The sequence below is a fragment of the Electrona antarctica genome (assembly GCF_951216825.1).
Source record: "Electrona antarctica genome assembly, chromosome: 22".
NCBI classification, from domain to species: domain Eukaryota; kingdom Metazoa; phylum Chordata; class Actinopteri; order Myctophiformes; family Myctophidae; genus Electrona; species Electrona antarctica.
Window position 1 is genome coordinate 19,622,607 of NC_136805.1, and position 143,569 is coordinate 19,766,175.

At 42.2% G+C, this 143,569-nt stretch overlaps 1 protein-coding gene across 1 annotated transcript; it reads right to left on the reverse strand.

Moving 5' to 3' along the window:
- Positions 1-3,461: 3,461 nt before the first annotated feature.
- Positions 3,462-111,324, reverse strand: crhr1 (corticotropin releasing hormone receptor 1). Its single transcript, XM_079491951.1, has 13 exons — positions 111,239-111,324; positions 109,593-109,652; positions 108,616-108,741; positions 63,089-63,174; positions 44,621-44,727; positions 33,027-33,147; positions 31,661-31,814; positions 30,271-30,331; positions 29,051-29,123; positions 14,263-14,348; positions 13,197-13,332; positions 7,471-7,512; positions 3,462-5,277 (listed from the first exon to the last, which is right to left on the reverse strand). Exons 1-13 carry the CDS (start codon positions 111,258-111,260, stop codon positions 5,137-5,139), a joined length of 1,215 nt encoding a protein of 404 aa, XP_079348077.1. The 5' UTR covers positions 111,261-111,324; the 3' UTR covers positions 3,462-5,136.
- Between the last annotated feature and the right edge of the window lie 32,245 nt (positions 111,325-143,569).

Here is a 143,569-nt window from a genome sequence, read left to right on the forward strand (position 1 = left end):
CGGTCAATAGGAGACCATCGTCCTCGCCGAGGACTCCTCTGTGATTTAACTAATCATTTATAGTGAGTTCAATTGGAGACCATCGTCCTCGGTGATCATTAATAGTGAGTTCTAGTATTTAGAAAAGCAGTCGTATTCAGAAGATCATTCAAATTCAGAAAGAGGACAGCCGTGCGGCATCGATGAAGATAGGAAGGGGATTTAGGAGAACAGAGACTCAGTCTTAAAATCTGGACAGAAACGAATACAGGATTTACAGACAAGTTAAACCAGTAGTTGTGCAGGCATTCGACGAGGACAGGAAAGGGATTCAAGGGGACAGAGAAGAAAGAGAAACCAAAATGAAAAAGACTTTACGGTAAGTTGACGGTTTCAAGGTTGGAATAAGGTCAATAACGGGTCTAAACGATTTAGAACAGCAGTAATAGACATTCGTTAGTAGCAGTACTTGCATGCTCTGCTTGCGCACAAGTAGGCCTACTTGTGTGCAAGACAGAACAGTTGCATTATCAACTGTGGTTGTGGGAATGGGTTTGTAGAGGGGGGGAAAGAAGGAAAAAACAACCCTGAATAGCCTACATACATAATGTTCAAAAAGAGAAAACAAAATGTTGACATGGGGGTGTCCTGATGGTACAACAGTGCAGGCTTGTCTGCATCATCATGTGTCTGGTCCTCGCTCATGGCCTGCAAGGCTGCATGGCATTTTGTCTCCTCGCTCTCTGACCCCTCTCTCATGTACAATTCAATGTGAAAGAAATGCCTGAGAGACCTGATGGCCAACCTTTACAAAACAATGAAATTCATGGAATTTATTGGAAATGTCATCAGTAATGAACCTGATAACCCGTTATCCCAACCAGATCATTGTGGACATAATTTCTTGTCCTGATTTCTCTCCAGTTCTTTGTCTTTAGATCTCTGCAGTGATCTGAATTTACAAATAGAAAGTCCCTTTTGTCTCTGACTGTGGAAGAAAATGTCCAATGTTTGTCGAGGTATAAACACTTAAGTTCAGTGTTACTGCCCCTTGAGCCACATACATGGAATTTAAAAGGATCACACAATACTCAAAATGTATTTTGTGTGTTCTCAGTCTCAAGGGCTTGAAAGCCAACATAGTCATAGAAATGTCATTCAGAGTGCAGCCTTCCACTCTGCACCTAGTAGGCTAACACTCACTTCAAATGTGCCCCAAGCCGGCTGAAGCCAACAATACATTATTGTCTCAACCCTATAGCAATAGCATCCGTATTCTGGGACGAACATTCGGCAATCTTCAAGCTCTGCAATGTAGATCGGCCATGTATTTTCTTTGCAAATAAAAAACTGTATGGTGGAGTATGTTAATAAAATATAACTTATACAATTGGGTGATCCTGTTTATGGTGTGATACAAATTTAGACCTGAGTATCAAAGTTTTATTTCTACAATGAGCAAGCAGGCATGTGCTGTTAGTTGAGTGTTAAAATATTCAGCCCTTGTGCAGGAGAGGAAACCATGGTTCAATTCTAGGGTAGAACAGGGAACATAGTCCACATTCTTCCTTTGTGTTGATGCAGTAGCTGTCTGTCATCCCAAAGTCCACCACTGGACTACCTAACCTATCACACAATCATGTCAAAGTTTGTGTCCCTAATTGTCATCAACACCCTGTTCACTATCTCTATATATGTGTACAGTATCTGGTAAATGGTGCATTTATATTGTGCCTTTATCCAAAGTGCATTACAATGCACACATACATTACAAATTATACTCCATTCTTACCGATGGAGGAGGTAACCATACTAGACACCAACCTGCTCATCGGGAGCAGTTTGGGATTCAGTGTCTTGCTCAAGGACACTTCAACACTAACTCAGGGGGAGCTGCGGATCAAACCGGGAACCTTACTTATGTTTCCCAGGCAGCCACTCTCCCTCCTGAGCCAAGTGTGTGTTGAATAACAATGTGAGATTTATTTATATCACAAGCATCTATGCTTACTGTACTGTACAGTACACTATGTATGTTAGTGAAGACCCCTTTTAACCCTACTCTACTAATCTAAAAACATACTACAAAAGTGTGACCATTTATTTTATTGTATACTCTCTAAGTTAAATGAACATTGAGCCATATGGAAATGAAGTGATTGATACTCAGTAGCAGGGCAGGAATTCCACAGAGGCCAGGCCATGTTCGCCTTTTCCCCTCAGTTTGGCCTTCTGCCCATCAAAAAAGTATATTCCGTCAGTCTTTTCCATTTACCATTTTGAGGTAAATTCATATATCACAGGTCTAACAGTTGAACCTTGCCCTATGCTTGGTCTTTTCTGTGTACCGTCAGAGAATAGTGGCTTGCGTGGGATACACTTGGACAGCAAAGGCTACTCTGCCATGTCTTAAATTGGAAAAATAGTTGTCCTTTGGTAGAGGAAGTGGATCTGTGAGGTCATGTACTGTATATATACCCTGTGCACACTGCTCCAGATGATTGTGCCATTTTCTCCTCTACCCCTTTCTTGTATAATCATCTTTTTAGATGGCAGTGTCTTTTTGAGATTCTGAATTCTTAACTATTGTATTGTATGTATTATGTATTACTGAGGAATTGAGTACAATGAAAACAAATGGCTTTTCATGTTATCTTTTTAGCATCACTCAAAACCCACCTCTTCAGGATAGCTTTCCCCAGCTGAGGTCTGGATAGGATGTCCCCCCTTCCCTCGTTTATCCTTTTATCTTTTTAACCCTGTACTGTTGTTGTATCTGTTATGTTTTGCTTAGTTTTTTTCTTAATAAAGTCTGTTCCTAGTGTTCCTATGTAAAGCACTTTGGGTATTTAGAAAAGCGCTATATAAATTTGAGCTATTATTATTATTATTATAACCTTTGACTGTACTACCTCCACTTTTAACAATCTTGTTAAAAGTGATAAAAGCCGTCTTTACGGTGGGCTGTGGCATCCAGTACATCCAGTTAGATCAAACTCATCTTAACGGCTTTGGCACTTAAGCTGTTAATAAAGTATTGAATCCCCATCCTCAGTAGTAGACAGCAGTTTCTACATTTTGTGAAATAAACAGCTTTATTATTTACATAGATAGTAATAATATGTATTGAAGAATTATCAATTAATTTATTTTCTGTGAACTGTTAAATAATCATTGTTTTATTTGATGGCCTTCGTGCCCTGGCATACATTTGGCCTTTGTGCCCTCAAAAATGTACATGTATGACTGTATGTGGCCTTACCCCTAAAATGAGTAGTCACAAAGGATCTTTATGACTACTTATCATCAAGTATAATTTATAAAACACAAGGCATTGGGAAAATACACCAACATCACAGTACATTTTATTATATATATATATATTACAGTGCCATTTGAAATTCTACTAATAAATACATTTCTTTTATTTCATATTTAACAACCACAGCGCACGTATAGTAGGCCTATACAGTAACTCGAAAGGCATGATAATGATAACAATTGACATCATAATTTGTTTGTGTAAGATGAGGTACATATACTGCACAATGTTTAACAAAATCAAAAATCAAAAACGCAAGCGTGTCATGTTGGCAATGCAGGAATGTATGGTTGTAGTGCTGATCACAAGAATAATACGCTAATATGATTTACAGTGTGTGGTTTTCGTAATTTGGTTCAATTCATAGTGTAACGACCCTGCAAAAGACCCAGCCGTAACTTGCTCCTCCAAGCGAGCTATCTCTCTTGGCGTGGCTTGTTGCTTGCCTTGTCTACTGAGTTGGAGATCGGCGTTCGACTCCAGTTCAGGGTGCTAAACGTTACATTGGTGTCAGAAGTGGGATGAGGACCGCTGGAGCGTGCCCTTGCGCGATGGACGTGAGGGACTCGAGGAGTGAAGCGAGAAGTGCCGGGGTGCACTTCAGAAAGGAGGGGGTAGTGTAACGACCCTGCAAAAGACCCGGCCATAACTTGCTCCTCCAAGCGAGCTAGCTCTCTTGGCGTGGCTTGTTGCTTGCCTTGTCTACTGAGTTGGAGATCGGGGTTCGACTCCAGCTCAGGCTGCTAAACCTTACAATATTAAAACTTTGTATAATATAATACACAGAATACTTAGACTTAGACTCTACTGGCTTTCTATAGCCTCTGCAGTCTTGTTGTGTGTACCACAAAATCAGTATTTGGAAATCATGCAGCAAACAAACACAACTATGTAGCCCACTAAAATCAGATGCTTCTAAACTTAATTCCACTGATATAGACTGTAAATGGAAGGAAAGTAGATGATGGCTTGTAGGCTACCCTTCTCAGTGAATTATGGTCATGGATGAAGAGCAAACCACCGCCACCGCCCCAGCCCTTCTCTCTGTTTTTACTCACCACCGCTCAATGTTATTTCAGCTCCGGTGGTCACCTCACCACTCCAGACTATGAATGAGCCTTAAGGGGGACAGCAAAAGCGAGGTCTACAATAGTGCATGGAATGTGTTCGACCTTTCTGGCAAGAAAATTAACACATAACTGCATGGGGCCGAGGCCGATGGAGAAAGACAGCACATCACCAAATAAATGAACACTGTGTGAACTCACAATTGTTTGTGATAAAAATAACATTTAGAAAAGTTCATTATAATAATTATCTTAGTCACTGCCCCTGTAACAAGAGAGCATTCAAGTTCAGTGTCAATTGGGGATTTAAGTCAGTTGAGTTCAGTGCAGTCCAGCGGCACTAGTTACAAACTCACATTGATGCAAAATAGCAACAAAACAATAACACACAGTACAAGCAGGAATATAGCACAATATGTCTATGGCAGGCAAAACTTACAAGGTATCAGAAGCTTTTCTATTGCAAGCTCTCAAAATACTGTCTCTCACAAGCCCAAAGTCATCTTGGTCATTTGTGTCTTTTGATCTACCAAGCTCTAGTTTCACAGAGTCTGCATTGTCCTCCACCCTTGTCCCCTATCCATCTTTACCTCTGTAAGTCCTCATAACGTCCTTCCTGAGTTCCTGGAAAGTGGTGCAGTGTGTCTCTCTCCCTCTCTCCTTTCTCCCTCTCTCTAGCCATGCCCCAGTCGGGATGAAACCAGGACAGCAGTCCGGTTTCTGCCCCAAAGTAAACATTTAGGTCCAGGACAAGGCTTATTCCCTGTCTCATAACGATGTTGACTGCTTGATGCTGTGAAAGCTGACTCGTGAAGGTGAGGTGGGGATGGACATGGCTTGGGTCATCCGGTTTCGAATTGAGTGCTGCTCTTGCCACCGGTGAAAGCGCTTCCTCGTAGCTGACCGCACCTGACATGGAAAGCACAGCTAATCAGGAATCAGGGTAACCGGCCAATCTGTTGACTAAGTTACCATCAGCGCCGTCACTACGTATGCGCGCAATACGCACTGCGTGAAGGGCAACGCAACACGCCGAGGGGTCAACAAAATGTGCCAAAAAGTGACAAGAATACCCTCATAATAACAAATTTCTCTGCGGCTCCGCCGCGTAATAACACACGCCCATGTGTGTGCGTCCTCAGAAACGGCGAAAGTAGCCGATCTGCATGAGATAAAGCAGCGCTCTCGTCGGGAGGGGGGGCAGCACAAATATATGCGAGTAGGGCAACCAAATCATCAGCGACGTCCCTGGTTGCCATCCTCACCTCAGCATTCTGAACCACATACAGTAAACATTAAACAATGACTAGATGCAATAGGACACATACAGTATGTGCATGACAGCCTGGATAATGCCAGTATAATTCATGATCAGGTCCAGGATAATATAACATCCACATTATATAATGTTCTGGAGGATAGATACATCCTGGAATATTCTCAGTACTATATTTGTGTGTATGTAAACATACTAATATAATTTATATAACACATGCAAATTTCATTGCATGAACTTATTTTTGTGAGGAATCAATACACTCTAATCTTATCTAGGCTCTGCAGCCCCCATGTGCATTCATGCCGTTAATTAATCACATTACATTAATATTTAATTGAAGTGTTATCCATATTTAGATTATTTAATGAACCTATTATTCAAGCAGGTAGCAAACATTAACGTAACATTACACACAGACTTACAACATTCTTATTTCCCAAGAGACTAGCTGTAGGCCTAGGCTCTTTTCGTGTGAACATTAGCAATTCACTGGCACAGGTTAGTAACACAACTGACTAGTGCAGCCAAATCACGTAATCACACACCTTAAAGGCGAATGCACCTACTCATGTGACAGTACAGTGTGTGAACTAGAAAAAGTGCCCTTCTGGGCACAGGTCTCCACCAGGAGGATAGGACTGTGTGAGATGTTTGGCAAAATGTTTAGGAGTAATATAAACATGTTTGCCTTTGATGGCAATTGGATGATTTGAGGCATTTTGTTCCAAAAATGTGTTTAGCAAAAATCAACCTGTTGGTGGCGCTATAACAGGCCAATGTGAAAAGGGTGGGATATATTCCTCAGCCAAGTAAGAAAATTTGTGAAAGAGTTCACGTAAATTGCATGCTGCGTTCATGATTTGAGGCTTTTGTTCAAAACGGGGCAATCTTGCAAACTGTGAAAGCCAATTATAGCCAATTAGGATGGAATATGAAATATCGGACAGATCCGACTTGAGCACATGACCATAGAGATACTGTGTAACGATTTGTGAGATTTTTGGACAGAATCTGGAGGAGTAATATAAAAAAATTTGTTTTACAAAAGTCGGCCTCCTGGTGGCGCTATAAAAGGCAGATGCGGAAAATGCAGGTCAAAGGTTTGTCCTTGGCCTCTAGGGAGTGTGCATGCAACGTTTCACGCAGATCGGTGCAGTTTTAGGTAGAAAAGGTGAAAAGCTGCCTCATGGTGGCGCTATAACAGTCCGTTCTGGAAAATGTGGGGCAGAGGTTCATTGTTGGCATCCAGGGAGTGTGTGTGCAAAGTTTGGCATCGACCGGGTTAACGGTGCCGGAGATTAGCTGGTAACGGACGGACGGAAGGACGGACGGACGGACGGACACACACACACACACACACACACACACACACACACACACACACACACACACACACACACGGACGGAGTGCAAAACATACTCTCTCCCCATGCCTTCGGCCTGGTGGAGACAATTATGTCTGACTACTACCCATGACCCACTACAACATAACACTTCCCAATGCTTTGTGTTGTTGAGAGCTCACTCTCTTAGCACAGAAAAACCTCCACGAGTCCTTTAATATTTAAGTGCCAGTGGGGCTGACAATGATGTTGTACTGATGTCTTGTGCAATGGTACAGTACACAGCAATATTTGGCTGAGGCCTTAAATTGGTTCCCTTCCCAAGCATCATCTTCCACCTCTCAGCACTAAGACATGGCAGCAGCAACTTAACAGGGACACTGAAATCCGCCTAAAGTCGGGGGATATAAATAACACATCTGCGACTGCGCCTAGGGGGGAATAAAACGTTCGATCAATACAGGATGCGGATTTGCTTACCTCACTATTTAGGAAGCAGTAAAACACTGACACGAAGAACCCCTGTGAGCAAGACAGAGAGTGAATGGGGGAAGGAAAAATACAACACGAAGGGCATTCAATACAGCGACTTTGAGCCTGCTTTGAGGGCACACTGTTTAACACACTGTAAATACTGCTCATTACACACTCAACATACATTCAGTGATTTCCTGAGAGCAGTTCAGCATTTCTACTACACATTAACTCGTGTTAAGTTAAAGGAACACTTCGCCCCCTTTTCAACCTTATCTTCATATACCGTAATTTGTTATTCATTATTTGGCACAAATTCCATCTATAGTACAGCGGCTTATACCCCAATACAAGAGGTATTGTGCACTTTTTCAAAAAAGCATGAAACTTCTACCATAGTTAGATGATATCATGAGGTGTATTTTCAGATGTGGAGTCAAGTCAGATTTGACCCCTGAGGCCCGGTAGAGCATAATATGTGACCAATACCCATAACATCCTATATAAGGCAAAAAAGTCAAAATTTCATCATTCTTTAAGTAGCATGTGACATATGAAACTAGGGTGTTTGCATGATTCTGAATCCATTCCAAGCATTAGTTTTGCAAAAAAACACTCATTGGGCTTAAAACGGCCATGCCCACTTGCCCAAATGTGCTGGCATCATCAATTTGTGATGACGGCATTGGCCGTTTTTAGCCCAATGAGTGTTTTTTTGCAAAACTAATGCTTGGAATGGATTCAGCATCATGAAATCACCCTAGTTTCATATGTCACATGCTACTTAAAGAATGATGAAATTTGGACTTTTTTGCCTTATATAGGATGTTATGGGTATTGGTCACATATTATGCTCTACCGGGCCTCAGGGGTCAAATCTGACTTGACTCCACATCTGAAAATACACCTCATGGTATCATCTAACTATGGTAAAAGTTTCATGCTTTTTTGAAAAAGTGCACAATTTTTTGGTAATCCGCTGTACTACTAATCACTCTATGAGTCTCATTGGTGGACTGTGAACAGTTCTGAAACCTGCCAACCTACCAATAACATAATTGATGAGGATTTACAAAGTATAGCCTTTCTCTTCCTGGAAAGTTAGCATGCTGAAATAAAAGTATTGGATTAATACAACTTTTAAATAAAAATGTTGAAATATTTTTAGAAGTGACCAATTCTGCCTACTGATGATGTGGTAGGCAGGTAGGCAGGTTTCTGAACTGTCCAAAGCCCCCTCTGAGATGCAAAGTGATTACACAGAAATGGTGCCATCTGCATTAGTGAAGACCCTACAGTATAAAGATAGATTAAAAATGGGTGAAATGGTAATGCAAAATAAACACTCAAGATTTTATTGTGTACTACCACTGTGCAATTTCATGAAATAATAATAATAATAATAGAAAGGTCGCAATTTTGAAAAATTGCAAAGTGTGGTTGCCACAGTCGCTTACATAGGCCCCTCCCACTAATATTGTCAGCCAATTACAATGTCACATTTTGTTATGGACAAAAGGGCCATTAAAATTACAAATTGGACAGGTGTATTTAATACCTATTCATACAAGGTTATTGATCCTAAGCCACTGATTGCATTGTATGGTGTAGTCCTACAGGAGTCACCAATAACATTGTATGGTGTAGTCCTACAGGACTCACCAATAACATTGTATGGTGTAGTCCTACAGGAGTCCTACAGGAGTCACCAATAACATTGTATGGTGTAGTCCTACAGGACTCACCAATAACATTGTATGGTGTAGTCCTACAGGACTCACCAATAACATTGTATGGTGTAGTCCTACAGGAGTCACCAATAACATTGTATGGTGTAGTCCTACAGGACTCACCAATAACATTGTATGGTGTAGTCCTACAGGACTCACCAATAACATTGTATGGTGTAGTCCTACAGGACTCACCAATAACATTGTATGGTGTAGTCCTACAGGAGTCACCAATAACATTGTATGGTGTAGTCCTACAGGAGTCACCAATAACATTGTATGGTGTAGTCCTACAGGACTCACCAATAACATTGTATGGTGTAGTCCTACAGGACTCACCAATAACATTGTATGGTGTAGTCCTACAGGACTCACCAATAACATTGTATGGTGTAGTCCTACAGGACTCACCAATAACATTGTATGGTGTAGTCCTACAGGACTCACCAATAACATTGTATGGTGTAGTCCTACAGGACTCACCAATAACATTGTATGGTGTAGTCCTACAGGAGTCACCAATAACATTGTATGGTGTAGTCCTACAGGACTCACCAATAACATTGTATGGTGTAGTCCTACAGGACTCACCAATAACATTGTATGGTGTAGTCCTACAGGACTCTAGCCTGGCTAATAAGCCAGACTAATATCACACAACACTGTCGCGGTATATTAGTCTGGGCTGGCTCCACTTGGATTTCATTTCCCGGGGGGCGGGTTCAAACATTTTCTCTTTGGTCAGAGCTACTGTCAGTCAAAGGTCTCAAGCATTGAACGTCACTGTACCAAAGCCCGCCCATATTGCATACCGTGTCCCGATTGGTCCGACCTGTTCTCGGTTGTAGGAAAGAGGCGTGCTACTGAGCCTCGCCAGACCGTAATCCGCTGGTAGGCAATTTGTTTTTGCCAACGGCTGATTCGGTCTGGTTTATTAACCAGGCTAACAGGACTCACCAATAACATTGTATGGTGTAGTCCTACAGGAGTCACCAATAACATTGTATGGTGTAGTTCTACAGGAGTCACCAATAACATTGTATGGTGTAGTCCTACAGGAGTCACCAATAACATTGTATGGTGTAGTCCTACAGGAGTCACCAATAACATTGTATGGTGTAGTCCTACAGGAGTCACCAATAACAACTCCAAGCCGACGCATTTACTACGTAATGTAGACCTTTATTAATCCCACAGGGTAAATTCTGTGCCATTCACGAGATATCTCGTGTTTAGAGCTTTACCACAGTGTGCCAAACACGAGAAACACGAGATTATATTAATTTGTTTTTATTTTTATGTCTTTATAAACAATTGTAAAACATAGATTGGTTACGTAACCAACAACAGCCAATTAGCTACTACAAACATTATGCAAAGCTCGGCCAATCACAGCGGAAGTTAGATTACTCCGGAATAGCCAATTAGCTACTACAAACATTATGCAAAGCTCGGCCAATCACAGCGGAAGTTAGATTACTCCGGAATAGTCTGTTTGCCCAAAGGGCAACCAGACTATAGTTATAAACGATTGTAAAACATAGATTGGTTACGTAACCAACAACAGCCAATTGGCTGCTACAAACGTTATGCAAAGCTCGGCCAATCACAGCGGAAGTTCAATTATTCGATTACTCCGGAGGGAAAAGTGTCACAATAACAATAGTGTGGTTACACTAATAATAATATGTTGTGGCTTAAATGTATAGATTGGGCCTTATTCATGAAGCGAAATAAGAATAGATTTTCTCTTATATTTGTTCTTAACCAGCATATTTTGTTATTGTGTTCTTAACTGGGATTCAGAATCAGCAACAGTTTCTCATTTTTGCTTTTCTCTTATGTAAGAACACATTTTAAGAGTGGTCGAGAGCACTCTTACTGAGATGAGAGAAAACACAGTCAACACATTTTGTTTGTCCAATGCTATAAAACATACATTTAACACTCCCAACGCGGATCGCGTATCAATACGTTATCAATTAATCAAACGTCGGGTGCGGATCACGTATCAATACGTTTCAATCACTTTTTTATAGCATACTTTCATTCATCTTTTTACCCACCCGGACAATGAAGAACCATCGCCCTATCATTGCTGCTTATTCCCGCTCACGTGATCAGAAAAAAAAAGTGAGTGGTGCAACTCTGACAGAGTTGCACCACTCACTTCACATGGGTGTGATTTTTATTATTACTACAGTAGAAGTTTTTTTCTTATGAAAGCAGAGAGTCTTCTGTTTCATACGGTATATAGTATTTATATGTCGCTATAGGCCTTATTTTGTGAATATTGAGGAGTTCACGTCCATGTCTTCTCTGAAGTTATCTGGTGGGCACAAGCTGCATTCAATAACCAATTACTGTCTAACTGTACATGGGATCAATGTTTACTCTTTTCCTCGTAAAAGTACACATTCAGGGCTTTCATTCGGTGTATAGGATGTATAGGATATTTATTGGGTTCAATTTTATATCTGCCTGTCAATGTCTCTGACTTTAAACCATCCATAACTCTGCTCGCTGTTCAAGATAACCACTTCCAGGCAAATGCAGGTGTTGCAAAAAGGTCAATATCTCCAGAATGGAACATGGTAAAATCAAAATGTATTTTTTTAATTGAAGTGGACAAGTTCAGCTTTCTTTTGATGTAGGCGTGTGATTCTCGCTATAAGAGAACATTTTACTGTGGGCCCCCGAACAAGGCCTTTGTGCAATGTTAAATGGCAGCAACATCCAAATAGGCCTGTTGAGATCTTCCAGCAATCAAAGTGTTAAAATGTAATGTAATTTAATAAAATGTATATGATATGTTTTAGAGCAATTTGATTTAATTATTAAATTCATAGGCTAAAAAATACTATTGGTCCATTGAAGGAGGAGGCAGAAATGACATCTTTTGCCTCTTGACATTTTTTCAAATCAGCCTTATGCATGGTGGCGCAATAACAGGCCGAGTCGTGCCTTTACCTATAACTGCACCAATCTGCATAAAATGTTGTATGCACACTCTCTAGAGGCCAAGGAAAAACCCCTGGTCTGCATTTTTCCAAATCATGGCATTTTATTGACAATAAAATGCCTCAAATCATGAACGCAGCGTCCAATTGCTGTGAAACGTTTAACATTGCCCTATCCTAAACTATTGGCTAATAACTGCTACTTCTATGATCACTCAATACCAAACAATGCACGGCCACAACAAACCTTCCTGACCTGGTGGAGACCTGTGCTCCGAGGAGCACTTTTTCTAGTATGATTCTAGTTCTGATATATTTGTTTGTTTTTTTGGTGAAAGTGGAAGTCGTTAAGTCTGTTAAGCTTGTGACTAGCTACATTGGATCCATTGGTAAGTTTTATAGAGAGCTTGTGACTAAATAATAACTATGATGGATCCATTAGAACACAGGTTCTTTTGTCCATCTCCTGGAATTTAACGGTTTTGGACGTACAATCTTTCCACACAACAAGCAATGACATATATCCTGTTAGATTAGATCAGATTGTTTGTATTTCTCAATTGATTTCTGTCATTTGTCAAAAGCCTTGCTTTTTATTTCTGCATTTATAAAAAACAAAAACAATTATAAACAGAACATAAAAAAAAAAAAAAAGATTAGATCAGATTTGTAAATGGTGCATTTATATAGCGCCTTTATCCAAGGCGCTTTACAGAGATTGTGCATTACATTCACCCATACATTCACACACTAATGCCGGAGGAAACCATGCAAGGCACCAACCTGCACATCGGGAGCAATTAGGGGTTCAGAGTCTTGCTCAAGGACACTTCGACACTAACTCTGGGGGAGCCCGGGTTCGAACTGGGATCCGGACACTCTACCACTGAGCCACTTGCCACCCCAACAGATTACTCTATTATTGAGATCTCTGAAGATTTGTTTTGATCACAAGCCGCCATACCCCATAGATACACACTGATACAAAATAAATACAATAAACAACACAGATGGGTGGAGTATAACTGTCTACCGGACATACCTGGAAGGACTCTAAGAAGGAGTTGAAATATATGAAGACGAGTTGAGATATCTCGTCTTCTCCGGGGTTCACGAAGAACAGCATGTAGGTGATACCCAGGAGTGGAAGGAGCACCAGGGTGGCCTTCACAGCTTTCCTGTGGACGAGGGTACAAGATGGTGAACAGACGCCGGTGACACCTTTTGGATGGAAAACTGCTCTGGTCGGGGTCGACAGCGCTGTGTCCTATTCTACTGAGATGTTGTCCTTGATATTCCATTTCAATCGTGCCATGTTGGACAGAAAAGGCGCTCTCATGCCCCCCCACACACACCTCCGAAAGAGGTGAAAGACGGTCGAGCAGTGAGGCAGCAGACAGACTGATATGCTGAGTAAAACAGACAGAACAGACACACACTGTCTCACACAATGGTCCAAGTGTACTTGTTGTATACAAATACAATTTCTATCTGTATTTTCCTCATTTGAAGGAAGTACATATACAATGGCGTAAATTAACCTTATTCTGCATGCCTTTTCAGACCAGGTGGGGCCCCATAGCATGCACGGACCAATCGGCCCATTGTGCGACGTGCGGGCGAGCAAAAATCGTAAGAATCAACCATGATAGCGATTATAATTAGAATAGCCTCTTGTCTAAAAAATAATAATCCTCACCAGTCAGGGGGGCCTTCCTTGTGCTGAAATCCTGCGTATGGGTTTACATCACCCTAGTTAAATTACGCCACTGAGTGCATTTGCAGTAGGGGTGCAACAATTAATCAAACTAATCCATTTAATCAATTCATTTTAATAGGATTTTGGGGGGGACTTTTTTTCAAAACGATTCACATCACACCATAAACATTGTGAGCTTGTAGATTGGTTATTTTCTGCATAACGTTTATAGTATAAATTAGGGTTTCAGTGGTTAAACAAACTAATTGAATCAATTTGTTGATATATTAAAAAATAAAAAACATTGAACTTCAAAATTTGTAGATTAATAGAAAAAGTTATTGATCGAATAATCACTAAGAAAATAATCGATAAATGCAGCCCTAATGATCAGTTATATTTACTTTACCTGTACTGAATAGTCTCAGACGTGGTGGAGGCTCGCAGTTTGGTCATGAGGATTCTCACTATATTGAAGAGGAAAATGAAGTTTATCTGTGGGGAAAACAGAAACAGACACATCATAGGGATGGTTAAGACTCTCATGGAATCATGAATGAGGGTCAAAGGCTTTGACCCCTTGAATGACCCTGTTAGCTTTGACTCAAAGGTGCCCTTCCATTCGGAAGAATATCCCCCGCTATGCGCTGCCATTTCATTTCCTTCACATAATGTACATCAAATAACAGAGCAGCCACTTAAAAGGAACCCATGGTTATACTTATACTGTAAGCCTTGTATGCCTTAATACACTAGAATAATTACCATTCCCATCTCAGATAAAACATACAAACCATACAGTATGAAACATTTTCATTATTTTGAAATGAGTTAATCTTTTGCCTTACGGCGGGAAACAGTGATGAAGGGGGCAAAGCACGTATAGCAAGTTGGTGATGCATTTTGTCCTTATATGTGGTCTGGCCATAAGATTGTCTAGATCTATGGGATGTAGCATAATGTGAGTGCTATAAATATTTTAAATAGTCTCGAATCGATGCTTATTTTAACTGGAAGAATTATCAAGTTGTTCTTTGTGACCTTTAGGTTAAGTGCTTTTAAACATATCACATTACTATGTGGGAACAATTTGACTCCCTCCACATGCCACACTGGAATAAACCATCAATAATCCAATAAACCAGTGTGTATTTGCAGCATTGAAAAAACTCAAAATCTCCTTAAACATAAATACTTATTATCAGTGAAGAATCAATGCTATTCCTCTCTATCAATATTGACTACGGCTAGTCTCTTGAGAAAGAAGAATGTTGTAAGTCTGCACATGTATACGGTAATATCACATAAATGTTTGCGACCTGCTTGAATAATAGGTTAATCAAAAAAACTAAATATGGACGGCAATGAAATATTTATGTAATGTGATTTAGACTTAGAGCCTAGATGAGAGTAGAGTGCATTCACCAATAATGTGTCTTCACTCTTCTCTCTTCTGTATGTAAGATTATGTCTGACATTTACTTATTGCCCACTCAGTCAGCAGTGCAGGTTATATTAAATCCATAGCCTAGCCTGTGTCTAAGCTTAATGTAAAAAAACACCCGTGTGAAGTGAGGGGCGCTAATATAATAAAGTCTAACTCACGTTGATTAGGTGATGTAAAACAAACATTAAACGCCATTAACAATAAAGAGACAATATGACGTAATGAGGCACATTATGAAGTAAATTTTCCCTTCATTGTCAATGGCATTTACAAAACAAACATTGAACTAAAGACAAACACTAAACCTGTGTATAGGAGGGGCTAGTGCCCCTCAAAATATATTATGAAACTATGGACTGTATTGGTGCAGCCAGCTAAACTGCAATTAATGTCTCCCGTCCGTCCGTCCGTCCGTCCGTCCGTCCGTCCGTCCGTCCGTCCGTCCGTCCGTGTGTGTCCGTCCGTCAGTCATGCCAATAACTAATCCCAATTTCCAGTGTATTCCCAGTGTATGCCGATTCCCAGTGTATTCTAGTCCTAGAGGAGAGCATCCTAGGGAGAGCACACTATGAGTAAGTCACAAATGTGTAAGGATAAAGGCTCATTCATAGTCTGGATTTTTCGGTGGTGAGGTGACCACCAGAGTTGAAATAACGTTGAGCGGTGGTGAGTAAAAACAGAGAAAAGGGCTGGGGCGGCTCCACACTCCACACTCTTATCCTTCCTCTTATTTCAGCTCTACACTGCAGGTGCCCTGACCAACCCACAGGCTTCCCTCTCGCAAGGACAGGCATATGTGTTCCTTGGAATGCTCGGCCAATTGGTTGCACTTCGGAGGATTCAAACTAGTCTCCACGGTGGTGGGAAGGCAACCCAAGCACCCGAATAAACTCATTCATGAGTGGCAGGAGGCTGTTACGTTTCAGTTAAGCACACACCATATGTCCTTAAAAACAGGATTTCAATGTAACTTTCAACCTTTTGAGGATCATAAAACATGTATAAGTAAGCCTTGCCGAGCCATGAGGCCTCTGTAGCGTGAGGCCCTGTGAGGAAGTTTGATGCACAAGTACACCCCCTGGACATGACACTATAGTCGCAGGGACTTACCCCAATCCAACCCCTGATGCTGAGTCAAGCAGAGAGGCATTAGGTCCCATTTTTCATGGGTCTTTGGTAGAAATTGAACCCCAACCTCCCAGTCTCAGGGCAGACACTCTAATCAGAAGGCCACTGAGCTGATAAAAAAATCAGCTGTCTGGCCATCCAGATGAGGACGATTTCGGTGTTTCTGGGGCAAGTAATTAGCCGATCTGCCCTTTTTGTCACACGGAGACGGCGTTTTGGGGGACTTAAACGGCTAATTTTGAAACTACCTTCCAGAGTGGGAAAGTTTGGAGATGCGACTTTCACGTCTCCGTGTGTACAGCGAATGCCGCCTAATTTGCTGAAACGGTGATGTCATAGTCCCCTCGCCCCCTCCAAACTAACTAGTGTTAATGGTTTATTTCACCATAACCACTTACATATAAGTATCACAGCTATTTTATATTTGCACATAATGTCTATAAATCTCTTCTCCAAAAATAGCCGATCTGCAGCCCGCATGCACGAGCTTGTAGAGGAGCTATTTTTGGAGAACAGATATAAATTATGGTGATTACCAATCCGGAAAAACGGATCTTCTATATATTATTGTTACTATTAAATGGTGTAGTGTAGAATAGATTAGTATATAGGCTATACAAGATAGGCAGCACAGCCACCGCACGTTCCTCTCAGGCAGGTCTGACTGCGCAGTGCACAGTGCAAAGCATGCATGGACATCATCAAAGTGCTTCTCTTCTTGGGTGGAAATTAAACATTCTTTGTGTAACTTCAAAACGGCTTTGCATTGAGAGACCACAGGTAGGATAAACACATTGTTTTCACTGTTTCCAATTGCTCTTTTTCTTATACTTTTGTATAGCCTATGTGCAATGATTAGCGCTGTGCTGCCAGCAGGTGGAATCAATCTAAACGAGCAATTATCTGACATTCAGAGGTGTTGCGCACCAGCGAATATATATTCAATCTCCAAAGTCAAACTCATAAATTCACAATGTACCATGCCGCTCCTCGTTGTGAGCTGTATGATGATCTGAGAGAGAGAGAGAGAGAGAGAGAAAGCGCGCACCCCTTCTCTCGCTCAGATCATCTGAGCGAGAGAAGGGGTGCACGCTCTCTCTCTCTCTCTCTCTGAATGTGTGAATCACTTACTTTGTGCGTACTGCTCGTTTTCAGAATAATTAATCCAAGGTTTGTCATATTATGATTTAAAGTAGGCATCAACTTTAGCTGGTAAATCAGTGTGTGCAGAGTGAGAAGCATCACTGCTCTGCAACATCTGCTGATTAAATTGATATGACCTAGATAGCCTATGTCATATGCGCATCTGATTGGCAAGATAATTAGTTATTTGGCAACACCTGTGTGAAATACCAATAGTATAATTTATAAAATGCTTTCATATAGCCTTAGAATAAGCTTTTTCTTTTTTTTGGGTGGCCATCTACAGGCCGGCCATATGTACTACAGCTGTATCTTGAAAATGGAGCAGTTTACCGGTCTTGTGTAGACATCGTACATAATTAACATAACCGCAATGTAGACGCAGTAAAGTTTTATATCGTTCACAAACGTAGGCGGGGAACAGCCCGCGACGTCCTCGTGTACCCAGCCCTGGGCCTACTTGTTTCTAGGTCCTTGCTACCTCCTTCTTGCTGGAGTAGTGAGGTAATAAGTATTCCAAGGTTGATGACTCCCAACACACCTTTCAATTTAAAGAGAGTATTGCTCCTCATGCTCAAGGCAGGATCTCTGTCCTCACCCTAAAATAGGCACAGAAACAGCTGAAGAAGCAATGCCAGTCTCTTCTAGTACAAAGCATCAGACTGCCATGACAACAAATACTACTGTACCTTGCTCTCAACAGTTTTCAACACGGATTGTCAACAATGCTTTATTGAACAACTGAAGCACTATATGCTGTGGCAATTTCCCATGTGACGAGTACTTGATGAAGAATAGTGTCTAAATGAAAAATGTCAAGCGTTGCTTTTAACAACGGAGTAAAGTGAAGTGCATGATGAAACATGGGAAGGTAAAATTGCTGAATGGGTATTTTCCAGTTCCACTAGAACTGACCTTGGCCTTAACAGATGCCTAACAATGGTTCAGTGATGTATCATACTTGACACTGGAGATTCATGCTTATATTACAGTTTAATAGCTTCATTTATGGTTGTCTAGTGAGAAAGATGACTATTTTTGAATATATGATAAATGAGATGGAAAAAGACAATGCTACCACTTTTGCTAATAAGACTATTATTATTATAACTAGTCCTTCCCCATAAATATTGTTAATTGCCGTTCATTTTAACTTGTATTATATGTTTGTGTGTTTGTTTTGTTGCTGTGTGCAGTAATTGTAAGCCATAGCGTTACGCACGCACGCACGTGCGCACACACACACACACGCACGCACGCACGCACGCACGCACGCACGCACGCACGCACGCACGCACACACACATGCTTTGCGAGAGTAGCTGGAATTGTTTACCTGGGCTGTAGATGGCGCAAAATTGTATAGGCCACTGTTTGTTGTATGATGATGATATGATATGATATGATATGATTATTATATTTGTGACCTTTTAGATTAATCAGATGTGAACAGACATATTAGAAATAAGAGCTAAAGAAAACAAACCCACAAACAAGAAAACAAGACAAAGAGGATGATAATTAAGGGGGGATGATAGCCTGGCCCCAGCCCTGAATCGCTAGCCACGCCCATTAAGGATATGTGTTCTGGTGATTCAGGTCTGGTGACTCTTGGACTCTCCCATAGAGTATTAAAAGGATAGAGACTGATCTGGCGCGAAGCTCCGCCCCCCCCCGCTATTCATGTCAGTGGAAGTTGCTCAGTGGCGTTTTGAAGCACCCGGATAGGAAGGACCGTCTCAGAACGTCTACTTCCGCATTTGACCACCACATTTTGGTGGTCAAATGCGGAAGTGCAACCGAGCGCTCAATGTTAAAGCCCAGCTGCACGGGGTTTCCCAGTCATGAATCCACGGGTCCGCTTGTAGTTCCTCTTACCACTAGGGCCCAGTGCTTCAACGTTGGAGCGCCTCACTGGCCCACCGCGTCAGTCTCGCCGTCTCGGTCGAAAATCTGTTCACAGCAGCTGATTGGCCATCAGCCCCCTCACTCGACAGCGTCAGACAACAAACATGGCTGCCCCCACTGCGGTGACTCACGACCGCATCAATCTGGCTATTAAATCGACGTATAATAATAATAATATAATAAACTTTATTTATAAAGCGCTTTTCAAAACAGAGTTACAAAGTGCTTTCCAGTGGCATATAAAAAGGCAATACATCAGTTAAGAGGTACATTACTGAAATACAACAACAACAACATTACAGCAATTACACAAAATAAATAAATACACAATACCAATAGAACAATTCCACATAATGAGACAATACAATAAATCTAGGGGAAAGCCTGTGTGAATAGGTGGGTTTTTAGCAGTGATTTAAAAAGAGCCACTAGGTTGCGTCCCTCAGGTTCTGGGGTAGGGCATTCCACAAGTAAGGAGCCCTGGCTGCGAACGCGCGGTCACCCATGGAGACTAGTTTGGTTTTCATGGGAGTCAGGAGACCCCTACCCACCGATCTGAGGGTACGCGGGGGTTGTATGGCTTTAGCATGGCAGAGATGTAGGAAGGGGCCAGGCCTCGCACAGCTTTAAAAGTTGTCAATAAAAATTTAAAATCAATTCTAAAATGTACTGGCAACCAATGAAGGGAGGCCAGTACAGGGGTGATGTGTTCATGCCTTTTTGTGTTTGTTAGCAGTCTTGCTGCAGAATTCTGTACCATTTGTAGGCGAGCTATTGCTTTTTTGGTGAGCCCAGAGTATATGGCATTGCAGTAGTCTAGGCGTGAGGATATAAATGCGTGAATAACTTTTTCGAGGTCTGTGCGGATGAGGAATGGTTTGATTCTGTGAATGTTTCTCAATTGGAAAAAGCAGGACTGTATGACTTTGGTTATTTGCCCGTCAAAAGACAGGTCGGAGTCAAACCATACTCCCAGGTTGCGGGCTGAGGTCTTTACATTTGTAGCTAGGCTGCCTAGCTGTGCCTGGATGGAGATGGTGGCGTTAGGGGGACCAAATAGGAGGATCTCGGATTTTGACTCGTTCAGTTGGAAGTCATTTTGGGACATCCAGCATTTTATGTCTGAGAGACATGCAAGGATCCGGGGAATGTTTTCTGTGTCATTTTGTTTCACTGGAATGTAACAGTGGAAGTTGATTTTGTGGTTTCGGATAATCTGACCAAGTGGGAGCATGTATATTGAGAAGAGGAGTGGAGCCAGGATTGATCCCTGGGGGACACCGCAGGAGAGGGGGACCTTGGAGGAAGACGCCTGTCCAATTAGTATGATAAATAGGTTTTATAAACATCATCGTCCGCTTTTGTTTACATGCTAGTAGCGCTCGTTGGCTGTGTTTGTTTGGTTAGCAAACGGGTTAGCCATAGCCTCATGATTGACAACAATGTCATCTGCATTCCTACTATTCTGATTGGTTGGTATGAACCAATCGCCGATGACTGCCGCTTTGAGAACCCCCATCCCAGAAACTCCTGCCGTGGGGAGGGCTTTCAGTCTGAATAATGAAGTGAAACGAAATGGAAATTTGAAGTGTCAGGCTAGGGGGATGAAGGAAGAGTCACACAGATCAGCACCTATAGCATTAGCAGAATGTCTGTGGTGTGGAGTGGAGTGTCTTCTCAATATGACTGTCAGAGCCGATCTAGTTCAGGAAACTTGATGGGAGGATGCTACAGTATTACAGAAGAGAGAAGATCAGGGCTCTTCAACATTTTTCAGGTCAAGGACCCCTTAGCTGAGAGAGACTACATATTGTAGGATGTTGTTTTCCGATTCAACATTTTCATAATGTCATAGTTCGCTTCATGGACGTGTTATCCATGGACTATATCAGTCTTGTGTGCATTTTAACCTGGGCATTTCCCAAAGTATACTTTGTCAGTGTTCCTTGTATATTTAATTTAATTTATTTTATTTGTTTTACTTTGCTCGTCTGGTTACATTTGGTAATGTGACATATGGCTGAAAAAAGGCTGGGTTACCCTTTTTGTTCACAGCACACACCTGACAAAGGACCATTGATATATATTTTTTAATCTCATGATAATTTTATGAGATTAAAAATCATTAATGATAATGATATGTACCATGTGACATTATGTCAGGAGATGTAGTTGGCCCTTGGGTGTTTTAATATTTTCTAATATGAATGTCATATGAATCATTTTTATAGCGCTTTTCCAGTGCTCAAAGCGCTTTACAATGGTTCATTCATTCATACATTGGGAGGTGAAGCGGCGAACTCGACGCCAGCGTCCTCACTTCCCACATTCACAATGGTGTCAAGCTAGCACCGACTGACTCATTGGAGGCAATGTAGGGTTCAGTGTCTTGCCCAAGGACACTTCGACATGTGGACAGGAGGAGCCGGGATTCGAACCGCCGACCCAGGGATCATTGGACGACCTGCTCTAATATGGCCCTAATACGGCCCCTTTTGAATAATATAGGCTATATACACCCCTGACATAAACCCTCAATACATTCAGTAGTAAACATTGACCTCTGGCTCTGTATTTGGTTCTGAATAGGGACGCTAGTGTTCAAGTGGTTAATGCACAAAAGAAAAAAGATAAGAACAAGTTTCTGTCACACAAAGATTTTGCAACCACCCTGTAGTAACGCTGCTGGAGACCCATGGACTAGAGATGAGACTGTAGTAACGCTGCTGGAGACCCATGGACTAGAGATGAGACTGTAGTAACGCTGCTGGAGACCCATGGACTAGAGATGAGACTGTAGTAACGCTGCTGGAGACCCATGGACTAGAGATGAGACTGTAGTAACGCTGCTGGAGACCCATGGACTAGAGATGAGACTGTAGTAACGCTGCTGGAGACCCATGGACTAGAGACTGCAACCACCCTGTAGTAACGCTGCTGGAGACCCATGGACTAGAGATGAGACTGGAGGGGAAGCAATTGGTGAAAAGCTGTGTAAAATCAGACTGTGGTAGAAGTGGCAGTTGGACGTACACTTTGCCTCTTGGGTTTCAGAAGACTGTGGTGGAAGGATTGTGCAGAGGGCTAGGGGCTTGACATGGTGCTCATATCCAAGTTTGCTCTGCTTAGCTTAGCTGTAGTTAAAAACCAAGCTGTTGATTGATGGGATCCATACAACTGAAGACAAAAAAGTGTACTATACCAGTTGGTCTGGTATGTCTAGCCTTTGGCTGCGGCTCAAGTATACGCGACATGCGTATATCTATTCTACGTCCGAGCATAGACATGGTAACACTCCACCTGCCTCTGATTGGCCTACCAACACTGAGCATAGACATGGTATCACTCCACCTGCCTCTGATTGGCCTACCGACACTGAGCATAGACATGGTAACACTCCACCTGCCTCTGATTGCCCTACCGACACTGAGCATAGACATGGTAACACTCCACCTGCCTCTGATTGGCCTACCGACACTGCCGGCCTTACCAGACTTTCCTCCGAGGTGGTGGAAAAGAAATAAATAAATAATACGTACGATACAAGATAGTACGATACAACAGAATGACAGCTTAGGCACGCAAGACAGTAACTTTTATGTTTTGTAGAAGAGGCAAACTTGTTTATGCCGTTTATTTTACATGTGTACTGTAGCCTACCCTGTATCCTTTTTAGTATAATAGTATTAGTTTACTATAATTAGATTAATGCACGATAATCAACACTAACACTTTAGACTTTAATTTAGAACACACCCAAATCAAATCATACAAATACGTGTTCAATCAATCATTCAATCAAAGCAAACGGCATAAACAATATTAGTTTGCCTCTTCTACAAAAATAAAAGTTACAAGTTACTGTCGCGAGTACCACGCACGGAGTAACCTCATGTCTCGGAGGACAGTCAGTAGGCCAATCAAAGGCAGGCGGGGCGTTACCATGTCTATGCTCGGACGTAGAATAGATATACGCACTTGGCATTACTTTAACTCTCAAGGAATACATTGAATGCCATTCGTTTCAGTATGGTATGAAGGCCAATAGACCATATGCACTATTGAGACTCGAAACTTGCTTGGGTAGGGTGATGCAACACCTTGATTTCGCTTAAATTCTTTGGAAAAAAAAGCCAAAAATGGTCCCCAGAGAAAAGCTTAATTTACTAATATGTTAGTCTAAGTGACTCAATTGTTCTGTTAAGTTTGGTAACGTGCTAACTGCTAATGAATGCATGAATAGTTAAACAAATGTGGTATAAGATGAAACAATTAACAGGACATGGTCTGTGTTTATTTATGGCATATGAAAGCTGTGAATAAACAATAACCTGGACAGTATTGAGAGTGCTAAGGTCCTTTAAGGATTGGAATTGGAGTGGTGAAAGTCTCACACGCCACAAAACAAATTAAGGATGAATAGTCCAAACAGATGTCTTTATTTTTTAACACTCAACCACATGCTAAAGTGATGAGGACAAATGTTCAATCATAAGACCATCATCAGTGCCATCTGACCACACTTATGATGGTCTTATGACCAGGAAACATTTGTCCTCATAACAATTGTGCACTTTGGGCACTTTAGCATGTGGTTGAGCACGTACAAAATAATGAAACAAGGTTATTTTTGTATTCTCTGCCTGAGAGGACATCCTTAATTTTTTTTTTGGTGGTGTGAAAGTCTTTCACCACACTAGTGCCTCTTAGCTTTTTGTGACAACCGCATCTGAAATCAACCTTGAACTAAGGAAAAGTAAAGGGGCAACAGTCTACCCATGTCTTTATTCCTTTAAGGAATGGTATATAGTGAGTGGCTCTGTACACTGACCACGTAACTGCAAAGTCCTGGGTTTTATTACAACCTCAGGACCTAGGCTTTATGTCCCTCCTTACTTTCCTGTCTCTCCTTCCTGTCTTGCCGCAGAGGAGAAAAGTATACATAGAGTGATAGATGATAGCCGGGAAGAATAAAGCCTTGAATAGCTCTCAGTCACATAAGGATACAGTTTCTTGATATGTCAAAAAGAAACGTATCTGATAGGACTCCTTGACTCCTTGTCACTCCTTGTCACTCCTTGTCAGTTTGATTTTGTAGTTGCCATAATACCAACAATTTACTTAAAGGGGCATTCCACTCATTTTCAACATTTTACTATGTCATTAATATACCTTAGAGCTGTTGTGTGGAAATAATAAAAAAGTCCCCCCATGCTGTGTTTCCTAGTATGAAAAGTATGAAATAAATCATTAACATGGTGAAACACATCTTGATGATGTCATCAAGATGTGTTTCACCATGTTAATGATTTTTTTCAGACCTCCAGTTCTAGGAAACACAGCATGGGGGGGACTTTTTTATTATTTCCACACAACAGCTCTAAGGTATATTAATGACATAGTAAAATGTTGAAAATGGGTTGTTTTCCCCTTTAAATGGAGAGGCTACATTTTGAAACTTTGCAAACTAAAACAACCCCAATTTTATCATCATATTTATCCCATTGAATGTTTTGAGATGTCCAAAACCGATTGTAATGTGATATTTACAAGCAAATAAAATATATGTCTGAATGAAAATAAATATAATGTATAGTAGTTCAGTGGTAAATGTTAAATGGACTGCATTTATATAGCACTGTTCTCCAAAGCGCTTTACAATGCGCTTTGGAGATGGTGTGAATCAGTGTGTGAATGGGTGAATACCCATTCACACACTGATGGCGAAGTAAACCATGCAAGGCTCATCTGGAGCAATTAGGCGTTTTGTTTTGCGAAGGACACTTCTACACATAGCCAGGAGGAGCCGGGGATTGAACTTTGGATCCTTCGGATTCCAAGACGGCAGCTCTACCCCAGGAATTTACTAAACCATGCAAAACCATCCTAACTGGGAGAATATCTCTCACTTAATGCTGTACTGTATCACTGAATGCCAATTGGCCCATTATTATAAATACCTTTGACAAATGCATTAAAGATGGAGTGCCGTGATTTGTTTCGCCCCTAAAACATGATCATCAGGTACTAAGGTACTATGATTATACTAGGAGGAAGATTTCTTCCAAAAAAGTGTACAGAAAGTGTTAAAATTAGCTTTCAGGAAGAAACCAAAAATACACAGGGTAGACATATTTGAATATTATAACCACGCCTGGGGGTCTATTAGACTTATTAGAGTAATGTTAACTCCATAGACACATGCAAAACAGAATCCACCAGGGCAGGTCAGGTTGTGGCCTCCTGGTGGCGCTATAATATGCCAATGTGAAAAGGCCTGGTGGAGACAATGAGAAACTTGTCATGTAACTTTTAAGACACGATGGACCTTAAGTTGAGACGGACAAACTCAATGAATTAGCACCTGGCTGGAAAGGGGGAAAAAGGTATTATTGTTTTGATGTTTTCTTGTTACTGTTCACTGAATGTTTAGACTGGAGTTTCCATTGTTTCCTGATCTGTTTAATGTGTATTATTATGGTGGACTGATGGTTTAGGATGTATTGATTGTATTTATTATTGGAAATGTAGGCTATCTAATGGGAAATGTGCAATGCATTTGATGCATTTTCACGTTGAGATTCTACTAAATAAAATGGTAAACATCATCAGTCGAGCTTCAACTCCTTATTGCCAGCTGGGTCCAACAGCGCTAGCCCCTCCTATAGAGCGTCGCAGTCCCGCCTCCTACCATGGCCCAGTAAATGATTCTCCATTAATTTTCCTCATAGACATTTCAGAAAGTATTTATTTAAAGACGTTTACGCCGCGGACAAAGCCAACTCGAGTCGTGACAAATCATGACAACAAACACAATTTTTTGGGCCGAACAAATAATTAGAAAGAAGAAAAAAACGGCAGGTTACAACACTTTTTTTGTTGTTTTTCTTCTTTGTAATTATTTGTTTGGTCCAAAATATTGTTTGTGTTGTCATGAGTTGTCACGACTCGAGTTGGCTTTGTCCGCGGCGTAACCGTCTTTAAATAAATACTTTTTGAAATGTCTATGGGAAAAATGCATTGGGATTCATTTCCTGGGCCATGGTAGGGGGCGGGACTGCGACGCTCTATATTCTGCTATAGTGTAGATTTTTGTCCTAACACAAACATTAAATGCCATTAACAATGAATGAAGAATTTACATCATATGTGTCTGAGCTAATGATGATGATGTACGATGATAAGAGCGCCCCTCACTTCACACAGGTGTGATTTCTTTGAGGGGCGCTAGCCCCTCCTACAGTATATACAGCGTTTGTCCCCACACGTATCAATATTTGCCATTGACAATGAAAGGATAAATTGGGTCAAAATGAAAAATGTAGAATTGCAAATGAAGGATCATCCCTTCAAAGGTTACAATGGAAAGACTGCAAGACTGCAATGGTACTGTGTCAGCTTCACTGAAACATACATCACGGATGTTTCCTGTCATTCATTGTCTAGAAATATATTCCATTTTTGGTAAGCCCTGCCAACAGAGATTATAAGTGGAGCTAGGGGCTTGCTTCCAGCTGTGTTGGAATGTAGTAAAATAAAGGATAAGACATCCCATAAACCAAGGTGGATTAAGATTTAGTTGTGTAACACCCAGCTGAGATCTTTTTTATATCTTTGACATTTGAGAAATAAAGCAAACTACACCAGGAGGCAGGAACCAGAGGATTTCATAATATCTGTGAGACATGAATAGGATGGTATTATGTAAACCAATTAAGAAGCATGTTTATTATTGCAACAGAAGCAACAAATATAAAGGACAACCAGATGGAACGGTTGGAATTCGTCTCGAAGCTTGCACAAAACATGGAGGCCTGGTGAAGGCTTCAGTTCCCACTAACAGTGTTCTCACTTTTTTCATCAGTTGTTTCATAAAGTTCTGCAGAGCATTTAAGTGCAAGAGTTAAATCCAGAGCCCATGACATAGAAAGAGTCACCTCCGTGAGGGGTCAGACACACAACAGGTTGCGTGGTTCATATATTGTGCATACTTAATCAACACCCATTATGAGGATTCAGTGTTTGGAACTATACAGAAAATGATTGAATACTGAATATTTAATGAATACATCATTCGTTTAGAGCCCTTGCTGTAAAATAATTATCCCGATGGAGTGAATGGACATGACACAAATCTCAATGGCTCTGGGGAAATCTATATACAGTAGGTGCATTATAATCTGATGATAACACAGTGTAATAATAGTTATAAGCATTATAAAGCACTGGAACGATGCAAGTCTGTCTGTCTGTCTGTCTGTCTGTCTGTCTGTCTGTCTGTCTGTCTGTCTGTCTGTCTGTCTGTCTGTCTGTCTGTCTCTCTGTCTGTCTGCAACACATTTATGCTCATATACTGTATGGAGATTTCTGTATCTGTCTGTCTGTGCCCCTTTTATGCCCATAAATGGTGTTCTGTGTCAGGATGCTCAAATATGGAGTCTCAGCCATGTCTATGAAATCAGATTGATGACATTAGCATACTCCATTATGGGAATTTGCGTTTTTTCTAAAAATAAATAAATTGGGGGATCTGCTGACCCGACGGACCTGACACCAAGGCCCCATCCACACGTAGCCGACTATTTTTGAGGGGCACTAGCCACTCCTATATCCAGCTTTGTGTGTCTGTGTGTACCCCATAGCGACATTTTGATTGGCTGAGCAATGTGTGTACCCCATAGCGTTGATTTGATTTGCTGAGCAATGTGTGTACCGCATAGCGATAATTTGATTGTGATGTATGATGATAGGATCGCCCCTCACTTTTCAAACGAGTGTGATTGTTTATAAACGTAGGTTTTTATATGCGTTTTTTGGGGGCCACTCCGGCCACAGTGTAGATTTAAGATTTTTAAAATGAGACGTAGCTTGCGGAGTTAGTTAATTCAGACACACTCGAGGGAGTTCATGCCATGCTCAAAGGCGCATACTACACTCAAGGGGTTAACATGCTGCATTACTATGTGGGTGTACAAGTGTGTGCAAGTCCCTCACGTCATTTGCCGATGCGGCAGTCAGCTGACCAATTGGGCGGGCTACTTAAGCTCACCAGTCTGCATGCTCTTCCTGCCTTCCTCTGCATATGGTCCCTGGTTGTATGTGATGTTTTTTCCCACCACCACCCCAGCACCACCGGTGGGCTCTGCTATTTATGTTCCCTATGGGGGGTTATTGTATATCTATCTCCCTGCTCTTAATGTTTTATGTTGTTGCTTAATCTTGCCGAGCAGGGAGAAATCCAGCAGAGCCGAACGCCAAGTCAAATATCATATGCACACTCATTACTCATTCTGTAATAAATATTGGTAAATCTATTTGTGAGTTGTCTGACTGAACTCTGTTTATGCGTCCCCATGTGGACAAGATACAAGAGTCACAAGTTCCCACAGGAAGAGTAGGGCGACCACCTCCAACCTTTGCAGATATATGCTAGTTATATTGTGTTAACATACTAAAACAGAAAAAAATAAAATTACCTAAATAAACTAAATACAACAACAAATGACAACATTTTCATTATGCAGTTATCGGAATGCATGTGCAAAATACAACGAAGAAAATATTCCACTCACCACTAACACAAATATCATGGGCCCTTGATATATGTAATCTGTGTAGACTCCAGATCGCTTGCCAAACCAGCATCTGAAAAGGGGTAGAGCAGTCAAAATTTTAAACAGTAAATTCAGAGTGCTTTGTGTTGTCTTTTAATAGTCAGAGGTGGGAAACTTTGAAACTTTCATTCCTGGGCGCCACATTGGATATTGGAATCCTGAATTATTTTTTAATTGGAATGGTGAAAAAGCATTTAGTTATACTTAAGTTAACTTTATGAACTTAAACATTGGACAAAAACATTGGACATAAAAATTGACAACACACTTTTAATACTAGTCATTAAACTACCAATATAGACCGAGGTAATTAAAGCGGATCATGTTTGCATGTTTGGAATTGGAACAGCTGAAATTAATACTATATTAGTATTCCGATATTAACCTGCTATGATATTAACCTAAATGAAGGTGGTGGCCACCGGGCCACATTTGAAATGTGATTTCAAGGGGGTGTGGTTAAACCAGGCTACAAACCGAACAAGCACATAAATCACATTGATCTGCCAATTGGTCATTTGCTCAAAACCTGACTTATGAACATCATCAGGCCTCATTCACACGTATCAAACACCAATCAAACAAATGTTTGGTAATTTTTTAGGCCACCACAATGCTTTTCCAATGGGAGTCACATGGTTTGACCAAACATTTTTGTTTGATCGGGGGGGGAGGGGCAGAACACCACCAGCAATCAGCAATCAAACAAAAATGTTTGGTCAAACCATGTGACTCCCATTGGAAAAGCATTGTGGTGGCCTAAAAACAAACAAAAAAACAACCAAACATTTGTTTGATTGGTGTTTGATACGTGTGAATGAAGCCTCACATCTCAAATTTAGTCAAGAAGTGATTCACTCCATCAGAATGACATTTGAATAAGCCAAATGTACACTGTACAGTAATCCACTTATAGTAGTGATATTGGCTGGGTTATCACCCATATAATTGTCTCTTAATATCAATCATTGTGAACACTGACAATTAAACTACCTGGTGTGTAATTAAGAATCATCTGTAGGCTAATGTAAATGTGATTACAGTGGGATGTTAAAGGTCACTCGTCTCTTTAATCCAATACAGTTTGACTTTGCCGCCGTCCTTCATTATGATTTATGAAGGCTTGCATCAGTCTTAGAATCGGTTTGCATGTCAAAGAAACACATCAAAGGACTTACTTCTCATTGTCGTAGTACAGTTTTCCAATTGCCCATGCCACAATTATGGGAAACGGAATACCTGTAAAGGGGGGTGGACAAAGAGAGAGAGAAAGAGAAAGTGACAAATTGCATAATGGCACTCTGGGGATTTTACACAGTATAAAAAAGAATCCTTGTTTTTTTTTGTCCTGTCAAACACAATTGTGTGTTGAGAGTTGTGATCCGCAGAGACGAGGCAGGACCTGTCAATTAACTGTTGAACATTTTTGTGCCAATGAATGAAAGGCAGACTCTGGTTGAAGATAATGTGGACTGATTTTCTGTTTTGCTTAATTGTTTATGGGTACAATGAAGCCTGAGTCATATACTTCATTCCACGGTGGTATCTAATGCTGAAAATAGCCGACCTACAAGTACACAACGCGTAACATGTGTGACATGTTGTGAGCTTGTAGCTTGGCTATTTTTGGCGTGCAACACCGTTGTGCGATAGAGCATAAATTTGGCATTAGGCAGCTAAACTGCCAGGAAGACCTTGCCATCCCCTCCTTGTCAGCCAACTGTGTTTTTGGATGCTAGGAGCGATGTGTTGCATTGCCCGTGTTAGATACTGTACTGTCAAACCTCTGGGAAATGTAATCGCACTGCCGCAGACTGCTTCAATTGGTTGGGGATGATGTGTTTGAAGAAAATAAATAAATAAAACAAAATCGTATATCTCCATAGTGTTCAAATCTCTGTTTCTTTCATGTTGCCTATTTCTGCCATATGGTCCACATACATACAGTACCAGTCGGTGGCTGAAGCTAAGCGAGGAAAATGGAAATTGATCATGTTCTCTCTCTCCTTTCACACCAATGCCAAAGAAATCTGCCATCTCCCGCTCACATCTGTCATTTTGCTAGCAGAGTTCACACTGCCTTGAGGGGGGGACTGTAACCCAGCTGGCACAATACACTAATCTCAGCACAGCATAGTTTAATCTGACAGAGTGAAAAGGGGTATTAGCAAACGCCGCACTAATACGTTTCAGTGCTGTCAAAGGAAATCCTCGTAGCTCCGGAAAAGTCTGCTTTTCGGCAGAGTTGAGAGGGTCCTCACGGGGTCCTGTGGTCATGACATGTCATCAATGCACCAAGATCATGAAAAAGATAGGTCGGGTTCAGTTCACTTTTTTTCTCTCAAAAGTTCAAATATAGAAAAACTTTCTAGATGGTATGAGAGGTGTCATATCTCATATACAATATGATAATACTATGTCATAATAAATGTGTGTCATTGTCATGCAAATCACAGCTTGCTCTCACATTTTGAACAGAGTGTCATAGTAAGTGAATAAGACTCCAACCACAAAAGGAAGTTATGCCGAGCTCACACAGCAGCGAGTGGAGAGGGAGAGAGTACGTACACCAGCCAATGCAGATGAACATCCACTTGCGCAGCTTGTCGGTGGAGTAGGTGAGCACAATGGCAGTGTGAAGGTAGCAACCCTCGCCAAACATCCAGAAGAAATTGGTGGAGTGGAAATAGTTGAAGGCGGCTGTGACGAGACGGCACCAAACCTAGGGAGTGAATCGATTTGTGAATTATGCGTGCATTCATTCTAACACCTCATAATTAGGTTAACGCTTAATTTGTTCAACGGCATGCCTATTGCGTCAAACAATGCCCTGTGGCAAATGGAAGATGAAAGCCTTATGCTCCTTATTCTTAATCAGCTGTTAATATAGCCCAGGAAACTGGGTCAGATTACTGGTGAAGCGTCTGATGGGATGATCGATGGGAAATAATCCACTCTAGATAATTGAAACTCGGATACAAAATACAGCTTTTGTTCGTTGCTTTGTAGCTGTAAAATGCAGCGAGGATGATTCCATTTGCGTGAAAGGATATGCTTTTAGCTCCATTCACAAATAATTCAACCTTTGTATCTCTCTAATCTGACACAGACTGCAGATAAACTGTTAATAGTAATAGTAATACTACTCTCTCTATGGTCTGGCCTCTGTCTCTGTGGTTGTGGGTTAACACAACAATGTGACAATATGTCAGTGGTCAAATAAGGATAGAGGGCTGTGCTTGTGGCTGCTGGTTGACGGCCCCCAGGCCGGCAGGAAACATCCGGGCAGGGATGAGCAACATTCAAGCCCTCCCTCAATAAGTGCCTTCCTTACTCAAGTGCCCTTGAGCAAGGCCACTTATCCCCAACTGCTTCAGTGGGAGAAGCACCTGGGCGGGGAAATGGATCAGCAAAACTCAACCCCTCCCTCATTAACTCATTTACTGGAAGCATTGATTCGGACTGTATAGTCACTTCCCTGCCACCGGATTCAGCCGGGACTTTTAATTTGAAGACCCCAAAATTCACCCCAAAATTAACTGGAAGCAAGCAAAATTGGCTAAAGCTAATTTGGCATTAATATTGTAAACGCGAGGTAGCGGCAATTTAGTAATGAGCCGCTAACATCCCGGTTTTGATCAAACACCTCAATCTGAGAAAGGATTCAGAGAAAAAGGGGTTTTACCTAGCGACGGGACGCTACTAGACAATCAACGATTCTGAATTAATAAAACACATAAAAGATGTCATTGGCAGGGAAAGCCATTGGGATAAGTGCCTTGCTCAAGGGCATTAACTACTGCCAATGAAGTCTTTTATGTGTTTTTTTCCCCCCAACTGCTTCAGTGGAACAGCTCAGTGGCCAACAGTGGTTGTACAGGCAGCTTCCAGGTATGAATGTGTGTGTAACTGTGTAAGTGTGGCTGCCACTTACCACATTGCTTTCATGTACGTCAGGGCTCATGGTCATTTGGACAACAAACCAAGTGGCGTTTCTCAAGATGAAGGCTGTGATAAGGTTCCAGTGGATGATGTTCCTCAAACAGCGAATGCTCCTGTGTAACATACGAGGAACACAGCACTCATTCATTTTCATTCATTTCCTCCACACTAGTTGTTGTCACCCCCCCAAGATGTAGACAAACACAAGTTTGTCTCCTCCAAGACCTGAGGCCGATTCTACAAAGACAAATGCCTTGTAAATCACTAGTTTGTCTAACCTCGCATCACCAGACTTTACACTTCAGAGGAAAGCCTGTTTTTTTTTCTAAATGGGCCTGTGTGATCCAGTATAGGCCACACGTACTGAAAAAACTAAAACAAAGGGGAAAAAAACACAGTGGTTACGGTTGCTGTTTCCAGTTTTCGGCGGCGCTTTGTTTTGGTTCCCTCAATCCGATTTAGTTTAGTCTCGCCAGTCGGTACGAGTTGAAATAAAACATGGATATATACCAAACTAATTATTCCTATAAGCTAAACTACGCCACATCAAAGGTTTTAATGGGTACACTCGAAGTCATGATGCCCTTGATCGCTGGAATTATTTTGGGTGATGCCGGCACCCTTGGTTTCCGGCCGTTGGTTCCGGTCGCATGGACTATAACCAGTGACTACAACATGACGTAAAGTAATTTCCGCTCCGGACCGGATCAGAAACCCTAAAATGGTATTGGGCCAGTTTAGTAGTTCTCACACTTAAAAAATAGCAGATGTACCAGTAAGACGCCCTAAAGGGCGAGGTTGCGTGCACGCACCCGCCTGGGTGACAGCAGACTGCTGGGCGAGCGCTGGCACTTTGGCATGGGGGGTCAGATCAACATATGGAATGAATTCTGTACTGGCCATATATGGAGCATGTCTTGATACAGGGTTTGATGAGGTCAGATCAACATATGGAATGTCAGAACAGGTCAGCTCCATATATGGAGATCTAAGGGTGGCAGCGGGGGCAGTGTCTTGAGTGTACAGGGTTTTATGAGGACCCAGGTAGGACCGGGCCTTCATTTTTGAGTCTGTTGAGCACTCTAGTTTTCTCTGGCTGCAATAATAACTTTGGGGCAGGTCCGTCTAGAGTTTAAATGGACAGGTATCAGTCAAAAGGGAGACATCGACGAGGAAGGATGGATGGGGAAGGATCAACATATGGAATATCAGAACAGGTCAGCTCCATATATGGAGATCTAAGGGTTTGAGGTCAGATTATTGGCCAATATTGATGACATCAGGGATCTCCATATGGGCTTAATATTGATGACATCATGGATCTCCATCCCTGATGATGTCACGTGATGTCACGAGGCATGACCATATATGGTCATATGCCTGGGGGTGACGGACTAACTAACTAACAGGAAATCATGTTTTCATAGTAAATGTGACCTGTGGTCGCAACAAGCTCGCAGTGAGATTGTATATATCTGCTATTTTTGAAAAGTCAACGCTAAAATCTTATATGAGGTGACAGTGGCTCAGGGGTAGAGTGGCAGGTAGAGAAGCCGGATGGGAACCGTGAGGTTCACAGTTCGAACCCGGGCTCCCCAGAGTTAGTGTCGAAGTGTCCTTGAGCAAGACTCTGAACTCCTAATTGCTTCCGATGTGCAAGTTAGTGCCTTGCATATGAATGCACCATTTAGCATTTTAAACATCTGTACACTGGTTTAAAGCTCCCAAACAATTGTAATGATAGTGCAAGGTTTTGACTCTTTTGACCTAATAGCTCTTCTTCAGGCAAACATTGCGCCATTAATACAATTGTTTTTAGCTTTAAACCAGTGTGTGGATGTTGAACTGACACACTTAAAAATGTGCACACAATCTCCTCTTTGAACATTACATCTAATGTTACCACAGCAAATAAGTGGCAAGTGGGTGACCTACATTGCTGTATTTGTTGTATTTATTTATTTATTTGATAGAGTGTAGAGAAGGAGATTAGTTCTGAGGATATTACTAAGAGGAGACCGTTAAGGGAAATACAGGAGGCAGAAAGCACCAGTGTTGTATTGGGAGGTCCCAACCACTGGGACACCAATGGAGACAGGTGTTGTTGGCTCATATCCAGCAGGGATTCTGCCAGTTCAGTCTTTCACTCTGGCTCGGAACATTTGGGCTGAACATTCCATGCAAAACGTTTTTGGCCGTCCTGTCTTTATCAGTGTCATCGCACACTGATGAAGGCCAGACGGCCTAAAATGTGTTGTATGGAATGGCATAGGGCCTATATGATGAACAATTACATTAAGTAAACAGACCTTGTCTGAAGGTGACCCTTTCCTTTTATAAATATTAACTCAATAGGCGGTCAGAGAGCAGAGAAATACTTAAACAAATTGAATATTTGGGCTTAAGAAATTATATGGACAGTCGGTGACTCCCATCATTAGAAAAACATTGAAATCCTATATGATATAAATTTACACCTGTCAACTTTTGATGTTCCCTCTACACCCAAATCTCTTTATGGAAATAGCCAATTTACAAGCTTGTCACATGGCGATGTGTTGTGAGCTTGTAAATCAGGTATTTTGCTAAAACTTTGTCTATTATGCCCAGAATCGGGGCGCAAACGTCCAAATGGTTAAATATCATTTTTGACACAGTACAGTACACTCTCACAAAACCATCAAATCACACCAAAGAAATCCCCAGAAGAGATGAAGAGAAAATATAAAAGACATACAGCCTATAAATAAATGTGTTAGTGTTGTTTCCAGAGGCTATGATGTTTTCTAACACGTGCATAAATTGACCTTAGGGTATAATTAAAATCCAGCCCATCTGCCTCAAAGCCAGTGGTCAAAAATAGAAACACGTATTCTAACCTAACGGATAGAACAAACCCACTGTGGTGGAGGCCGCCTCATTCTTATTTTATTGTCACCAGCTGAAGGCATTATCAGCAAGCACAGGACTGGCTCTTCCAGTGCCAGGCAGAGACACGTGATTTATTTTTGAACTATATTTTCTTCTTCTTCTTTTACCCAAAACGTAGGGTCGAGACCCATTCTTCAGTGGTCTATGACCTGTTTTTACGGGTCACACACATATATATATATATATATATATATATATATATATATTTATTTTTTTCATTTTTTTTTTCATTTCCGTAATAGGTCTGTTTGGGTCCTGGCGTGGCAAGACACCAGATTTCTATTTTGGGTCATATGCTAAAAAGGTGTGGGAACCCTGTGTATAGAGAGATAGGAAACCAAGTGCGGTGACAGAGGCAAAACAGGTGCTGGCTCATCATCATCATCCTCCACATCGGGTAACCCATGCCCGCACAGCTATGTTGTGCAACATCGCTGTCACCACAATCACCTGGCAGGATTTCAGGGGGGATATACGCAGGCCGCCCACGGAGCGGTGGATGCAGTGGAACTGGGCTTTCCACCTGCCAAATACCCGCTCGATGTGGTTTTGTGGCTGTCGTTAAACGCCTGCTCCGCTGGTGAGGCCGTATTTTAACCGCCGCCCCTTGTTCTTTTGGACACCAAACGGGGACGATAGGCTACTTGGAGTCTTGGACATATAGCTGCTTCACTTCAGAGGAAACTAAGGGGAGCTACTCACCACCACTGGAAATGGAATCCATTAGAATGATATGGAAATGAAACATTAACAGTCTAACGTGAGCTACATAAATCCTTTATTTCGGCGATAAGTCCATTGAACTCCGTTCTCACTCTCACACAGACACACACTGAACCACGGCGCGCGCCGCTGCGCTGGCCATTAAAGTGGCGTTTTCTTTTTTTTCAGGCTTTATTGGGCTTCGGGCCTAACATTATGGTAATTTTTAGGGTCGGTCCGAACTTCGGGCCGACCCAAATTAGCTAACCCGGCTCCGAGAGAGAGAGTGGTGATGACTGTTTAAATTAAACACATTTTGGTTCATGCTTGGTGGCGCGCCTTTCCAAAAAAATAATTAGCCTACTCCATTAATCGTTTGCCCGCCAGGAACATAGGAATATTAACACGTAGAATCTTGTAGCCTGCCACAAACGGAAAAGCCGTTTTAACAGCGATGTATTCATTAATGCATGTTTTAATACGATCGTATCGAAATCTACCGTCCGTTAGCTTTGTTATGCTTCTGACCCAATGGGCGCGGCCATTTTGAAAATGCGCGCGCATCCACTTACATTGCCGGCTCTGTTTTCAGACGGCTTTATCTCACAGAAGCGACATTGCAGGGGTCGCTTTGTCCCAGACAAGCTTTGTCCTGTAGCAGGCGCTGTGATACTCGCGGTCCACTTTTTCCACCACCGACCGAGAGAACAAGCACCAGCTTCGTCAACACACACGGAATGGTTTCATAGTAAAATGCGATTACGGATATTTGGCTCTTCAAAGTAAGTGTCACGCGCGATAAAACCCTGGCAGGACGCAACGGAGGGATTAAATAATGGTAGCGGTAAATGGGTTTTAATACACTGCGCCATGGCAGCAAAATGAATATATATATATATATATATATATATATATATATATATATATATATATATATATATATATAAAAAACATATGGCAAGATGGCTGAAATTCTCTAGATGATGCTGAGATAAAAATATTAATTTAATCACAACATTTTTATATTTAAAAAGGCTTTAGGAAAAACGGGGTTGCTTCTAAATTCATTCATGCAGGAGGCCTTATGACACTAAGGCTGTGCTCTATCTAGGTATTCTATGTCGTGTTTGACGGTGTTTCCCAAAAAAGGACATGGTGTCTGATTCGCTGCCATGCAGCCAATTAGGCAGCAGACAGGCTTCTGTGTGCGGCCTAGAGGGCATCTGCGTATGTGCTACACTACAACTCTTACGCATGTGTTCTTTGAGAAACCCAGCAAGGTATGTGTATTAACAGGCTGAGCCACCAGGCACCGCAGCATGCATCAATTCTTAATAAGTATCAATTGCACAGGCTTTGTGCTAACCATGCAGACGCACAGGCAACTGGGGGTTCTCCTAATAATAACGGCCTAATTAACACAACTTAATGGAGATTTAATTTCTCACACGAGACCACAGTGCCATTGTGACACATTATAATTGCACAAAGGGAAAACACAAAAGCGGTGCTTGTGGTTATCACAAGGTTGTACACAAACTCAGAGCGCCTCACAAACCACTGGTGTCCTGTAAACTAATTTAGCCACTCTTGCTTAGTTAGTTAGTTAATTAGTTTTCTATCACGTATGGCTGCTCGCTACCATGCCAGCAATGCGGCGAGGGATGTTTCAGAAATCACCGTATTGATTACGCAGTGTGACCTCACTTCCCTTGGAAGTTGGCACAGTGCCAGTGGCGCCAGCACGACACAGCACATTAATTAAGAAAAAGTGGAGTACTTCTCCAAACAGGCCTTTGTGATGAGATGGGCTCCACGCCATGGAAGATGGATCCAACACTCTCTCTCCTCTCTGTCTCTTGCTTTAAAACAAATTGACCCCATGAGAAACTGTCGCTGTAAGGCCTCCTTTGTCTTACCATCTTTCAGAGTTCCTTACAGCTGAGAGACATACGAGCTTTTCTTTTTTTTGTGTGGGGTGGGATGTGTGAACGCAAATGTCCGACTAATTAGTAACTGACTTGATGATGCCAGACTAGTGCTGTAAGTGTTTTTTGTTTGAGATGTTTGAAGGTATTATGTTAAAGAGGAGTTAGGAGGAGAGTTTATCTCTTTATCATAGTTAGTTAGTTAGCAGTTGCAAGTTACACACATGAACACTCTTCATGCCTAAATGTACTCTAAATGTACTCTTTTCAAATACACCCCCTAGCTCTCCTTTTTATTATAAACATTTGAGAAATCTTTACGAATTCAATAAATGTTTGATTGATATTCAAAGTCCTAACGTTTTGTTGTGCATGGGTATGCCCTAGTAGACTGTACTATATGTCAAGCAATTCAATTAATTTGTAATGTTCTGTGGAAGCAAAACAATTGCATTTGATCCTTGCATTTCCCTCACACTGTTAAGTTAGGGTGACCATATTCTGGCGTAGGCGATGCAGGGGATGCGGCCGCATCAGGGCCCGGGGTGGAGGGGGATTGGGGAACTCCTACCAGCGGTGGTAAACAGGCGCTCTATCTCCCTCTCTCCCTCTCTCCCTCTCTCCCTCTCTCTCTCTCTCTCTCTCCCCCTCTCTCTCCCCCTCTCTCCCTCTCTCTCTCGTGGGCTCTCTCTCCACGTTCAGACTCTTGTATCCAGACCTCCGGTGTTGCTGTGAAGTTATTGGCACTAGCCAGTCGCCAGTAAAGTTGAGTTTTGAACAGTCAAAACAAGACCTATAATTACGAGTTAAAAGAGCCACAGACACTTTCAAATAAGAGGGAGTAATACAAAAGCAAGATGGAGTAAAGGTGGCAAGTTGTCCTACCATAACTGAACACAAATGCACACGCATTTGATGATGAAACAGGCTAGACTCTATTGCCGTCCCAAATAACCTGCATCAGGGCCTGCTGTTACGTTATGCCACTGTTAAACAATCAAACCCTTGAACACTTAAAAACTCACAAGGCATTGCATCGTGTGAGATTATTATTATTATTATTTTTATTTTTGAGTGGTGCAAACCACTCCAACAACCAGCTTTGTCTGTACCCGTGTACCCATGTATGTACCCGTGTACCTGTACGTGGTACCACGCACAGGTGAGCATGGTTGCTATGGTTAGTGTGTGACGTCACTGCACCACTCAGTTCACACAGGTGTGATTTTTATTATTTGCCTGCCAAAGGCAAAATAACATGATGTTCATATGTTGAAAACCGGGACATTTTTGTGCCTATAGATATTTTACGGAACTCAGGACAGACAGACTTAAACCGAGAAAATCCCATAAAATCCCAGCCAAACCGCGATGTCGGGTCAACCTATGTTTGATCTTAAAAAGGTCATGTCATGTGAAAGCAGGGAATCATAGCTTCAAATTGACATATTGGTTCAGTTTGACCAACCAGTTTTGGAGATATGGCTTGTAGAGTAATGTCTTTCAGAAAACAGCGAGTTGAGAAAACATGCTTGAAAGGTTCACTTCTGTGGTCATTATACCTAGCTACATGTTTAAGCATTTATTTCATATTTACATATTTACATGTCGATTTCAGCTCTGACATTTATTTCAGACATGCTGTAGTATGTGAAGAGTCTGCCTGTGCTATTAACTCATTTTTGAAAAAATAAAATAAAATAATCTCTGGTGAAAAGTTGGAATTTGTGCGATGGCAGGCTCTCAGTCAAATCTGGTCACAAATAATTCATTTATCCTATTTATACATTTTTGAGGGGCGCTAATCCACCCCCCCCCCCCCCTCCCACTCCGCTATTCATGTCAGTGGAAGTTGCTCAGTGGCGTTTTGAAGCACCCGGAAGAACCGTCTCAGAACGTCTACTTCCGCATTTGACCACCAAATTTGTGCTTCAACGTTGAAGAGCCTCATTGGGGCCTTGGGCGCTAGCCCCTCCTATATAGATTTAATGTTTGTCTTGTCTATAAAAACATTAAAAACACCATTGACAATGGACAGAGTTTAATGTTTGTTTTGTCTGTCACTGACCAAATCGGCATATGATATTATGTTATGATATCGCGATGATGTAAGATGATAAGGGTTGGTAAAGCGCCCCTCACTTCATACGGGTGTGATTTTTTAAAACTAATGGGTTCCCAGATTGCCATATTTAAAGTTGGATGAGCTAACACGTGCACCTACCCAGACGTCACCTCTCACCTATACGGACTATTTACAGTTATGTGAGAACGCGTCTGAACCAGACATTCTCCTGTTGTGCTACATGTGTGAAAGGGCAACACCGAACTAGACCTGACATGACAGTGATAGGCCAGATCACTGACAACGATGAGACAGAAAGTCACCAACCTCCCCCAGCGGTTCCAGGTGAATAACCTGTCTTGTCTCTAGACACAAGACCAAGGACATTGGCGTAGTGGAGTGACGGCGTGCCCTGATGCAGGTAATTGGGACGGGCCCCCGATCGCCAAGTGCACGCTACTATACAATACAGTACAGGTACTACTATTTTACACTGGTTGTCATTGACAGGATTCTTACAGGATTGACAGGATTGACAGGATTCTTATTCTTATTCGTCACGGTAACAGCCTACGAGAGAGAGAGAGAGAGAGAGAGAGAGAGAGGTGTGGTTTACCACCACGGCTATGAGCAGGGCCCCCCCACCCCCGCGCCCTGATGCGACTACAGAGCCTGCATCTCCTATTCCTACGCCCGCCGACCAAGGCCAAGCTTTTTGTAGAGGACGAGAGGAGGGAGGCCCAATTACCATCAAAGGACAGACAATGGACACCACCGGCCTGTTGCCTGCCTGCCACCCACGCACCCACACACACTCAGAAGCAGCTGTGCATACACTCACATCACATGGACAGGGAGACAACCACATGGCAGGACTGTGAGCAGAGTTTTCCCTGACACAACTTACTACATTCTGTATACTGGGCCACTCTCCCTCCAGTCATCACAGCTCTCACTGCCTACTGGACTAGACAAGCCTGCCTCCAGTCATCAAACTCTACACTGCTGACAGAGGCAACATATTACAACTATCTTGTATTTCTTAATGCACACTTTGGTAGAGGTTTGGGTTGTGTAGTTGTCACGTCATGAGCTAGTCCAGTTGGCAATATATCTTGCTCCAAAAAAAGTCTCCCTATTGACTTACATTGTAATATTATTTATTAAACAGCTCTCAATGCCACTCTTTTAGCACACACGAATGCAAACACGAATGCAAACACAGCTGATTCTGACAATATGACAACCCCATTCTGCATTTCTTTAAAAAAAATAAAAAGAAGAAGAAGTCAAATTCCTGTTGATTTAGCTATTTTTATTTGGCCTGGACTGGATCTGCGGATCTGGGTATGGAACTTCAAATAGTAAAATGACACAGTAATTCCACAACCCAACTGTCTGATAGTTTTCTATTTCTAAGAAATGTTCTATACAATATATAGTACAAGGGAGAGTACAGAGCTGCAGTTTGACGAATGTGAGGTGAAGCATTTGAGGAAGAGTTCGAACCCGTTATCTCTTCTTCCAGAGATAGAAAGGAGAGAATAGAATGTTGAAAGGCTTCTCTACCAGGCATTGCAAGGTCATTTTGACAATGACTTAATGACTTGGATTTACTGTTGAGGGTGGAGGTTAACGATCCTAAAGACGATTTGTACAGAATTATACTCTGACATTACATCATACTTTGAGACAGATTAGTTTGTCCCAAATGCACTTGTATCGTATCTTCCTTTTCTGTTCAATAAAACTCATATAGTCCGGAATGTGAGCAAGGTTTTCTCTGACACAACCTACTACATCAACGCTGCCTCCAGTCATCACTGTACTGTATCAAACCACCCTGTCTGCAAAGGATCACACTGAATCCAAAATAATTATCACGCAAAATCTATAATCTGTGGATTGTTGAGGCCCCCGGTCATGCAAGAGCTCTTGAACCCCAACTATGTACCCCCTCCTTTTCTCTATCCATCCCTTCATCTCTCTATCCATCCTATCCTCCCACTCCAAACCACTGTGGCCCACAAACACAAGTTATTCGTAAATGTTGTCCTTCGCAGCTCCCATTCCTGACGTTGCTCTGTGGCCTTTCACGCTTTTAGCACCCCCAGGGGTGTCTCGAGGATCGATAATGGCAACGGCTGCCATCGAGGGTGCTAAGACCTCTCTCTCCTTAACGCTCAGCTTATTTCAGGTTTGTCAGAGAAACCCATTGCACCCGTCCCAATGGGGCAGCTTTTGGTTTTTGCTGCTTTGCAGGACTGGGCTGTTACTGAACAGGCTGCATGTGTGTGTGTGTGTGTTAGGGTTTAAATTTTCCCGGATTTGGCTCATTTTAATTCCCGGGAATTTGCGGACCTTTTCCCGGGCTCCCGCGGGAATTCCCGTCAGAAAAAAAAGAAAAAAAGTGCCCACCAAAATGCATTTATATGTATAGATACTTCATATGTTCAATAGAATAGTGATATTTTTTGGTTTAAAACGTTTTATTTGAACGAAATATGAACATATAGCCTACAATAAAAGTATTAAATTAAAATATTAATAATGTTATAGGCCTACTACGCTATTCAGAAAAAGGGACACAGGAGTTTGCACTAATGTGACTGTCGACGCACGGGGAAAAAACGACCTCACGTCTTTCACATAGATACCTTAGCCATGGTCTTTCATAGCCTGGCTTGGCCAGCCTCATAGTGGGGATTCACTGAAGATATGCGGGGAGGAAACATCAGTGAACCCTCGCTATGAGTCTGGCCGCGCCAGGCTAGGTCTTTCACCCTTTGAGCATGCAGTGGGTCCCCTTCTCCGCTGCAGAGAATGTGATCATCCCGCTTTGTACTTTATGAAAAGTCCGATTGGGTGTTAAATTAGCCAGCACGTCCAGTGCACAGCACACTGATTATTAGAGAGCGAGAGAGAGAGAGAGGGAGAGGGAGAGGGAGAGAGACGCTGCGTGCTGGTGGTTATTATAAAACAAATTGTAGCCTACTCATCTTTGTTTGTGTTCCGTTTCACGTTATTGCTGCACACATGCAGGCAAAAGCAAAAAGGGGTTTAGAAGTGACAATGTCCATCACAGGGAAAGGAAACTCCTCGCTCCGTCCGTAACACACAATTCTCACAGAGTGACTGATTAGGCTAATGATTGACAGGTGCAGCAGCTTTGGGAGCGTGCCTGAAGATGTCTGTCAGACATTCATATTTTGCTAAAGTGTATATAAACTCTGTAGGCCTATCTGATTAATTGCGGGAGGATGCAGGATTCGTGGGGTCCCACTGATTTCATCTTGACCGGCCGGCGGCCGTGCCTGCCCGCCCGCAGGTAGGCTATTTAAATACCGCCCGCGCCGCCAACATTTACGTTGGGTCCCGCTGGCTCCAGTTCCCGTTGCAGGCTTGCAGCCCTCGAGTGTAATCCATAATTCCATATAAATATCATCAAACATGTTTGAAAATGATGGGAGGGTTCAGATTGGACATTTGATCACTCCTAGATAAGGGGAAAGAACGCGCACTGTGTGAAAACTCCTTTTTAGTGTAATTTCCCTACAAGAAAAAAAAAACTCCGGGACAACGGGTCCCGAAGAAATTTCCGGGCGGGAAATTGCGTGCCCTATTCCCGGGAGGCCCGAAATCCCGGGATCCCGGCATTAAACCCTAGTGTGTGTGTGTGTGTGTGTGTGTGTGTGTGTGCGTGCGTGCGTGCGTGCGTGCGTGCGTGTGTGTGTGCATGCACGCACGTGTGCGTGTGCGTGCATGCGCGCCCCAGATTTTAGGGGTTTCTGAACCCTTTTCAATCTGTGGAATAGAGATAGGGAAGGTTTATCCCATGACCAAATGGTTGTTGAATAAAAATGTAAAAATCACTTTGAAACGAGGGATCTCTCTTCACGCTACTGACATCTCCATCACTACAAGGTCTACAGGATCACCAGTGGAAGGATCATGACTTACCTCAAACACAAGAAGAGGAAGAATGCAACGAGGAGAGCCACCAGGGAGATGCAATGCCCCAGGAAGTTTATAATGACAGCTATTTGGTAGTGCATCTTGCCTTTTTTCTGGAAACAATCACAGAGAGAGAGAGAGAGAGAGAGAGAGAGAGAGAGAGAGAGAGAGAGAGAGAAAGGGAAACAGGGTTGCATGAGTTTTTAGGACATTTCTTCACTGTCATACATACTTTTATTTTAAGATATACCGGTAAGACGCCTGAGGGCGTGCATGCATCCGCCTGGGTGACAGCAGACTGCACTAATAACTTTGGGGCAGGAGTCTAGAGTTTAAATGGACAGGTATCAGTCAAAAGGGAGACATCGAAGAGGAAGGATGGATGGGGAAGGATCAACATATGGAATGTCACAACAGGTCAGCTCCATATATGGAAATCTAAGGGTTTTAGGTTTGAGGTGAGATGTAGATCAGCTGGCCAATATTGATGACATCAGGGATCTCCATATATGGGCTTGAGGCATGACCAAATACGGGAAATGCACAATTTCATAGTTAACAGCGACCTGCAGTCGCAACAAATACTTTTTATATATATATGTTTGGATTGTTGTACTCAGTGCCAATTGCCTAGTGGCAGCGGGGGCGCTATTCTCCCTCTGCTAACTTGGGGAGATCCCCGAACTGAGCTCATACTTCCATCAATGCATGAGGAGTGAACATACGTGGAAGGAACATGTGATTCCAACCAGTTCCTTTCCCCTCCATCATCAGGCGCCCAACTCCACCTACAGTATGGGCGCTGATGGCGCGGAGGGGAGGACACGCCCCGAGCATCCACAGCGTCTCCGGCGGGAATCAAAACCAGGACCTTCTAACTGTGAGGCATCAGCGCTAGTGACTACGCCACTGTGCCCAAAATATCGTGAGAAGATTCCAAAATCCCTTTCACTCTATGCTGGAAATATAGCTATTTGCGGGTACAATTTGTAACAAACATGCCATACGCACGCACGGCACGGCACGGCACGGCACGGCACGCACGCACGGCACGCGCGCGCGCACACACACACACACACACACACACACACACACACACACACACACACACACACACACACACACACACACACACACACACACACACACACACACACACACACACACACACACACACACACACACACACACACACATTGTGTAGCTAAATGTATTAGTAGAACAAGGTCACATCTATGTCCAAATCAACGCGCGCACACACACACACACACACACACACACACACACACACACACACACACACACACACACACACACACACACACACACACACACACACACGTCACACACACACACACACAGACACACACACTGTGTAGCTAAAGGTATTAGTAGAACAAGGTCACATCTATGTCCAAATCAATGCCGAAGATCATTGTCTGTGACTCTGATATCCACTGTAATTGGATTTCCCCCTCCACCATCAACACTAATCTGTGCTGTGTGTATCTATGTAACCCTCCCATGGCTATGCCCAGATTAAACATGTGCACCTTTAATTCCACTGTTCCAGTGAAAGCCCCTCATGTGTCCCATTCATTAAATGCTGCGGCTGTACTGTAGCTCTCGGCTCTGTTCTCGGGATTCTGGGAGCATGACAGACCAAAAGCGCATTGCATCTCAATGCCAACAATTTTACTGTTCGGGTGTCGGGACCACCGTACTGTGGTTATCTGCCTGCCAGCCTGGTATGTCAAACAAATAAATGGCAGTTGTGCAATATTGTGCAAGACTGTCTGAAAATAAGTCTCTTGAGCCACATGGGCTCTCAAATCCTACCAGAGACATCTCTCCTGCTGGATATCTCCCTGCTGCTAATCCGTCTAAAAACATCCAATAAAAATCCAAGATTCAAGGTTGATTTAATATTTATGGGGATAAATAGGATGGGGATATTTAACACCCTGAGTGGCAAGGACGCAGTTCTCCGTTCACTCAATCAGTAACGCCCAGCACTCAGAACGGAGATTGATCAAAAGGACGGAGATTATTGATATCAAAACCGATCGCATCGCTCCACAAATACGCCGCAGCCCACCAGTGGTCCCCAGCCCAACAGTTGAAAATCGCTGTGTGATAAAACTAGGTCACTTACTTGGAAGTGGAGGTCACTAAACCTTGTGCTAAACAGTGTGCAACCAACCATACCCACACAGGAGTGGATAAGGAGGGGACATCAGATCAGAGGTCTCTCCCAGGCAGTAAAATCCTCAGTGTTTATTCATCTATTTGTAATTCAAACCAGAATCGACCCGTAAGAGACGAGTGCATTTGTACACTCGCAGATTTAAACACTGAGGATTTTAAAGTGCATCGGCCTCAGGCAACATTCGATGTGTGGGTCACAATCAAACAGATCTAATCTGACTCTTTTTCACTCTCCTCACTCTATCCCCTTCTCTCTGTAAAGAAAAGTAAAAAATAAAATACAATCTTCCATTGTATCTCTCTGAAAACAACACTAAGCCACAGCTCAATAAAATAGTTTTCTTTTTTTCTTTTCTGTAAACAAACTTTCCAGGAGATGTTTGATTTGCTCGGGTGCTTGTCCCAGGTGTCATGGTAGAAAATCCAGTTCAATACAAGCTCAACTTAAAAGAGAAACTCAGTGAGTGTGAAATCCCTCCCACTCAGGATCTCCACTACGTGTTGTAGTGGAGATGCCCACCCACTCATTTATTTCACCACAAAACAAGGAAAGAATCAAACACACATCTAAAAAACAACAACAAAGGTACACTATTCGTCATCCAGAGAGATGCTTTCAGTTGAATGAACTTTAAATCCAGTTTTTTAAAAATAAATATGCTCCTCGTTGACTTACATTACACAGTGAAACAGCTCTCAAAGTATTTATTTTGCCCGTAAATGAAAGCAAACAAGGCTGATTTCTGCCAATATATAACAATATATAACATAAGCTTTGTCATTGGTTGATTTGCCTGTCTACTTCCTGATTGGTTAGTCATTGCAACCAGGTTTTTGGCCCCTAGATGTGTCACAGAGACAAACATTTTTAGGGGAGTGATCTACCCATCGCTGGCTGTCTGAATACCAAAGAAAAAAGGGTAATTAAAATGTTGGCAAATTGTACAAAGTGTACAAATACCTTCATAAAGTATGTGTTTACGGTTCAAATCTGCTGCCGAGCCAATCAAACCTTTGGCAAACCCTGATCTACAGTTATGAACAGAAGAATTATGCTGGCGCGTTAAAGTCAGCCACTAGCCCAGCCTCATTGGGTCTTGCTGCTTGCCATGCGTCGATACCAGATATGTATGTAATTACGTGCTATCAGCCAGTTTAATCTCTGCTGGCGTCTTCATGTTTTGTTTGCGGGTAGCCACAAGCCCAGGTCTAGCCGAATAGGAGAGAAGATAGCACAATCAATTAAGCGGTAACACCTGCCGATGAACTAACCCTGGCGCTTGCACCCGTGAGTCACTCCCAACTATCTCCACACAGTGCAACAAAGCCCAAAACCACAGTTCTCAACGGGCCTGAAAATTAAAGCCCGAGCCTACTGGGCCCGAACTGGTCCAGCCAGAGGCTCAACGCTACCCGAAACAATACACGGAAAATCACAGATTCTTTTCACGAATTGGGAAAGGGGCAGCAATTAAGAACTCTGAACCACACACCACTACCCTACCACACCTACACACCGGTAGCTAAAGATGGGACATGGAAGCCTCACCATTATAACACTGTATGACTTGTGTTGTATTTGAGCCTTGGTGTCACGTTTGACAGTAACCTCAAATTTGACAAGCACATTAGCTCTGTGGTCAAGGCTAGTTTCTTTCATTAAGGCTTCTGGCTAGGTTAAAGGCCTATCTGCCCCGTACTGACCTCGAGAGAGTCATTCACGCTTTTATTTCAACAAGACTAGACTACTGTACTGCTGTTTATGCAGGCATCGATCAGTCAGCTATTAGACGTCTACAGCTTGTGCAGAACGCTGCCGCTCGCCTCCTCACCGGCACAAATAGGCGTGGCCATATCACCCCAGTCCTCGCCTCCCTCCACTGGCTCCCAGTCCACTTTACAATTGATTTTAAGATTTTATTGTTTGTTTTTAAAGCCCAAAATGACCTGTCCCCCTGGCGGAATTGATCAATCCTTATGTCCCAACAAGAGCCCTAAGATCGGCTAATCAGTCTCTCCTGATTGTGCCCGACACACATTTCAGGACCAGAGATTGCGCTTTCGCTTTGGCCGGACCTAGCCTCTGGAACGCCCTGCCGCTCCATGTACACTCTGCGTCGTTGGCGGCTTTCAAATCCTTATTAAAGACTCATTTTACTCAATCGCTTTCAATGTATTACATTTACCCTGGCCCCAGCCTACCCATGTACTATGTACCCATGTACTGCTTATTATATTTTTATATGTTGCTCTCTGACACTTCGAGTTAATGCTTTTCCTTCCTCTTTGCTTTATCTATATTTTATCCTCTTCTTCTCTTTTTGCCTCTGTGTATGTTACTATGCTCTGTAATGTGAAGCACTTTGGCACGTCGTTAGAAATGTGCTATACAAATAAAGTTTGATTTGATTTGTATTTATATACAGTACCGTCTCTATTTTATTTTGTATTCTTCTTATTTTTGGAGTGGGTATGCAGGGTTTATTCATAGAGGACTCGACTGGTGAATCACCCTACCTGGGAACAATGCGTGTCGGTTATGCAAATCGACCAATGACAAAGCTTCTAGGAAAATCTTTGAATGCCGATTGCGGCCCCTAGATGTGTCACAGAGACTAAATTATTTTTGAGAGTGTTCTACCCATTGCTGGCTGTCTGAATAAAATTTAAAAAAAGTTATAGCAACTTTAAGCAATATTATACAAGAGGGTGTGCGTTAATGTGATTATTGGCATGACAGTGATGCAGTCAGGAGCGAGGCAGAGCCGAATTCTGCATGCTTCACTGAATTGCCTAATCACGATGCCACCCTCAAGTGTAATATTGCAGTTACCATAAAAATAAAACATAAAAATGTATAACAATGCTCTGATGAAGACTCTTAGCCGAAACGCGCAAGCGTTCATTTATTGGTGTGTGGCGTGCCAATAAAAAAGAAAGTCCTTTTTGAGTACTTTGATATCCATTGATAATTGAGAATAAGAATAAAGTGACCACCATCTGCACTTGCACAATAGGAATACTTTTAGGAACACTTTGATTCAAGCAGCTTGAATATAAGTGCTCCTATTGCCTACGCACCCACCCCTGAGGCGATCAAGTGTGCATAAGACTTTGTTTCCAGTCCTTCATTGATTTGAGGATTTGGGATTTGCTACCTTTTTGATAAACAAATGTGTTCATGGAGCGCCGATGGCCAAGTGGTAAAGGTGCATGCATACCACATACTGTATACTGCAGGCTCTGCAGCCTGAGCGAGTTGTGGGTTCGATTCCCAAGCCATACTATATCTTACTGCGTGTCATTCCTCGTCTCTCTTTCTCCTGTTTCCTGTCACTCTTCCACTGTACATCCAAAAAAGGCAGAAAAGCCCCAAAAATATCTTTAAGAAATATATTGATATTGTGGGGCATTTTGCTTTCAAAATAACCTTTCTGCGAGTGTTATCTCTGTTATCTTATACTGGAAATACATGGGGTCTGAGTCCCTGTTTACTCAGCCAGTCCAGACCCAACATTGAGATCGCTGTGCGCTAGACAACTTTTCCCAAACTGAACACACAGAGAAACAAAAAGTAACTATTAACTCACTCACTGTAATGGATTTCCAATTGTTTTAATGACAGATCTACTACATCTGCAGACCTCCCATACAAAACATACAAGCCTATTTCAACCAATCGGATTGCTTGGTCGGAGACTCGGAACTACCTGTTGTATAATCACCCAATCACTGCCTCATTGCTGGGCTGAGAAAAACAGCAAGCTGTGTCTTTCAATGAAAACTATTCCCATTTTCTATTCAATAGCAAATGTATTTCTTGTCGCCAATCCTGTAGATTGATTCTGGGTCACAATGTTCTGTTTGTTCGTGACCATTTTGTCGGTGTAGTGTTCGTCCTAATCAAAATGATGACGGAGCACAGCAAGGGACCGCACATCAGAGCACATCAGGTGGACGCTGAGTGCATGCAGGAGAGAGTGACATGCTTTACAGTGTCAAAGCATAAAAGGTCTATCTGGAGTTCCTCAGGGACACACGACAACAACATGCTGTTCTTTTCAGCCTCAAACCAAATGTGTCTTCCTCATCTCCGCAGCTCTTCTTCCTGTGCGTGCATGCACTGCCTCAGTGCCAGGGGACAATGCTGTTGAGAAGGGGCTTGGTAGTCAATCCTATTAGGAATCTGCTAATTTAAACACTTTGTTGTGTGAAGCCGTAGGTGGGTAAACACACTAAGGAATAACAGTTCGCTCAGTTGGGGGCGTGGGGGTGCAGGGGCAGGGTTGGGGGTCTGAGGTTTGAGAGCTCAGCAGCCCTCCCCCCACCACACCACAGCCAGTTGGTATTGGATTAACGTCACATAGCAGATGGCACTGTTTGCCTGCAAGTCCACCCCACCCAACTACACACACATGTACACGCACACATAAGCGCACGCACACATAAGCACACGCACGTGTTTACACACATACACACACACACACACACACCCTATTGTGAAACCAAACGAACCCCAACACCTTGTGCGCAATGACAAAAACGACCATAGCAGGTCCTGTATGAATTCAGCCCATTCTTCCACAAAAAGCATTTCTGTTTGATTGAACATAGCAGGGAAACCCTAACCTGACTCCGCCAGATGGGGCAGCAGAGAGTACACTGGGCCATGACACTTTCATGGACACTTTCATGGGAGCCAAACTACCCGGAAGTTTGGCAGAATGCACTGGAGTCAGTGAGAGCTCAGTGACCAGCTCATGAACAAACATTATTTATGAACAATTGAGACCTTTTGTAAAGTAATCACTTCTGGAAAATAACAGAAGACATGTAACACATTATTGTCTGCTGTGTTGTTATTCGATGTGTATACTGTGTCATTTTTATAGAGGTATGGTATCTAAAGAGCACAAAGTACCTTTCTGAACGCAAAGTATCGCAAGACTTCCCACCGTTTCCTGTCCTCAGATAAACTTATATACTGTGCACTATGTGCACATCGAAAAGTAAGTGATTAGAAAACAACCTGTGATATGTCTTCTGTTATTTCCCAGAAGTCTAAATTGTTAATAAATAATGTTTGTTATGAGCTGGTCCAGCCGGCTCCATTCACTGCCATGTATTCATTGCACTTCCGGTGTGAGTTTGGCTCATAGAGTATATAAAAGGATAGAGACTGATCTGGTGCTATTCATGTCAGTGGAAGTTGCTCAGTGGCGTTTTAAAGCACCCGGAAGGACCGTCTACTTCCGCCTTTTTTCGATTTGGGCACCAAAATTTGGTGCCGAAAATGCGGAAGTGCAAACGCGCTCAACGTTAAAGCCCAGCTGCACGGGGTTTCCTCGTCATACTTCCACGGGTCCGCCTGCAGTCCCTCCTCTTACCGCTAGGGCCGAGCGCCTCAACGTTGGAAAGCCTCACTGGCCCCTTGGTTTGGCTCCCATGAAATTGTCCATGAAAGTGTCATGGCGCAGCCCAGTCACGTGACCACTTCCCTTCCTTCTCAGAGCTTCCTTGCTCCCATCTGGGAACTCTCAGGCAGACTTGATGCTCCGGCCACCAAACGGCCTGGCCAATCAGCGGCAGATGATTGGCCAGTGTACTCTCTGCTGCCCCATCTGGCGGAGTCAGGTTAGGGACCCCCCCCCCCCCCCCCCCCCCAAAAAAAAAAACCCAGAGACAACAGAGTACTAAGAAGCAAATTCATATTTTGTTTTCATGGCTTCACTAACAACTGCAATTACACTAAGCGTTCACACGATGGTAGTTATCAACATGGAAAGTCAACAGGTTTCTAGACATGCAAATATGGACAATTAAACTGGCAGCAGAGTTGCATATTTCACAACTGAAGAGCAAAATTAGACAAATAAATATGAACAATTCTAACACATAATCCCGGCTAAAGGCAACACAGTTGCAGCTGCCAAATGCAGAATGGACAGCTTGCAAAAACTCGCAGACTGTGTGAATGCATAAGTTAATGGGCTTATTACAGTATATCACTGCTCCATCATTAGGGCACAAGTCGATCTGACTCTCCCTCCTCATCCTCCTCCTCGATGATGGAGTAGGAGGAGTCCTCCTCCTCCATCATCCTTCTTCTTCTTGTGTATTGTAAAATGTGTTAAGTTTCTGTTATTCTCTAGTCTAGTAGTTTGAATGAAATTGATGCGGCTTGATGCAACGCTGTTGGTTGCGTACGTTTTAATGTGAAGCCACCTCTGTTTTTGAAATGTGTGTAGTGTAGTGCTTTGTGTCATTAATCAGCATTGGATATAACATAATTGCCAAAGGGACCCTGGCCTGTTTCATGTGTACAGTAGGGTGGTGTGCTTTATGATAAGTAATGAGTGGGAGTCTAAAGAGGAGTGAGTGTGTGAGAGTTAACAGATGTATATTGTACATAAAGGAGTGTGCACTGTATATTGAGAGAGGAATCTACTAGACTAGATCAGTGTTCTACCAGAACACCAGAGATATCTGGGTGGACTGGCAAGTCTATTCTGTGTTTGGCATTTCAATAACTGGATCTTATCAGTACAGTCATTGCTAGTGCAGGAAGCTATCCGATATCTAGAAGGAAAGGGAAAATGCAACAAACACAAATAACTCACGATTTATACCCCATTATAGAAGACACACATTTTTGTATTATTACCACAGCAAACAATGGAAATATTTCATTTTTGGTAGATTCTGGAGCTACAGTCCCCACCCAAGTGTAGTGGGAGGACCATCAACACCATACAGTAGGTTCTAGGGGTGCCTGTCACTGAACGTTTCACGTGTGCATAGCATATGTCACGAGAGTCAGGAGCTCAAACACTCATTTATATTGTCTACAATATGACCATCCATCCATCCATCCAACTTCAACCGCTTATCCGTAGTCGGGTCGCGGGGGCAACAGCTCCACCAGTGAGCTCCAGACTTCCCTCTCCAGGGCAACATTAGTGACTTCCTCCTGGGGGATCCTGAGACGTTCCAAGGCCAGTGAGTCGATGGGTTTCCTCCAACTATTTGCCTCGAGGACCTCCCTAGGGAGACGCCCAAGAGGCATCCTAACCAGATGCCCGAACCACCTAAGCTGGCTCCTTTCCCAAAATAAGTTTTACTCTTACAGTATGTACCTGTACACAAGATGTAACAATAAAGTCCAACCTTGAACCTTGATCTAGGTTCAAGCATCTGGTGCCCGACCGTTCATCCAGTGCCATTTAAGTCCTGTGCGATCTGTACACCATCCAGGTAACTGAAGCCCCTTGTCTCAGCTCTCCCACGCTGACACATCTTGTCAATTCAGGTGCGGCTATCTAACTACAATACTACAACTAACTAAACTTCTAGTGGAGATATATACAGAGGCTTATTAGATAGCATTTAGGACACTAAAGTATACTACAAACTGCAGTGAGTACACCACTACCACAGTTAGTAAACCACAACTACAGCTAGTACATTACAAGCCGACACTGAACCCCATGCTAAGTCTCACAGCAGTGATGTCACCAGTGTTTATTGATTTTACAATATGATCACATTATTTCAATGAATGATCAATGAATGTTGCCCTTCAACAATATCTATGATCAGACAGCTTCCGAAGACACAAATGTTTCGTCAGGTAATAGCTGCATCTTGCAAATTGGCGGCCATAATGGAATTAAATCCCAACACCATTGAGTTCTTCCAGTCAGAATACATTAATTTTGATTTTTGGATCATTAACACATTTAAATTCTACTTCGAAAACCTTTTTGTTGTTTTGTTTTTTGCATTTGACGAGGCCGCCATCTTGAAAACTGGCAGCCATCTTGGATTTTCAGCTGGATAACATACTTTTCATAGAAAGTACATCCTGGACATCAATTGTGCCAAATTTGGTGCTTGTACCACCAAGTGAAAGATTCCTATGGAATATTGACTTAATCTGCCCCACCTTTGTTTAATTCCCATTGTTTCAATAATTTTGATTTGCTAAATGCAGAATTGAATTTCTCAAAATAGGATTGTATAGCTCAATATAGCTCAAACACTGTTTAAAACCACCTCGAATGGCGGCCATCTTGAATAATTGTGTCCATTTTGTTTTTTCAAGTGGACAACGTACTTTTCTGAGAGAGTAGGTTCCGAAGCACTTGTGTGGCAATTTTGGTGCTTGTACCATCAAGTGAACGATTCTCATGAAATATTAACTTAATATGCTGCACTATCCAGGAGAAGAAGCAGCGACTCTACTCCGAGTCTCTCTCGCGTGACTGAACTTCTCACCCTATCTCTAAGGGAGATGCCAGCCACCCGTCGAAGAAAACTCATTTCGGCCGCTTGTATTCGCAACCTTATTCTTTCGGTCATGACCCCCACTTCAAATCATGACCATAGGTGAGAGTAGGAACGAAAATTGCTCGGTAGAGCTTTGTCTTCTGGCTCACCTCTCTTATTGGAAGGGACTTAATGTGCTGGCTGGGAACTGGGCTTGTACCCCTGAAGGAGCGGAGGTGACAACGAGACCCCAGCCTGACTTATTTAATGCCCTAAATCAGTGGTTCTCAACCTTTGGTGGATCAGGACCCACTGGAAAATCTACAAATTGTTCGAGACCCAGCTCAGAAAGCTCTCAGGATGCTCCCCTACTGACTTTCCTATTCCATCTATACGTATACATACGTATGTTTTTACAATTCTGAAATATTTTTCTGCAAACGAAATATGAGCAATAACAAAATTGAAATGAATTTATGGTTTCACCGACAGGTCTCTCTATCCCCTAAGTCGACATGACTTCACACTTCGGAGTTCTTTTGTAATCGTATGAGCACATTTTGCAGCCATATGCCTATAGCTGCTGACCGAGGAACCCTTGTTCATGTTGTGTGTGTGTGACAGCAAAAGGCTTTCAAACTTCTGTGGACTTTGTAAAAACTCACAAAAAGGTAGGAGCGCACACCAAGAGTAGGGAGGTGCTGACCACGGTATATGGACTTAACACAGTCCATATTATATGAATAATTAAACGGTTCACTTTACATACATGAACCATTTGACGTTAGTTTTGAGTGTTGTTCACAATAGTATAATTATGGAACAGATGGTGACATATGGCAGCGCTTCTGTAGAGCTGCATATCCTACTAGAGGTCTGTTTGTGGCGGTGAGCTATCCTATCAATGGCATATGGTAGATCCTGCTCAGAGCCAACACAGCTCCAATGCTAACAAAATGGAAAAGAAAACATGCAGTTTCAGATCATTAAAGAGGATTATATCATCATTTCAATTAATAACTGAATTATTGAATTATCTCCCCCGGCGTCAATAAAGGAATCTTAACCCTAGAACACTAAACATATTTTTGTCACACTAAATGCATCACTAAACACGGGTATATTTTACCCAATGTAAAATATTCCATGAAACATATTGCTATATTGAAGTACAGCAATACATGGCAACTTGAGGTACTCTTCTTTAATATTTCATATTTAAGAAGGGCGCATCATAGGGGGCCAAAATCGGTGAAAAACATGCATATTATATATATTCCTAAAAAAAGAAATGGAGCTGGGAACTTCTCCTTTGGTCCAGCCATCCCTGGGACAGAATGTTTTGCCAATTGTCTGGGGGCCCACTTATATCGTCATATCATTACATTGTCCAGTGTAGTGTACACACACCAGATGAACGATATGAGAAAGTGTGGGACAGAGATAGGCCAGTCTCTGTATCGCGCCAGCCATGTTACCGCTTGTTGTGAAACCTAACACATGTCGGCTGCTGCTCGAAAAAGTTTTTGCCCCTCCTCTCGTTGTATTGGGCTGTATTGATGGTAATAGAATGGCGCCTATAGGGGATATAGCTGGCGCTGAAAGTGCCCCTCAGTCCAAACCATCTCAACCTATATCTTGTTTCATCCCCACACCTTCTAACCAGGGCTTAGGTGCTCTAATGTAGTCATTTCTTGTCCCTCTTGGACATTCGTAATGAGAATCATCCTCAATTCTGCCACATCCAGCTCAACTCATTTCATCAGTGCCTGTGCCACCGTTTCAGAGACATACAGTCTGGCCTTAATTCAATTCCATTTCAATTAAAAAGTGCCACAACAGACCCGACATTGTCCCACCTTGAGCAAGCAATTTTGCGACCGTGGCAACGAAAAACTCCCCCTTAACTGGACAAAACGTCAGGCAGACCAAGGCTCTAGGGTGGACACGCAACTGCCTCGACTGTGTCAGGGGGAAAGAGAGAGAGAGCGAGATAGTGACTCACTACAGTCTTAAATTGTACACCTTCCCTCTCACAGCTCTTGCTGATAGCGTTCTGTCATCACTCCTCTTACTCCTTCACTTTCACCACTGCTACATCTTCACCGTTCCACTGTCCTCCCTCTTGTCAGTTGTCATGCACACTTGTCAGTCTTACTCCTGCCGACTTTCATTCCTCCTCTTTCCAGTTCATACTGTTACTGGAATAAAACAACTTTTATAGGTTCATAACACAAGTTTATTCTCTGGCACTCTGCCGCTCCCAACTGCACCTTAACCACACAGTATCAACATCCTGTTCCCCCTTCCGGTCTCCCCTTCACAATCAAGTATCCCCATTGCCTCACAGTGCAACACATTTACACTGGCCATAGAGAACAGGAAACAGTATTACAGTTTTTCACGATTGTTAACACACAAAAAGCGAAACTTTGGCACAATTTGCACAACCTTCACTTCATGTACCTAATCACTCGGGTCAATTTGATACTACTTCACACTCCCTAATCGCTAATCGGCATTAGACTCTGACGTTCCTTCTTTACACTCTGATGTACACTACACAGCACCTTGTTGTCCAAACATTACACACAATCTTCAGTTGTTGCACACACTTCTCATGTAAAAATTTAAAGCATCAACCTACAACAAATATTCAAATTTATAAACATTCAGGTCTGGTGAGCAATTTGCTGTCTGGGACAATAATGAGCTTCCACTAGGCTGCTCAAGTGCGTGAGTGGTTCCAGGACCACATTCTCCTTTCCTGAATCCCATTGAGGGGTTCTTTTCAGCTTGGCGGTGGAAGGTATATGAACGGAACGCACAGAGCCGGGTCCACTGCTCCAGTGTTGAGGCCTGTCAGGCCTTCATGATCCACTCGAGCTGTTTCCTCCAACACTGCCTGGAGAGGGAGCCTGTTATGTGGATGAGCCCCTCTGACCAGACAGAAACTGGAGGCCGGCGTGATGCATAAATCTTTTGTGAATATTTGTGTGCCTTTTTATGTTATGACTATGAAAAAAGTAGGCCTACACTGAGTCATTTTACAAAAGGAGAAATGGCTCATTCTCCAGAGTCATTGTCATTAATATGGTGTGTTCCATTTCTATGATTGTATTTTCAATTTTGCACTTCATTGTGCTTGTGAAAATGCTTGGAAGTGTACAGCAAATGCTTATTTGTGTGTACTCAATGACGTATGTGTGTCATTTGAAAATATGCCTGTGTGTACCAAATGAAAAAACGAGTTCCATTTTGTGAGCAGTTAGAGATTTGATGGCAAAGAGTCATCTTGCAAAATGAGTGTCAGGGGTTATCATTTTGTGTGACGTTTTCAGTTTTGTGTGTGCGAGTATTGAGAAACGTGTGTTGTTAATAACAATCGTGAAAAACTGTAACTTAACAAACTCACTGTCTTTCAAAGAGAAAATAACCCATTGCAACAAATTCCTAAAATAGCTCGTGACTGTAGAACATAAATAATAAAGGAATATGTCATGTGACTTACAACTTGTGAGCAAAAGACTTTCTTTATATGTATTTTGTGTTAAAGGAGCATTCAGTGATTTGGGTGATTTGGAAAAAAACCCGGTCCACCCGGTAACAAGATGTGCACATGCACACGCTCTACAGTGGGGGAAGTACAACAGACCAACAGCACGTGCACCAATGCCCGCCCCACTCGATCATGATTGGAGGAAGACCCCTCTCATCCTGATTGGATGAAGCCCAAACCAAAACTAGGGTTTTTTGACCCCAGGGGCTCACTGGGGACAGGGAGGAACTCCTTATATGGTCAGCACACTTTATAGTAGGGAGGATTATCCAAAAAATAAGAAAGAATAAGTGATATTTGAATTAAGTGAAATCACTGAATATACCTTTAAAGTCAATCGCTTTTGGTTTGAGTCTCTTTTCAATGACTGATGACATGTGGACTTCATGTTCCTCATGTCCGATCTGAGCTGTGGTATCACTACATGTGGTGGAGAAATGTTGTGTGCCTCCCCATCACGTCATCCACATGGCAGGCTAGAACCCATCACAGCACATGCAGTCCTTATCTAGCCAGCAGATAAGGACACCATTTCCATAAATGGTCTGGAAGAGAAGCATCTTCCAGACCATTTTTCTCAACATGTTTTGCTAAGTCAAATGATATATCTTTTGTTTCAAAGACATCTTTACAAAAATATAGTACATCATTAGTTACAAATGCATCATCACATAAGTCTGTGGTATTGTCAGCAACATAAACATTTGTTTCTACCATTTGTTCTCAACTCTTGACATATCAGCTGACTCTGTAGTGTCTGCAACATTAGTGGGTTCAATAAGCAAATTATACCTAGGAATGTCCTGTCCTTGCTCAATGTTTGTCATTTTCTGAATCAGCGTTTGTGACACATTGATCCATATTTTCTGTGTTCACTTTCCTCAGTGGCGTGCACAGATAGACACTAGGGGGTGCTACAGCACCTTTTTTTGTACAGTGTAGCCTACAGTATGTGGACCATGGTGACATTGATCAATTCTTGATTAAAAGAAGCTTCTAATATATTATTAATGCCCCAAAATCTATAAATCTCACACTATTAAGGCAACCGTCCGGTTCCACACACTACAAGGTGCCCTTTTTTCACTTGAGCACCTGCCCCTCTAAATGTCTGTGCACACCACTGACTTTCCTCAATCTGAGCCGATGCACTCTAATGCATGTTCCTCCGTGTCTGAAAAAAACACTGCACCGTCCTGACCAATGACAACTCCTAGTCCTTTCCACTGTGGACAATCCACTCTCTTTTATACTCGATCTCCACTTTCAAACTTTTCATCAGGGTGGCGTATTTGTGGGGATTTGCAGGGATCTCCACATCATTCTGAACACTCTGTAAAAGCCCTTCTTGCTGCATACAAAGGAGTCTCTTGCCACCGATTCACTTGTTCCATCTATTATTTTAACACAATAATGACCAGAGCTTGTAAAGTCTTGTGACAGGTTTATTGAACTTCACCGCCGTGTCATGGAGGCTTTGCTTAAAAGCTGTGGAACCTCAGCTGAAACTACCTCAGTTTCAACGTGACACCTCAACGTCTGTCCAATCTTTTGCAGGAAGTTTCAAATGTTTAGTGGAATACACCAGTTTTCCATCACCAAAGTTGAATGAATACGGCTGCATTTTTCTGTTTTTCTCAAATCACTAAACTCTTTCTGGCTCAGTTCAGTTATGTAGCCATCTAGCCACCCCTGTCCACTCCACACACTGTGTGCATACATGCAGTGTATACTGTATTATTGCTGAACCAAAACTCTAATACCGATTTCCGCTGCTATGGGTGACATTTGTACTCCATTACAGGTCTCTTTAGTGTACAGAGCAATGTTGCACTCTACTGCATCTGTATAACTTTCAGTTTCCTCATAGCTTGCCTTGCTCACTTTTATGCAGACAGTCTTTGGCCCAATGAAATGTTGATCAACAGAACGCACACTTTGATCTGCATTCGTACCTATCCAAATGGTTTGTGCCAGCCTGGCGTCTTCTGTTGATCATTTTGAAGCCAAGACATGCTCTTTGATCCTGAATATCCTCTTTGATGCTGACTTAATGGATGCAAAAGTCAGGTCTCTACACGCTGTGAGAGCTAACTGGTGATCTTTAAAATGGTAAATGGTAAATGGTTGATCTTTCTCTTCTTTGAGAAAAAAAAATGTCAAGCTTTGCGAGCAAAGTGGTATTCAAGTCTGTAGTCTGTATTCAAGTCATCTACCGGAATTTCCATGGCCGTTTCTCTTGCACTCCCCGATAGCGCCAAAACCACGACAAGGGCTTGTTTCTATTTTTGCAAGTTCTGTGACTCTGCTCCAGATTGTGATCTCATTCTTCCAACTTTCATATGGCTTCCCTTCATCGAAGCCTGATGGGACTCATCAACCATCCTTTGCTAATGTTACTGGAATAAAACAACTTTTGTAGGTTCCCCCTCCAGGTCTCCCCTTCACAATCAAGTATCCCCATTGCCTCACAGTGCAACACATTTACACTGGTCATAGAGAACAGGAAACAGCATTAACTTAACACATACCTCCACCTTTCCAGACTCTCTTCAACCTGTTCAATGTTCCAAGTACAGAACATTCAAACTATCCTTTGTCCCGGCTGCTATTCAACTGCTGAACAGCAGATAGCACTTAATTTATTCCTCTTTGCACATACTGCCCACTAATGCACTTTTGCTGACTTTGCTACTATTGAATGTCATGAATTCTCTGTCTCTAGTGCCCTGTTCTTAGATCTTAGTCTTGTATTGAATGTTGTTGTTGTGTGTATTTTTTTACTATGATCTGGCTGCAAACCAATTTCCTGCAAAGGACAATAAAGCTAACCTTGAACCTTGAACCTTGCAACCTAAGATCTACGTTAGTGGATAGAGCTAAATGGCACTGAATTCTCAATGTAACAGCTAATAGTGTTTACCTGAACTTAGGTGACACAGCAGTTCAACAAGTCAACAAGTTAACTTTGCTGTGCAGTTAACTGCACAGCAAAAAATAAATATGTTTTCAGAAAAAGACACAGGGGCCTTTAAAGTTGAGCACAGAGGGTCAGGGAGAGAGAGTGTGTGTGTGTGTGTGTGTGTGTGTGTGTGTGTGTGTGTGTGTGTGTGTGTGTGTGTGTGTGTGTGTGTGTGTGTGTGTGTGTACGCACGTGTGCCTGATGCTCATGCTCGGTGAAGAGCAGTTAGGTGTTAAGTGTCTTGCTCAGGGACACTTCGACACAGACCGAGGCCAGGAGGCGCAGCTAAAGACTAAGCTACAGCTGCCCTAAATGTGTGTGCCCTGTGTGTGCCCTGTGTGTGCGCGTGTGTGTGTGTGTGTGTGTGTGTGTGTGTGTGTGTGTAAATGCCATGCCTCGCAGCTTAAAAGCACCTAGCCACGGCCTACACATACACTAGTGTGTTGTTCAAAATAAGCAATTTAGGCCTGGGCCATGGCTCAGTGGTCCAGGCACCTTGGCTGGCAATCCAGTCTGGCAGTGTGCTGCGGGTTCGACTCCCGATCCCGACGGCCTTTACTGCATGTCTTCCCCCCATCTCTCTCCCCATTTCCTGTCAGCCTACTGTCTGTCCCTCCATAAATAAATAAAATAAAGGCAAAAAACATTTAAAAAAAGCAATTTTGATGACCAGTGACTATTTCCTTCCTGCTGGATTTTTCTTTAGGGTTCCGAGGCCACATGCAATAACGTTCAAATGCCCAAATATGTATTCCCATGGGCACAGACATACGCTCATATACTGTACACACACACACACACACACACACACACACACACACACACACACACACACACAGTTGACATTGCAGGCGGCTTTGGGTTGAGTTGCTAAAATCAGTCTGAACGCACAGATCGGATCTGGTCACTTGCAAACGGGGTGCCGTGTCATTAGTCAGAAGGTTCATTGTTCCGAAATTACTATCCCTATCTCTAACCCTAACCTAAACATAACCGCAAGCACGGGAGCAGTGCATGTTCACCAACCTTAATGCATGTTCGGACTAACGGGACGGGCCAAAAGATCAGATTTGAGTTTGAATCGGATTTGACATCATGTGACTGCAGTCTAAATCGGGCCTTAGGAGAGAGCCTCTCTGGCGTGTACCATCTTTTTTCCACTCTCTTCTCTACAATGAATGTATTTCAAATTCAAACCATCAACTTGTGGCCAGAGGAACTATAAGCCCCAGGTGGCTAGTAGCAATTGTCTTGTCGTCATACATCCCTCTACCCATTAAATCTCTTTGCAAAAAATAGCCGATCTGCAAGCTCCAAATGCAACAGGATGCATTGTGGGGCTTATAGATTTTCCAGGCAAATGTTCCCCACAGAATAGGAATGCTCATGCAGGGGTTCAAGTTGTTAAACAGCAACAGATGAGAAGAAGGCAAGGATAGAGGAAGAGGGAGAGATATTGAGAGAACAGTTCCTTTACCTCTTCATGTAATATGGCTCGACACATGGAGTAGTTCCCCTTCAGAGCCCAGGTTCCATTGGTTAGGCACCTTCTGTAAACATTATCTGCAGAGTAGAGATATGGGAGGAGAGGGGGGAGGGGGGACAAGCATGGTGATGGTGTGATTATTTTCTAAATTTCAGAGGTTAACCTCTAACTCCAAATTACTGGGTGAAAACGAGACATTTGATGTCAATTAATTGTGGAAATGTGACGCTCACAAGGAACGTCATTAGATCTCACACATTTGTGCCAGTTTACCCCACTCTACAAGTACCCTGATTATTTTTGTTCAACGACGACGCATCCCAGTTAGGATGCCCGATATCAAACTTGACAGTAGCCAAAGCTCTTTCACAAGGGTCAGGATTAGCCTCTTGCTCCTTTTATTTGTATAGGCCTACAGGTGAAAATGGAGTGAAAACTGGAATGATATAAACATACAATCACTGATATGCTCATACATTGGAACATTGCCTATTTAACATACAACATAATGCACAAGCATGAATCTTACTTACAGACATTGCATCGAAAGAACTCAAAGAAATAAGAATGAAAAATCTCATCACGAGACAATAAAAACGTGTGTACACTCTAAAAGCAACATGTAGCTTCTGCCCAGTCTCTGCTAAAGTAACAGCACCTGTGTTGATTAGTGTTTTAGCTGCACCTGCTTAGGTTATGTACTGTAAGTAGTGCTACACATAACCTGTCAATACCTTTTCCTCCGAGGTGGAAAGCCTGGTGACGCGAGGTTAGTCAATACCTGTCACTGTTTTACTAATAAATCTGCCCTGAGGGCAGAACACTCCCCGCCATGGCGTGACAGGCGTCCTTGACGCCACTTAAATCAAATGAAACATACTTGTAAAGTTTCTTTCACTTTAAGCTTCTTGTGGCAACAGAAGAAAGACCTCTGAAATAGGCCTAAGAAAACTCTTTACAGTACCCTGCGATATCACTTTCAGCTCCACCTTGCGCACCTTCCCATCGGCTCTGGGATGGGTGTTCACAACAAGAGATAACTTTTCTTGTGACCACCACGCTCTGACTTATGGTGCGTTACTGTAGTGGCAAAAATGCATATAAACACTATGGTATTGATTAATTGAATGTAGCCTACTAGTAGATGATACTTAACACTCTAATTACCACCTGTTCTTCACTGACCAACTCATTAGAGACTGCTGACTCATGTAAACCTATTTCAAACTGTGTGAGTTAACTATAGAATAGAGTCCATTTAAGGCAGGACCATCTCTTGTTACTCCTGAAACTCTGTACACTGCTGAAAGTATAAAATATGTGTGGGACATGTGTGTGGGAGAGTGCTTGGGGAAGCTCTGGAGGGAGACACTAGTCTCTCTCTGGTGTGATGACATATACAATAAAAGAATGGAGTTCGAATCCTGATGGTTGAGTCCGGCTTCTTCCTGATGATGTTTACTTACTAATAGTAATATCAAAAGCTGCCATTACAATTTTGGCGCTGCGAGCAGGGTCATTATTTCATCTTCACCATAGATGGATACTTGATCAAAAAGAATCTTAAGATGGGAGCGAAACAAAGCAGAAAGAAGTTGAAGCGAGAACTCAATGACCAACAGGAGAAAGAAGTGACGTTACTGCGAGAACTCAAGGACCAACAGAAAGAAGTGACGTTACTGCGAGAACTCAAGGAGCAACAGAAAGAAATGACGCTATTGCGAGAACAACTTGTGGAGCGACAAATCAATGACCTGCAAGAACAACTTGACAGAAATATGCAACAACAACTCAACAACCAACAGAAAGAAGTGATGCTATTGCGAGAGCAACTTGACAGATTTGTGGTGAAATTAGCAGATCTACAAGCCAACACTACGCCTGATGACTACAACAATATGAGGCAGAAGGAGCCAAACCACAGCGGAGACACACAACTGACTGTTACTACACCCAAGGAACAGTCCGCAGACAACAGCAACAACCATGAACAACCTGAACCCCTCAAAAACAATCAAGGACAGGGGGGAGCAGTTGTCACGGCGACACTTTGTCCAAGGAAGCTATTTCCATTCATTCCATATCCAGAACCTCATCCTCATCGGGGGACTGGGGCACAGCACTCAGAAATAGACACATATTCTGCAACAGTACATGTGCAGCAACGCTGGACACCTGATGAACTGAAAGACATCATGAAGGACTTTCCAGACCACAAAGTCAACGTGGAGCGCTGGTGTGCAGCTGTGTTAGACTTGATTGAGATGTATGAGCCATCGGCAAGAATGCTCGAATCTGTATTTCTCAAAGTCTTTGGATTAAAGTGGCTACATCTCAGGGAACATTTTGATGTGAATGGAGCACAAAATCACATTGTCACTGGACAGCTGCTGAATCACGGTGGTCTTTTTGACAGCATCAAAGCAGCATTTCCAGTACCCACTGATTGGCCAAAAATTCACAGCACTAAGCAATGGCCTGATGAAACCTGTGACACCTACAGGAATAGACTGGAGAACTGTTTTCAGAAGCACTGTGGTGTGCCACTAGACAACCCCGCTTTCAATGACTTGTTAAAAGCGTCCTTGATCAATGGCTTGCTCCCTGCTATCTACAAGTGTGTTATGACTTCTTGTATTGGCTGGGAAACCCGACCTTTGACTGAGGTGTGGGGTCACGCATTGCATGCTGAGAGGAACGCACTCTCACAGGACTTCATGAAAAAGAAGAAATTGGAGACAGCACAGCTGATGTTCTATGAGAACCTGCACCAGCCACAGGGAGAACAGCGACAACAACAAAATCATCAGTCACATAGGAGTATCAGGAGCCGTAAATGGAAACAAAGACAAAGAGGAAACAGTGACCCATATGACAGAGCAGACCAGTATGGGACAGGGCCTGTTCCATGCAACTATGAGCCAGGTGGCAATGCAGCGGCCTACGATCCACAACGGGGTAGACCACATCCACTGCATGGCCCCACATCAGGCTCCATGGACCCCATAGCAATATGGACCAGGTGACAGTGTTCATACAACATGCACCAATCCATGACATGCAGAGTGGGATCCATGAAGGTTCATGTCCTTATGTCCTAAACGGTTTGATTTGCTTTATACAGTAAGTTCTATTCATTGTCATTTCTAAAAAAAAAAATAGGTTAATAGTGATCATATGACTATTTTAGATAACTTCCTTAAATATCACAGTGAAATCCAATCCCAAAATTATATTCTAATTAATAATACAAATGTTGTTTAATTGTTAGTTAAAATAGGCCTAAATTAGGAGAATAACGTCAGAAAATGTGAGTAAGTTGTTATTGGAACCTGTATATCCACACACATACACTAAATAGATAAACAAATTGACTCATCTGTCTGGGGTGGCAGGGTTCACAGAGGTCGCCTGTGTGTGCTTGTGTGTGTGGGTGAGACAGACCAAAATACTGAACATTACCAAATACCAAAACATTTATGATGGCTTTTCCACAAGGTTGGATGTCCAATATTACTTTGTCTCCTGTCCATTATTCTGCTATTACTAGGTATAGATGTTAAGTAAGTCTCGGTTCTAAACGCACCACGTGAGGAAAAAATGCCATGTGGCAAGTACTTATTTTTATTTCCATGTAACGAAATGCGAAAGCAAATTCCACGTGATGATATATAAAAAATAAAGTTAAAGTAACCCGTAGGCTTTAGGTTATCGAGTAATATATTGCAGAAAATGTTGAACTGATGGAGATAGTATTAATAGGGATTAAACCTCACCTTGAGTATACTGTACATGTTTTAGCTCTTAGTTTGTGTGCGGCTTTCTAAATGGGTTTGATGATGGTTTCTGCAGGACTATTCATCTAACCATTATTCTGTGAAAGTTACTCACAAACTAAGGGGGGGAGAAGGGGATATTTATTGGGAATATTAGATTCTTATTTTATTAATTCAATATTGGAATCCACTTCCATACAAATATGAATGTCCACACAGGTACAGGGATCAGCCTCTCTCCCTTGCTCAGCTGGCAGGGGGGAAGGGGGGTCAGAGGTGCAAGGGTATTTGTGTGTGTCTGTGAGAGAGAGAATGTTGGGGAACAAATTAAAAATAGTATAGGAATTAGCCTAGGAACAGTTCACTGGTATTATACAAGCTGTCCATTGGTATTCTACTTTAATTTATTTTATCTGGGTGTGAAAACAAACAGCCAGAGTGATATTGGAACATGTATATATATTTTATTTAATTTTTATCATTCTAATTCTATTTAATTCTATTTAATTTTTATCATTCTAATTCTATTTAATTCTATTTCATTTTAATCATTCTAATTCTATTTAATTCTATTTCATTTTTGAGTGTAATTCATTTTTATCATTTTTATCATTCTAATTCAATTTAATTCTATTTCATTTGAATCATTCTAATTCTATTTCATTCTATTTCATTTTAATCATTCTAATTCTATTTCATTCTATTTCATTTTTATCATTCTAATTCAATTTAATTCTATTTCATTTTTTAGTGTTTTTGAGTGTTTAAAGTTTATTGGAACATTGAAATATTTGAAGTCATGTTAATTATTTAATTATGTTTAATTCTATTTACAGTTTTTAATGTTTTATGTTTTATTTGCTGTGAGGAATTCTCAAATCAGGACTTTTATGTCAAGACCAGTATGAGTCTAAAACAGTCACAGGGCCAAGATAGTTCCATTGAAAAAAACAAAACGTAGTCTTATATTAAGACCAATAGGTTCATTGTTTAACAGATGTCAAAAAGCATAGCATTATCAAAAATATGCCAAAATGTCCAGTGAGTTTTAGATATGTTGGAGGTGCAATTATACTGTAAATGTTGTCTATTTAACCAAATAATTATTGTTGACTACACCGTGTGGGACTGGGTGACTGATAGCATATGCGCAATGCTGTTTGTCACTGTCATCACACATGTACCTAACAATATAGTTGAATTTGTTCATGATTGTATCCCAGTGAATTATGATTCTAATGTTATTATATGTATTTTCTGGTGTTCATGTAACTGAGGTTTTCAGTTACAACGAGAAATAGGATGGAATGTAGTGGCAAAAATGCATATAAACACTATGGTATTGATTAATTGAATGTAGCCTACTAGTAGATGATACTTAACACTCTAATTACCACCTGTTCTTCACTGACCAACTCATTAGAGACTGCTGACTCATGTAAACCTATTTCAAACTGTGTGAGTTAACTATAGAATAGAGTCCATTTAAGGCAGGACCATCTCTTGTTACTCCTGAAACTCTGTACACTGCTGAAAGTATAAAATATGTGTGGGACATGTGTGTGGGAGAGTGCTTGGGGAAGCTCTGGAGGGAGACACTAGTCTCTCTCTGGTGTGATGACATATACAATAAAAGAATGGAGTTCGAATCCTGATGGTTGAGTCCGGCTTCTTCCTGATGATGTTTACTTACTAATAGTAATATCAAAAGCTGCCATTACATTACCCGTTCAAATCACATTATAGAAATAAAGGTAATGAGTCGATCGCACACACCAAAACTGTGTTTTAGTTTTTATTCTTGCATGATGAATCAATGACAGACGTACAGACCCAGCCCAGGTCGAGTCTCTGAGCGAAGGGAGCCGTCAATCTGCTGTCTGACCTTGTGTGCTTGTATGACATCTCTCTCCAGCAACAGGAGGATATCTGCTCTTGGGTCAATCTCAGGAATGTGTTTCGCTATGGCTGCAAGATGAGGATTGTGGAGAGCCACATCAGGTGTGGGTATCTCACACCTGTTGTTGGGTATCTGATCGCATTCGATCAGCACTGGTAGTGCAATACATATCCTCCATTCACTGGTTCGATGTAAAGCCCCTCTGCTTTCCGTCCAGACATGCCAGAGAGCCCGGAGCAGGTTCTCAGTGATTATGGGCAGTGGGCACGGTTGACTCTGGATGTTGAATGAGTCGAACAGCTGTGACCTGGCAAGTGAGTGGTTGCTCTGGTCGTCAATCACAGCATACACCTTGATCGCCTTGTCTCTTTGGTCCTGAGGAAACACTCTGACGAGACATATTTTGGCACATGACTTTGTTGCCTGGTTTTCATCACAAACCACTGTGCAGTGACTGCTCACATCAGGCGGGGTGGGGTGGACTTCATCTCCCTCCTAGGCCGAAACGCGTCCGTTGTCCATCAGAGGTAAATAAACCATGTGAAAAGCCAAAAGGACATTTCTTGTGTGTTGGCTATTCCTTCATTCTCCTACTTTCACACAAAATAGCTTTGTTAAACATTCACCAGTCACGTCGTGTAGAGATCTTACAGATATCTCCATATTTCAACTTTTTACCTCTACCTCTTTTCATATTAGTTTAATTGGCTCAGCACCCACCGTCGATGTGCATGTAAATAAGTATGCTTCGAAATGGCGAGACTGTGCCAAGAGAATGGTTGCTTTTATTTTTGAGTGGTGCTAGCCACTCCTACAGACAAGCTATGTGTGTCCCTATGTATGCATGTCCCTGTACGTGTCTGTCCGAGTACGGAAATAGTGTTTGTTGACCACCAAATGTCATTGTTTGTGCAGCCACACACACACACACACACACACACACACACACACACACACACACACACACACACACACACACACACACACACACACACACACACACACACACACACACACACACACACACACCTAGTAAAATGTACGGGGTTCATTTATTGAAACCAAGTACTGTATGAAGGTTACAGATGGTCACTCACTGGTCATTTCCAGCAGAAACGAGAACGCGCCGCTCTGGGACCCATCCAGACGACCTCCCTTCCTGGATACCAGACGGTACCAGTCCCACCTACAGGGCCAGGGGGGGATTAGCAGCGGGGGAGATGGCCCCAGACCTGCCAGCCCGCCAACATTTTCCACTTTTCCTCTCCGACACCAATGATGACCGTAGAGCCCTCCGCAGCCTCGGGGCAACACACCGTTCCGGAGCAATGGCCGTTTTTAGCCGAAAAGCACAGATCTACAAGCCCGGGAAAACACACTTATCTGCACCACGGTTGCCTCCGGGCGACCCGTCCGGTTCTAGCGGCCCCACACATGCCGTTACCATTTGTTCCATATACGGAAGTATAAAGACAGGGGCGAGTAACGGGGTATCTTAGTAAACACCGCCCTCGGGGCTTGTATGAAGATCGGCTTATAACTACTTGTGTCAACGTCGCCCCCGGTCATTATAGAGGGCCCACTTTTAATTGAATAGAGGTCCGTCCCTATTAGAGGATTTATGTATGCGCTGAGCATTGCACAGGGCTTTTAGGTTGTGGTGTATGACATTAGTAGGCAACCTGATTGTGGGAATGTTAGTGTTCTGGATGTTAGAGTTTGATCCATTCAGGCACAGGCAGCGATTTAAATTCATTCTTTAGTACATAAAGAAAAATATGGCAATGCCAGCAAGCGAACAGCATCATCTCTCATCAACAACACCATGTATAGAATGTATTGAATTCATGGGAGCAGGGCCTCCACAGAAATAAACAGTCGGATAAAAATGTAGCTCACGTTCATTCTGAGATGTGTCACCTGATGGGTGTTTTGTCAAGTTTAGGCCATTCTAAGTGATTCAAGAGTCACTTTGTCAGTCTGTTATTTTACAATACATGGGCATTGATAATAACTACAGAAGCCAAGCATTTCACCCAATTTGTTTACACCTGCAACCGTGTGCTGTGACAATAAGAGGCCAGTGTAGGTAACATGTCAGTGTTGTTTATATGTGGCCTGCAAGCACACATTAAACAGATTAGCCTTGTGATAGAGACTTTGAAAAGGTCTTTCATAAAATAGATGGTCAGCACACTCGCAATAAAAGCACTGGGTTAGAATGAAGTCCCAATTCAAGAGTCGCAAAAGTTGTCTCAAACCAAACTCTTAAAGGACCACTTCTGAAACTGGTCCTAACTAATGTTCATGATAAAATACCACCATTTTTTCCTACTCAGTTAGGAAGGCTGTGGGCAGTTCAGAAACCCGTCCACCAGAGACATCATCGATGGTGAATCCAAGCTAATAGAAACGGCAGGCTTTCTTTTCCTGAAAATTTGCAATGCAAATGTTGAAGCCATCGTTCTCACGATAATAAAAATCTAAATATATTTTAAAACAAATCTTTAAAAAAAATCTGCCTAATGATGATGTCACTGGTGGACGGGTGTCCGAACTGCCCAAAGCCCTCCTATGAGACACAGAGAGTAGGACAAAAATGGTGGTGTTTTATCATGAACATTAGTGTGGACCAATTATATGAAGAGATGTTGAAAAGTGGTGAAGTGGTCCTTTAAGGAGCTTGCAGACTGATGTGTTTTTCGGCAATTGCCTGTGTTTTTTTTGTTTTTTTTAAAGATGGATAAACTAAAGAATGTCTTTTTGTGTAACATGTGCAACAACATGTAGGTAATCTGGGAGAAAGGTTTGAGGACGCAGATTTACAAATCAGAGAAAGAAAACAAGGACACCTCAGCAAGTTCACTGCTGCTGCAACTTGCAAGTGTAAGAAAACAACAGCCTGTGACAGTGTTTCCAAATGTTGATCTAGCACTCTATAGTACTATTTATGACTTTGCATGTAATCAATGCCAGCAGGGAGTATTCTTTTTCAAAACTGGGAACACTTAAAAATAGATGGGCCAAAAGTAACTGAATCACCTTTCTCTGGTGTCTACTGTCTATTGAAAGTGATATTGTGCACAACTTGAATTTTACCAGTCTCATTAAGTTGAAAACTTAAACAACAAAGAAAAACTTCTAAGGGTAGGAATATTTATTTATGATTGTGTTGCTGTTGCATTATTGATGATATATTGCTGCAGCTGTTTATTGCAATTTTTATGGCTTTGTTATTCGAGCATTGCACAGCGATTCAATTTGTGCCTCTGACTCTGTAAGGATGTTGTGTTCTCTATGGCTGCAGATGTTAACTACCTGTTAGTTTAGAAAGCTAAACGCTGTTTCCAGCTTGCAGATGCACTGTGAACAGGGCCGGTGAGCAGGGCAAAACATGCGTCCTGCCCACCCAATGTGGGTTTGACACCCCACCCGTGCCGGCGGAGTCGCCCCCCCTTACAATTCTGTCTGCCCACCTGAGTGGGGCTGGCTAAATCCGGCCCTGACTGTGAATGCCATTTCTCTGTAGCTTTCAAGTTTAAAATGAAATCTGTTTTTGTGTCCTGGTAGCTCAGTCGGTATAGAGCTCCTGCCTTTGCACAACAAGTTCATGGGTTTGATCCCGGGCACTGCCAACTCAGCGAATGAGTTAACTTTAACTCAGGTTAACTCAGGTTAATATCCGAATACTGATGGTGAATCCATACTTGGATTCACTGATGATACATGACCCACTTGAATTACTTCAGTCTAAATTAGTAGCTTAATGAGTAGTATTAAAATGTTATTGTCTTTTTTATGTCCAATGTATTTGTATTTAGTTCATAAAGTTAACATAACTAATTAAAGGCATTTGAAAGGCATTTGAAATGAATAAAGAATTTCACATTCACATTTTAACACAAATTCTACCATTGTACCGTAGAAAAATATTTGATATTGAATAATACAAATTGAAATAATGATAGTGATAATTCATTCAATGGTGATGAAAATTTGGTGCATGATATTAGACTCCATCCTTGAACCCATCTCCCTTTATGGAGCTATGTACATAACGACGCAATGTGACATAGCTCTTACAATGCTGTACCCCCTCCAACTGTATTTACTGTCTTATATTTTGACACTTTGTCAATGTAAACATATGTTTTCTCATGCCAATAAAGCTCCTTTGAATTGCAACTGGCATATGGTGTGTGAGAGTCCTTCCAACATTGCCCTCCTAAATTGTTAAATACCGTCATGTGACTGTTCGCAAGTTTATACATTACTTAATGATCTCGCAAGAGGTGTCTAAGCATGCAAGACTAGGCATCTGGGGATGATAAAATATGTATTTGGGACGAAGAGAAACAATATCCATTTGCAGGCTGGGAGACTAATTTACAAAAGTATGTCAAGTCAAGTCAAGTATATTTATATACAGTAGCCCATTTCACACGACAAGCGCAGACTCAATGTGCTTCAATGAAATACAATAGAAATAAGGATAAGAAAATACAACCCCCTCTGGGCACAGGTCTCCACCAGGATAGGAACGTTTAAAAAAGTCTAGTGGGAATATGCGTGCAGTGTCAACGCAATCGGACGCTGCGTTCATGTTTTGCAGCATTTTGTACAAAACGGGCCACTCCTGTAAACTTTGGAAGCCAATCTTAGCCAATCAGGATGGAATATGAGAAATCAAACAGACCCGTCTGGATCACATGACTATAGAAATCATGTGTACCGATTAGCGTGAAATTTGGATAAAATCTGAAGGAGTAATAGCAAAAAATGTGTTTTACATAAGTCGGCCTCCTGGTGGCTCTATAAAGAGCAGATGTGAAAAATACAGGCAGACATTCATCTTCAACCTATACTAGGTTTTCTACATAAAAAAACATATATATATTTTTTAGATAAAACAAATTGTATATTTTTTTAAAACAAACAAATCTAAGAAATTCCATTAATAAAAACTATATATAATTAAGAAGTAGTGAAAATAGCCGATCTACAAGCTCAAAGCGGGAATGAGAGGGAATTTGTAAAAGCTGCCATTCTTCTCTAAAAGTCTAAAATTGAGATCCTGCAAGCAATCTTGCAGTCTGGCCCATTTGCATTATGCAAGAATGATTTGCAATCTTTAAAATCCCAATGGAGTCTCTGCAGGGAGCCGTATCAAAATATGAAAATAGTGTTTTTGCTCTACTGGACAGAACAGTGAAGAAAATATCTGAAACAAACAGAGAGATACCTATACAATGACAAATAGGTTACTGCCAAGCAGGTGTGTTTTAGTTCTCCTATAGGACCATCCTGTGGTCCTACAGGAGTCCTCAAGGACAGTCCTACAATCCTCCATGAGGTTCCATTCTTGACCTCTCAGTGGAACAGCAAATGGAGGCACAAAATAATCATGATGGTTTGATGATAAACAGCAAACCTGTAAATGAAAACTTCTGAAGCCTAAGTGATAATGTAATTTATTCAATGTGATGGGAGTTTTTTTTAGCTATATTCTCTGTAGTATTTGACTCACACATGTCTATTGTTAGGCACTGTAGGCTATATTTAACTTTTAAATGTATTGTGTATATTGCTAAATGTTTCATCCTAAAATAGCAGAAAATATTTGTTTGCATGTCTCACTGAAATGTACTGGCATGAGAAGCAGCAATTTCAAGCTCCCTTGGATTTAATAGTATATTTAAAGTTTCATTAAAATTGGTATAGAATATATATTGTGGCCGTTCAAACAAACAAATAAAGCCACTGTCGGTCTGATGGTGTTGCAGTCTATTTAGTACTCGCGTCTCGTCTTGTTTACAAAGTCAATCACGGAGATATTTATTTCTAAATTCTTAGAGTTACTCCTTCACATAAACATAAACTTTAATTCTATAAAACAAAAAATAGCCTGCAAGGTCAACAAACTGTGACGCTTCCCCGTCTGTGTGACAATCTCTCCTTGCCAGGAGGGTGTCACCCATTACTTATCAGGATTACAAATCAGGTGCCTTGCACCCACAAATCATTCAATCCCAAAAGGGTGGAGGAAATTGCTATTCAAAACCATCAAATTCATAGGATAATTAAATAACAGAGAAAATATACGATTCATATAGCAGGCAATAATAGCATAATAAATACAAATTACATTTGTTCCATCTATTTTTATTATAATTATGTTATTTTATTTTATTCATACTTTTTATACGCCGGGATTTCTTTCAAAATAACAGCTCGGGGTGCGGCGCAGATATGGCCGCTTTTACTCTGTAAGCCCCCCCTTCCGTTCCGGACAAAAAACAGGATAAATATACTACCTCGTTATCGTTACGATACAATCGCGGAATAATCCCTCGCGTTCATATTTTGAACGAGAGGCATGTTGGAAGTCAGAAATTAAGAGTTTAGTATATCCATCTGGTCAAAACCACGGAGAGCTCCCTAGATTAGCAGATACGAAGCATTCTTTCTGATCCATATACAGGGAAGTATAGACAACACGCATGCGCGAAGAGCAAGGAGTATGGTCCAGAAGGAGAGGACAACTTTTTTTTTTAAAAGAAAAAAAATTGTTTGGTATCAATGAAAAAGCGCTAGCAACCCGTCGGTTGGATTAGTTATGACGTTCCCACACGTCGTAGGGTCTAAATGGGTTAATAGGAGAAAAAGAAAAACTAACCAGGATCAAGGCATAAAGAAAAAAGAAACGATCCGGGCACTCAAGGTTAGAATGAGGAGGAAAGCCTTTATTAAATGAAAGAGGCAACTGCCAACATGTTTCGACCTAACCGGTGTCTTCATCATTCTTGCCCTGATGAAGACCGGTTAGGTCGAAACATGTTGGCAGTTGCCTTTTTAATTTAATAAAGGCTTTCCTCCTCATTTTAACCTTGAGTGCCCGGATCGTTTCTTCTTTCTTCTTTCTTCTTTTTTCTTTAAGACCTCACTGCTTGTTGTTGTCTCGCATCGCGACGGTGGAATATTCTTCAAGCCAGGGAACTATTTTCAGGGGGATTTTCATGGATCAAAGGCGCAAATACTTCGGCGTATGCTCCAAAGGTAATTAAACAATCTCGGCAGCCTCGGTATCTTTTAATCTAAAGCCATCAACGTGTTAAAGGAGAGTTCCGCACAAGCTCTTTTTGGGTAACCAACTTATGGCCACCCTAATTAACAGTGGATTGTGCCTTCTACCCTCCGATTATAGGGAATAAAACAATTACGTCAATACCGTCAACGGTAGTGGGCGATTAATTAATTCACTACGTCAATACCGTCAAGGGCAATATGAGGGTTAATATACACATTATCAATAGAATTCAGTAAAAAACGGCTAGGACGGAACGTTTAAGTTAAACTTGTTTAAGTTTTGGTGCCATTCAGGACGGGAACCATTTTTGGTGTTTTACCCCTTCAGGATGGGAACCCCTTTTGGGGTTCTTGTTGCTATGTACAGTATATTAGCAGCATAACATTTTTGTAATTTTTGAATTCATATTTGAAAATGTTCGGAAAACTTGGTTCAGGATTTAGAAGGCGTTTTTAGAATCGTGCTAGTCCTAAATTGATTAAAAAAAAGAATAGAAGCATGGAGCTCCACTTTGGTGGAGAGTGCTGGCCCACTGAAAGAAAACATCAAGCGAAATGGCTGCCAAGAGAGGTCAACCAAAGTGCAGCCTTCCTATTGGTTGTGTTTGACGCCTGGTCAAACACAACCAGTTCACAAATATTAAACTCGTGGACTTCACACTCTTCAATGGCCTCAACGCGACGCAATGGGACGCACGCTCCTTTGCTGCCATAGAATGGAAGTGAAGAGGGAAGCTGATGCTTCTGATGTGTATGATGAAGTGACATGACACGATGGGAACTATGCACCAAAACGTTGTTTTACTTGTAAAAATGTGATGTGCATGGAGCTCCACTTTGGTGGAGAGTGCTGGCCCACTGAAAGAAAACATCAAGCGAAATGGCTGCCAAGAGAGGTCAACCAAAGTGCAGCCTTCCTATTGGTTGTGTTTGACGCCTGGTCAAACACAACCAGTTCACAAATATTAAACTCGTGGACTTCACACTCTTCAATGGCCTCAACGCGACGCAATGGGACGCTCCTTTGCTGCCATAGAATGGAAGTGAAGAGGGAAGCTGATGCTTCTGATGTGTATGATGAAGTGACATGACACGATGGGAACTATGCACCAAAACGTTTTTTACTTGTAAAACTGTGATGTGACAATAAACCTGATTCTGATTCACGTGTGACCATGATCTAAGTCTTGTGACTCCCAGGATGCATGTCCTTGTCCATGCATGCAAATGAAAAGTATTCAAAATAATATAATATTTAGAATATTTCTTTATCAATGTATTTTTCAAGAGACTGCAGGCTGTAAATGAGAGTATTTCTTCTTCTTTACTGACGTACGTCCTGCTCCATATCCACTGGCGTATTTGAGGCTACGCAAGCGACGCATCGCGGGGGGGCCTCCAGCAGAGGGGGGCCTCATTCGCCCAAAGCTATAGCCAAACTCTGCAATAGATCTTGGTTGGCTACCCATTTTACATTTAACATCATCGCTGTCCGGTATTGTCCATGTGCTTCAATGTTTACATCTGGATTCACGGCAGGGCAGAGCAATACTGAATGGGCTATTTTCCAAATCGCCGAGAAGATGATAAGTCTTCGCCTTCGATGATGTTATAGGCTATACTGTGGTGAAAGGGCCCCACCCGGATCATTGCAGGGGGGCCTCGGGATTTTCAGCTACGCTACTGTCCATATCCAGGAGGAAGTGATTTAATGAAGAATCTGTGTGTGTGTGTGTGTGTGTGTGTGTGTGTGTGTGTGTGTGTGTGTGTGTGTGTGTGTGTGTGTGTGTGTGTGTGTGTGTGTGTGTGTGTGTGTGTGTGTGTGTGTGCGCGTCTGTGTGTGTGTGTGTGTGTGTGTGTGTGTGTGTGTGTGTGTGTGTGTGTGTGTGTGTGTGCGTGTCTGTGTGTGTGTGTGTGTGTGTGTGTGTGTGTGTGTGTGTATGTGTGTGTGTGTGTGTGTGTGTGTGTGTGTGTGTGTGTGTGTGTGTGTGTGTGTGTGTGTGTGTGTGTGTGTGTGTGTGTGTGTGTGTGTCAGTCATAACACAAAGTTCGTCCAGACCACCCTTATGAGCTGAACAGCAGTTCAACTCATGTCAGGAGTCAGGAAGCAAACTTGAGGGGACAGAAACAACATTTCACGATAAGGAGAAGAGTCAGCTTAGCTCAGCAGACGCACCAGAGGGGTTAGAGTCTGGCACATAAAAGTACAGATCCTCCCTGGACACATTTGCAAAGTTCTAAAAAGGGTACTCATCAACATCTCCGTCAAGTTTGGGGCTAGCAAGGATTCACATCCACATAAATAAATAATGAGGTGAGGTCCACATTATTATAATTCTACAGAGACCATCTCAGTGGCCTTGTGGTTCCAGTTTCCGCCCTGAGATTGGGAGGTCAGGGTTCAATCCCATCGGTCATACCAAAGACAAGGGTTGGATTGGGGGAAAGTTCCTGCCACATAGTAGCATCAAGTTCAAAGGGGTGTACTGTATAGTACTTTTACATAACGCCGCCTCATGCTACAGAAACAGGAGATAGGCTGACCTATGGAACCATTGATTCCCAAGGCTACAGTACTTACTCATCACAGTGAGTATTCTGACTTGTTGCATCACTGCGTAGTAATGGCTTCAACCACAAAGCAGTAGAGTAGACAGCTCAGTGCATCAGTGGACACAAGCCTCCCTCTATCAAGGACATACAATATAGTGGTCCTTGTGCCAACAAAGCCAGTAGGAGTATCAAAGACCCCAGCCACCCCAAGCAAGGACTGTTTCAAATGCTACAGCAGAGCAAGCATTTCAGCATACACAAGGCCAAGAGCAGTTTACAAATGATTGGCGTTCTAGGCCTGTTGCCTGTCAGCCTACTACTACTACTACATACAGACAGACAGAGGCGCACACACAATCACACATAGCAACCCTCACACCCCTACTATGAACACAGCCCACACAAACAGGAACCTGCCACTTTATATTAACATTAAGGCCCTCATTTATCAACGCAATTTACACCCAAAAATGGGCGTACGCCGAAATCACCGCAATTTCATATGACATGCCTTTACAAAATATTTTCTCTTCACATGTATTATTAGTTTTATACATTTTAGGAGTGAAAACATATGTTTAGATGCCTGTGACAGCATGTCAGCAGTTGAGACAATGCTGCTCCACTTGTGTACGACAGCCTACGACAGCTCCCGACTTGACGTGATTGACGTGACGTGAATGAGGGCCCAAGAGTATATATTATATTTCTCCTATCCACTTGCATTAAGTTGCTCAAAAGCGCATGAGTCGATTTCACTCCTCCTTCTGGGTAGGAACAGAGTGCATTCTGGGATGGATTGGGCCAAATCGTGAACGCGCTGGCCGCTGACTATCATTGTGCCATTTGCACGTGTTCACGTATGAAACATAGCGTTCACGTGTCATTGCCCCAATAATATGAACGTGCGCAATGATAATCAACGGCCCAGTGCTGGCTTGAGCTTCAATACCAAATTCGACCACTATGTCCATTTCGCCTCAGGGTTTCCTCTCGGTTACGTCTCTATTATATTTATACTCTAAAGTATAGACCAGGGGTTCTCAACGTTTTTGGCTGGGGACCCCCGGAAATGCTTTGGCCATGTCTCTGAGAACCCCTTGTATAGACAAGGCATCTAAACATATGTAAAATGTTTAGCTATAATAAAACTAATACATAATACATGTGAAAAAGATATATCTTGTAAAGGCATGTCATATGAAATTGGTAGGATATAGCAAGTTAGTTAGATTAACTTACTAAATTTAAACAGTGCTTTGCATGTGCGCATATACATGCGAAGATTTAATTTGGAATGGCGTGCTGCCTGTGCTGGAATATTTTCATGACAGAAAGACTGCTGGAGGTGGAGAGTGAAGTCTCCCTTGCCGTACTAGCCTACACTAACAGTACAGTAGGCCTGTGTGGAGTTATGTCACTGTGCAATCTCCTCGTTTAAGGATAAACCAGACGCGACGCTCAAACGTCAACTGTGCCAATCGGCAGACCGCATCGGGAGATATAGGTAACCCACCCAGCCCACCACACACCAGTTTACTCATCACTCCATAAACGTTCATATAATTGACAGCCACTGGCTATCTATCTGTCATGACTCATAAACGTGGTGTCACGGACCACAGTAACAGAGGACACAGTGACAGGAGGAGATGCACTCCTTTATTTTATTTTTTGCAAAACAGCAGCGTGCGTGTGCGGCTATGCCAGGGCTGTGTGCGCGTCCAAAAATATCCAATCATGACGATGTGATATGTGTTATTCAACAACGTACTGTAGGTAGAAGGGAAACAGACAACGTGTAGGACTATACAGCTATTTATTGTTTAATTCATGGTTCAGGTGTTCCTTCACTAATATATCTTTATGTATTTAATACACAACACACAGTTGGGCTTGAAAGTTGCGCGCGCGCGTGTGTGTGTGTGTGTGTGTGTGTGTGTGTGTGTGTGTGTGTGTGTGTGTGTGTGTGTGTGTGTGTGTGTGTGTGTGTGTGTGTGTGTGTGTGTGTGTGCGTGTGCGTGTGTGTGTGTGTCAAATAAAGGGATAGTTCAGAATTTTTTAACTTAAGCTATATGAAATACTTGCCATTACTATAGTGGTTCCAACTGTAATAATCGATTGCCCACCCGCCCAAAAAATAGTTCCATGTGATAGAGGGGTCAAAGTTGAATGAAAGTTGCGCTAATATTTTAGAAATAGGTCAACAACATTGTCAGACTAACAAATTTAGAGGTCTTTTTTGTACCTTTTTTTTTTTTGCTGCTTGCTCTTGTTTACTCACATAAAAACTGTCTATAGTGGGTTCTGGGAGGCCCGATCCACTAAGCTGTCTATAGTGGGTTCTGGGAGGCCCGATCCACTAAGCTGTCTATAGTGGGTTCTGGGAGGCCCGATCCACTAAGCTGTCTATAGTGGGTTCTGGGAGGCCCGATCCACTAAGCTGTCTATAGTGGGTTCTGGGAGGCCCGATCCACTAAGCTGTCTATAGTGGGTTCTGGGAGGCCCGATCCACTAAGCTGTCTATAGTGGGTTCTGGGAGGCCCGATCCACTAAGCTGTCTATAGTGGGTTCTGGGAGGCCCGATCCACTAAGCTGTCTATAGTGGGTTCTGGGAGGCCCGATCCACTAAGCTGTCTATAGTGGGTTCTGGGAGGCCCGATCCACTAAGCTGTCTATAGTGGGTTCTGGGAGGCCCGATCCACTAAGCTGTCTATAGTGGGTTCTGGGAGGCCCGATCCACTAAGCTGTCTATAGTGGGTTCTGGGAGGCCCGATCCACTAAGCTGTAGACACACATATTTTGGGTGTAAAGGAATTTTGCAAACTTCCCACATTAGTAGTCTGATTCAGTAATATTTTTTTGCGCAGGGCCGCTCAAGTCTGCTTGAATGCAGACTACATGGGACCAAAGCTGACTGTATGTCATTAGAATGCAGACGACTAGACGACTACTAACGTGGGAAGTTTGGAAAATTCCTTTACACCCAAAATATGGGTGTAAACAGCTTAGTGAATCTGGCCCAATATTGAGTGCACACTGATTAGTTAGTTTATTAGAGTTGTGGATTAATTGCTCATTTGGGTTGTGGGAGATACAGGAAGCATTAAGATTTGATCCAGGGTTGGATTGTTAACTTTAGTGCCATGTAGAGTGGATTCATTGTTTCATTCATTGTTTACAGATTTGGGTTGTGGGAGATACAGGAAGCATTAAGATTTGATCCAGGGTTGGATTGTTAACTTTAGTGCCATGTAGAGTGGATTAATTTGTTTCATTCATTGTTTACAGATTTGGGTTGTGGGAGATACAGGAAGCATTAAGATTTGATCCAGTGTTGGATTGTTAACTTTAGTGCCATGTAGAGTGGATTCATTGTTTCATTCATTGTTTACAGAGATGTGTTATGGCCAGGGTCTTACTGCAGGTGTTCTCAATGTGGTGTGGTTGCCTGCCACAGAATACTTCTGATTATTTTATCAATTTAAACGTCAAGTTCAAAGTTATTTTCAATCAGTTCTACCTGAAATGGATATTCCCTCAACTTTCCCTTCAAGAGGAGTAGAGGGGGAATTTCAATTTATTTTGAATACATTTGTAAAGATCTAATAAGAAACCATAAAATTGTCTTTATTGGGGATTACCGGTATGTGTAAATTGCCACAAGACCATCAAAGCCGTCATTTCTTCCAGGTTGGTAAGTGAATCACCCAAAGCGTTTTATGTCTCAAATTTCATTTCTTTATAATATTATATATTTCAATTGGACTACATTTGCAACGATTTAATTTAAAAAGAAAATTGTCTTCATAGGGAGGTAAGTGACTGGAGTAATTTCCAGAGCCACATGTTTCTTCCAGGTTGGTAAGTGAATCAGCAAATGCGTTTCATGTCAAAGGACATTTCTTTATAATACTATATTTTCCACATTCTAACATTCTCCAGACATTCCAAGCCGAGCCAGACAGCAACTTGTGATGCTATTTCTGTGACATTCAGTCAAAGTATAGTGTTGTTAACATGGTAAAATATGTGACTCTACTGGCTCGCAGACTGATACTGTTGAATTGGAAGCAAGCACAGGTTCCGACTCACACTACACTTATGAAAGATGTTATGCACTATTTGCAATTGGAAAAGATAAAGTTTGAATTGAGAGGGAGTGAAGATAGATTTTACCAGACATGGCAACCCTTCATTGACTATTTCAATAGGTGCACGCTAACCCCTCCTACACAATAGATAACAAAATAAAAATGTCGTGTTGGGAAAGTTTGAGAGCAAGAGTGTCTGTCCTGTTGTCTTTAATTTGTTTGTCTGTTCACATTTGTCACTGTTTAACTGTTTTTAGTTTTTTCTTGTTTATCACATTTATGTACCTTTTTTATTATGTATTGTATGTCACTTAATTACTCATTATCTGTCAATGATATTCTGAAGTTATGTCATAATACAAAATGCCTAATAAAAACAGTATTAAAAAAAAAAAAAAAGTATAGTGTTGTTGACAACAATAACCTATCGCTGAGTCCTGTTGCGAAAAATCAAGTCTGAGTGGCACGTTTATGTGGCACACATAAACATATTGTAGATAAACATACATAAATATCTATAGATAAACAAAGTCACACAAATATTACACTGGGAGATAATAAATTATACAAAAAGGTCAAAACTAAATTTCATATTTGAAGTTGTCTGAAAATTAGAGTTCATGACCCATGCTATACTGTATGAGAATCATTTATTTTTGCAATGCAGTGCCATTTACATTAAATTGGAAATATGTTTGACGTTCTGTTTCCCCAGAGTCAATATGAGCCACTGACATCATAACGTACAGGATACAGGGTCCCAGAAATAACCACTGATTTCATGTAGCATTATCCATTACATATCCATGTAACCATTGCCAGAAGGGTTTTTTTTTACCGTACATTGGTGTGGTGACTTTGATTTTTCACTTGGGTATTGGCTGGCTACAAATTGAGTTACATTTGAGGTAGCGACGGCTCCAGAAAATTGTGACTGGTGGGACTATGGGGGGCCAATGAATTTTGGTTTACATAATATTTACAACCCCAAGGTAAATGGTTTGCCCCCTTTTTTCAACAAAAGAGACCATGGCATGCAAATACAGTTCTATTAGGCCTATAGCAGCATGTCATTCTTGAAGAGTACTTTTGTGTAGCTCAAACACTATAAATACCAAAGTAGCGACACATGACAGAAAAGTCCCTTTTTTTAATTAATTGTAAGCCTACAAATATTCTTCCGCCAAATGTAATCACACTTGATTAACAGTTCAACACCTCAAAAAGAAAAATCCCCAGTCTCATGAGCACCAAATGAGATTCACAAAAAACTGTATCTCATCATAGCGAGCAAGACAAATGGATTAAATCCATGCAGTCAGTAACATACAGCCGGTTGACTGAAACAGATCAGCCATGGTTCTTGGAAGGGGAGCATCTGTGTGAGGAAAGTCTGTGTGAGAAGGTATTATGTGAGCTCTGTAGCTGTAACTCAATCTGCTGCTCAAAGCCAATCTATCCCACCAACAACACATACAATCCCAATGACTAATCTTGTCTGTTCAACCAGACAGTGGCTTTGTGCTGTGACCATAGCACAAGCACTGTGACCATAGCACAAGCACTGTGACCATAGCACTGCATGAAATAAGTCGAGGTAGTTTAGTTACTATTAGTAGAGGAGGCTGAATAAACAGTCAAAAAGGACACGCACATCTAAACCTATAGGCTGGGTGCCGGATCAAAATAAAGTCACAATGAAGAAATGAAAAAATCTGCACACCATTTGATGCTCCCAAAATATCTTTACTGGTAGGGTCTGAGGAAGGGCTGCGGCCCGAAACGTTACCTACCAGTAAAGATATTTTGGGAGCATCAAATGGTGTGCGGATTTTTTCATTTCTTCAGTTTAGTTACTATTAACACCAATGTTACTCATCATTTTTAAGCACAAGCTGCATAGTGGAGTTCATAGCAACTGAAGAGGACAGGCAGAAAAGTAAGCACAAGTTACAGTACAGTATAAACTATTACTGTCACATGTTTTACTGACAGTACACAATGTATTTATTTTGAAATTGTATTTTATTTTACTTTTTATATCGCTATTTTATATTGTTTTACACTTTTGTCTTAGTTATTTGTCCATTGTTGTTTATTTTTGGAGTTGGATATGTTGCATCTAGGTACAGAAATTAATAGAAACAATTCATGGCATTCTGTAGCCTACTGCTCTGCTTCCATGGTTTGGAAGCGAAGACAAAATATTAGACGAGACGAGATGAGACAAGACTGGGTCAGACTAAGTAGCGATGAGACAAAATAAGATGGGACGAAAGCAGTGCTATGACAACTGAATTTCACTTGCAGGATCAATAAAGATTGATACTACAGTACCTGCCTGTCTGTCTGTCTGTCTGTCTGTCTGTCTGTCTGTCTGTCTGTCTGTCTGTCTGTCTGTCTGTCTGTCTGTCTGTCTGTCTGTCTGTCTGTCTGTCTGTCTGTCTGCCTGCCTGCCTGCCTGCCTGCCTGCCTGCCTGCCTGCCTGTCTGTCTGTCTGTCTGTCTGTCTGTCTGTCTGTCTGTCTGTCTGTCTGTCTGTCTGTCTGCCTGCCTGCCTGCCTGTCTGTCTGTCTGTCTGTCTGTCTGTCTGTCTGTCTGTCTGTCTGTCTGTCTACAAGACAAACCAAGGACAGAAATGGAAGAAGGGAAAGTAGAACGTAATAGAGAAAAATCGTAACTGGGCCAATTATATATACATAGCGGGTGTGCCTTTTCTACAGCATGTCACTTCAGTGACCCTGTTCCAGTACGGGCAAAGTGCACAGAAGGTGAAACTACAGCACAAGCTTTACTTTGATCCAAAAAGACATGCAGGGAAATTGAGGGAATTACCCCAGAGGATGAAGCTGACTGACCTGAGCTGTCTCCAAAGTATCTACTGTAGGTGTTCTGTTAACCACTTAAACCCTCTTGACTTAGTGTATTTATTGGACCGGAGTTGGTTCTGTATTTGGGGCTCCTTTTTCTAGTCGTCTTGGTCTTCACCATGTATGTCTCTTTGCCACAGATCGCTGACCTACAAGCTTGTACATCAGCTACTCTCGTCTAAGCCAGACCGACAAGGCATGGCCGAGACAGAGATGTTTTTGGCCCTGTATATCTGTCCTTGTGTGTGCGTGCGTGTGGCTGTCTGTCTGTCTGAGAGCAGCTAATCTCCGGCATTGTTAAACCGATCGGTGTAAACGCACACCGATATATATATATATAAACTCTGTGTGTCTGAGAGGTTTCCAAAGGGTCTCCGTGTCTAAAGTCTTCTTGTGGGTGATGAAGTTCATCTATAGAGGTTAGTTCCACTCTAGTGACTGCTGGGCGTGTATGAATCAAGGTAATTATAGTTAAGTAAGTTAAGTTTAGTGAAGTTATAGTGAGAGCTAGAATGGAATAAAAATGTGTTAACTGAAATTAAAAAAACAGGGCTTTAAAAAAAAGTAACTGTAACTGTATTGTGTGTTTACAAAACTAACTAAAACAAACTAAGATTATAGAGAGAATTTACTTAATTTCACTACAATATTTCATATAAACCTTGTATTTTGGGTGGATATGAAATCTACCTTGCAATTTTGTAGCTGTGCATGTTTTAATTGTGAATGCATTTCTTTAACACCTTAATTGCCCGGGGTTGTTTAATCCATTAATAAAATGTGCTCAGCGATTTATAGCAGCGGAGCACTTTTAGCAACTAAATGTAGCCAAAACACTCTCGATCGACAACAACGGGAGGTAAGATTAAATCTTTAACGCGACTAGCGACTGGACAGCGGTGGGCTGTCTAACACATGATCTTTTCTTATAATTAGACGGGATAGAATGGCAGTCATTGCTCCAGAACACCCAAACAACTTTAACAAATACCATACACAGGTTAATTCAATTTAATATATTACACAGAATGTATTACACACCTCACAGATTATATCAATTTAGCCACGAGACATCACCCAATTGTCTTCGATGTCAACAGGAGATCTAATCCACACGTTCTGGAGTTAAATTATTATTGGAAATTTATATTTGAACAACTATCTAAAATGATTGGAAAACCTGTGACTCCTGATGCACGAATAGCTATTTTGGGTGATGTCTCTATGCTGAGTAATCATTGGAAATCTGAATAAAAAAGAATTAGACGGGATGATTTAGATCGAGTTATTAACGTTATTAACGTTTTAAGATTTTCGTTCTCGTCGGCTAAACTGGGGGGAACATTTTCGATGACGTCTCACTAAATGGTAAATGGTGCATTTATATAGCGCCTTTATCCAAGGCACTTTACATAGATTGTGCATTACATTCACCCATTCACACACACATTCATACACCGATGGCAGCGGAAACCATGCAAGGCACCAACTAGCACATCGGGAACAATTAGGGGTTCAGTGTCTTGCTCAAGGACACTTCGACAGTAACTCTGGGGGAGCCAGGGTTCGAACTGGCAACCTTACGGTTACCATCCAGGCACTCTACCCCTGAGCCACCGCCGCCCCCTCACTGTTGCGCAACATCGAGGATTGCGCAACAGGCGCTCGTAGGCTGTGGAGCGATGCGACCGGTTTTGATATCATTAATCTCCGTTGTTTTAATCAATCTCTGTCTTGGGCAATAGACCGTACTAAGTACCAGGATGGAGAACTCCGTCTGGGGCCCTTAAACTGTTAACACAATGTCTTTTTACCAGCAGCTTCGGAGAAGGTGCTGGTTAGTGTTTACCTGGGAAACTTGCAACACTGCTAGTCGACCGGTAGATCTTTCTGCTGAGTGTTGCCAAGTCTGCATATTTCCAGCCTAACGTGGATTCATTCACAGTTGCTTGCCTGGTTTGGTTTTTGGAGGCTGGTTAGCTTATTTCTGGCACGACAGTTGGCAACACTGGCAACCATACTGCCGAGTACTTCTGATTGCTGATTGGCTGCTTTTCTCTCAGTCAGTTCATTCTGAGTCAAACTCCCGCGATCATGGGACATGGATGGGAATGTGCAGTCAAAATCGCCACAGCGAACTCTATAATCTCAATACTTAGGCACAAACCAACTATTTACGAGGAACAATATTGATGGAACTAAGAGATTCGCTGAGTTAGCTATATTTTATATACAGACATTTAGAAGGAATAAGCAAAATTGCAATGCAACATTTCCTCCTCCTCCCTCTGTGTGCTCCGCTCCAGAGCAGCCAGCCTGCTACTTTTTCGCGGGGCGGAGCAACAGAACAGCGCTTCCACTGCATGTTTGAAGGCACACACACACACACACACACACACACACACACACACACACACACACACACACACACACACACACACACACACACACACACACACACACACACACACACACACACACACACACACACACACACACACACACACACACACACTGAGCGAGGTAGCAGTGTCATGACGTTCTTACCTAAATGTGTGTGCAGTGCATGCACTCAAACTTTATTATTGATCATGCGCGACGTGAAACCAACTATTTATGAGGAACAATATTGATGGAACTAAGAGATTCGCTGAGTTAGCTATATTTTATATACAGACATTTAGAGCTAAATGTGTGTGCAGTGCATGCACTCAAACTTTATTATTGATCATGAAAGCATTTGTAGGTCAGACAGGCAATACTATAGGCCCACATGTATATAAGTAAACCAACCTAGATTCCTAGCATTTCTTCATTACATCTTGTGTAGGCCTACATGTGCGTACATATTTTTGCTCTGGATCCAAAAGTGTACCATTTTGAATTGAATCCCTATACAGAGCTTAAAATGAGCTGAAACAACTGTGTACAGTGAGTGACATCAGGTATTTTTGAGTGGTACGGAGCTATGTGTGTGGGTGGCAGGTGCGTTCCTGTGGGTCAGTACAGTGACAGTACAGTAGAGGGTACAGTAGACTCTACTGTACCCTCTACTGAGTAGAGGGACCCCCACACGGTAACTCCCTCATTTCTCAACCGTTTCGGACGCGGGGCGGCTCGCTGGAATCGGGCCGGCCTTCCTGTGGGTCAGTACAGTGACAGCACAGTACAGTACAGTAGAGGGTACAGGACCCCCACACGGTAACTCCGTCATTTCTCAACCGTTTCTCAACCCAAACGGACCGGGTTGTGCAAATAGCCAATCTACAAGTTCACAACGACCTTGTACATCTGCTATTCACAACATTTATCTGTGGAACCATTCTGTTGCTTGTCTGGGTGAGGGGTCCCCACTTCAAATATGATTACTTTGGGGGGTCACAGCCTGAAAAGGCTCCTAAAAATGCTAACCTTATATTAAACACACATAGATACGGAAGCTGCTGGTTATTATTCATAATTAATTATGTCTTGTTTTATTAGACTTTTATTACATTTGTGAACATTTAAAATCTCAACCCTGACATATACCCCACATTACAATAAGAACTAAAGCTAACACAGTATACACTTACACAATACACAATAACCTTAGTATGCAGGGTGCGCAGGGTGAGGGCAGTGCTATTCCGTTTTGCATGGTTGTTTATTTCTGCAAAGGTGTCCCTGGGGTTTATAAAACCTGCATAGCTTCTTTTTGGAATGAGGCAAAGAGGAGAGAATAATATCTCCTTCCCATTTCAGTTTATTAATGCCTTAAAGGGTATCGATATACACAAACACTGACGCACACCTTAAGCCTGGCTTGTGTGTGTACACTCAGTCAGGTGGAATTTCTGAAATATGTGAACCCCAATATGTGAACATTTTGGGTTCAACGTGGGGAACCAGGCCAAATATGAACTTAGAAATGCTGGCATGTTTGATACAACTTTTGCAAGAACAAATACAAAGAAACACTGTGTATCTGTGAAAGGGGTAAGTCTGTGGAAATGCTGTGACAAGGAACTGAGGACATGTAGTTCAATCCATGTGTTTAAAAAATGTTTAAAAACAAGATGATAAATAAAGTATAGACACGTCTTATGATCTTGTATTTGATGTTTTCCATTCCATTCCAAATTGCCGCGGGTCTCGTTCGGATCGTCTGAAATGCAGTTACCCGAAATTACCCGTGAGGATCCGAGGTTTATATATTAAACCCTTCAACGTTAAAAATAGGTTTAAAAAATAGACATGCGTGCGTTGTAATTATTACATCCAATTCAATTATTACAGAGTCAACGAGGGCTGGGTCTCGTCATGCACCTCGACATGCTGTCACTCTCTCTGTCACGCACACATGCAGTGTGCGTGACAGCCCCATGCAGTGTGCGTGACAGTGATCAACCCCTCCGAGGGGGGTTGTCTTTTATTGTATTTTATATCTTTTTTTATTTCTTTAGTTCTGTGACCCACAAGATTTGTATCTTGTACATGGCTTATTAAGAAAGTAAGCATCAATAATGATAGCATCAGTCGTCTGCTTTTCTGTGCAACCCCTAACAAATGCATCCTCTTAAGTTAACATGTTTGGATTGTACCAGAAAGATAACACCGTAAATCACTCACAGTGAGTGATAGACTTCAACACTTGTCAGTCACTTGGCATAGCAGCATGTAGCAATGACAGCATGCATGCATGCATTTTCAGGGAGCGTGTGACATACACAAATTCGTAGTCACATTGTTGGTTTATTTATGTGTCTTGTGCCTTGTGTCTTAAAATGAGCAGGGAATTTATATTTTAGGAACAGACCTGTGCACACACAAACAGACACACAAACCTGCAACTATCTCACATTAGAGCTGGGATACCCGACCGAAACCCGACGGGTGCCGTCGGGCTAGGGTCGGGCTCATTACCATAATTGGTGGTCGGGATTCGGTTCGGGCCGGCCATGCTGTTGATACTGTATATAGAAAATAAAGTGTAAATATGAATAAAAACGATCCGATGATTCCGACTAGTCTGTCTCTCTGTGTGTTTCCAGATCTGAGCCACATCCAGATTGGAATCTGATTTGTCTAAATGAGTCATGTGACCATTTAAACCAATCGGATTTCAATCTTGATGTGGCACAGATCTGATTCAGGCTAGATTTGTCTGCCAGTGTAAATCAGGCCTTAGAGTAGCCTATATATTAAGGTGGTGCAGCGTGACAACGCACTGCAAGCAGCAGCACCACTTGTTGTTGCAAGCTTGCAACGCGCTGCAAGCAGCAGCAGCAGCGAACGTAGCCCCATGTGAACCTCAGTCCCTACGCTAATTCTGTAGGTCAGGAGCTACAGAATGAGCGTAGGGACTGAGGTTACATATGGGGCGCAGCTAGAAGAACCACTGAAGAGAGGAGGACGGCGTTAGCCTAGGTTGAACTCACCCACGGTGGATGTGATCCTCCTCCTCCATGACAACATGTAAACCGCGATGGTTGGATTAATATAAATAGTTTGATGTATTAGCTGTTAAACAGTGAAGAGTTGAGTATGAGTATAAATGGACCATGGCAAATTAGGCTACCAATAATCGCCTGCCACTGGCGCTGATTGTTTGATTGAATAGCACTTTATTAAGAGTTTGCAACTTTGCACAAACAGTCCCAAAGTAGCCTACAGCTGCCCGCTCCACGCTGTGTGGATTAAATATTGCCAATGCAGAATTTCTGATGTCAAATCAATGCTGGTAAGACTGCATGAGTGTTTGTGTGTGTGTCGTGTGAATGTGTATGTATGTGTGTGTGTGTGTGTGTGTGTGTGTGTGTGTGTGTGTGTGTGTGTGCGTGCGTGCGTGCGTGCGTGCGTGCGTGCGTGCGTGCGTGCGTGCGTGCGTGCGTGCGTGCGTGCGTGCGTGCGTGTGTGTGTGTGTGTGTGTTTGTTTGTTGTGAGCGCGTGCGGTGCGACATAATTTACAAGACAGTGTGGTATGCTGTCTAAATGTAACAGTCAGGCAAGGCAAGCTGTACATTATAACAATAACATGCTTGGGGGGGGCTCGTTTCGGATCGGACACAAAGCTGTCGTGTCGGGCTGTATAAATTCGGCCTGATCCCAGCTCTATCTCACATGCATGTACGCACACAAACGCACGCACGCACGCACGCACGCACGCGCGCGCGTGCGTGTGTGCGTGTGTGTGTGTGTGTGTGTGTGTGTGTGTGTGTGTGTGTGTGTGTGTGTGCATTCAGCAGAACAATTAATTGCATTCCCTGTTAGTTATTCAATTACATTCAATTGAACTTCATTTGTGCAGTGGAAAACAACATTCACAGACAAGCTCAACATTATCAGTCAATCTTGTACACAAACCTGGGGTCAGATTTTGCTACACTGACTGCCAAGTATTAGTGCCTTTCTGGCACTGTTATATAGTGCTGCTGGCCTGTTGACTTACAGTATCCTAGGCTAGTACTGTTGCTCATGTCTATCCTTGTTATGTATGTATTTTCTTAATATCTTTATTTGCTAGTGCTCTGCCTTTGATCAGGTCTGTCTGCTTATGTCTGTCTGCTCATACCTGACATTGCTTATGTTTGTGTAGGGTGGAGCAATGACTGACAGATGTCCAGTCCAGTCACAGATGGCCTAATCTCTGCCCCCAGAGGCAAATTCAAAAGGGGAAAAAATAACATTTTCCCCCTTTTTTGCCAATGTGTTCCCAGATTTCACATGGCTTAACTGAGACTAGCTGGACTCAGAGCTAGTTGTGCATCGAGCTGCATATACACAAATACAGGTACTTACAAGTTACAACTCAGCTAGTGGCATTATGGCAAGCTGCCCTGCTTAATATGGGTGTGTGGTGTTGACGTGCGGCCCAGTGGCCAATGCTTTATCTATGGCATAGATGCACCTGGGAGGCAAACTGGAGCCATGAGTTCAATGCACTCATTGAGAGCTGGGTGGACAAACGTATGTTTTTTTTATTTATTTTTTATGATTGTGACCTTTGTCAGATAACTGGTTCAAGAAAATAAAAGAAGAAACGTTGTGTTCTGATCTCTTGTTTTTGTTTTTGGCTCCAGTTTACCTCCCAGTGCGATGGATCTGCCAGCTGGAATTGCTGCACCAAGAAAGTAAAGTGACATACTGTAGTAGGCCTACAATACCTACAGTACATTTCCTTCCCTCCTTTATAGCCTCAGGAAGAGCCTCTGTCCGTACGAGTCCATGAGATTGACTCTTTCTACAGTTTTATTTCCATAACATGGCAAGATCGATAAAGTAAATATCATGCTAATCCAAGAATCCTGCAGTCGTCTGTCTGCTGCTAATCTAACCTGCCAATGTCTGCATTTGCAAAGCTGTTGTCTAATGTCTCAGCTGTTCTGCCCTGCATGTCTGTGATCTACATTTGTCTGTCTTTATTGACATGTATTATGTAAGGATGATTGTTGGCTTTGTTTTGCCTTTAATTTGTTTCTTGATTTGATTTTAGACTTGATTTACACCTGACAATGGTCTATGGATGAAATGTAGCCCCCGGGCTAATTCTGGCAATAATGTAATGTTGATTACTGCAATTGATTTGGCAATTCTCCAAACTAAGGTCAGTTCTCTAAAAATAGCTAACAGAGTAAACAGACATTTTAGGCATTTTACATTTGCAAAACATCTCTGTTCACTGCGATATCTGGAAATACTCGTAAGATCTGTCATGTTTGTCAATGTTTGTCAATTTACAATACAGTAAGACTTACACATCTAACGTTCAACATTCAAACGAGATCTTTACTCTTAAGACCAATTTGATCGGACTGTGGAGCATAGAGCATGGCTGTGGTTTTCTGGACCCACTGAAAACTCTCCCATTTCCCATTTAGGCTACAAAAAAAAGGGGGAGGGACAGCCTACAAAAAGATGCTCTCTTATTTGTGTTCATAAAGATCCTGTCCTGATGCACATGTCTGTGTTGTAACTGGCCTGCAGACATCGCTGAGAATATCTGGGTTGAAAGGCCAAATATCATGTCTCCTGTCTCGTATGGAGAGCTGCTAGAATCTAGTTTCAATGGAAATACCCACTCTTATATAGGGCTTAGCTGGATGCTTGTCACGTCAGTCGGAGTCCGCTATATCCATATATGGAGCTATATATATAATTATATGATATATTCATTTAATAAATACCCTTTGTTTAGTGTTTATTTTTTTTAATTCTTCACATAATCAAATGTTTTATGGTCATGACTCACCAGGATCCTGGATGGCTTGATTCTAGGCTTAGAATAATTGATATAAACATTTTTGTAAATACACGCAAACATGCATGCACATAGAAAAACCACATATTGTACACACACGGAGGAGCCAGCACAGGCATGTACATTCATGCGAACAGACACACTCAAGTCTGGCTGCCCTCTGGGAACCATTAAGGACAAGTGAAGCTCAGTGAAAACACGGTAATGGTGTTGGGGTGGGGGTGGGGGTATGCGCAACGACATAACAACAAGGATAGTTAGTTATGCCCGGATGAGTCACAAAGCCAGAGGAGGGCGTGCAGTGCCATGGGCACCTGTCACAAACCAGTGGCTGAATGGTCTGGACAATGTCCCCCAGATCATTGTCATTGCCCCAAAGCATATGTAGCAACATGCTGCAATAACTGAGCTCATCAGAGCTTTGAAGGGCTTCATTAGATATTTAGGATAGTCAGACTCAGCATGCATTGATTGCACCTCATTAAGCCCAATTTTGGGCTAAATAATTAACAAGGGTCCTTGTAGGAGCACAGTGCTGTCTTGGACAGTGATTCTGTCACAGTACTAATTGGAGCAGGTTGAATCATCCAAGCACCCAGACAGAGTTGTTTAGATTAAAAGACTTACTTCGTGGAAACCAGAAAACAATCCCCTATGGCGCGCTATGATTTAAGTCTAGGATTTGTCACAATCTAATTTTGGAAATCCGATCCAGTTGCCCTATTATGATTCATGGAACTGCTGTTTCCAATTGATGCTGTATGGGCCAGGAAACGTTCAGATATCAGACACAGTGTCTGGCTGCTGCATCCAGGAATTCTCCAGCTACTTAAGTCTTTTTCTTCTACAACTCATAAACATTGGCTGTTTACCCCCCAAATTCACATTTTCCATCATTTCCATGGTGGCGGGTACAATCCCCCATCACTGCTATTGTTTTGGCTGTGGCCAATATTGTGTGAATAATTTGTAACATTGCAACTTCTGGTTTCTCATGCAAGTAGGTCAAGATGGGGGCTTTTGAGCTTACATGCCATTTACCCACAACATTGTGGGGTTTGGGTCTAGCTCTTGTCATAAGTCCTAACATCTTCCCCCTTTCATCCTAACTTGGAGTGCTGTGCTTTCTAATATTAGAGAAATTATTAAGAAATAAGCTGTATGGAAGTAGGTCAAGAGGGAAGATCAACTCTTGACGCACTAAGAAGTGGGTTTAGAGAGAAACTGGAGTCCAAATATTAAGAGTCAACCAAAAAATTACAAATATTAAAAAACTAGAAAAGTGCGCTCCTCTGAGCACAGATCTCCACCAGTTCAGTTGTGAGGTGCAGCCCCTTATGGGTGTAAGTGATTGAGTGATGTAATGGGGATTTTAGAATGCTATAAGGACTCTCTGAGAATGGGGTTGGAGGCTTGCGCCCGGAGGGGCTGCTGGAACAGGCAAGGAGGCCTGTTCCTCACTCTCTGTATGTTGTTTCTCTGCTGAATCTTCTTAATAAATTCTCAATACTTCACCCTGAAGAACTTTGTCATTCCTTCATCTTTGGAAGATTATTTAATCTACAACAGTGATTTAGTGATTTGGACAAATATGGGGAGTTGCATCATGATCCAAGGAATACAGGGGGAATATTTTGGATTGGATGACCTACGTTCAAGAGTTATAGGCCAAAATGTGAAGCACACCATTATAGCGCTGCCATGAGGCTGACTTGAAAAGTATGGTGTGGTGGTTTCTCTTTAGCCTATTGAGGAGTGTGCAAAGTTCTACACTGATCGGTCCAGTGGTGTCCGAGATTAGCTGCCCACCGCACGCACGCACGCACGCACGCACGCACGCACGCAAAGGCCTAAAGGCCTCACCGAAGGTTTTTTGGGCTTCCTCCTCACGGAGGATGCAGGCTGGGGCGCCAACCCATACTTCTCCCGGGGTGCCGTCTACATTCCGGCTGTCACCCGTCTCTCCGGTGGTCACCAGGCTATACCTGGTTGTGAAATGTTCCTCTGAGAATAGGAAAAAAAACACTTGAACATATCTTTACCCGCACAATGCTTTTGTGTTGTTTTTCTTTGAATGCATGTTTGTAATCCTACTACACTATTTATTTTCTTAGGATGGCAATGTCAGCCAGTAGTTTCACCTGTCCATCTGTAGTGTCCATCCCAGTGGCGAATATATCGACAGTGCAACCGGTGCAATGCACCGGGGCCCAGCGCCCCCAAGGGGCCCATGAAGGGGGAAGAAGAAGGAGGAAAGAAAAAAAAAAGTCAAGACGACGGTGAAAGCCTGATTTCAGGGGCTATCGGTCGCAGGAAGAGTAACACCAAGGATTCGTCACAGCTTCAAGTCCATACTAATTCCGTGTTGCATTACAGTGACATCACTGTCCACTCCTTGGTATCTTTCTTACAGCCGGCCCTTGTTTCAATGCGAGTGTTACTGTGTTCATGCGCTGCCTGTCAGCAGCACAACATAGCTCAGCTGTAGCCTATTTTGTCACGTTCCGTCGCACTAATGAAACACTAGATGGGATTATTATGTCATGTCAGCCCTATCAGAAGATGTAACCCAGGTAAAGTAATCTGTCCCACCTCTTCAGACTCCATCATGGCCCGTAGCCCCTTAGATAGAACTTTATCTAGATTTAGTAGTGTTGCGCGGGCCGGCTTTTTTGCATAACCCGCCACAGGAGCCAGCACGCACCAACCTGCCCCACAAAACAATATATTAATCACAACCCGCCCGCCCCGCGGCCCGCAAACACAAAAAACGCTATTAATATTAAGTTTCGCATCACATGCATAATCTCATTTGCTTGATTGCCAGAGAGAGAGAGAGAGAGAGAGAGAGAAGTGACGGTCCCTCGGATGAACATATAAAACTTAAGCCCAACACATAAGTGACATGACATAGGCCGCCGCCTATCTGTTTCGGAACGGTTCACTTCACTCAGCATCAGCATGCAGTGTAGCTCTCCACTCGAAATGAATGAATCTCTGCATATTCTCATTTTAGTTTCGTTTGTGCCTATACTTACTAGACTTCGTTGCGTGGCGGCGGTACCACACGCCCAAAAAAAGCCGCTCTAGATCCTATAATTCTGTGTGTGCGCACTGTGCACGCCTGCACGGTCACACGCTCAATTAAGAAAGATTTAATGCATTGCAGATGCGCTGATGACGGCCAGGTTCAGACTCAGAGCCTCAGAGGGGCGAGAGCCGAGAGGGGAATTGTTTTAACATGCAGTTCAGGACGGAGAGGGTTTTCTCCAACGGTCAAAAACGCAGGGGCTAAGCCCCCTTTCATAAGCACAAGATGAACAACAGAACAAGCTGATGATTTCAGCAGGAGGAGTAGGAGAGCAGGTACTGAATGCCTTTTTTCTCCTTTTTTGGGGAAAGGGGGGGTCACCCTAACCTGGCTCCGCCAGATGGGGCTGCAGAGAGTACACTGGCATCAAGTCTGCCTGAGAGTTCCCAGATGGGAGCAGGAGGGGGGAACCCAGTGTACTCTCTGCTGCCCCATCTGGCGGAGTCAGGTTAGGGTGACCCGCCCCACCCGCTGCGTGATAATTGTGCTGAAAATCTTGACCCCCCCCCATTGCCAGGTCCTTTCGCCACTGGTCCATCCACACTACTGTGGCTTTTAGACATTTTTCTCTTTACTGAAAGGGCTTTTGAGATTCATAGTGTTTCTTCCAATAAATGCATTCATAGTGTTTCTTTCAAAAAATATTACAGGGTTGTGTTTGTGCTATGTGCAAAAGCTGAGACACCTGGGTTTCAAAAGATTTCAACTACTAAGGCCTACGGATCCAGCTGCATGCGCCAAACACTCTTTGAAGAGTTTTAGCTGACATGGAACAGGTGCACTGGAACACTCACGCTTACATATTTGTGAAATATAGTTTGGTCGCGTCAACAGAACTCGAGCTCTAATTGCAATGCAACTACTTCTGACAGATGGCTGCAGTATTGCCAAAAAGAGTCAGGCTTTATTCCTAAAACACAAATGTTTTGTTGCACAAAATTTACACAATTGTTCTTACAGGTATGTGCAAACTGTATTCTGAACAGGAGACTTTCATTAAAATCTCTGTTCATGATGGAATACAGCCTCAACATACACTGTACTTACTTGACCTCTGTGTCCTAAATACTTCATGATATTGGCTGGGTTTCCCAAAGGGACCATGCGTGGCGAGTGGGCGTGTGGTTCTTAGGGGCAGTCTTCCACAACACTGTGAGCATAGATTTCCGTGGATAGGTGTGCCACGCAACTTTCCTTATAAGGCGCTGAAATGAAGTAGGCCGGCCTGACCGGTCAATAAAAGAATGCTGACAATAAGTAGCTTTAAGCCTGTTGTATTGGCAACTGATTACACAAACCCTTGCTTTCCCACCTTTTTTTTAATGATCTAGCTATATATCATTATTACTCACATGCAGGGATTAGCAGAGCTCCAGACATCTTGTTGAAATATCATATCTTGCTTGTTCAGTTTTATAGTGACTTGTGCTGCCCAAACACTGCATCCTCTCTCTCTCTCTCTCTCAAAATGGGAGAGAGCATGGTCGAGTGACCATCAGTTTCTATTGAGACTGAGATGCGCCGACTCTAATGATTATTTAACCTCTTTAAAATATGTAGGCCTATATCCACAATTGTATATTCTATTTCATTATTTACTTACTGCATTTGGGACACACATATAGTGTTTTCATATAGGCCGGATTTCATCCAAATTTCACGCAAATACACATGATACAAACTTGTGATCAAGACGGATCTAAAGTTTGCAGAAGTTGCCCGTTTTTAACTAAACGCTGCAAATCATGAACGTGGCGTCCGATTGCGGTGAAACTTTGCACACACATTCGCAATACGTTGAGGGACAAATGCCACCCTTTTAACTTTGCCCTAATATAACACTACAATTTACAATTTAGGCATTTAGCAGACGTTCTTAATCCAGAGCGACTTACATTAAGCAATAATAAAAACAAATAACAAAAGCATGGCATACATCACATATATAAAAAGTAGTTATCATGACTCAAGCGTAAACTAAGAACGTAACAGTGGAGTATCTATGTAAACTATACATACTATACTATATTAGATATTATACACTAACCTGACTCCGCCAGATGGGGCAGCAGGGCAGCAGAGAGTACACTGGGTTCCCCCCCTCCTGCTCCCATCTGGGAACTCTCGATGCTCCGGCCACCAAACGGCCTGGCCAATCAGCGGCAGCTAAAGGCGGGATCAAGGCAGGGGGGAACCCAGTGTACTCTCTGCTGCCCCATCTGGCGGAGTCAGGTGAATATAACACCCCCAGGAGACCGAATTTTTGCAAACATTTTACATTACTACCAAAATGTTGTCCAAACATCACACATTATCTCTATAGTCAAGTGATCAACACGGATCAGTTTGATATTTCATATATGTATCATCCTGATTGCGAATATTGCCCACAATAACCTACGTGTAGTCGTGTACCTGACCTGAGTAGCACTATTTCTAGTTACTTTTATTATTATTAAAATAATTATATTTTTTACAATAATATTAATATTTTTTTTGTAACCATTAAACACACAGTGTTTGTGTTGTGTTGTGTTGTATGTGTGGAAACATATGGAACTGAGTCAAATTATGCCGAGGTCTGCATTTGGGATGCCCCACATTCTCCTGAAGCAGCATTAATGGGATAGTGTGCTGAATCCCCGCAAATATAGATTAATCTATGCATCTCATTTACTCTTTCAGCTTTTGGGATCTCTCGAAGGCGTTGAATGCCAAAGTTGGATTACGATGATAGGGTTAGCAGGTCCAGTAGGCCCTCGTGGGATAAGGGTGATTATGCTAATCTCCTAGGTGAAACAAATCGCCATGTATCAAATTATAGGTGGACTCAGGCAGAGTTATGGGACAGTACCTTTGTTTAGCACAAACACGCACGCACGCACGCACGCACGCACGCACACACGCACCCTGAATTTACTATATATTACAGTGAGTAGATATTATCACATTATAAAAACAGCCTTTTAGAGTGTTGATTTAACTCCATTTGTCATGGTTTTCTATTTGTGTTATGCGTACAGCCTCTGCCAAGACTCTCCAGGTGTTACAGATTCTCGTGGGCAGTCTTGTGATATATTGTATGGTCTTACAGCTAAGAGGTCTGGTGCAACTAATTGGTGTCCCAACCCATGTTATCAGCACAAAGTAAATGATGACCCCAGTTCCACCGCGAATTTGTGGGCACTTGGGTTATCAGTCATACAGGATAATACAATTATTTTACACAAGAGCCTCCCTTATGTGGTAATTAATGCATAGTTTTTCAAACTATGGAATGAGTTTTTGAATGCAATCAAATTCTTAAAATAAATTTAAATAAAATGACAAAGAAGTCAGACAGTTGAATCTATGTGGTTGTCTGCACATGAAAGGACTATCATCTGACACGAAGCGATGCATGTCTTCTATCTAAGACCAAAGATTGGGAATCTGGAGGGACCAAAGATGCACAGTCCTTTATTCTGTGACATTCAATCGTAACAAAAGACAGCTGGGACAGGGATACTGATTGATAACTGAGATAACGGAAATGATTTCCATTTTATCTTCAAAATCAAAATGTTTAAGGTTACTGCTTGAGGTGCTTCTTTTTAATGGAGAATGCGGTGAAGAATGACAGGACCGGCAGGATAGAGATGGGAGGTGTCATGTGATACAGGTCATGAGCCAAATTCAAACACCTGACATAATGAGTGGGTTTCTGCCATATGCGGCATGTGCACCACCTGGCTGAGCCACCAGGACACCAACTGTGCTGTGTTGATTAGAGGCCTGCATGGCTGAGCTACAAAAAACCAAACAAAAAAAGAGTATGTCTTCCCAGGAGAAATTAATTGTAAAGCGCCCAAAAATGGCCATTTGTCAGCACTTCTTTTTCATTGAGCTTTTTCAAAGCTATTAAAAAAATCTATACAGTATATATATTCTAATATATCTGTGCGTGCGTGCGTGCGTGCGTGCGTGCGTGCGTGCGTGTGTATGCGCGCGCGCATGCCTGTGTTCCTAGATCAGTGGTACACAAACCGTGTGTTGGGGATCCAAATTTGGGCCACAGGAAACATCTACTGGGTTGTGGAATTGTGTAAATTAGAATAGCCAACTCATTTCTGTTTTTAAACTAAATGTGCTGATAATCATATTTTATGTTGTTTACTGGGAAATGCATTTGTTGATGTGCTTTTAAGAGCAAGCTTTGGTGTGCCTTGGAAAACATAAATTTGCCTGGAGACAAATGCTGGTCCAAAACATGTTGCTTGTTTGTCCGCCTGAGTGCATTGAAGAAAAAATGCATATTGGAAGAAAAAACAAGAAAAAAAAATATATAGACTCTTATGCTGTGTTCACACACTGGCAAATATAAAGATACAGGCTACCAGTATCATTCAATGGAAGCCAGCAACATAAAGATACAAAGATACAAATCTGATGTTAGCTTCTACAAAAGCTGTAACAGCTACAAAGTTACAAAAACGTTGGCCTGGTTACAGATACGAACTAAGCTACAAATACTGTATGCTGTGTATCTTTTGTAGCTACGCAGCATTACTACACAAATGTTTTATCCATTTCCTTAGCTTGCCCATTTCTGGAGAGCACAGCACTGTTCACGAGAACTGCACCTCCTTACACCTTCCCACTCAACACTGCACTTTCTTGAGTTCTCAGTAATACATCTGCTGTGTGAAGTGAATAGGATGAATGCTTCTCGAGATGAATAAAGAAGTCATACAGTACAGTACTGTACAATACATATCGTTCGTACATATGAATGTACGAACATACATACAGTACATACAAACATACATACATACATACATACATACATACATACATACATACACACACACACACACACACACACACACACACACACACACACACACACACACACACACACACACACACACACACACACACACACACACACACACACACACACACACACACACACACACACACAATTAACTGTAATGATGCATATCAATCATCCATTGACTGTGACCTGCTAAGGACTCTACTCTAGGTGTCAGATGTTCATGTTCTGTCTGAAGCAGTCAAACGAGTGGCTGATGGATTCATGAACTACCGGCAAATAAATTATAGAGGTGATGTTTGCAAGGTAAATGCATAGCCTCATTATGACAACACTAAAGTGTCCCCATTATGCATGTACATCTAATATATAATTTAAGGAAAGATTGAATGAATGAATGACTGTCTGAATGAATGTCTCGCTGCACCAATCACTCCACACAGGCATTGCCCATTACATTATGGAGGTCTTAACAAAGCCCTTTTTTCAATTTAACAAATGTAACGCTGTTAATTAAATGTATTAGTGAATTAATTTTCTCCATAGACTTATAATGGGAAAATGCGAAAACTCACATTCAAGTATTTTTCTACAGTTACAACATTTGGAGGGGAGGTTCATAATAATTATTAAAAGTATTCAGTCGGCCTCATGGTAGGGCTATAACAGCCCACTTTACATTTTGCTATATAACTTTGAACCGTTTTGAACTTCCCCTGGATTCCTTGGGTCATCGCATCTCCCCATGTAGGCCACGCCCATTTGCGTCAGGATAGATTTTCTCCGGCATTTAGAATTTTCATCAAAACACTTTTTGCTCTTCCACCATTTTGTCCAAATCTCACAAAAATTGGCACACATTGGGCTCCATTTTCGTTCAATCTTTCTAAATACATTGTTTGGGGATTTAGCAGTGGGGAAGGGGTGTTCCCCCACTAAAGTTGGTATTTTGGTTACCTGTCTAAATCCCTAAAACACCTCCGTTACCCGTTATATTATGCATAGGTGTGGTTTGGGCATTACAATAATCAAACCAATCACCGGTCCACATGCCATTGCCTTTAAGAGATCCCATATCCGTTGCCCGTTATGCCCAGTTCTATATGCTTCACAGCCTTACGGTCTATAGCCCTGCATGGAAGAGTGATGTGTCGCTGCCTTGGATTCTCACTTGTCCTTAGCCAGACATCAGTCATATCAAAACTTGACTATTGTAACTCTCTCCTTACTGGCTTACCGGCATGTGCACTTAAGCCCATCCAGAATTCCGCAGAGCGTTTGGTTTTCAAGTGCGAGATATGTTTTCACATGTCTCCCCCTTCTCCGCTCCCTCCATTGGCTCCTGGTTACTGCCCGCACAGAGTACAAAACACTGATGCTGGCCTACAAAGCAACCAAAGGTATACCCCCCCCATATCTTCAAAGTCTGATCCAACCATACCACCTACTGGCTCCACAACTATGGAATGAACTTCCCATTTGCAATCAGAACTGCAGACTCACTCTCTTCAGACTCCATCTTAGCCCGCAGCACTTGCCGTAGCACTAGTCTCTACAGGCATATGCAAAGGCTAAATTTATGTAGAGAACTAGAGCGGTGCCCGTTGGGCACTGGCCTACTTGGAACGAGGCAAGTTGGAAATGCATGCCCCACCACCCAGCATGCCTTGCTCGCACTATCAATCCTTGATAGTGTTCTCCCATATCTTCAATCTCTCGTTTCTCAACACACTGGATTCCGCCTGCCCTCTCAGTACTGATGCCCTTCTTGCCAATTTTAATTCCACCTGTACTGATATTCTGAACTCGGTCACTCCTTTTGGGCACAAAAAACGCACTAAAGCACTTTACGAGCCATGGCTAAATAACAAGCTCCACATTTCACTGGACATTTTACATGGCTGTCTCTCTGACTACCAAAGAGCAGTGAAAGCAGCTAAATCTTCCTACTACTCCAATCTCGTCACCATTAACAGCCATAAACCCCAGATTCTCTTATTTCAACTCCCTCACTAAACCCTGCAATGCCCCTCCAATTGTCCCATCATTTGCTCTCTGTACCAATTCTCGGCAAGTGCCAATAAACGTTTTGATCCGATCTAGTCGAAAGGCTACTCACATTATGCGCCATCTTGATTTGCGCACGCACGCACGCACGCACGCACGCTTTCAGTTGCTTTGTATCTCCAATTCCCCGTCCCAGGTGGCATTTCTGGTCAAAACAACGCTTATTGCACGGAGCATAACGGTCGCTGTAATGGCGCCGGCCTGTACTTCTCATCGTCCAGCGAGAGATTAACATCCGGTCGAGACAACACACACTATTACACTTAAAGTATGTTGACACAACATCTTAAAGTGACCTGGTGTTTTGGATCTTCAAAATAAGGGTTGAACGAGGGGATATCCTGGCATATAGTAATCACTTTAAAGGTGTAATGAAACGGAAATGGTGGACATTTTATTATGAAGTTTCAAACGGTTTCAAGTTGAAACACCGGTCTGAAGTTTCTGAACCAATCAGAGCGTCGCATCCCTTCAGGCGATGGGACGGTAGCTAGGGACTGTTGCTATGCTATACGCAGCAGTGGTGTGTGTTTGTTTACAAATCAAATAGACGGCCAACTGTACCAGTTTACTGTTATGTGGCTTATTTCTACCCTATAATGTTTTCAGATACATATTTTAGCGTGATGATTAAGTTGAAACCGAGTAATACACTGTCTGGATGTTATCTGGAATGGGAATAAAAACGGAGGATTTCTGTAATCAATAGCAGCTGTGCTGCACGGATGCGCACATATGGAGAGGATACGGGTGAGCTTCATTTTTATTGGCTTTTATCGATGTTGGCCTCGACACATCATCACGCAGCACGTTTTCGTTTTCAGGAAGTAATACAAAAAAATTTTGTATAGACTTTTGATATAAAAACACAAAAAAATTAGAATTTTCCCATTTTTTTGGCATCCATATGCTCATATGATGACCACGGAGATGGTCTAAAAGTGTGAAAAACGTATTTTTCATTTCACTACACCTTTAAAGGTGGATATAGACAAGTTTCCAGTGTTTGTACACAGAAGTGAGTGAGTGTTTCCAAACAGATTCAAATGTAGCTCCAACCCCCCCCCCCCCCCCCCCCCCCCTGTCATTCTATTGGCCGAGCCAGGTCACTTCAGGGGGTTGTTGTTGCTGCTGGGAGGGACGCAATGTATATTTGCACTCGTATGGCTAAATATGGCATTAAAAAATTATGAATTTCTATCGTACATCTTAATTACAATGAAAATTTGCTTTTTTTTTTACGGGTAACTGTACCATAAGCGTAATATCACACGAGTCCCGTGGCGTGGTCGCAATTCTCGCAAATGAGGAAGTGGCGGCGGAGGCAGAGGCTCACTGTGCTGTCAACATATTAATTATCTTTTATTTGTAATCGGTGGCGGTGCATATAAAATATATATTGCCCCTCAAATGCCCCAGGTTATTCATTGTAATGATCAAAATCGCTGATTCGCTATGATGATGATCTGTCATCCCTCTCGTGGACCGTGACCAGACAGCCGCGTCGACGGAGCCACGGTGATCCGGTGGTGGTGATGGTGATTCACTGACTATAGCGACTTCCACCATTTCTTTTTTTTTTAAATAATTTTTATCCCACGATTTTGTAACCCATTTTTCACCCCTGTGTCAATTATCTAATGTGATCCTGGGCTCTACACACCCTCCGCCAGCCTAGTCCCCATATATGGGGGACATGGGGAGAGCAACGGACTTGAACTCATGCTTCCTTCATGCCTGAGTGTCCAAGTTGCTCCTTTATACCTGACAGGGGGGAGTTTCCCTGGTTGGAACGCGTGGAAGGAAGACGTTATTCCAACCAGTTCCTTTCCCCTCCATCAGGCGCCCCGGCTGGCCAGGGGGAGGCAGTTTAGAGGACACCATTTCAACAAATAACCACATACAACCCACTTCACATGAACGATATTGATGTAACCAGGGGATTTGGTGGAGGTCCGATCATCCGAAGTTTTCTCGTCTCGTTCCTCTCCTCCTCTGCCTGGCCGCTGCTCTGCGTTCCCCGTCAACCCGAGGAACATGCACCATTGTGAGGCTGCTGCCACCAACACCATGAAGCGGTACATAGCGATTCTCATCATTTCAATTAAAAAAAATCATTTAAATTTTAGCTTCAAACTTGTCTATAAGTACATCGTTTGCATCTAAAATGTATCCTGACATTGACTCTACTTGTATAAGATGTCATCTGGAGCCAGCCTCTGTTGGACATATGTTTTGGGGATACACTTCCTTGAACCCGTTTTGGAATAGTATTTTTTATGCTTTCCCAACGACGATACACCAATTACCTCTCCCCAAGCCAATTTCATAGCTTTTTCTTCACTCATAGCGAGGAGACTTATTCTCCGCAATTGGAAATCTGATAAACCTCCAACAAGGCTTGGTCCCCTTTCATTGAATTCACCCTTTCATTATCTTTTGATGCTGTATCTTAGCTGTTCCTACATGTAATTTTTCTGTTTCCCTTGATTTCTCATTTTTGCTTGTCATGTTTTATACTGATAATTGGATGTGTGGTAACCTATTTTCCTTTATCAATTGTATTACTGTCTGGTTAGAGTCTGGTTGGTTCACTGTGTAGCCCCTTAATCTAGTAAAAGGCAATTTGTATTGTATTTATTTTATTATTTCTTATTTTATTCATTTATAATTTATATCTTAATTTTTAGCTTAATTGAGCCCTATGTCCCACCCAGAGCTTTAAGGTCTGCGGACAAGCTGCTGCTGGTCGAGCTTACGACTAGCAAGAGGAGCAGGGGTGACCGTGCTTTCGCGGCCGTGGGCCCCAGGCTCTGGAACATGTTGCTGGGGAGGCCAGCAACAGATCTAATGGGGAGGCCATTAGATCTGCCCAGTCGATTGGGGCTTTTAAATCCTTACTTAAAACTCATCTGTTCTCCCTTGCTTTTAATTGCACCTGAGCTCTCTGTCTGACGATATTTTGTTCTGTGCTAATGTATGCTCTTGTTTTATATTGTATTGTCTCGTTCATGTTTCCTAACTTTTGAATCGGATATACAGATATTCTATGTTAGGTTCTTAGCTTGCTTATGATCCTTGATGACTATTTCTATATATTTGATGTATTACCATGTGTTGTTCTTGCTTACTGTAAATCACTCTGGATTAAGAGCGTCTGCTAAATGCCTAAATTGTAATTTGAATTGTGATTGATATTGCAATATATATATATATATATATACACACCGGTCGGGTAAATATAGATTTTTTTCTTTCTTGCCTTTCTTTTTTTCATTTCAGCATACAGTACCTGTTCCGATCACAGGTACGCCTGTCACGGCCACTGTGATTAATTGTCAGCCACAATCAGAGGCTTTTTGTTTTGCCCTGATGCAGTAATGCCACTGCTATGAGCTGTGAGACACAAGGTTAATACAACAAGGCGTGTGGCACTATTACTATTTGAGAGCTATTTGGGGCACCTGAGTCTACTGACTGAGGGAAGACAACAAAAATAGTAATCCCAAGCATTTGTGCAACTGAGTGTGTATACTTGGTCTTTACAAAAAGCCTCCCTGAAAGACATTCCTAGTCACAATCAGACACCCTCTTTTTATACACATGTGTCTTGTTAATTTGTATGCTCATGCTAATTTATGTGTGCACAGTTACGTAAATAAGATTGTCCCAAAGGGAAAGACAAGGGGAATTAATCAGTTTTCTTTTAGTCTATTGTTACCGCCATTGAAAATGCATGGACCTCCGGTGGTGCGTCATACGCTGAGAGTGTGGGCCCAGTTCAGGAAAACTTATAATTATAGAGACCTCTCCCTGGTCAGTCCTGTTGCTTCCAACCACCTTTTTGTTCCATCAATGCAAGACATGACCTTTCAGAGTTGGCATGGAAAGGGCATCAAATGGTTTAAATACCTATTTATAGAAGGGAGCTTTGCATCCTTTGATCAAATTTCAAAGAAATATAGTCTACCTAGACCACACTTCTACAGATTTTTGCAGGCCCGACATTATGTGAGCTCTATACTACCTGGCTTCCCTAATAAGCCTAATGCTAACCCTATTGATGAATTTCTGTCTTTTGACCCAACGATTAAGGGCGCCATTTCAATATTATATGATATCATTTCAAATTCGAGGCCAGCGCCCTTAGATAAGATAAAGGCCGACTGGGAACATGATCTGGGCCTCACACTGTCTGATGAAGTTTGTGATTCTATTTTTTCTTCTATACATAAGTCTTCTCTTTGTGCACGACATTGCTTAGTGCAGTTTAAAATAGTCCATAGAGCTCATATGTCTACGGCTAAACTGGCTAGTATTTATCCTGACGTAACTCCTACCTGTGACAAGTGCAAGAGCGGTGATGCAACTTTGATCCATCAGTATTGGATGTGTCCTAAATTACAACCATTTTGGGGGAATGTGTTCAATACTCTATCCAACATTCTACATCAAAATCTAGACCCAGATCCCTTAGTGGCTCTCCTTGGCACTGCTGGAAGGGACGACCTTCCTCTAACACGCATAGAGTGTCGTATGGTCGACTTTGCCTTGTTGCTCGCTAGGCGTGCCATTCTGCTCAAATGGAAGGATGCTGCCCCGCCCGTGCTCCGTCAGTGGCTTCGTGATATAATGTCCTGTCTCGAGTTGGAGATGTTAAGGTTTTCAATTGCCGGCTCTGAGAAAAAGTTTTACAAGACCTGGGGCAGAAACAAAATCTGCTCTGCTATGAAAAATCAGCTTTTTATTATATTTTTATTTTTTGTAATTATGTATGCATGTATTTTTGTGTATGTGTATATAGATATATTTATTTATTTTATTTCCTCCAGACTGTTTTTCCGACTATCCTTGGGATTGTGGGTGGGTGGGTGGGATAGGGGATTGAATTTTATTTTTATATTTTATATGTCTGTTTAATACTTGCCCCTGGGCTACTGTTACAAAAACCTGAATAAAAAGATTTTGCATGGACCTGATCATTGTCACTGTCATTGAAAAGCATTGTGTTTACTGGGGAAACTTACTGGTGGTATTGTATCTGACACCGTAAAACATCTCGGGACAGGGTCGTGACACCATCAGCCCCGCACTGCTCCTGGGCCAGCAGGTGCCGATGCCATCAATGGAGGTGTCACAGTAGATGCCTGTACCTAAGGAGTAAGAGACAGAAATGTCAGCCATGTACGTGACATACAGTAGCTTGTGACTTAAAAAAAAAAGCAGTATATTTTTGTATTTAGCAATGGTTTTAAATGTTCTATTAGCTCACAACATGTCGCATGTAAGGTTACTGTCTGCTACTGTCGCTTTTTGTGTGTGTGGGTGAAACGAATAATCATAATCATAATCATAATAATCTTTTTTGTTATTATTATTGTTATTATTATACAAATCTGTTTATAATCACATGTTGAAAATTGTTTACAGAATGTGTGTGGACAAAGTACTGATATAGTAAATAAAATAGTTTATAATTATTATTATAATAATAATTTATAATAAAATGTTTTATATAGTTCTACAATGATGCATGGTCATGAAATCCCATGTCACACTTGTCTCGTGGTATACCAGTGCGCTTCAGCACACTGTTTGTGATCAACTGGAGTAAGGGAGTAGTAAGGGAGAGTAAGACATGAGCATGCATACTTGACATAGCTTGTGATTTAAAAAAGGAAAAGCACTACACAGCTCTGGCGACAATTTGGTAATGCTTTAACAATCCTGCTGATGAATTACACTGCTGAATGTATGCATACTGCTACTGATTAGTGCCGCGCTGTGCTGATTCCTGTCTCTGGTGGCACCAAGCCAAGTCTATTTCTAGCCATGGTCTTATCTTTGATGTTACTCTACTACATCTGTGACAAGATCAAACTTGCCTTCCCGTGCACACCGATTCCACAACAATACATTCGGAGTGGTAATAGTAGTTGAGGTAGAAGACCGGGAATCAATTTCACACATGTTAGAAATGCAAGGCCAGGCATGTCCAACTCACCGCTCCACCAACCTGTGACATTGCGGGAGGTGTGGTTCCAGGAGGGCGATCCAGTATACACTGCAATCCAGAGGGAGGAATTTCATTAATAAGCCCCGCACAACCCAATCCCACAACACTCGCTCTCAATTTAGATTGTTTAGAGGTGGGCAGTCCTGAATGAGTATCTCATTAGATCCAACTTAACATCTGCAGAGGGTGAACATGAAAGGGCAGCGGTAAACACTGGTGACAGACCTATCCCCAAGTACAAACAAGACCATAAGCAAGGAACATGAACCAGGACATGCCTTGAGGGGCTATGCTATTAAAATGTCTCATACAGTTTAGTTTAGGATGAAAAGGTCTTGAAAGGAGGAGGAGCTTGCGGGCATAATTTGTGGCAGTGTTGTTGTTGTGTAATAATAATAACGTTTGTGTTGCCCTTGCGTTTTCACTGTCTTGCTTTCATATGTTGAATGTGCGGTATACAAGTACATTTTTAATTAAACAACATTTTACTGCATTGCCCAGATAGTACAACTGCTAATGAGCTGTGCTACACCGTGCTAATATAGCATGACTTGTAGCACTATTACAATATAGCCTATCCTTTAGAGCTATTCGGGGCGCCTGAGTTATACCCAGGGAAGGACAAAAATAATTGTATTCCCATGCATTTGTGAGTGTGTAGGGTAGAATGTATTCCCATGCATTTGTGAGTGTGTAGGGTAGAATGTATTCCCATGCATTTGTGAGTGTGTAGGGTAGAATGCATTTGCATGTGTGCAATAACTTCAATCACTGTATTCGGCTATTAAACCTGTAAGGTTTTCACCATGGGTGTAATCGGTAATGAGGCCCGATGTGCGTGCGGCCGTGCGCCTATGCGCACAGAACGCACACAGAACAGCTCCAACCAACATTGGGAAATAATCAAATATGCATATTATTATATGTGTGAGCAATTCTACTTAGGTTTACGAGTGCATGAATAGTAGGAAACACGTTGCCGAACTGGGCATCCACTGTCACTGGCTGCTGTTGTAGTTCTAGGAGACGCTGCAGTAGCAAAACTAAAACGTTTTCATGAAAATGCTGGTATTACAAAATACCTCCTTTGAAGGAATGTTGTGAACATCTATAAGATAAAATGCTCAGGATTAAGGGACAGGGTTATAGATGTAGCAATTTTCAGTGTGTTTATGCATAATACATCTTACTTTAAACGCATGGCACAAGAAAACCATGACAAATGGAGTAAAACCAACACTCGAAAAGACTATTTTTGAATTGTGATTTAATAGCTTCTATAGGCTATCTATAATATACTCTCTGACTGTACACTGGAATTAGGGAGATTGTGTGGGTGTGCATGCGCGTGTGTGTGTGTGTGTGCGTGCGTGCGTGCGTGCGTGCGTGCGTGCGTGCGTGCGTGCGTGCGTGCGTGTGTATGCGCACATACAATCATGCATTCGTGCATGTGAATGTGCATGCGTGTTTGTGTTTGAGTGCATACTTGCACACATGCAAGATAGATTACGTAGGGGACATTTGTCCCTTTCAGATATTGTTAAAGTACATTGTGCTGTAGGAAAAAAAAAAGTCTGTTTTATGACAAGCCTTTTAGCTAATTTATACTTTACTTCATTGAACACAACACTTACATGAGACATTCGATGACAGCATAAGCAGGGCTTCACATGTCAGCTCTGCTGTAGACCTCGACAGCAGAAGGCTGATGATGCAGGCAGACACCTGAAAAGAGAGGAAAGTGGCCAAAGTGACTCTCAGAGTTCATTATTCAAGCTTTTCCACTACCAATTTACGTATGTCTTTGGTGCTTAGAATCTCTTGTGTCACTCATTTTGAGACAATGTAGGTGCCTCCTCATGGGAGGAATGATGCTCTACCGAGCTAAACTGAAAACCTTTTAGTAGCCTTGGGCAAATGACATAGACTGTATGTACCAGTGTCTCTCTTGCCTAATACAGCGCTACTGATCTGAAACGCTTTGTAGTCTGGAATGCATGTCCCCCTCACATTAGCACATTGATGCATACATACATACATATATATATATGTAAAGAATTTAATTTAAATTCAAATGAGATTTGTCATGTTTTGTCGCTGTTAGTCAGTGCTTATTAAAAAAATAGTCTGTCAGCCGGGATATACAGTATACATACATTCATGAATCCACCTGCTAACCGGCTGTCAACATTGAGCACATTACAACCTATATAAGGCAACATTTTCAAAATGTCATTTTGCTTTAACCCATTTTGGGCGGGAACCCCTTTTGGTCTTTAAGCATTATGTTATACTTTAGCAATTGAAAAATAGAAGATGTACAAGCTCATAGCGCGGCACCAAGTGCCGCGCTACGAGCTTGTAGGTCTGCTATTTTTGAAAAATCGTGAAAATGCGGCACAAATCTTTGAATATATATTCTTTCATGTTTATGTTTTATGGGGTTTTTTTCCGGCTTTCGCGACAGTAGGCTGAGAGGAAATGGGGGAGAGAGATGGGGGAGTGACATGCAGTAAATGCCGTCGGGATCGGGAGTCGAACCCGCGGCACACTGCCAGACTCGGGCCTGTTTTTAACTAAAATATTTTCTTCTGAGGGGGGGGGGGGGGGGGGGTCCCTGGAACAACTTCAGATGAGGGTCGGCGGCCAATTACATATAACATAACATACATATTTTTGGGGTCCTTGACATGACATATTGAGCTGATACAGAAACATAGGTATTTCAGAAAACGGTCAGGATTTAGAAGAATATTTTTTAATTTCGACGTCAGGCCTAAACGGGTTAAGTAGCATATGTAACGTGTCAAACTAGGGGGGTTTCATGAATTATTCTGAATCCATTGCAAGCATTAGTTTTGCACGAAAAACACTCCTTGGGCTACAAACAGCCATAGCCGTCATCACAAATGTGATGAGGTCAGCCCATTTCGGCACATTTTGGCACATTTGCTTGCATATAGGATTATAGGTTAGCTGTACCCAACTTTCAGCAGCTGTCACAGATAGGGAAACTGAATTTCAATCTTTGTGAGATGTGTTACTAGACACCTTTACAAACACATTGGTGAAGAAATTCATTGGTATACGGAATTTAATCTGATATTGGACATTTTTCTGATAATATTCCTCCATTCCCATGTACACAGACACCTGTCTCCATTGTCTCATCAGCCCTGCAGTTTCCTGCCTATCACTCACCTGCGGCCACTTCACTAATCAGCTTAAGCTGTAGCCAAAGAAATGTTCTACTTGCCAGATACTAGACATGTGTCCTGTATCAGATGTTATGTTCTACCTATATGGTTCACATGACACGTCATGGCACAACTGCAGCAACTTTTACGCGATCACTACATTTACATAAACAGTCAGATTTCAAATATATAGTACTACTCACCACGGGTGCCACGGGTGTTAGAAATGTGCTGGTACAGCAATTAGCACTGCTGCATTCCGCGTTGTTTAATAAAAGGCATTTTTATAGGCACGCTGACCGCACTGCCAATACAAACTAATAGGCGAGTGCACTCCCGGTGTGAAACTATGAGTTTTCCAAACGCACCCCGTTTGACAAAAATAATGCCTTTTATTAAACAATGCGGAATGCAGCAGTGATAATCGCTGTACCAGCAAATTTCTAACAACCTTTTGAGGCTGTGACCCCCAAATAATCATAAATGAACTGCAGGGGACCCCCCCCCCCATGCACACTGATAAGCAAATGGAATGTAAGAGTTGAGGCATTCAATCTTGCCTCTTCATTATATTATTTGATAATTTGGCCAATGTTTTACCAGTTATAGTATTTTGTTGATTACTTTTGATGCAGTAATGGCATTTTTCTTTTTCTTGAGGTACTGTATTAAAAGGGGCGTAAAAGTCCTTAAATTGTCACTTCACTGTAATTTGGGGACTCCCTCAAAATCATGTGGGGATCCCGACACACAGGTTGAGAACACAGGTACAGCTAACATAGCAGCATAGAGCATAGCAGTCGGCGCGGTTTTCTGGACCCACTGGAAAATCGGCCATTCATTTTTCCCATAGAGGTTTACTTATTTATAGATAACGTTCTTGTGACCACCGCGCTTTGACTTATGGTGTGTTACCAGCTTAAATCAACATTGTAGAATAGGTACAGGGTCGCACACACCAAGAATGCACTTTCAAAGGATTTATTCTCTACAAACATCATAGGACAGACATTTCGGCTATCCGGCTATCCATCAGGACACTGATGAAGGCTGGATAGTATTTCCTATCCTGGGGTCTGGGCCCCACTTGGGGTTGTGTCAAACGGCTGTTTTGGGGTAGACAAAAATGTGAGGAAAACATCACTATAAATTTCCCTGACATTTCTAAGTAAGCCCCTTGCTTTCATTCAATGTTCTCAATGTGAAATCATTCCAGCTCCTGACCTACAGTCCTACACTATAACAATACTGTTTCTGTCAGATAAAAGGTAAAGTGTCTCCTTGTTATATGTTGGTACATGGTACAGTGTAAATCTATATTGTTTCTTGTGTGTCACAAATATGGCATTTTACTTGACGATTAATTGTCATACAAATAATTGCGATTAACAATATAAATATCTGATATGACAACAACAAAAAAACACAAAGAAATGGCGACACCAATAATCAAAATAAATAATGACGAAAACTAAATAATGCCTCGTATTATGGCCAAAATACACCATATAATCATACTATAATCATACTATAATTCTGACAATGTCTGAATGTCTGACTTGTCTGTGTGTCAGAAACACTGCCGTAGCTCCTCACTGCCTGCACCAATCACTCCCACTTTTCACACAGGCATTGACCATAATAATATGGAGGTCTTAACGAAGCCCTTTTTCCAATTTTACAAATTATAAATTAATAATGAATTTATTAGTGAATTAAAAATGCGAAAACGCACCCAGGGTGCAGTACCCCCCGCGGCAAGTATTTCACAACGGGTAAGGGCTAGTATAATAAATAAATGATAAATGGTGCATTTATATAGTGCCTTTATCCAAAGCGCTTTACTTGGATTTACACATTCATTCATACACCGATGGCGGAGGAAACCATGCAAGACACCAACCTGCACATCGGGAGCAATATAGGTTTAGCGTGTTGCTCAAGGACACTTCGACACTAAATAGATTACTATATAGCCTACTAGAAATCTGTTGCAAAATCCGATCTACAAGCTCACAACGCGTCGCACCACAGTACTTTAAAAAATCACACCCGTGTGAACTGAGTGGTGCAGTGACGTCACACACTAACCATAGCAACCATGCTCACCTGTGCGTGGGGCCACGTACAGGTACCACGTAACAGGTACACGGGTACATACATGGGTACAGACAAAGCTGGTTGTTGGAGTGGTTTGCACCACTCAAAAAAAATATCCCAGTATTGTTTCCACACAGTTTTAGCAACTAGTTTGAATTTAGATGTCAGTGGATGTATCAGTAGGCGGAGATCTCTGTTCGTCTGGCAACACGAACCTGCCCTGTAACTAAATGTAACAAGAGGTGAACTAACAGTGCTTAGATTACAGCCTTCATTCATACCCTGTAGTTACCCTGTAACTAAGTGTAACAACAATTGTATGTGCTTCGTATTTGCATTCTCTGTAATCCTGTAAAATGTAAATCTAATAGTGCTTTAAATTACAGCCTGCGTTCCTTGTAGTTTCCATATAACTAAATGTAACAAGAGTGACTGAAGAAAATGGGGGGTCTTATTTGTACATTCTAATGAGCAGAATATATCCCACCCCCCAGAAAACCTTGAAGCGATTATTCACGGTAGACCCTTTTTAGACAGCCATTGTGATGGGTAAACACAGCTGAAGGTATAGTGTTTTATTTATGTTACAGCATGTACAGTTACAGTTAACATGTAATAGGGGGTGACTAGCGGCACAGCCAGTTTGTGCACTGACCAAAGGGCAGGGACAGATTATGGAGCCAGTGGGGTCAGTGCCCAGGGGTCCTTGATTACCACGAGTAGCCATGAGGCGATCAACATATCAACAAAATGTATATGTTAAATGCTCAAACATGCAGGCCCCTCAGCCTATACAGTACAAGGCCCCTCCTATATGTCTGTCTGACTAACAGAACTGACTAATAACAGATCTGACAAGCATTTTTAAGATGCATATATTTTACATGCAAATAAATATCATGCCAATATTCTAGCTAAGTTATATAGACTGAGACTCCTGTATGATAAAGATGTATACAAGTGCTTTCTTGACCCACACGTGCATGCAGTGTTTGTGTGCCCACCCGCTGTGAGTAGTGCATGCGCAAAAGAGTCCTAAAACATAATTTGCCCAGGGGCCTCCTTGGGTCTTAACCACTTCCAGCATCCGTATTGTGGGGAAAGCTTTCGCATTCGACGTGTTGTGAGCTTCTCGATCCGAGCCTTTTCAACAAAAGCTTTCTCTACAATAACAAGCACAATAACAATAAAATGCAGTTATAGAGCCCTGAGGGTCAACCATATATAGGGTTTAAGTGGTCTGTCCCTGCGAGTCGTGACGGCCTGAATTTGAATCTGTCTTGGGTTCTGCCCTGGGTTTCATGTCTTTCAACACGCTTCTCTAAAATAAGTATAAAATAAATAAATAACGGTAACACTTATTATAACCACTTCACCACTTTTCAACATCTCTTCATATAATTGGTCCTCACTAATGTTCATGATAAAACACCACCATTTTTTCCTACTCAGTCTGTGTCTCATAGGAGGGCTTTGGGCAGTTCGGACACACGTCCACCAGTGACATCATCATTAGATTAGAAACAAGATTTGTTTTAAAATATATTTAGATTTGTATTATCGTGAGAACGATGGCTTCAACTTTTGCATTGCAACTTTTCAGGAAAAGAAAGCCTGCCGTTTCTATTAGCTTGGATTCACCATCGATGATGTCACTGGTGGACGGGTTTCTGAACTGCCCACAGCCTTCCTATGAGACACAGACTGAGTAGTAAAAAATGGTGGTATTTTATCATGAACATTAGTGAGGACCAATTATAGGAAGAGAAGTTGAAAAGTGGTGAAGTGGTCCTTTAAAGGATAACTTCACACCACTTTCAATCTAACTTCATGGTCCACTTCATGGTCCACTTCATGGTCCACTTCATGGCCCTTTAACTAATACACAGTTAATTTAACTCTGAGGGCATAAAATATATAAAGTACATATGGGCCCACTCTGAAAGTTACATTCATCCGACTGTGTACATACTCCAAAGCAGAGTAGCACTCCAGATTAATATTTCATCCTCTCAATTTCTGCAACGTGGTATCACAAAATGAAATCCACCTGTGGGGTTGGATTTCTTGAGGCCAGGAAGGCTGGCCTCTCTGAACCGAATCAATCACCGGGATCAGTAGGATTACAGTGCATATTGCACTGTGTCACTGCTAGTGCCTCAACAGCTATAGACGGAAAACCGTCTGATCCGAGGCTGGCACCTAGTCAGTATGTGTCACTGCCAATTTAGCAGAGGGAAGGGAATGAAAAGAGAATAACCAGCACCTGATTAGAAGTCATGTATTTTTAGAGCTGGCTGAATGGCAGCTATAGTGTAGAGACCTGAAAGGATATTCTATTTTCCTATTTTCCTATTTTCATTTTAATGGGCTGTGGGAACAACTTCTGGGGACCTGCTTTGCCAACAAATCAGAGAAGGGTTGCCTATACCCCCCCCCCCCCCCCCCCCTCCCCCTGCCCAAAAAAAAACAAAACAAGAAAGTGTAATGGAGACCCAGGCGGCTAGAGCAGATCTCACCAGAGGGAACTGACTCAGCCACAGTGTGAAACCGAGAACTAGAAAAGTATGCTAATGAACCCTACCCATAGGGCCCGCAAATGGTAAATGGTAAATGGTGCATTTATATAGCGCCTTTATCCAAGGTGCTTTACATAGATTGTGCATTACATTCACCCATTCACACACCGATTGCGGCGGAAGCCATGCAAGGTACCAACCAGCACATCGGGATCAATTTGGGGTTCAGTGTCTTGCCCAAGGACACTTCGACATGTAGACAGGAGGAGCCGGGATTCTAACCGCCGACCCATGGATCATTGGACGACCTGCTCTACCTCTTGAGCCACAGTCGCCCCAAACCCATAGCCACCTGGAATGGGATCTGAAAAATCTAACTTATATCTTGATCACATGACCCCATAATGTAATACCGATTTGGACACAATCTGTAAGAGTAGAAAAAAGGCAGAAGGTAAGGCAGAAAATGTAATCTGGCACAAACAAGGCCTATAAATTGTGTAGTGATCCCTCGTGAAAGGAATTTCTTTAACAAGAAAATTGAGGAAAACAAAAACCACTCACCACAAAACCTCTGGAAGGCACTCAAACAATTAGGCCTCAACAACAAACTAAAAACTAAAACTACAAACCCTTGAATTATTTCAAGTGACTTGATTGTGGTGAATTGTTTGTTTTAACAGTTTTTTCAGTTTGTCCATTGCCACACAAATGTCTCTCGCATCCAGGTCTCTAATGGTATGGATAATATCCAAGCACAGTAGCACAATATATGACAATCTAGGGGTTCAAAATGTCCCTTCAGCCAACCAAGGCCACTGGCCATGACAAGTTGACAACATCCCCACCAGCTTCCTCAGAGACCGTCTCTATTGCTCTCATAGCCCACGTGTATCCATCTGTCAGTGTCATGTCCTACAGACAGACAGACAGACAGACAGACAGACAGACATAGGGATGGACATAGGTAGGGATGGACATTGCTGTTCCTTGGAGTGGTTGCACCACTCAAAAAGGAAACAAAATAGAACCTGGCTACTACTGCCCTGTTTCCATCCTTAGTTCCATCTCAAAGGTTATCGAGAGATGAATTCACAAACAGATCACCAGTTACCTCACAGAAAGAAAACTGCAGTTTGAATTCCATTCTGACTTCAGGAATGTCCCATTCCACTGACACATGCCTATTAGACTGACTACATCAAACGCGAGGTAGACTTAGTCATTGTCTTGCTGGACCTCCAAAAGACATCAATCATTCAATTTTACGGAATAAGATCAAGGTGATTGGTTTAGAATCAGATAACACACGACTGGATGAAATCCTATCTTGAGGTGGTTTATGTCAATGGAACTCAGTCCTCGACCCTGCCAGTGAACTGTCGGGTTCTTATACTAGGATCGCTATTATGCATTATTTATAAAACACATACAAAAGTGTTTTGCACACAAATAAGTAAGTTCTCACTATAAACCCCTTTGGTTCAGAGAGACACTTAGACAGTAGAGACTAATGACAAATAAATACATAAATTCACCATGAATATAAATTCCACTAAAATCATAGCCATATTCTTGTCATCTGGACTTTACCAACCAAGTGTAGCCTTAGCCTATATTATTATTATTATTTGTATTATTATTTATTTTTAGCACTCACTGTATCGAACGTAGTATTTTCAAAAAGCCTATGATTGGATTCTATGCTGTAATGAGGCTGTGAGGTTTTCAAGGTTTGCAAGGTTTAGTGTTTTGTCTTGTCTATGTATGTTGGTATGTAGTTTGTTTTGTCTATTGTTTACATGATTGTGACATGTATCTGTGTTGGGAGCCCCTCGAAACTTGAATAAAGAAACTTGAATCATCACCGTAGGTCGCATTTACTATGAAAACCTGCATCTCCCGTCCGTCCGTCCGTCCGTCCGTCCGTCCGTCCGTCCGTCCGTCCTTCCGTCCGTCCGTCCGTCCGTCCGTCCGTCCGTCCATCCGTCCGTTAGTTAGTCACCAACGCCTCCATATATGGTCACGCCTTGTGACATCACATCTCCATATATGGTCACGCCTCGTGACATCACGTGACATCATGGAGACCCTTAGATCCATATCTGCATATATGGAGCCAGCCAGCAACTCTACATCTGACCTCAAGCCTCATACACTTAGATCTCCATATATGGAGTTGTTGATTCCACCCCACCCGTCCTTCTTGTTCTGACATTCCATATGTTGATCTGACCTCATGAAACCCTGTACACTCAAGAGTAAAGACACGCTCCATATATGGCCAGTACGGAATTCATTCCATATGTTGATCTGACCCCCCATGCCAAAGCACCAGCGCTCGCCCAGCAGTGCCGTCACCCAGGCGGATACATGCACGTGACCTCGACCTTTAGGGCTTCTCGCCCCTCAGGGCGTCTTACTGGTAGAAAATCTATGGCTTTGATGCTTAGATGAGATGTAGGCCCATTTGACAGTGCAGAAACATAATTGCCTTGATGCATGTCACATTAATGAGCATCAACCAGCTGGACACAGACACATACACCTGCCCGCAAGTGCTCTAAACTGAGTGACTGGAGTCTGACTCAATTCTCTCCAAAAGCCTTTGGATATGATGGAATATGTGTGTGTGTGTGTGTGTGTGTGTGTGTGTGTGTGTGTGTGTGTGTGTGTGTGTGTGTGTTAGGCTACACGCAACAGTGTCACTTGGTGGTGAAAAAACGCTATTTCCATGCTTGGATGGACCCAGCCAGCCAGGGACCCTGCTAGCCTGGCTAAAGCCAAACCGAATCAGCCGTTGGCAAAAAAAAAGTGTGATATTAGTCTGGCTTATTAGCCAGGCTATAGGACCCTGCCAGCCAGCCAGGGACACACATTGCTGGGCATTGGAGTGGCACCACTCATAAAAGGGGTGTATATATATATATATATATTAAGGCTGTCAACATTATCGCGTTAATTAATTGCGTTAAAATATTTTAACGCAATTAACGCATGTGCAGAGTCTTGACCCGCAGTGTTGTCCCTGAACATGTGTGAACGTCAGTCTCTGACAGTTCACTTCGTTCAACAGTGTCCCAGATTTCCGTAGAAAACCCAGCTAGAACACACCCTGACACTCTCACTCTCTGATGCGCGCAGCTCAGAGTGACAACTCTGACATGCTCGCGCAAGACATGCTCGCGCTGATCCAAGACACAGAAGTAGAACATGTCGTCATGTCCCGGCCCAAAACACTGAGGTAAACTTGATGATGTTTGATTAAACACAACATGCGACGCTGCCACCGAAAACTAGCTTCCCATAGCATATTCTTTTTGCGTCGAGGAGCGCTGTGTAACGACGCCTCGGCCAACAAAACACAGCTGTCAAGTGAAGCCTGACTTGTGCTTCGTCGTACAATGTGTTGCATGCTGAAAATTGTTGATCTGCAAGCTCACAACGCGTTGCATCCGCAACACGTTGTGAGCTTGTAGATCGGCTATTTGCAGGTACAAGGAAATATGCAGGATGTGAGACGTTTAGAAACATTTGCCTTAACAATAAAAGCATTTCAGTTGAAAATAGCTATTACTACAGTATCAGCATATATGGGCATATTTCACATAGCCCATATGCCATATATGACGAGACAGAAGCAAAGTGGAAAAGGATTAGGCCTACTGATTCGGTGGCATTTCACATTGCAAAAGGGTGCAGGAAGAGTGGGCACCTAAACATTGTGGGCACCTCAGTGTTAAATTGGCATTTTTTTCTCCAAAATGTAAAATAAATAAATAAGGAATTAATTTGTATAATGGTAATGGATGGACATATTGTAAAAGTCACTTTATTAATCGCAAAGGGATTTTTTTATTTGTTTTTGTTTTGTTTTTTATTTTTTATAAAAACAACAAATGTATTTTACCAAAAACAATCAAACAGCTCTACTCTGTGGTTCTATGGGCTTTTGACAATAGCTCGCAGCAATGTATATATTTAAAGAAATTGTTCGAATGGTGATTAATCATGATTAATTAATTTTGAAGCTGTGATTAATCTGATTAAAATGTTTTATCATTTGACAGCCCTATATATATATTCTTTTATTCTTCTCTTTTTATATATCGCGATACAGTATGACGTCACAGAAATACATATCGTTGTTTTAAATTGCAATATATCGCGGGACGATATATCGGCACACTAACCTGCTAATAAGCAAGACTCATATCGCACTGTCACCGGCAGGCAATTTTGTTTTGGCAACGGCTGATTTGCGTCTGGCTTATTATCCAGGCTATCGGCACACCCCTAATCGATACTGTTCCTTCTATACACAAACGACATGAAAGCAGGCTGTAACAGCAATTTGTTCTTGTTCGCTGATGACTCTGCACTCCTGGTCTCAGGTGAGGACAACATGTGGAATGCCCTGACAGCTGACACCATCCATTAAAGGATTTGTAACACATGGTTTCTTTCGAAATTGGCCTGAAAAAACATCGGGAGACCACAGGGGTAGGTAAATGTCATTCTCCCATCTCTTTTGTACAGTAGGTATAGTGTTTGTATTTGTTGATGAACATGTATTATTGTGTTCATGTTTTATGCTATGTTGATTAATTGAATACATACAGTAGGACCACAATGGAAACAAATCCCCATTGTTTTGTGTTATCCTCTTAGCCTTAGCATCTCACTGTACCACATGCTGTTTACTAATGAATGGATTAGTAATGGTTTGCAAAGGAAGCACAGCATAGCGGAAAACTTGTCAGTTGGAAATGGGCGTGGCTAATTTTGGGAGTTCCGTAATGATCCAAGGAATCCAAGGGGAAATGCATTTTGATTGTATGAGCTACGTTCAAGAGTAATATCCAAAACATGAATAGTCCTGTTATACAGCGCCATCATGAGGCCGATTTGGAAAGATTTGGATGGCATTTCTTTCTTGGCCTAATGAAGAATGTGCATGAAAGGTTTCACAGCTTTCGGACGCTGCGTTCATATTTTGATGCATTTTGTTCAAAACGGACCACTCCTGCCAACTTCGGAAGCCTCAGGATGAAATATGAAAAATCTTGACAGATCCGCCTTGATCACATGACTAAAATGTGAGAAGACGTTCTGCATGGCCTCCAGGGAGTGCATGCAGTTTCAAGTCGATCTGGCCAACATACCGGAGATTAGCTGCATGTACACAGACGGACGGATGGACACGCACGCGCGAACACACACACACACACACACACACACATCTAAAAATGTTACGTGCCTGTCCTAAGTTTATCATCTGTAGCTATAATACCTTTACTTTTTTGAAACCCGAGGTACAGGTTTAGGAGAAGTAGGTGTGCAACTAAACAGTTAATCAACAACTAATCAATTTAATCAGCAATTTAAATGGAGAAAAAAGGATTTGGGTGAAAATGGAATCTCTAATATTCAAAAATCTACATATGTAGCCACTGAGATTTCATCTCAGTCTTGTTTTTGTTCTACGTTGTTCTATAAATTTGATTATTCTTTAATGTAGAGATTGCTTTACAAAAGGTTTTCCCAAATGGTGTCGGGTCATCCTGAGCAGGTTTATATTCTAGTTGACAAAGGTAATAGAGCATGCACCTCCACTAATGGCAGTACAAGAGGAAGAATTAGAGTCTGCAACACTGGTAGAAAAAACTGGTTTATTGATTTAACGTTTCGATCACTGGTATCTTCTTCAAGATCCCAGTGATGCAATCGTTGAATCAATAAACCAGTGGAGCTAGACTCTATTTGTTCCTCATAGTTGACACTGTTCCATTCAACCTCTATTCAACCTCAATCAAGGTGCATTTTGGACATTTTGCATTTCCTTCAAGTTAAAACATTTGAACACTGATTTCCCTACTAGTATTGAATAGTTTCAAGAATGATACCTTTTTCTTTCTAGGAATATCTGATGACAGAACTCTGCTGTCACATCACAGAAAATGCTATAGTGCCCCATATATAAGGAGTGTAGGCCTATTTGTCGTCTATACCGTACTTTTCTTTCACACTGAAGCTTCAAATAGCCTGCCCTATAGGGGCAGGTACTCTGCATGCATTATAGCCTCATGGAATATATCGATATTATATTGATACCATGATATGAGAGTGAGACTAGATATTGTCTGTGATTTAACATATCATAATTTGTGATCTTTTTCATATAACCATATTGTCCATATTGCCCAATGCCCGCCCCTATTAGTGTTGCTTGGTGAAAAGAGCTGATTTTCAGTGAGTTTGGCCAGCTATATATAGTCTAGCCTGCTTCTGGTGTGGAGGTCGGCTTTCTTTATGATTCCTAAAGTAATTACAGGTTAGCCATGATGTAAATTGATATGCTAAACAAGCCAAAGCAGCAACTCCCTTAATGTGATTTGACACCACTAAGATTAGTGTAGTTATTTCCATCATTTCTATCATTAGTGGAAGTTATGGGTGTGTCAGTGTGTGTGTGTGTGTGTGTGTGTGTGTGTGTGTGTGTGTGTGTGTGTGTGTGTGTGTGTGTGTGTGTGTGTGTGTGTGTGTGTGTGTGTGTGTGTGTGTGTGTCAGGCTGGTTGGCTGGTTTTAAACCACAACAATGGGCTGGCAACATACTGTGAATAGCTGGGGAATTTCAAATAGGTTCTGGGGATTCTTGCCTATTTTTAGCGCTGCAGCTATACTCGTACAATGTGGTAGGTAACATCATTAAGCGTGTAACGCACCTATATTGGCGCAGCAAAACCACCCATCTACCCTGTCTCCGAATTGTTTTTCATAGTGCTAAACTATATCTCCCGAACGGGCAGTGACCTTGGAAATTTGTTCTGAAATAATTTGTCTGAAAGCTGCAAAATACACTAAAATAAGAGCTAATCAATATTCATATTATATAGGGTCATATCAAACAAATGTGGCTATGTGAGATGAATTGTATGAAGTTTATAAGGGCTCATTGCATTTATAGGAGTAGCCTATAAGCCTACCGGTATTGTAATCATCATTTAATTCAAACCCTGCCTTTTTATTTAGGCATAGTCAGAATGTAGCCTATTTGCTATTTACTGTATTTAGGAATCACGTGGGAAGCGATTAATTCAATCCTAACTCCAAATGTTGCCCCTCGCCCTCAGCCCCCTCTTTAGTTTACAATTAAGACGACTGTTGCATGATAAGCAAACATGCAGCAGCAATTATATACAAAAAAAGATTGTTAACTGTTTTATGTCAAAAAGCTACATGCAACAACAAAACTATAAAGCCAAGTTGGCTTTTGTTGTTAGTGTCTTTTTTTGCTATAACAGGCGTTAATGGTAAAACACAAAATAGTTAAAGATATTTTTTTTAATGGTAGGCTATACCAGTAGGCTACTAAACATTGATTGATGATCCGGTCAGTCATTTAATGGATGCCACTCAGATAAATCAGACGAAGCCCGCGAACAGCCCGTTTGGCTGTTGCAATATTAACGCGCAAAACTTACCTTCACTATGAAGATGCACATGGGATGCATTTTACCAGGTATCCTTCTTCACACCATTTGCACGTTGATTAAAAAAAATGTATTTTTATACAAATCCAGACTTTTCTTTCATTTGTCTCTAAAATCTTGCAAGCACTGTCGTTTCCTTCCCGAATACACTGTCCGGCCACTGAGTTTTGTTAATTAGTATAGGACACTCAGGTCGCTCCTCAAAAATTGCTGCAGCTATTCCAGCTATTATTGCTATGACAATAAATAAGACTATCGGGTCGTGAGTTTGGGAACGAAGTTGGGGTACCTTACTTTATCACCATCCTACAAGCGCAAATTATAAACGCAGGCGGGTCCTTCTGCTAAAGCTCTCTCCCCCAAATCGTTAATATGACATGAAAGAAGACGGTGTCATCATCATATTGTTTATGTAGAACACGAACGAACTGGTGCCCACTGGCACTTATTAGGCACTATATATCTCTCAGCTTGTCTTGAGGTGAGGTGGTGTCCTTTCCATTCGTGTCGGTTTCTCATGAATACCCAAACGAAGTCGGTCTGTCAGCTTCTGTTACAGGGCTGGAAACCAATTCCACATTGGAGACGCGCGCCATGCCTTCAGATTGATGCATACTCCCTCAAAGCTGATCGTTCGCCTTAAGTCCTTTTTACATGCATGGTTTGCTCTATTAAGTAGCCGTGGGCAGGGCTGTCATACCTCCGGCTCCTTTCTGGCCACTGTGAAGCATGCGTATGTCGAGATGAGTTCCAAAAGCACCGCCCACGCGGTGTTGTGCCGAGATTTTACTCCCTGCCGATGTTGTGTGTTGTGCCACTTTTTGTGTGGGGGTCCGACGATTTACCAAAGTCCAAATTACACGCGGAGTGGCGTCTGTCTACTTACTCTCTCAATAGTCAGCTCTATCGACCCTACTCTGCTCTACCTCATTGCAATGTAAATTGAAAAGCAGGATTGTTTGGATCAGACCGTGAGAGTGCGAAATTATGCGCACTGTTCAGAGAGGCTGCTGACAAGCATCATACGCGCGCGTAACCAAGGCAAGGACACCATAGTTTATATCTATATATCTATGATGCAAATGTAGTCCACGTTGCGTATGATCCCACGGTGGCTATCATAATGTTCAGCTCATCACGAATTATTAATGGGGGGAAAAATTGAAAATGCATAGAGTGGGTCACTCAGTCACAGTCCCAACATAGCCCACGTGCACGTGACATCGATGGTGGCAGGCTGGGGGAGTGGGGGTTTGTGAGTTTGTATTTGCTTGAAAGGTTACGGAATAGGTGTATATGCCTGCCTGGCAAGATTCCAGTCTAAAAGGTGTATAGTTTGTATACAGTACGTGAGCAGAATGTAAGCCAAGAATAGTCTCAAATGACTGAGTATAGGCCTACCCCCCCCCCCCTCCATCTCTGCTGTCTCATTTGGCTTTGCTCCAAGTTGCTGCATATGTTTTTTTTCAACCACAGCCTCTCCCCTTAATTCCCCCTGTATTTTGTTTTTAAACTCATAAACCCTAGCATACCTATTCTGGATATGTCAGGCAAACATTCTGTGGAAATAGCTTATATCCACAGGCATACACAACTTGCATTGTGTATGCTTGTAGATGTGCTATTTTCATTGAAATGGATCCTATCCTGCTGCGCCACCCGGCCTTATCCCTTATCCCTAAACTTATTTGCCATTTTTTTACTATTTTGAAAAATATTTAAAAATAGTTCAATATAGCTGATCTACATCTACACGCTGTGAGCTTGTAGACTGGCTATTTGAACAAATTTAAAAGGTGTTTTTAAATAGTAAAACATGGCAAATAAGTTTAGGGATAAGGGTTAAGGGGTGGCACAAGATATAGCCCTTGGTGTAGAGGAAAAAAGGGAGGGGGCTAGACTAGTATTAGCCTCGATACCCAGGCTTTCATTTAGTCTGCGAGACTAGTATAGATTCATGCGGGACTTATGTGGTTAAGAAGATAACTTGTAAACCTCAAGAGTGGTATGGCATTTCATGGCTGAAAGGCTTTTTGCAAACCGAGCTCCCTTCAAATCCTGCACCGACATGCAAAAAGAGGCAGAATTCAAAATGTATGCTTTAATAAAAGGTGACAGTGCCCTCTCCTGTCACTTTGCACGAGCAAACTGCAGGTGGTTGGGATCCCGTTTCAGGGTACCACACCTTACACACCTGGACACCTTACACACTAAAGCCTAAAGGTAGGCTCCAGGTTTTCAACAAATGTATTCTTTGTCAACTTGACAGGTGGCAAAGGGCCTGTCATGCACGTGTTACCGAAACCTTTTGTTTTGGTATTACTTCTGTAATTCTTTGGTCTTTGGTCCTTTGTTGTTTGGATACCTAGGCTTAAAGCAAACCTCGATAATCTCCTTAGCCCAGGTTCTGCAGCTGTATGGAGCAGCTCACCATGGAGCAAGCCTTTTGGCTCAGTACAGCTGGAGTGACACTAAAATATGAATTATCTTCCATCTGGACACAACCAGGGTCAATGGCATACAGAGTGAACATATCCCCACAATCCTTATACACAGAAAAACCCTCTGTGTTCATCAGAGTGTAAAGATTTGACCAAATCCATTTTTATTGATGAAAACGACAGAGTTTAACCACAAGCTTACAATGTTTTGAAAAGCGACTGTGAGCTTGTAGATTGGCTATTTTTATACATTTGGACTAATAGACCCATCCATGGGGATCTCTGGCCAGTGAAGCGTGTAGTGTTTAAGTGGTTAAAAGCACTTGGACATGGATGTTTCAACCACAATCATTCTTATTCTTTTACAATAAGCTCCATCTATATTCTATAAAGACCATGGGAAATCATGTAGAAGAGCTGAAGTTGTGTGTCAGTTGGGCCCATCAGCAAGTGTGCTTATAGTGTGAGGTTCTTTACTGTCAATCATTCCAATCAATTTAGTGGACCTCTCTCAAATAGCTTTTCCAGACAGGCAAACCGATTGTCAGTCCACCTACAGAGATGGTGACCTAGAAAAAAGGGGTCCGCGCATGCAAGTTGCAACAGCATTGTTTTGTGTTTGTGTCACATCTGCACACAGTCTTGCTGGCCCTCATCAGAGCAATGGATCGAGAGCCGTCCAACAATAACAAACAAAGGGAACTACACTCACCTCCAATGACATATCTCCAGGGGGAGAGAAAGAAAAAACGGCTGTTTGGTGTAGAAACAAAAATCCACACACGTAAGATGTGGATGCTCCACTCCGTGTGCATAATATGTGGGGAGAGTAGATAATGGGATTTGGCGTGACCTTCTATTCCTCCCCAGACCAAAAATATACGAACATGGTTGATGGGATAAACAGTTCTGCCAGTCACTGCTGGTGGAGCAGGGAGTATGACAGAGTCAGAGTGAATTACTGCTAAAACCTTCGCAGCATGGTGTATTGATTTTATGACACGGTTGGAAGTATAGTGGCACCTCTGAGTGTGACGTGACACTATTCGGGCTAATAAGGGTGCCCCAAAAAAGCGGCCGGGTACCTCCCTTGTCGCTAACATGGCCTGCAAAAAGAGAACGCTATAACTGGGTTATGTTTGATTTATTAACGGAGTGCCATTTATATTTCAATCAGCATTCCAGTGCTGTACAGAAAGGAACAAGGATCATGAAGGATGTAAATTGTAGCCCCGAGAGGAGGTCAAGTTGTGAGTAATTATCAAATTACGGATACCGGTATATCAAATATTACAGATGGTTGAGATAGATGATGGACTTCTTGGGGGGAGGGTTACATTATATTAAAATCAAATTACACATGTGTGTGGTTAAATTACTGCCTGAAACGGTACATTCTGTAGATTATGTCAATTAAATCAAGGTCTGACTTTGAATACGCCATTGGATCTGTGTTTTCAGCAGGTATTCAATCATCTGTTTTCTGTTTATGCTTGATGCAGATTTGATCTATGGAGGTATGTGTCATGTTTGCACTGCATCTCTGCCATGCCATTAAGTAATCTCTGCAGAGACGAATGTTCCAGGCCCACAGGGTAATGAAGTGACTGATGTATTGTGACTTAATTTATCTGGACATTTAAAGTGTACTTCTTCTGCTCTATATTTATCCATTACTGTAATGAGGTTGCCAGGAAATGCACAAGATACAGTATGCCTATTTCTCCTTGAACCTTCTTTCAACTGTCTTGCTCATTTAATCAGTTCCATCAATCCATTTATTGGTCCAAAGATCAATCAAATAATCAGCCATTAAATCTGTCCGCCTGTCTATCCTGTCTATCGATCTATTTTTCTATATATAAAAAACAATTCTGCTCAGGTTTTGACAAATTGAAAAAAATCCACTAGACCATAATGCAGTGAGAGTGTCATTCAACCACACCCGGTGTGGTACAGTAGATATGTGAAGCAGACAAGGGTACTGTATCAGGCTGCCATAGTTTAATGGCACCATAGTGAGTAGGCCCAAAGCCCAGTTTCCAAGAGAATTGATTATGGCGTGTCAGCGGCACTGGCAGCCTCTTTATTTATCATGAGGCCATATTCCCGTGGTCCTGGCAGTGCTGTGGCAGGTGTGAAGGTCAACAAGAGAGCCGTATTTTAATCAAAGATTGGAGGAGCTAAAAATAAAAGCCCCCCCCCCAGGTGGAAGCGTGAAAAGGCTCCATGTTGTAGCCATTTAGATGTGGTTGTTGTCAGTTGCATAAGCTCCCCTAGAGAATGCTATCAATCTTGGACTGTGTGCTGCAATGCACATGAAGTCAAACTGAGGTCCAAGACTGACAATAAAAATGAAATGGTGTCCTTTACAAATATATTCTTAATTTCTTCCCCTGAAATGAAACCTTACCTAATACCCAGCTATTAATTTGATGTGGTTGGTGTGAGGGCTAGAATGACTCATTGTGCGTGTCTGTGTGTGTCTGTGTCTGTGTGTGTGTGTGTGTGTGTGTGTGTGTGTGTGTGTGTGTGTGTGTGTGTGTGTGTGTGTGTGTGTGTGTGTGTGTGTGTGTGTGTGTGTGTGTGTGTGTGTGTGTGTGTGTGTGTGTGCGCACGCGAGTGGCCTACGATTGAGTGGGCAAAGGAATTAGTGAAATGCTCACACGTAGAGACAGTAATGACCACAGATTGAGTGGTGGAGGTTTGATTGATTGAAGTATTTATTAACAGTATGCAGAATGGGTACATTTCAAACGAAAAGCATTACACTTGTTTACAATAGGGTCCACCATTTTCAATTCATCAGAACATTTAGAGATGGTTCGATAACCCTGTCATGTTTGCTTGCCTCCCAAGGAAACATTGCTGCTTGTTCCTGACAGAAAAGGCATTGTCTCATGTTACAGTTACGTCACAAATGAATGATGAATGTGTGTAGCTGTGTGAGATTCAATGCACAGTAGGTGTGTGTATTGTTTATGTAGGCCTACTGTATTGTGTGCGTGTGAGCGTGCACGCACACATGGTTGTGTACGTGTGTGTGCATTAGTTTGTTTCATGTGTGTTCTGTATACTTGTGGGTGTGTCTGTGTGTACATCTGGGATGCATGCATGCATGAATATGTACGTGTGTGTGTGCGTGCGTGCGTGCGTGCGTGTGTGCGTGCGTGCGTGCGTGCGTGTGTATACATGCACATGCACTATACATGAGCAGATGGCTCCAAACTAATGAATAAAGTGATAAATGAACAAAATTTGATTCTTACATACATGTGACACAAACACGAGGTGCTTAGTGTGAGGTTCTTTACTGTCAACAAAGGTTTGGACTGACCTTCATAATATGAAGGTTGGTCGCCCAGGAAAATATATATTTGTATTATTATTATTATTATTATTATTATTATTATTATTATTATTATTATTATTATTATTATTATTATGTAATATTTTCTTAAGTAATTGAAAATATTCCCAGCTTAATACAGTAGGCCTAGATGTGTGTGTAATACAACTGTATTCAAGCTGTGGGTGCAGTTGGATATGTGTTCCTAAATTCAAGGTCCAATGCCAAGAATGTGTCCCCACATTTCTTTGAAGTTGTAGGCTATTTGGTTTTCCAAAGCTAAAGGGAAATTTTAAAGTATTTAGTGTGAAGAGATACAAAAGTAGCTCCTTTCAGTAGATAATACCGCAAGATTACATTGAGCTCGTGGGGCTTCGTGATTTACTGATCACATTATTACAACAACACTATTATTGTAAATTAGGTCACTAACAGCAAGAGATCATTTATCAAGCTCGCTTGTGCCCCCTACTGTTTGATTATGCTCCAAACAAGATGCTTAGTAAGAGGTAATTCTGCAGTATGACTTTGAACACATGCATTTAATCTCACCAAAATGTCTTTCTAGTGTAGAGAATATTAATAAATGTGGCCATAGTGTAGTGTCCAGGGAAATGACAGGAAAGGTACAGTTGAAATGAACTGGGAGACTCAGACAGTCCAGCAAGGTTTAAGCATACTTAAGTACATTTATTGTAAAAGTGAATTCGTTGAGGGACAGGAATGGGGAGGTGGGTGTCAGGGGTTCAGGGTCGGGATGTTACAGAAGAGAAGGGTCTAGGAAAAAGGGTGCGGTTCTTCCCTTTGTCTGTCAGGGGCAATACATTGCTGTAAATGTATGTGCACTCATGTGTGTGGACTCCACTGGTATGTGCGTCCAAACATGTTACCGTCCAATCACCAGTCTGCGTTAACCCAAAATTATACATATATGGAGCCTTATCTAGTTGCCTCTGCGTGCTTGTGACGTGCGTGTGAGATGTGCGTGTGATGTGCGGGGGGTGCATGATTGTCTGGTGGGAACTGTATAGGTTTACATTTAACACATAGTGGAAGATGCTTCCCTTCAGATTATGTGTCTGTGCTTAACTGTGCTTTCTGTGTGTGCTTGTGAGTGTGTGGGTGCTGTGCGTGACCCTATGGGTCTGCAAGTTGATGCAGTCCATCTGTGTGTAGGTGCGATGTATTGCGTGCGTGCGTGCGTGCGTGCGTGTATGTGCTTAATTGGGTCTGTCTGTGTGCGTGTGCACGTGACCCTATGGGTCTGTGTGTAGATGTGATGTATGGCTGGTACTGTATGGCCTGTGTGTGTGTGTGTGTGTGTGTGTGTGTGTGTGTGTGTGTGTGTGTGTGTGTGTGTGTGTGTGTGTGTGAGAGAGAGAGAGAGAGAGAGAGAGAGAGAGAGAGATAGGTGTATGTGAGTGGTCCTATGACATATTCTACAATAGAATGACATAATTTCTACCCTTGTCAGCTTTACCTATCACAATGGGCCTTTGCCCATTGGGCCCATTGGGCCTGTGATGGCTCAAGATTAAACAAATAAAAATGGCATTGGTAATAATCAAAGGGGCAGTGCCCTCCCTAACTACTTCTCCAAACTGAGTGACGTACACCCACAGCCACAACACTATAGAGGGAGCAACCATGATCTGACTGGTACTACCAACATTTAGAAAAACTTATTCTACTACTTTGCCACCCAAAATGTGGAATGCCCTGACATCATCCATTCAAATAATGTGAATCACTGGTGATTTGACGTGTTAATTCCATTGATGAATTGAATAGCCTATATAGGACCACAATCCTTTTAGCCTTAATGACCATGTCATGATCTGTCTCTCCACAGACCATGTCAGCCCTGGCCACTCCCACTTTCCAAATTTCCCCGCCCCCCTAAATACGCCCCCTTTCGGGGTTAGTGGTGATAGCGTGACGTCACTCCATAGACGCTACATGTTAACAGAGGTTATTTAAGAAGTCTACAACTTTTGTTTTCTCAAGGTAAGGTTTGTTCTATCTGCTCGACCTGATTTACCATCTTGTTTGCTTCATAATAATATTGGTCTGTCACATTTTTACATTAGAAAATGTACTTAGATTCTCCAGAGAAAAAAACGTGTAAATGCCCATGTTAAAGTCACCACTATTTACCGGAAGTGGGCGTGAAAAACGGGCTGTGAGATAGGCCTAATCATCCCACCTGTGAACTATTCCACAATCACCTTCCCCCTATAAGACTGGACTCATAGCAAGCATGCATTGTCAGTTCATAGTTTGATGTTGGTGCATGTTCCTGTTTGACTACCATGTCATTTTCTGTTTGGTTCCTGAGTGAGAATTATTCCTGTTCCTGCGTTCTACTCAAGTGTGAGACTTATGCCTTGATTTCCTGAGTTCTACTTTTAAGATTTTGCCATTATTCTTTATTAAATACCTTGAAATCAACACTTGTTTCCTGTGACTCTGCACATTGGGTTCAAATCATCTCTGCATCTTAACATACCATGCGCTGAATACATTTCTAACATTTCAAATAAAGTAGACTATTCAATTAATCAAAAAAATATATAATAACAATTCCATCTATTATCTCTTGAGTTATTGAATGCTTTGCCAAAAAAGATGTGATATTCAGAGTAACTAAAAAATGGCTGCACATTTCAAAGGTAAGGCAATGGTGACAGACTGCTTATGTTCATTTATTCATAGCCCACAATTCACAAGAGACAGATCATTTAAGACGGTCATTCAGGCCTTGATCAGAGCTAGGCCTGACTTGCCAAAACAAGTCAGCATCTTAAGCAATGAGTGTAGCCTACCATGAATAATTTATGTTGCAAAACTTAAGTGTGTCATGTTGTATGGGATGTTCTATCAGAGATTAAAATAGGGTGCATTCTGCATCCCAAAACGCAGTTTATAGTTAAGGGATGCAATAAAACAACGACCTCTGCATCCACGGGACGCACTACTGTACTACTGTACTGTTTTTATTCTCGTTTATTTTGCTAGCTTTAGTTATAAAAGTTATAAAAAGAGTTAAATGCTGCAATTTGTAAAAATGGCAAAATATGACTCCTAACGTGTTGAAGTGGGACTCATCAAATGTCCCTGGGACTCTAAAAGACCATCCCTGCATCCCGGGATTCATTACATTGAAAACCTATTTACATCACATATACAGTTTTGAATATGGTGTTCCCTTAGCCTTCTCAGTAGCGAGGATCACAGTGTGACTAACTGGTTCATCCATTCACTGATTTCACTCAAATTTCACATGACACTTTTATTTTGTTATCTAATAAATTCAAAGAGCCTCTTTGTGACAATCGCCCTATACAGCAGCTAAACTTTTCAGTCACAGACTCACAGGCAAAAGTTAGCAGAATCTTTGGCTAATCCCCACTGCTGAGAAATCTGAATTGGCTAAATTAAGTTTACAACTAACACAGTAAAAGCAATGATCTTGTTAAGGTTAAGCAGTGTTAATTTATCTCTGAAAGTGTAAAATGGTGTAAAATCTATTTTACCTAACACTCAGGATTTGACTGTGTAGGCTATTCATATAGTGATTATGATGGAATGTGAAAAGATATATCCTAGGTTTCAGAGCCAAGGCTGTTGCATAATTAATACATGCCCTCCTTAGGCAATGTGACCTCTCGTCACCTCTGCTCTCCTGCACCAGTGACTGTCCATCCAATTCGTACTTCCATCCCTCAAACTGCTGTCATTCTCAGATGACGTGACCACAGCTGACCCTATATCTAACAACAAGTTAATCAGCCGGAGAGAGAACTACAAGCACAACTCGAAGGGTGTTGACCTCTGTATTTATAGCAGACAATTTACATTCAATTACAGTGAATTAAATACTAATACAAATCACTTCAATTCAATATTCAAGCAATGTTATGTGAGCTCAAGTATCAGAGAGGCATAGCACTCAATTCAATTAAAGGACAAAACCATTAACAAACCCAACCATGCTTTCCACACAGCTTTTGAGCCAGCCAATGTCCTCAGGTCAGTGCCATGGATGTAGGTCGGTCTGGCCATAGCATCAGCAGGCCAGCTGTTGACAGATTGTGCCCACAAGGCCCTCTCAACAAATACCTCTCCTCTGTTGTTTATATGCCCGGCAACCGTTTGTTATGCCTCATGCCAACAATGACAGACGTGGTCAGAGGCATTATGTTTTTGGGTTGTCCACCAACTGGTGGCAATAACTAAATAATTTTATTTAATTGAAGTTATGTTAAAGGTTAAATAGCCTACATATTATTTTCTTTTCTTTTCAACAGGTTGATTCTTTGATGCACGGAAAACATCAAACTTCAAACATACCCTGCTTTCATCAGTCTTCATTGATGCACAATTTCTTTTTCTGTGATGAGTTGTCAGTACAGCCGCCTTGTAAAAGAAATCAATAAATCAATGATCGTGTGAAGCCTTTAGTTCTCTTACAAGATTTATGTATACTGTGTGCGTGCGTGCGTGCGTGCGTGAGTGCGTGCGTGCGTGCGTGCGTGCGTGCGTGCGTGCGTGCGTGCGTGCGTGCGTGCGTGCGTGCGTGCGTGCGTGTGTGTGTGTGTCTTAAGATCTATGGAAATCTGTACTACCTGGTTACTTCAAAATCCAGGTTTCCAAGCTGCCTTGATGGGAAGATATCCATCTTACAAATTAAAAATTGGAACGAATGATCTCTCGACAAGACAAGATGAGATAACATTTTTATTGATCCCAGAGGGGAAATTGGGATTTCAACTGTCAGGATGACGATATATTGATGATAGAATGATAATAGAAGGAAGGTGGCGGAAAACAAATATCAGACGTAAAAGAGTGCATTATCATTGTGGCACAGTATATCATTACATGCACAATATTCTGTATTCACTTTTACAAAGTGTCCTGAGATATAACTGCAGGAGACTTTGTCTGGCATCTGAGCTAGATTTATGTCCTTTTGGAATGTTTAGTTTTTTCTTATTTTTCTTATTTCTAAATCCTAAGCAAAGCTTGTTGTTGACATGCAATAGATTATATTTATATTAGTTTTCTGTGAGTTTAGATTCTGTGAAAAATCTATTTGTTAATTTTGGAATGATTAACCTGAAACAAGGTTTTCAATGACATTTTGAGATGTATATTTTGTAAGAAATGTCATATAAATAAGGTTTTGTATTATTGTTGCAGTTGATGTTGTTGTAGATGATGTTGTTGTTCCTTATTATGTATGTGAAACACGTGAAGGGAATCAAATTGTGTACTTTTTTTATTCATATTTGCAAACAAATCTGTTTTAATATCCTTGATTGATTGAAATATTTATTAACAGTTTGCAGTACATTTCAAGCACAACTCAATACAAAGACTATTAACTATGAGTGGACGACCCAATAAAGCATTACACTTGTTTACAAGCGGGTCCACCTTGTTCAATTCATCAAAACATTTAGAGACGTACAAATAGACACTTCTATATAGCCAAAGAACAGAACAGGAATTCATCATAAAGGAGGTAAAAAGGGAAAAGAAACATATACAGTGAAGGGTAAAAGGGGTGGGTAGGTGGGGGGGGTTCAGATTTTTTACGGGGGCCAGTTTAGAATTGCAGCCATCCGTAGGTGCCCTTTGAGAGCGGCTTTGAAGGAGTAAAGGGATTTGCATGTCTTAATGACTGTTGGTAGGGCATTCCACATTTTGGTGGCATAGGAGCGAAAATAATTTAGTGCCTTGTTTGTGCCGAATTTGGGTTGCACATGGTTTGTTGCACTCCCTCTGGTGTTGTGGGTGTGGACTTCGTTAATATTAAGGAAGTATTTAGACAGGTACATGGGTATCTTGGTGGTGTATCGAATCTTGTGGACCAGACCCATTGCAAGATGCTGTACTCTGTCGTCGACCCTAGGCCATTCCAGCCTGTCAAAGTGGGCACCTAGAATCACCTATCCACCTAGAACGTATCACGTGTACCCAATGGAAAGTTCTGTGGCACCTGGCCATGGAGAATAACAGGCAGACAGAGTTTTAAGCTACAAAATAACGGGATTTTAATTCAAGGTTCAAGGTTCAAAGTTGTACTTTATTGTTACATCTTGTGTACAGGTACATAAGAGAAATGTTTATTTGGCTTCCTTCAGACAATGCAGCAGCAAACAACATCAGCGAAATGTATTCTAACAAGTTGTGGGGGAGAAAGGCCTTGGGGGGTGGCGGAGGTTGCAAGGCCTGGGCTCGCTGAGCCACTGCCAGTGTGTCTCTCTAGGCTGTGGAGTGTGAATTGAGTAGACCTGGGGGAAACACAGCAGACAGGGGTGAGCAAATGCGAGCAGTCAGGGAATGGCTGCCAGGCTCACAAGTCAGTTTGTTCGTGTTCCAATTGGACTTTGTCCTTTTTCCTACTGCCGCAGTGTGGGGGGGATCAGTAGCTAATACCAAAAGGGAAACACACAGTCAGACAAATCTCTTTTCCTACAGTCTTCAAAGTCACAGTTCTCCTTTTATACTCTCTTTCGTCCTCTCAGACTCTGAGTGAGGGTTGGTTTGTTCTCCTACCTTCCACTCTGGTGAGGAGAGTCATCAACCTCAAATACTGTAGGCCTTATAACTGCTGACACTGCAGTGCTCACCTGTTCTCCTGTCTCTGGCACCTGAATTTCCCCCATGGGATCAATAAAGGTATCTATTTCTATCTAGGTCTGCCAGAGCAGGGTGGGGACATATCGGCCTTAGCTGTCTTCTCTGCGGCCCTGGGCTCTGCACAGTGACCCAGTGGCACAGTTCCAATATACAGCACAGTATACACAGTGTGTGTGTGTGTGTGTGTGTGTGTGTGTGTGTGTGTGTGTGTGTGTGTGTGTGTGTGTGTGTGTGTGTGTGTGTGTGTGTGTGTGTGTGTGTGTGTGTGTGTGTGTGTGTGTGTGTGTGTGTGTGTGTGTGTGTGTGTGTGTGTGTGTGTGTGTGTGTGTGTGTGCGCGCGTGCGTGCGTGTTTGTGTAAGGTGGGGTGTGTGTATTTGTGGGGGTTACACATACAAATATTAAAGACAAAATGAATCTACCAACACAATATCTTGGGTTATTTGAAGCCTCTGTGCATGTCTTTTGAGAAGTTACAAATACATGGCAGCAGAGTAGCCATGGAAACACATCTACTTTCAATTCTCTATGTTTCAATTATTCTCATATAAAATCTTAATTCAATTCCAAATACTGGATGAATCATCGCATGATCAGTGCGTAAGTGTTTTATTCTCCTAACTCATGTTTTGCTCTTTAAAATGGCTATTTCCAAAGTCAGTTTATGCCATGGCTCAATATTGGTTGAGTGGTATATAAATGATAAGATTAACAATAAACTGGATAGGTTTCAGTCTATATGACTGAAAACCAATGGGATTGAATGACTGAGACTGAGAGAGACCCGAGCATTGGCCAGCGGAGCATGGTTGTGCTTATTGTGATCTCTTTTGTTCTTCATCCATTTTTGATGAGATTAGGATTTCCTATTTAAAGGATTGTAAAGCGAGATTAATACACCAAAAATGTCAGCGGCACAGCACAACGTGTTGTGAGCTTGTAGAAGTATAAATCTGAGGTAAGAGCCACTAAGATGACCCCAGGCCCACCACTTAAAGACCACATGTTAGGGTGCCAAAATCTGAAGTTAGGTGGTCAAATTACCTGAAACTGAAGCAATTCAGTAAAGGTCAACGCTTCCTCATGGGGTCATTTTAGGGCCTAGGACCTCCAGTAAAGGGTAAAATACTCTTCTTGGTTGTGGGAACAACATATCCAACGATGAGGACCCCAGGCCCAAAGATGTCCCCCTTGCAACTGTTTCAACTTTGGGTCAGCCTACATGTAAAAGTGCCCAAAGTTGAAGGGCAGAGCTTCAACTTCAGCTACCCAGTACCCAAGGTTGAAGCCCTTCAACTTTGGGCAGATCTACAAGCTCGTAGTGCGGCACCGAGTGCCACGCTACGAGCTTGTAGATCTGCCAGTCATCACTGGTCCTGGGTCAATCCAAGGGCCTATACCACTCCACTCTCTTGATATGTTGTTCCCCAACTCTTGGAGAGTATTTAGGCCTTTTACTGGAGGTCCCAGCCCCTAAAATGACCCAGGAGGAAGTGTTGACCTTTACTGAATTGCTTCAGTTTGAGTTCATTTGAGCACCTAAATTCAGATTTGGGCACCGTAGCATGTGGTTTTTAAGTGGTGGACCTCAGGTCATCCTAGGGGCTAGAACAGGGGTGCCCACACATTTATGACGTGAGATCTACTTTCAAAATGACCAGCTCAACAAGATCTACCCACTGAAAAAATAAGTGTACCATTGCTGAAAATAGTTTAAATATATAATGTACCTGGGGGGGCTTTGGAATAGGGAGAAAATATGACAGGCAGTTTGCTGTCATATTTCCTCCCCGTATTTAACTTAAACGCCCAATGCATTCTCAATGGCAATAGCACAAACTTTGGCATGCTACTAGTCCTACATACTTACACCTAGAAACCCCATTCAAACCTATTTAGGTTCATCTTACGGTGGACATGTTTGCATGAAAATAAATCTTTGAAATGTTTCATAGTTTTAGAAATATAGTGCTTTCAAATTTGAGAAATGTATAATGGGGCTCAATGGCAGCTCTATGGCACGTCAAAAAACTACTTTCACCTAGAAACTCCATTCACACATTTTATAATTCAGCTTACTGTGAAGACAAATGCTGGAACCTTTTACTTTGAAATGATTTGTAGTTTCTGAGTTATTTAACTTAAACGCCCAATGCATTCTCAATGGCAATAGCACAAACTTTGGCATGCTACTAGTCCTACAATGTAGGACTTTCCCTGGACCTTCTAGCCGCTAGATTAAGGTCCAGGGAAAGGCCTACATACTCTCCAAGAGTTGGGAAAGAACATATCAAGAGAGTGGCGTGGTAGGCCCTTGGATTGACCAGTGGATGCAATGTACCCCACTTTGAGGTGTCACGTCTTAGGCCTAGATTTAGGGTAGGCTTGAACCAGTCGCACTGTAGCCATACAAAGGCCTATAAGGGTTCCCAGATTGTAAAATGTTGTTCCTCCATCTTGGGAGAGTATGTAGGCCTTTCACTGGACCTCCTAGCCACTAAGATGACCACAGGCCCACCACTTAAAGACCACATGTTAGGGTGCCCAAATCTGAAGTTAGGTGGTCAAATTACCTGAAACTGAAGCAATTCAGTAAAGGTCAACGCTTCCTCATGGGGTCATTTTAGGGCCTAGGACCTCCAGTAAAGGGTAAAATACTCTTCTCGGTTGTGGGAACAACATATCCAATGATGAGGACCCCAGGCCCAAAGATGTCCCCCTGGCAACTGTTTCAACTTTGGGTCAGCCTACATGTAAAAGTGCCCAAAGTTGAAAGAAGGTTGTCAAATGAACTGAAACTGAAGCAATGGTGTAATTATGCCCACATCTGAAGTTAGGTGGTCAAATGAACTGAAACTGAAGCAATTCAGTAAAGGTCAACGCTTCCTCATGGGGTCATTTTAGGGCCTAGGACCTCCAGTAAAGGGTAAAATACTCTTCTTGGTTGTGGGAACAACATATCCAACGATGAGGACCCCATGCCCAAAGATGTCCCCTTTGCAACTGTTTCAACTTTGGGTCAGCCTACATGTAAAAGTGCCCAAAGTTGAAGGGCAGAGCTTTAACTTCAGCTACCCAGTACCCAAGGTTGAAGCCCTTCAACTTTGGGCAGATCTACAAGCTCGTAGTGCGGCACCGAGTGCCACGCTACAAGCTTGTAGATCTGCTATTTTTCAGTGGGGTACATTTAATCACTGGTCCTGGGTCAATCCAAGGGCCTACCACTCCACTCTCTTGATATGTTGTTCCCCAACTCTTGGAGAGTATTTAGGCCTTTTACTGGAGGTCCCAGCCCCTAAAATGACCCAGGAGGAAGTGTTGACCTTTACTGAATTGCTTCAGTTTGAGTTCATTTGAGCACCTAAATTCAGATTTGGGCACCGTAGCATGTGGTTTTTAAGTGGTGGACCTCAGGTCATCCTAGGGGCTAGAACAGGGGTGCCCACACTTTTATGACGTGATATCTACTTTCAAAATGACCAGCTCAACAAGATCTACCCACTGAAAAAACAAGTGTACCATTGCTGAAAATAGTTTCAATATATAATGTACCTGGGGGGGGCTTTGGAATAGGGAGAAAATATGACAGGCAGTTTGCTGTCAAAATATGTCCTCCCCGTATTTAACTTAAACGCCCAATGCATTCTCAATGGCAATAGCACAAACTTTGGCATGCTACTAGTCCTACATACTTACACCTAGAAACCCCATTCAACCCTATTTAGGTTCATCTTACGGTGGACATGTTTGCCTGAAAAGAAATCTTTGAAATGTTTCATAGTTTTAGAAATATAGTGCTTTCAAATTTGAGAAATGTATAATGGGGCTCAATGGCAGCTCTATGGCACGTCAAAAAATTACTTTCACCTAGAAACTCTATTAAGTTGAAAGAAGGTTGTCAAATGAACTGAAACTGAAGCAATGGTGTAATTATGCCCAAATCTGAAGTTAGGTGGTCAAATTAACTGAAACTGAAGAAATTCAGTAAAGGTCAACGCTTCCTCATGGGGTCATTTTAGGGCCTAGGACCTCCAGTAAAGGGTAAAATACTCTTCTTGGTTGTGGGAACAACATATCCAACGATGAGGACCCCATGCCCAAAGATGTCCCCCTTGCAACTGTTTCAACTTTGGGTCAGCCTACATGTAAAAGTGCCCAAAGTTGAAGGGCAGAGCTTCAACTTCAGCTACCCAGTACCCAAGGTTGAAGCCCTTCAACTTTGGGCAGATCTACAAGCTCGTAGTGCGGCACCGAGTGCCACGCTACGAGCTTGTAGATCTGCTATTTTTCAGTGGGGTACATTTAATCACTGGTCCTGGGTCAATCCAAGGGCCTATACCACTCCACTCTCTTGATATGTTGTTCCCCAACTCTTGGAGAGTATTTAGGCCTTTTACTGGAGGTCCCAGCCCCTAAAATGACCCCAGGAGGAAGTGTTGACCTTTACTGAATTGCTTCAGTTTGAGTTCATTTGAGCACCTAAATTCAGATTTGGGCACCGTAGCATGTGGTTTTTAAGTGGTGGGCCTCGGGTCATCCTAGGGGCTAGAAGGTCCAGGGAAAGGCCTACATACTCTCCAAGAGTTGGGAAAGAACATATCAAGAGAGTGGAGTGGTAGGCCCTTGGATTGACCAGTGGATGCAATGTACCCCACTTTGAGGTGTCACGTCTTAGGCCTAGATTTAGGGTAGTATTGAACCAGTCGCCCTGTAGCCATACAAAGGCCTAAGGGTTCCCAGATTGTAAAATGTTGTTCCTCCATCTTGGGAGAGTATGTACATATGGTCATGCCTTGTGACGTCAAGTCTCCATATATGGTCACGCCTCGTGACCTCACGTCTCCATATATGGTCATGCCTCGTGACATCACGTGACATCATGAAGACCCTTAGATCTCCATATATGGTGCCTCGTGTCACATCACAATATGGCCATCTCCATATATGAAGATCATGTCACTGACCTCATCTAACCCTGGATAACCATACATGGAGAAGACTGGATCATCACCTAGATCTGCATATATGGAGCCGGCCAGCAACTCTACATCCGACCTCAAACCTTAAACGATTAGATCTCCATATATGGAGCTGACCTGGTCTGACATTCCATATGTTGATCCTCCCCACCCGTCCTTCCTGTTCTGACATTCCACACTCAAGACACGCTCCATATATGGCCAGTACAGAATTCATTCCATGTGTTGATTTGATCCCCCATGCCAAAGCGCCAGCGCTCACCCAGCAGTCTTGCCGTCTGCCCTCACCAGGACAGGCGAATGCATGCACGCCTTCTCGCCTCATCTTACTGGTATATAGGGTTCATGTGGTTAAGTTGTTATTTGCTAATGTGTCGAATGTGGCCAGGGACAAATTAGCCATTGGGCCAGTGGGGCCGTGGCCCAGGGGCCCTTGGCATTCAGGGGCCCCTCGGGGAAATTGGACCGTGAGGTACTAGGTTTGACGCCCTAAAAAGGGCTTCTGGGACCCTCCATTGGCTGTTGATTTTGTTAAATTTAGGTTAAAAAGATGATAAAAACACAAAAATGTCGCGCGCACGTGCTCTATGGGGGCCCTGCAAATATTACCGGCCCAGGGGCCCTCGTGGGGGTTAATCCGTCCCTGATGTGGCACCACTAGTGGCCACATTCCACAGGACGAGAGCAACGACAGCCGCACCGCACCTGAGCCCATTCATCTACACAAGGTCCAATTGGAACACGGACAAACTGACTTGTGAGCCTGGCAGCCATTCCCTGACTGCCCGCATTTGCTCACCCAACAAGAGCAGGACAGCATGGAGTCATGAAATGGGTTCGAAGCTTGGTTGAAGACCGGAATGGTCTGCAATGCATTATCCTCACTGAATACAGTGAACAAGGCTCTTGGTGGAGCAACTTTGCTGTCCTCATTTCCAAAAATATTGTTATGAACAAAAGTACGTACAATGTTCTGGTACTATGGGCCCAAGTGCTAAAACTATAAACTACATTAATTGGACGTCAAGTGGTGAAGTTACGGTGTGACCAAAATGGCATGGTGTGTGTGTGTGTGTGTGCGTGCGTGTGAATCTGTTATTTGTTTTTTTGTTGGTTTGTTTTTTGTTTTTTCGTTATCTGTTTAGTTTGTTGCCTGGCGTTCCCTCTTTTTCCCCTCTCCCACCGTGTTATGTTATGTTATGTTATGTTATGTTATGTTATGTTGAAGAAAAACCCA

Coding starts and splice junctions, on each gene's coding strand:
- crhr1 (XM_079491951.1), bottom strand. CDS start 111,260: ATGCTGTCATCGAATGTCTCAT. Junction 108,742..109,592: donor TGTCACAGGTTGGTGGAGCG/GTGAGTTGGACA, acceptor CTTACTCCTTAG/GTACAGGCATCTACTGTGAC. Junction 29,124..30,270: donor CTGTACTACGACAATGAGAA/GTAAGTCCTTTG, acceptor ACCCCTTTTCAG/ATGCTGGTTTGGCAAGCGAT.